The 144,179-nt window shown below is 38.9% G+C and overlaps 1 protein-coding gene and 1 long non-coding RNA gene across 2 annotated transcripts; one reads left to right on the forward strand and one right to left on the reverse strand.

Annotated features, from left to right (window-relative positions):
• The first annotated feature begins 266 nt into the window (after positions 1–266).
• Positions 267–93,696, forward strand: OTOG (otogelin). The gene is made up of 56 exons (XM_066187638.1): positions 267–318; positions 434–494; positions 592–646; positions 1,822–1,912; positions 9,175–9,267; positions 9,488–9,642; positions 10,044–10,162; positions 10,543–10,748; positions 12,343–12,473; positions 13,335–13,441; positions 14,350–14,459; positions 15,255–15,380; positions 17,318–17,426; positions 18,262–18,308; positions 18,857–19,002; positions 24,582–24,714; positions 25,682–25,859; positions 27,622–27,746; positions 28,665–28,877; positions 30,455–30,620; positions 31,129–31,203; positions 33,646–33,689; positions 34,144–34,297; positions 43,217–43,324; positions 47,470–47,608; positions 47,893–48,027; positions 49,093–49,239; positions 49,843–49,962; positions 50,809–50,925; positions 51,798–51,954; positions 52,949–52,975; positions 55,627–55,794; positions 57,966–58,244; positions 65,360–65,477; positions 66,135–66,214; positions 66,610–70,361; positions 71,015–71,183; positions 72,121–72,257; positions 73,448–73,537; positions 73,873–74,056; positions 76,647–76,867; positions 77,723–77,861; positions 78,737–78,931; positions 79,780–79,992; positions 80,725–80,829; positions 81,192–81,302; positions 81,603–81,704; positions 82,146–82,244; positions 82,605–82,645; positions 83,181–83,256; positions 83,756–83,934; positions 84,739–84,843; positions 85,274–85,393; positions 86,222–86,267; positions 90,873–90,952; positions 92,161–93,696. Exons 1-56 carry the CDS (start codon positions 267–269, stop codon positions 92,359–92,361), a joined length of 10,656 nt encoding a protein of 3,551 aa, XP_066043735.1. The 3' UTR covers positions 92,362–93,696.
• A 27,326-nt stretch (positions 93,697–121,022) lies between these two features.
• LOC136292220 (uncharacterized) lies at positions 121,023–134,024 on the reverse strand. Its single transcript, XR_010721859.1, has 3 exons — positions 133,864–134,024; positions 122,967–123,288; positions 121,023–121,082 (listed from the first exon to the last, which is right to left on the reverse strand). It is a non-coding gene; the product is annotated as an uncharacterized lncRNA (long non-coding RNA).
• Between the last annotated feature and the right edge of the window lie 10,155 nt (positions 134,025–144,179).

Consider the following 144,179-nt stretch of genomic DNA (forward strand, 5'->3'; position numbering starts at 1 on the left):
GCAGGGCGGAAAGGTGGAAGTGATCGTGGGCAGGCGGCGAGGCCAGCGCCCGGCACGGCCAGGGAGGGAGAGGCGATGGCAGGGAGCGGCCGGCCGGGGCCGGACCCCGCCGTGGGGCGAGGGGCGGTGTCCGGTGGGCACCGGGGCAGGGCCGGGGGCGGGGGGCGGGTGGCGGATAAACCCCCCGGCCGCCCCGCCCGGGAGGGTGGGATGAGCTGTGGGCGTAGGTGGCGGCCGGAGCTCCGCGGGAAGCCGCTGACGTCCTCATGGAGACCCGGCTTCTCCTCGGGGCGCTGCTGTGCGCCTGGCTGCCCTCGGGTGAGTGTCCCGCCGGCCGGGGGATGGTACGGCATGGCATGGCATGGCACGGCATGGCATGGGGGGCGGGCAGGGCAGTCCTGGCCATCACTAACCTGCCCCTGTTGCCTTCCAGTCCTGTGTCCGTGGGGTGCCCGGGCGCAGCTCCCGGCCGACGGGGACCTGCCGCTCCCCAGGTAAGAGCCGGCCGGGGCACAGCGGGGATCTTCCTGGGCTGGCTGGGTGGGTGCGCTGCCCGGTCCGAGCCAACCCTGCTCTTTTCTCCCCCCGCAGCCGAGGCAGCACCGCGGGACCCCGGAGCAGGGGCGGACGGACCGCGGCGGGGCAGGTGAGGATGCGGGGCGGGCACCGCGGGGCCGGGCACCACGGCACCTCACTGGGGAGACCGAGGCACCGGGATGTACAGCTTCTCGCCGGGCAGACCCCGGGAAGAAAGTATCCAGGGCTCATGAGGCCTGATGAGTTCAGGTGGCGCCAGGTTTCCCAGCGCCGCTGCCTGGGGAGAGCCCTCTGAGGGGGGGCAGGCGTTGCGGGACAGGGAGATGGGTGTTCTGGTTGGCATCAGCATGATGCCATTCTCCTATCTTGCCAAAACAACGGATCTCGCTGCTGTAAATTGCTGTGATACCATCCGTATTTTGGGTTGCTGTTCTAACCTTGGTGATTCTTCAGGACTTGCCCTCGAGTGTGTTTTTTATCCAAGCCACGAGGACTGTCAATCCTGAACGAAAGTTTTGTGTTAAAGCAGCGAGAGAAGGTTGTGTGACTGTATCTAGGGCTTTAGCTTGTTCAAGAAGTTGTGTTGTACAAAGCATCCCTGCTTGAGAAAAACCTGAAGTCTGGTCTGGCTCATCAGCAACAATTGCTTTGTGGGAGCCTTTTTGCTTCTCGGTAGAGGTAAATGAACTGGCAGTGTTGGGTCTCTACAGCTCAGCACTCAGGTTTTTGGATGTGGTTTATCTTGGCAACTCGACTGTGTCACTCAGGGCACGCTGCTGAAATGTAATTAGGGTGCGTGGCTCTCACTCCCTTTTTCGAGGGTGGGAAAAGGAAGGATTGCTTTGTAGTCCTTGTTCGTGGCTCCTCAGAGGGAGTCACCTTTCTCCCTGCTTTCTCCCTGCTCTTTCTGGGAGAAGCTCAGCAAAGAAAAAATGTCACATATCTGCAAACCGGTAACCGAATCAACCACCAATAATAGTGAATTCTCCTGGATTTAGGTTCTCCCACCAAGAATTCAAGATATAGTAATAAATTTTTTTGTTTCTTTCTGGGCTAGACTACTGAGCAGAAATCGTCAGTAAGAAGTATGTTTAGGAGGAAGGAAGAAGATAAAATATTGGAGTCTTGAGAACACTTTTTACTTTACAATGGAGTTTTTTGAAAAGTTTATAGTAAGCCAATACAAAGCAATGATCTTTCTAAAAATGGTAGATTTACTGACAGACTGAAGAGACTTTTAGGTGTCTTGTTTATAGCTGCTGATTTCTTTGTTCTTTCTGAAAGGAGTCTGGAATGGCAGTTTATAACAGTTCACCTACAACACTGTCCTTGTCTCGGAACAGGAGAATTCACAGTATGAAATGTGGACCATCCAGTAAGTTATTTATGTTTCTACATAAAGTGACTTCTCTTGTCCCTGATTTTCTGCAGTGTTTAATCATTCTTGGGAAGAAAAAGAAAATCCTAAAATAGCTATTACAGGCCTTAATGATAATGAGGCTCTACCTTGTTTGGTCTCAAAGGTACCCAGGAGTATGGAAATTTGTCATGGAGTTTCACCTAGCTTTAAGTTTACACCTGGTTCTGGTTTGATAATTTGAAAGACTGTTCCTAACTGCAGGTTTTGTAATAGTTTTCAAAAAGGTAATCTTCTCTTATAGTGGTATACCTGAAAATGTGGATTGATGTTTAGATACCATTTAGTTGCAAGTCCTGTACCTTTTTTGTGCTTGGAGATTGTTTGTTTGTTTCTGCTGAGGTAACCTGCAGATGCTTTTTGTGTTTAAGATCTATGGGTTAGCAGGATAAGATCCTTTTCACCACCAGCTTGCAGTGGTGAGCATTTGCTTGAGGAATGTCCATCTTTGGTTTTTTGATTCATCTTATTTTTAGAAGTGAAGTGGACAGACTTAAAATGTCTTTGCTAGAGGGTAAAGATTTTCTGTGTTGACTCTGAGAAAGGTCTGTGTCATGCTTGCCTTGTACAAAGGAGAGGAATGAGGCAAAATAGTTCAGAGTAATTCTAGTTAGTGATGCAAACCCTCTAGTTTCTCCTCAGTATGCCTCATTGCATTGGATGTGGGACCTACCTTATAGTGAATAGTGTCAATTTGCATCCCAGAGCTTTATAGCCCAAAAGGCAAGGTGATGTTTGGAATGGACTCATAAATTGTAACTAGGGTTTTGTCAGTTCCAAAAGCTTTTACTGTCTTTGATACATACTGCTTTCAGAAGCTTTTGGGGAGTGTGTAGCTAAACATAGAGGAAAAATACAGGAGTTTAGAGAAGCGCAATATTGCTCAAATAAAAACTATTACTTATGAATCTCTCTCCAGTGTATGAAAAAAGATCATAGCTATATTGTGTATGATAAAATCGCTTTAGAAACCAAGCGCTCTATACTAATTAAAATTCCTTAGTTTTTGAGGATTGCACCATCTTATTGACCAAGAAGTTGTTATGCCTTTTTTTTTTTTTTTAATACTAAATAAAGCAACTTAAAAAGAGAAGATATGCAGATCATGCTGGGAAATTTGTTGTCGTAATAATTGTTTGTTTCCCTGGGTTTAGTCTTTGCCTAGTGAAAATTGCTTTAATTTGGTTTCATTTTTTGCTTCAGATCTGGAAAAAAGCTTCTAAGATGTGTTACTGCTCAAGTAACATAAAGCCACACACATAAACCCTTTGCAAGACTTCTATTAAAGAGCTTTTGTCAAGAGTTTATGTGCAAGTTTGTTTCTTAAACAGGCCTAATATTTAAGAAATGGGAGAACAAATGTGGAGCTAGGGAGAACAAAATATTTACAAACGTCTCATGCTAACTCATCACACTGCTAAGCTTCTAAAGGAGGATGTGGTTATGATGGCAAGAATTAGGTTTTATTGGTCTCTGCAGGTATAACAGTACTAAGTTTTTGTTTCCTTTCTAATTTGTATTTCTGTGAGGCAAAACTATTCCATATGGGTTTTCCATTTCTGATGTACTTGTTTTGGAAAGGTGATGTTGTTGAAGACACACCTTAAAAATCATCAATGATTGCCCATACTTGAAGGCAAATAAAATCAGCATTATTAAACTCTTTTAGGCAGTGGAATACATAGGCTTGGAAGTTTCCTTTTTAAATCACAGTAGAGTGTGTGGCAAATCGAATCCAGTGTTTTCTGTGTGTGAAAGACACATTAAAAAACAAAACAAAAAACTTGATCTGCTTTGTACAGTGCTCCTAATACTTAGAAAAATAGTTTTTCCAATTAATTGGTCTCTCCAATTTAATGAGAGATCCAGGCTGCTATAACTCTGCCCATAGAGTGGGATTTGCAAACATCAGGGGATTTATGAAATAATAAACCCTCTTTGTTTAAAAACCTGAACAAATGGAAACCCAAATCAATGACAAAAAAACCCAAACCAAAACAGCAAGGTAGACTGTTAGCTGCTTTCTCTACTTTAGCAATGTCTCTAAGAAAATGATTTTTTGAAATAATTCTAGAACTGTGATTATAATGAAATTATATGACAGTCAATTCTTCTTGCAATACCAGTTTTTCTTTCATTCTGTAACTCTATAAAGATAAACCAATATGTTGTGTGTGGAATGAGTGTATGACTTCTGCAAGAGATCTCTTTACCTTTTTGTTGTATTAGTCAGTTGAAGGCATTTCAGAAAGTGATGTCATGTCTTATCTGTCAATGGAACAAAAAATTTGCTGTAGCACAAGCAAATGCCAAGAGAAAAGTTCTGTGTTAGTTTCTTGTAGCCAGGGAGCAAAGGATTTGAAATGTGTATCAGAATAATTGAAGTTAATGTGTAGTAACTGTTAAACTTTTAACTTGCTTCCACACAAATCCTATTCATGCAAAATTAAAAACTAGCAAACAAATGTAAAAAACCCCCAAGCCTGAAACAGGGAACTCCTGAGCTAAAGCATATTAAGAACCTGGGACAGGCAAACCAGGTTATTTCTGGAAGTATTCAGGCTACTGCTGAGAATTTCTAACATTCTAAGCACTACAAATTTTCTTGTGTTGAAATGCCGTAGCAGGCAGGAGTCATAGAAGATACTTGTCCCTTACAATGTGTGCTTGAGAACTGATTTCAGGAGACGTACCAGAGCAGAAAATATGCAGCTAACTGGAAGGCTCTTGGAATTGAAGGGTTAAAATTGCATCCACCTCATTTGCCTCAGAATCCCAGAGAGGAGAATTTTACATCCTAGAGCTAGGAGGAACTTGGCCCTGGGCTGTATTGCATCCTGCCGAAGCCTGTATGCCAGGGAAAATCTGTGCCACTGCAGGCAGGTGCTTTCAAAGACTGTGAAATTGAAGGGTAAAAAAGAATGCAGGAAATACTTGTATTAATTCTCCCATCGCTGAAGGAACACCTAAAAACTTGCACCTAGAGAAACGTGCAGAAATTAGAAATTATGCAGAGTTACAAAAGAAAGAATTTCATGGATGTTGACTGAAAAAATTTAAATATTATATTTTAAGCATGTATTCTACTCTTTTATGTGTGATCTAGATCTGATTTAGGTTTCTTACAAATTCTTATCCTGATCTGCTTTGCTTTTTCATCTTTCCATTCAAAAATAAAATTTGTTGATTTTTAAAGAATTGGTAATTTTTGTACTGTGATTACTTTCAGACTCTTCAACTGAAGTACTCTTCAACTCTTGCATAGCTCCTTCAAAAATGTGTAATTTTTAAAGAATTCTGAAATTTATAATTCCTGTCTATTTCTGTAAATGACTCCAAATTTCTAAAACTGTTTGGGTCAAAGTTGATATCTAGGCAGAATAATAAGAATTGAAAGCATGGGCTGGATCTTGTATCTATCTTGCTTAAGGAAAACTTTATTGCTTCAGATCTCTAAATTAATCTTTCATACTTAAACTTTTCTGTCCAAGTGAATCTAGTAATGAATACCCTGAAAGGAAACCTGTGTCTACTATTTTGCATTAAGCATTTTTTTTTCGTGCTGTATCTTAAATTGTAGAAAAAGCAGTAGCAGCAGGAAGTACTTAACGTTTTACAGAAAAGTACTTATAGGATGGTACACATCAGATACAAATCTTCAGGAATTCATAGTGTACTGGTGATAATGGTGTATTACTGTGAGGCCCAACCTGAGCTCATTTGTCTTCATGTGATAATTAAAGCAAAAATCAAGTATTTCCAAATGGAAGTTTTCTTGAATGAAAGTGAAAAAGCTTTAATTTAGATGTCTCTTTGATTTAGTATCTTGTCTTTTGTGTGGAATACATAGAGAGGATTTCTTTCCTTGTGATCCAAGAGCATTTCTTTAGTGACTCTATGTCACTTCATGATGAAGGGCTCCACACTATATAAATTATTTATTTTATTCCCAATGAGTGTGTTGGATCAGAAGACCAAATCATGGATGAGCAAGTCAGGACATAGAGTTCAAATGGAACTGAAATAAATTCAAGATATTTTATGTATTCATTGGAGAAGAAATAATAGAAGAAAGCAGATAAAGCTAAGTGTGCACCATATCAGAGATGCAAAGCCACAAAATATATTGCATCAGTAATAATATTTCAAAATAAACGTGTATTTTGATGAAGATGCAAGATGCCTTTGAACATCTATCATGATGCTGCTAAGGAATGTCTCTGTGTGAAACTTGGACACTGCTCTGCAGAACCCCTGCAGTGATGTGGACTGGATTACAGTCACACTTTGTCAAAGGCTGTGATAAATAATGGGCTCAAGGTTCTGCTACTGCTCATAGAAGAATTTATCAGGGGGATGAACTGAAAAGGAGATCCATGTACTCAAGGGACTAAAATAACCCTACCCATGGGGCTGCAGCCTAGTCAGTAATTACGAGGGGTTAGAGTATTTAAGCTGAGAACAACAGAGAAGAATTCACACCTGTGTTACAGGCTGATCCCAAGTCTTCACCTTATTTGATAAAGAAGGAATTTGAAGCTGGTTGCTTCATCACAGCAATGGTGGTATTATCAGGGTGATCTGCAGGTTCTAGTGGGAGCACTAGTTAGAAATGCCATTATTACTTGTGTGAGTCAAATCGTGCTACTTAGGCCTACTATTTTCTGCTAGGAAAGTCTCACCAGTTTTCAGTTTCAGATTCCAGCCCAGTGCACTCAACTGGCATAATGTCAAAGGGAAAAGAGGAGCTGAGGAGTTTTTAATAGGTGTTGCTTTCAGGTTAATGGAGGACAAAATATTCTTCTGTAAGTTTTCCTAATTTTAACTTTCAGTTAGTCTTGATGGCTTTTCCCTTTCTGCAAGTATAAAAATGTTTCTCACATTTCTGTAGGAGAGATAAACTTTTGATATGATCATATGGGTTAGCCTATTTGGACAGCTCATATTCCTTTAATGACAAAGATTAGAATGAACCCCTTGTTACAGGATATTTATTCTGTATACTTTAGGAAGTATTTCTGTGTTAATGGAGCAGAATGTGATGATTAAAGGAGGCCACATTTACAGTAGAAGGAGCACTAAATGTGATCTGAAACAATGCTGCTTTCCTCTTTACCTGCTTAAGGATAACTAATGTTTGCACACACAGCTGTTCTATGCAGTGTAAGGAAAAACACTTAACAGTCATGTTAAAAGGGATATAAACAAACACAACAGCTAAGATGATCGTATTTTTTCAGAATCACACACACAGAAAGAAGAGATCTTCATAAAGAGGAAAATGCTTGTTATGGAGTAATTTGACTTTTTTTGATTCAGGTTTGACTAACACCCTTTCTGTCTAAAAGAGAGCCAAGGGAGGTCCTTCACAGTGCAGCAAGGGTCCCCAGGTCAGCTGACTGTTTACACAATCTGAACAAACACGGCTTGGAGCAGGTTACCTGAGCCATGCTTAGAGTGGAATCATTCAACTTGAAACATCAAAAGGGGGCTAGCTTCCTCTACAGCTCAGAGGAACATGACTTGCAGCCTAATTGCACATTATTGTGACTGGACAGGCAGCAGCGCATAATCTGAGAGAAGCAAAGAACAGAGACCAGAGCTCTGGTTACACAGGTCTCACAACACTCAAGATGAAAGAGATCAATGTCTGCCTGTCTTGACAAGAGGAACAGGCTTTTGCATTATTGACAAGATTGGTCACTGTGAGCATGTAAATGAGATGGCTCAGTCAGTGTAGCTAGGGACCTTTCTGCATGGTGCTTGCATTATTTTTTATTGACCTGACACTGGCCAGGCAGGGAAAGGAGCAGGATAGTTTGGCTAGCAGGCAAAGAAGCATTGCCTTTTACTTTTGCCTTTTTACCTGATTTGTTCTTTTAAACATGGCTTTTTTTTGTTTGTTTGTTTTTGGTGGGTTTGTTTTTTATTTTTTTTTATTTTTTTTTGGAAGGTGGGAGACTGCTTGTTGAAACCAAGGGGATCAAAATTAATTTTTTGGATATTTTGAAAATGTTTGAATAATTACTTACTATTTATAATGTGATTGCAAATGGAAATGATAATGGCTTGATGTTGAAAGGGAGTAAGTTTAGATGGTGAATAATAAGAAATTATTTACTATATGGGTGATGAGACATTCAAATAGGTTGTTCAGAGAAGTGTGGATGCCCCATCCTTGTAAGTGTTCAAGGCCAGATGGGATGCCGCTTTGAGAGACTTGGTCCAGTGGGGTTGGAGTGAGGTGATCTTTAAGGTCTCTTCCAACCCAAACCATTCTAGGGTTATTTTTCAAGAATGATGTATTTTTAAAGATGCCTTCAGTTTGTATCTTCCTGAAACAGTTTCTTCTGAGTAACTTGTCTGCTTTCTGCAACAAAATAATCAGTTTGTATTCTAAAGTTAAAAAAAAAAAAAACCTACTATGATTGCATAATAATAAATTATTAAAATTAAAATCCTTTCCTAAAAAAAGTCATAGGAGCAAATACTAGAAAAATAAGTAAATGGATCACAATTTTTAAAAGAAGATGTAATCACAAAGTTTAAATTTAGTAACAGGAAACTTTGTTTCTGCCTGTGCGCATTTTTCTTTAGACTGTGAAAACTTTTGTCATATTTTGATAGGGATCTTCAGAGGGAAAATAGAAATTAAAGGACACCCAAAGAACAACACCTCCCTCCCCCAAGCCCAGACACAAACCTGTCATTGCAAGTCAGGGATCTGTGTCTTTATGGAAAATGCTTGTGGTTGGTGTAGTTAGAAGCCGTGAGATGGGAGGAGGGCAGGCAGGTAAAGATACACAGCTGGGATCAGAATATATGTATTTCTAAGTTAGCCTGCTCTCATCCTGGCAGAGCTTACCCACAGGGTGCTACTTGTGTGTGGATGTAGACACTGGGCTTCCTTGTGGTACAGTAGTTGTTCACTTCCTCTGTTCATTGCTTTGGGGACTAAAAACACGTCAGACTAACAGATGTCACAGACATTTTGATTTGGCTTCTCTAAAGGTGCAAAAGATTTCTTAAGCTGGCTGTGTAACTCGAAGCTTTCACACTATGTTTCATTTTTGTGGGGCTGGTTAGATTCTCCCAGATGCTTTAATGCTAGGTTAGCAGCTCCTGTCGTTCTCAGAGTTACATTCAGTGAAAGAACTGGGTCTTCAGAAAGAAAACGATCAGAATTTTTTTTTTACATGCCTTGTTTTTTTCCCACTCAGATTCACTTACATGTTTTAATGGAGGTGAGTGTGTCTACAGAGAGCTGTGCAACTGCAGCCGATTTAATGCGACAGGACCGAGATGCCAGACAGGTGTGTAAAGAGAGAAATCTGACTGGGTTTCTGGGACTGCACTTGTGTTCCCACAGCTACAATGACTGCTCTCTGCCTTAAGGTTCCCTTCATGCTGTAGCACCTTCTCCTTCCTCTCTTTCATGTCATTATATTTCACAGCATGTTGCATGCACTGCCCCATCTCAACTCCTGTATCAAAAAACTAGGGCTGTGTCTCAAGTGACTCTCCTTTTGTTAGTGTATAACACAGGTGCTGAAAGAGATCATATATGCAGGACATGGGGCCAATATAATTTTGAAACTTTTGATGGACTCTATTATTACTTTTCTGGGAAATCCACATATGCCCTTGTGAGACACACTGAATTAGATGAACAGAGCTTTTCCATACAGGTAGGGAATGGTACTTCTACATTCTTTTGAACTGTTGTTGTGCATATTTATGATGTATTAATTTAAAGAGATTAAAAATAACTTGAGATGATAATAGGGGGTTGTAAAATTGAACCTAGATGTGATTTTAACATGATGTGGGTTACCAGGGACCATAGCATAGAATGTAAATGGCTGGAATAAGACTGATGTGTGTCTTTCCAAGGCCTGCTTTGTTCACTCAAGGCTGTGAAAAGACCACTCCGTGACCATGTCTATGGAAACACTGCTCAGTTTTTTCCACAAGAGGGGACCAAACTTCTTGTTCCCATGCTGAGTGCAGATTTGGGGGTTATAGTTCTGTTATGTGTTTATTACAAAGAATTTGATTAAAACATTGACTTTGTGATTTTATTTGGCAGGTGAATAATGATCCTGAATGTCATTCTTCTCCTTATTCCTGCAAAAGGTCCATTAGTTTATTCTTTTCTGGAGATGAACAGATAAAGATGAGCAGCGAAGTCACGTACAAAGGATTTGGGTAATTGCAGTCATGTTTCTAATGAAGCTGTGGTTACACTGGAATTAATATCATGGTACCATTTTGATAACAGAGTTGTAAACTTATTCCTTGATAGGCTGAGAAAACATCCAGACTGCTGGTGCAATAATTAATTTCCATTTACAGAGTAGTGTCTGAGAAAGGTGATACTTAAATAAATGGTACATAGAATTAAGTATAATCATTGGCATTCATGATTTTCGCTATTTGTTATTTGCAAATTCATCTGGTTTTGTGGAGTTATTCAATATTTACATCAGGGATTTTCAGTTGTATGAGGAAAGCATCAGCAAGTAATTTGTTTTTAATGGTTACATTTAATAATGTGATATTATTTTTGCTTCTGTGTGTTGTGCCAGAGTACAATTACCTTATGTTATTGGAAACTTACACATCCAGAAACTAGCTGGATACTTCCTGGTCAGGCACCAGTATGCCTTTACCCTGGCTTGGGATGGTACATCTGCAGTGTACATCAAAATGGCACCAGAGTACCTGGGCAAAACCCACGGACTGTGTGGAAACAATAATGCTATTCTGCAGGATGATCTGGAGACTAGTTATGGTGAGTATTTAAGATACTAGCTGTTGTGAAATGTGGTGGGTTTTGGTTTTGGTTTTTTGTTTTGGTTGGTTGGTGGGCTTTGTTTGTTTGTTTATTTGTTTTTTGGTGACATAGATTACTTTGCTTAGTTTCTGTTGTAATGCTGATTGAATCTAAGATGGGTGACTTTTGAAAAGGAAAATATGATATGGAAATACTTCTGCTGAATGATATTTAGTGAAAAGGACCAATTTCAATATAGGTGGGGCTCTAGGGAAGAAGATCTCAAAGCTGTCTTACTCAATTACCTACAATGGTATTTGTATTTCATTTTCCTGGGACCTGAAAGGTTAAATCTGTTTTTAAATATTCACTGCCCTTCTAGAAATTTTGCGGCCTGTTGAAGCCCGAGGTACTGCTTTTGGAAATAAATCAATAATTAGTAAATAAAATTAATAAAAACTGTCAAATCCTGTTTGATCTGGCCTTTCATATGTGCTAACACTTTCAGAAATCATCAGTGATCTTTCAATGTCAGCTTTAGACACTTCCAAAAGGCTTGGATTTCAGTAAATAGTGAGTGAAGAGATCTATAAAATGAGTAAGAAAAAAGCAGGAGGAAAAATCAGGTCCCTTGAAAAGTATCTCAAGTGAGGCCATAAAAACTGTGGGAAATCATTGCTTTGGGCTGTTTAACTGTTGGCTCCTCCTCTTTAACTTGAGGATATTTCTGTGGAGCACCACTTCAAAGCTCAGAGTGGATGTGGCTTCCTCTGTTGTTCATGCATTCCACTCAGTTTCAGAAAGCACCAGCCCTGCACTGTTAACAGTCATTACCCCCACTGGTACTTTGCTCACTAAATCGAGTTGTTTATACTAAGATCAAGGGGTCATTTCCCCAGAGACTTTTCCCTCTCCTCTCACCTTCCTCAGCGTCTCCATCCCTTAAAGCTGCATTTGTAGCACAAGTGGATTCACTATGCATGAGCACCCACTTGGCTTGGGGAGCAGTAGTAGTAAAGATGTGGCAAGATATGTATTTGTGGGTAATCCAAGCAGTGATCAGTATCACATGTCCCAGGTGGATAATAATAATGATGGATTTGTTGGTTTAACCCTAGTATGGACATTTCTACTTAAATAAGGGTCACACCTGTGTGTGGCTACTTCAGACAACCATTTTGCACCATTGCAGTGACCTAGGAATGCCCCGTCTTTCTTGGGTTTTAGAATGAATCCCTGTTGGGAACTTTTTACAAAGTAGCAGCATAGACCTATGTATTATTATTTTTATTCAAGCTTTTCTTTCCTTTATTCCATTGATGGACTAAGGCAGGCACGGTCCTTCTCCCTTAAATCCATTCCTTGCCAAATTGCTTGAGTAAGCCGCTTTCTGCTATCTGAGAGCCCCCTTCTGTAGTTCCTTTTAAAAGTATTTTTGCCTTCTTGAAAGGACCAGATTGATTTCAGCTGATTCACTTAGTAGTAGGAAGGGTTAGATGTTCTCTTCTTGATGTGCTTTGGTTTTTGAAATGTTTTCCTGGGAAATCCTATAGAAACATGGTTGTTCTTTTAAGTCACTGTGTGACTCTGTGTATGTGTGTGTCTTGTCTAGGAAAACTGACAGATGATGTAACAGAATTTGTAGAGAGCTGGCAGGAAAATCCTCCACAAGGAACACACAACTGGGATAAATCTCTTCTCAATGAGCCACCGTGCCTGACACAAAGCCGTGAATCTCTGCAGGTTTGGATCAACACAAAAGGGTTATTGCCATAGCTGGTGATTCTAACTGGAGCAAGAATTTGACTTAATTTTAATTTTCAGTGAATAACTTGAAAACTTTTAATGCTTTGAAGGAGACTGGAAATAGTCCCATCTTTTATTGGGAGACATTAATTAAAACGCTTGCTGCAGCAAGTCTTCCCTTGTCCTCTCATCACCCCACTGCCCCCTGCCCCCCTTTTATTCTGTATTTAATTCCTTATCTTTTCAAATATACTGTCTGCATAGCAGCCAATAGAAGTGTTTGACTATGACGTTCAATGAGTGACAAGTTGTAAAATATGGGATTATTCTAGAACTTATCCATAGGAAGGATAGAAAGAATCAGGGAGGCAAAATCAGAGTCAGAGCACAGTTCATTTGCCAATGTTTAAAAAGAGAATTATTGTTGCCTTTTTCCAATACTTTGAAGTAATTTTGCCTTTTAATTAGTATTTTCAGGATATAACCCTTAAATTAAAGTGCTTTGAAACTAAAGCAGATGCCGGCTATGGTTTATTTCTGTTGCTTTTTACTGTGTAATTCAATTAAAATGAAGGCTTTTTTCAGGTCATCTTGGCTTAGTTGCAGAATTATCTGTGCCCTTTTTGGGGAAGGGATATGTTTTACTACCACGGGTATGACCTTGGATAAAAGATTCAATGTTATGGAAACTCTGATATGAAACATAATGTGTTGCTAAAGACTGCTTCTATTTGGTGAGAGAAAAGTGATTCCTAGACACAGACAGATGTCTATTCTGATTTTCCACAGCATTCTATTTTATTCTGCTTATGTTTATTATTGAAAACCTCATTACAATAGCTGTCTCTTTCATTTCAGAGGGCATATGCTCTGTGTAATATCCTGTTACATCCCCCATTTAAACAATGTCATGAGTATGTGAGTCCTCTTTCTTTTATGGCAAGCTGCACAAACGATCTCTGCATGTAAGTGAATTTTTTTTGTTGATTCCAAAGCTGTTATAAAAAAACCATCGCCCTGCTATCATAAGAATGAATTATAAATGTTAAATTAACTGTTCCGTGACTTTCTCTGCATGCACGTTTTTATCTGACATTGTTTTGTTATCTTGCTTTTCTCACTTGTTCTAGTTTTACTGCTGTGGAATGCGGTGGGGTTGTTCCTGATTTCTTTGGTATAAGAATGACCAAAGTCAGGCCCAGATATTTTCCAGTTGTGTTAGTCTATCCCTTGAATATTTCATCTGTTTTGATTCTGAGTATGCAACATCTTTAAGTGCTTTCTGCCATATTGAAGCCTTCTTGCTATAATGAAAGTCATAGTGGATGGGTCAGTTTGGCTTCTGCAAGCTGTATGGTACCATTGAAAAGAGGAATTTGATAGGCATTTGAATTTATGTTAACATTTCATAACTTGCTGTACTCCTGGTCTGAGCAGTTTTGACTAGTCAAATTAAAAAAAATAAGACAGCTCAGGAGATAATTTCCATTTCTTGTACCCTGGTGGCTCACTGGTAGAAATTTTACACTTGAAAGTTTTCTGCAGGATCTTACTCCTTCTGTAAAAATCAAGACCTTTATTGAAGGCTCCTTATACTGCTGTACAAGGATTTATTCAGTCTTTTGGGGATTTATTCAGAAAAATAATGTCAGGTCTCAAATGTATCGACACTTATATTGATGAGCTCTCTTCAAGGGTGGCAGAAAGTTTTTATCCTTTTAAGACTTTTAACCTAGTCCAACAGCACAGTACTTAGAACATTATGAAAGTAGGTTCAACCAGCATGGATGAATGCAACACAGGAGCATTCATGAGGTTGAGTGTGTGTTTGAATGGAGGTACAAAATAATATGTCACTTTTTATTTGTGTAAGGTCAGCAGCTGATGACGCAACTTGGTGTCGAGCACTCACTGAGTATGCCAGAGCGTGTGCCCAGGCAGGAAAGCCACTCCATGGATGGCGTGTGCACTTCCAGCAGTGTGGTAATGCCTTTGCTGTTGCACTTGGAAATGCTGCTTGGTCCATGTATTTTGAAAAGGGTGCCTTTCATAGTTTTACTACTTCCCCTTTCTCAATTTTGGTCTCATATAACTCTTGATGAAGCTATTAAGTGAGTCAGACTCACTTCAAGGCTACAAAAATGCAATGGGTTTTCTCTTTGATATGTGCAGTTTATACTGAATTTTTTTAAGGAGTAAGCTTATTACAATGTGATTCTTTAAGCTTATTAACCACTTTTATTTTCACAGAGCTACTCTTTCAAATATTGCCAAAGTCTTTATGGCTTTGTGATATATAAAATGTGTGTCACTAGTTTTAAGAATAAATTTAAATTGCACTTGCATAAGACTTTATCTTACAAGTCAGATAATGTAAGTTTGAAAAAAATTGTCTAATTTGTTCACCTGCCTAGAACACAGGACCAAAACTGTTCTGTCATCCATGACAGCAGATTTCCACTGTGGTTCCAGAAATCTCTGTTAATGGGTGTCCTGACTGTTTCTGATAATGGTCTGAGAATCTAAATAGCTCTACTGTGCGAAAGTGTAATTTAAGATTATTCCTTCTTAATGCACCTTTAATGGAGAGAACGTGAATATGTAAATATGTATGAATCCTCTGTGTGTTAGGAAAGCCATTGTTTTACAAAATGTTTATCTAGAGACCAGCTACTCAACTGACGAGATACATAACTGAAAGAAACACACACAATCCATTTAAGCCCTGCGACAGGAGCTCTACACATTTTCATTTCTCTGCCTGTTCCTATATTTCAGTCATTACCTGTGCTGAACCCTTGACCTACAGTGAATGCATCAACTGCTGCCCTGTTTCATGTCACCAACAATCCCAGTGCATTGGCAGTGAGCTTCACTGCATTGATGGCTGCTACTGCCCCGATGGTGAGTTTGGCGTCTCAGGTACACACCTGATTCCATGCAGCATCCACACAGTTCCTCCCCAAGTTTACTTCTCTCTTGGTTTGGAAAGACAGGTATCTGCCAGGGAAAGCTGGAGCTCCACTTGATATGGAGAATGTAAACCGCTTCCCTCCAAATTATTTTAATTTTGTGATTGGGGTCTTTCAGGCAAAGATTTTGGAAAAGTAATAATAGCTCTTTACTAGGAGTATTAAAAAAAAAATACAAATGTAGTAGTAGAAAAAAAACAAGAAAACAAACAAATGAACTAAAATCCTAGAAACCCTAGAAGTATGACCTGATACCCTGTTGGACAGCGTGCTGGAAGCAGACCAAATAAATCCTCCTGGAGTAACAGGTGTGGTTCTGTTGGAGTAGAGATGATCTTCTAGAAGGGTCCAGTGGTAGTGAGATGGGTTGTGTCTTCCTCTGGAATCCAGTGGAAAACAGGCTGCCTTGCTGTTTCCGACTCCCAGTTTTTATCTAGGTAGGAATGCTTGGCTCTTCCCACTGGGTGGAGCATCTCACAATGGAATGATGTAATTTTATCTGTTCTGTGATGAGCATTAATGGCCCATTAACAGCAGATATATCTCCCGCAGGGAGGATGGGTCATGGAAGAGATAAGGAACATTGCTCCGCCTGGTTTTAACAGCTGGGCCATAAACAGAAGGCACCTGTCCCCTCCCCCCTGGAGTTATGAGGAATGGGTTATACAAGAGAGAAAGAAAACACCTCCCCGGCCGGTTTCAACAGATGGAAAATAGAACACACATTTTTGGTTATATATTGCAACCCAAGATAACATCCTTCTATGACCTGATAAGGTTAAAAGGAGGTTCTCTTTATAAACTGAGTGGGTAGCTGACCTTGTTTTCCTTACTGACAACAGCCTTTTCCTCCCTATAAAAAGTAGGGATAGGTTTCAGCTAAGATCCATGTTCTGGCTGTAGAGCTACGCAATTTCAGTGAAAAAGAGGGTTTGCTCTGTTGTTACAGGGCAGGCATCCTCCTCATTGTGGTGGTTGCTGATTGATTTTTGTTGGTTTGGGGAAGATTATTTTGGTGGCTTGGGTTTTTTTTATTGTATTTTTTTCCTGGTTAGGGTGCTTAGAAAAGCTCAAAACCATGAATTAAAATTCATTCCTGTGGCCAAAACCAGGTTTTGATTCTGAGGTTTGTAGATTGTCATATGATTCTGGCAAGTGAGGTATTTAGCAGTGTGGTCTGCAGCAAAACTTTGACCTCATCACCAAAACAGATATAGATATCTATCTATTGATATGAGTTTTCTCCTAGTTATTGGCTTCTGTTGACTACAGAATTCTATCTAAAAGAGGACAAAGAAAGTCATGCCATGGATTTTCCAGTCCTTCCTCTTAAATGTACCCTGATTATTTATAAGTTTAATCATATTTGTCATAAATTATGCCTTTGATGGTTTGGTTAAGCATTTTTTTTTTCTTCTGGTCCCCTGGTCAGAAAAGAATAATAACAATTATAGTAATAATGAGAAAAAAGGCAAAGAAAAAGAATCAGTAAAATGAGGAGCATAGAGGAAAAGATTTGTAAATGTGTTAAAAAAATAAGTCAAAGGGACTCAAAGCAGAATGGGACTCTATGTTTGGGTTTGTGATTTTCTGTGTATGTGGTTTCCACTCCCTCCCACCCAGGAACTGAATATTTGTTATTTGCACTATGTTTATTGTATCTCAAGAAATTTCGTGACTTGATCCCTGAAATAAAATTTTTAAATATAATTCAAATGCACTTCTTTTGGTGAAAATGACTAATGAATATTCTAGAGATTTATTATACATGAATAAGAATTGGTGGTGTTTTTGAATCTGATTGTTAGTACTCTGTCAGCCATTGTCATGGATATTTCACTTTTTTCTTGTTATTTTTGTTTCTTCCAGGCTTAATTTATGAAAATGAATTGTGTGTTAAGCCTATGGACTGTCCTTGTGACTACCATGGAAGTTTCTTTGAAATGGGTTCAGTGGTTTATGAAGAATGCAATAACTGGTAATTTTTCTTGTTACATTGTGAACCAGATCCTTTAATGATCATAAGAAACAGCTTCTTCAAGGCCTATTTCAGTTAGAAATTGGATAAACTTGATAAATGCTCACTGTTTCTACATAAAAAATGGTTGTTCTCTGTATGTTTTGCGATTACGGAAAAGATAAACTATTAAGCTATCAATGTAGAAGAAGAGAAAACTACAAATATTGCAGAGAATACTGTAATATTTAGTGCTTTTTTCACTTTGAACTCCCTTAAAAAGGAAAAGAATCTAGAATTCAAAATCTTAACAGGAGAACTACGCTGACTTTGCCTCCTGTTTGTGTTGTCTCACTTGGACATAAAGATCCTAATGTAATTGTGATATTAAGCTGCTGTTTCGGACTTTCTAAGTTAATTTTCTGAAGTGGAAAGAAAAATTTGTAGAAAGAGAAAGTGCTTTTTATTTGGATCACCTTAACTTAAGAAAATGGATGTGCTTGCAGATGTGCAGCTTTTTCTTCTCCCCAGCAATTCTTATCTTTAAAAGTCATAAGATTCATATTGCTTGTGTTTATTCTTTTTATTGTTACTAGTCCTTAATTTTTCTAATGGTTATTAAGGAGCTAAAAAGAAATGATAGGGATACTGGATGCATGGATGAAATTTCACGTGATCATGTCCTTATGATAAGCTTCCAGTCACTCAAAAGACAGTGATAACTCTGTTGTAACCTTTTGTAAGACTCAAGACACTTGGTGCTCATCCCATACAGAAGGAATCCAGGAAGAACCACTGAGGGACAGCTGTGTATAATTCACAGAATAAAAGTTTGAAAACTTTGTTTTGATTTCAGCACCTGCATTGGAGGAAAGTGGATCTGTACAAATTTTACATGTCCAGGTATGTCTTGAATACTTAACAAACTTACTTAACAACTTAACAAAATCTTTAATTCCTAACTGTTTGATAGCTCAATTCTTACTTCAGTGAATATTACTTTTAGATTTTAATATGACATTTCATTATGTAATTTGCATTTTTATTTCAATCTACACACTCAGTAGATTACATATTAAAAGTAGATTACATATTAAAAGTAGATTACATATTAAAATTTATCTTATCAGTTAAATGTGTTAATGTTTCTGAAAATCAGTTTTAAGAGCCACAAATCAAATGCCCTTACTATAAGGATGACAGATATTATTGCCTCCTTCTAGGGGAGGAGCTGTTCAGGTATCCTGGCCTGGCATCAGATAGGAACTCCATAACAAAAGCAAGGAAAAGTTCGAGTTCCTAAATGTGTTCCTAATAACTGGTTGTAATAAAAATACGGTTTTATGAATTATAGAATGTAACAGAGTGTATGAATGCTACAGCAGTAATAATTGCAGAGGGTATGCTGTCTTTGCTACGTATTGAGGTGTATTATTTATTATGTTTTCCAGCTGACTGCTCAGTTTCAGGAGACACTCACTTCATGACCTTTGATGGGCGCAGATACACTTTCCAAGCCACCTGCCAATATATCCTGGCAAAGAGCCGCACATCTGGAATGTTCACTATATCCCTGCAAAATGCTCCTTGTGGACAGGTGGGACTTGCAGCCTTCTTGTAGCATTTATATCCTGAAAGGTCTATTAATTGAGGGGAAAAAAAGCATTTAAGAAGAAAAGCAAGCTACAAGCGTGGGCATGTGTATAGCTGATACTAAGGGTGCTATGAAAGGCTATTCTAAGGATGGTCCTATTTTATATTTGAAAGTTTCTGATGCTGTCCACAGGCATCATCAAATATTTTGTCTGCCTTATGTCCAAGACGCATTCTTTCCTTTATTTTTTTATGTGCATTTCTGAGCATGTATTTAAAAAACTATGTGTGAGGTATGGAACACTGGTAAGGTTTTTGACTACAGAATTTCATTTTTTTCACAGTCTTGATAGGGCTTATATTTTTCAGGAAGTTATGTCAAGATAAAACAGATCTCAAAAATACATACATGGTATGGGAAGTGCAGGTGACTGAGCTTAGCTGTTTTCTGGAATCAGGCTTTTCTCACTGAGTTCTACATGTGCATGTAAGGGCAGGATTTGGCCCACATTGATATTAAAGTCATGATTACCAAGCTGCTGGACTCCCAGTTGGAGAAGGAGTTTGTATCTTGGCCAGATTTATGTTCTGTCTCCAATGGTCTACTGTAATAATTCTTATTTAGAAGCAACTGTAAAGACATTTGAAGTGTGTATCACCTTAAATATGACTTTGCTTTAATTCTAGACCATCTATATATGTTAGGCCCACGTTATTATATAATATCACATAACATCAGATTTAGCGCCATTGCTTTGTACTTCTGTGGAGGTAACTACATTAGGTTTCTTTTGTGTTCTAAGTAAATGTATGATTCTATAAGTCCTTTTATATTAATGATTGCAGTCACTCTTCTCTGCAGTTTCTATTGTTCATGCACTTGAGATTTCCTTGGGGAAATGAAATGGTTATATAAGTTGTGATGCACTTTCTAAAGGCATATTTCAGTAGTCATTTTCTATTTCTGTATTTTAACCTACTTCTCTGGATGACAGAAAAGACTTCAGTAGAAAGTTAGGATAAAGTTGCAGTGACAAGTTTATTATAATAGTAATTATTTATTTGCAGTCCAGGTAAGAGATAGGAGACTTGAGTGCAGGGAGTTTCCTCATCTCAGTGATAGAATTTGGGTGGTAAAAAAAATAGCTTAACCGGATAGAGACCAAATACATTTTGAAGTTTGATGATTCACAAATAAATGTGTCTCCTATGATTCCTAGGAGAAGCATATCAGGATTACAGGTGAGATACGTGACAGGGCCTAGAAGCTGCCGCTATTGAAAAAGTGGATTCCTGGGTAGCAAGTAAAATTGCTGTATAACACTCTAACAGTCTTTAGCTCTTTGACATAGAAGTGTTACAATGAGGGCTGTGGGAAGAACATGCACATTTAAAAAACTTGTAGGCTTTAACTTCTGTGTGCATTATGCTTGTGATCCTGCTAGTATTTGTAGTTTATCGGAAGATTGAGGCTATTTCAAGATGTGTTTGGTTGTTGTTACAATTCCCCACTTCAAGTGCATATTTTAGTTAGCTTGGTTTTATTTTAGCAAGTTGGGTTGGCTTCATTCTGTGCTAACCCTGGAATCCTGAAGAGCTGATTAAGTTAGTACCATCCCAATGAAAAAAGAAAAAGGAGTAGCTGTGAAACAAAACATAAGCATGGGCATGCATCTGTTCAGTCACTGTCATGGTTTTAGAATTTTGCAGAGTCCAAGATGCTTGAGAAAGGTGGTTGTGCATAGTATTGCTGTATTATATTGTGGAAGCAAAGCAAAGGACATCCCCAGAGAAACTGTCCAGGCAACTTTTTATCAAAGGGGAGTTGAGGCCAAAGTGACTTCTTGCAGCAGCTCACAGCAAGGTATCTTGCAGCCTGACCTGTTGAAAAGCCCATCAACAGAGCAAATATCTGTTATGGTAATGGGCAGAGTATGCATGTGTGTCTCATTCCCTTGTGTTAGGAACACTTCTCTCTGTGTAAAAAAACAGACAGAATTGTGCTTTTTGGTTATTGTGGGTAATTTTTGTTGGGGAAAGTGATAACCAAACTAGTTGGCTTTCTGCCACCCTGGTGAGACTGCAGAGTGCCTTGCAGTAACTCTTGCATTCTTCTTCAGCCTGACTTAGTAACTTTGCCTAATCTGTCTCTGTGTCCAGGTGGTTTGTAGGTGAAAAAAGATTCTCTTGACTTTTACTGTATGTTGGGCTTCATACTTCACCTAGCCTTTAACAAAGGTAACCTGATCAGTCCCTAATAAGTATAGATTTTCCAGAGGTCTGAGTAAAGCATTCTGGATGTTAACAATCAGGCGGGTAATCAGAGGATTATGGGATATGTCCCAGGGCTACGTGCTGCTAGTTTAATTATCAGTGTACAGGTGGTAAGAGAGTAGTGAGAATGTTTTTTGTAGTATAATGCAAGAATGTGGGGCTTCAGTGCAGCTATTCAAGTGTCTAATTATCAACCAGCTGGTACAACTTGGCAGAAGAGCTGCTTTTCAGTTCCCCAGGCACCCTCCATTTTCTTTTTTTTCCCATTTATTAAAATTAATGAATTGAAATGGGAAGCTAAAAGATTGGTAATGTGGAATCTCATATTTCTTGATGGTTTGAGATTTTACATGCTTCTTTAAAAAAGCCTTATCACTCCCATCTCATTCAAGCAGACTAGAAAATGTGGAAAGAAAATACTTGGGGAGATTTTAGCTTTCTGAATCACAAAGAATCCAGTCATCCTGAGCCTTAGAGTTGGTGACATAAACAGTCATCAGGCAACAAGTTATTTCAAAACGATGTGAAATTTTGTTTAAGCACTTTCTGGAAGGAGAATCAGTCAAGTGATCAGCACAGCTTAACCTTATCTGAGTTTCAGGTGACAGCCTCACTGGCTTTGTAGTTTGTATGATGAGAAGGTCTTCTGAACATAGAATTTTTTTTTCTAAGTGCCTAGTGAGAGAAATGGCCGTCCCTGTGAAAACACCTGCCAAAAGCTGGCAGGGGCAGTGCTGTGAAAGAAACAGTCTATTGGAACAGAGGACAATTGTCAGGCAGAATTTCTCCTTCAGTTTAAGCCTGAAGGAATAATAAAGCTTTGTGGCTACTGTGGAGTAATGTATATACTATGGAGGGTTGTATTCTTGGTTCACCTCTGCTCTTCATGCCACCCACCTGCCATTCTTTTATTTTCAGCTTTTTAAAAGACCAACAATATTGTCAATTTGTAGCCATTGTTACTGAATCAAATGCACAGAAACCTAATTTCTTAATAAAGAGGCAAGACAGCATGATAAGCTACAAGTGCATGGGTTCACAAGGCACATATGTGTCTTCACTGTCACTCCAGGAGAGCTGGTTGAGCTCATGAAATATCTCCAGTTAATTTTATAATTTCTTATTTTTGAGTTTTCTCATTTTACCTGCTAGTGAAAGATCACTGTTACATTATTATCTAGAGAGAGGGAAATTCTGCATGTAGTTCTTAATCTTTACACACCACTATGTGTACTTGTGTCCATGCTATTTGAAGAGCTGAGAGATGATCTGCTCTGCTTCTAGTCCAGCATCTGGAAGAGCCACAAGGTACTTACTGTCCAGAGACCCTTGCAGCTCCAGGAATGGTTTTCAACAAGCAGGGCAACACTTGCCCAGTATTAGACAAGTCCCAGTGAAAGTCAGAGAGTTGAATAAAAGTGTAAATCTTTTGAGCTGAACATTCCGATCTCTACACCGTGAATGGTGCTATTCACCGTATAATTTTGATCTTCATGCAACTATCCAAAAGTTACCTTGACTATATGTTTTTCAGTGCCTCTTTCAGCACTGAAGATGCTTAAAACTATACTGTTTCATAGTTAGTCATGCCCTCATTGGAGGCAGTGGGACTAAACAACGCAGCCTTCTACACCTCTGGTGGTTATTGCTTGGCTGCAGCACAGTTCCCGATCCAATCAATGTCGAATTTTCCTAGCAGACCTAGACTGCTCTTTGACCAAGTGAATTCAGACATGTCTGTGTAAGTTTTGGCATCTAAGACTGTTTTGAATTTGTGCTCAAAATGGTGTTGATGAGAGAGATGTTTTTGTTGTGACATTCAGACATCAAAGACACGTAACTGAGGTGAGAGTAAAATGTACAAATAGCATGACAAGAGTGGACGCAATTTTTGTCATTGTTCTGGAATAGCTTTTAAATAGTTACAAGGTCTTGCAGTGAAGGAGGCTGAACAGAAGAAACTGGTGTTGGGTGCTTCCCTCTTTCATCTGTAGATGGCAGGGAATGAACAGTCTCTTAGCTTTATCCAGCCACACTAAGCCAGTGTCTCAAGCCGTAATAAAGAGATTTGAGTGTAGTAGGAACATCAGAAACCTAATTTCCTTTTAGATCAATGAGAGAGTAAAATGTAGACTGGGATTCTTATGTCTTTTAGCATGTAGCAAGGTCAATGCTGACATGGGGAAGTTCAAGTCATCTCCATCCACCTCTGTGCCTGATTCTCTTTCGTAGAACATTTCTGTTTTTAAAAAATTAAATAGTGATCAAATTCATCCTGTTAAGAAAAATCTGTCAATCTACTGTAATTAATATAATGCTTTACCAGGCATTCTTTCCGTATTGACACTGGAATCCAAAGTACCTGTAGTTACTCTGGAAAGTGGAAGTCCTGTCCTGAAAGTTTTTACTGTCACTCACTTCTGCTAATCACCTCTTTGACTTATTTCCGTGTTACTTAATAGAGGTGTATTTGTTGTAGATTTCAGTTAATTAGCTGCTTCTGATACTGTTGACAATTAAGTTTCAGTGAAGAGTGTGGGTGTAAAAAAAGTAAATAGGTTTGGTCTAGGATTTTTTTTTTTTTTAGGAATGTTTCATCCAGACTGCAATGCAGTATTCCTACTCATGTGTTTTTCCATGTGACATTTTGACTTGGAGAAGTGAAATGCAAATAAGAATAAGCAATAGTAGCAGCAATAAGCCAGCTGGGTCAGTTGGGTGTTGTGATGTTATATGCTGGCATGATGCTGCTTTTCTTACACCAATACTCATCCACAGAGCTTATGAACATGCTCTACTCTACAGCTCCCATCAGAAAGAATGAACTTTAGTGCTGTTTTAAATAATTATTCACAAGATGTTTCTGTCTTTCATTAATGTTTGCCTTTAAAAGAATTTTATGTCTTAAAATATGCTTTAAAAGAACCTGGTATATCAGAACACATTAAAATACAAATCTGGAGTTTGATGCACTGCTCTGCAGATAATGCAACATTGTTAGTGAGCATCAACTGAGCCTCAGTGGGTCTTTAATCAGTATCTCTCATGGATTGTGTGTGTCTTGGTACTAAGCTGTGTGTGAGTTGTTCAAATTTCTCTTTCCAACTCCCACTTCTGCGCTGTGTTTGCATTGCAAGTTAGTGTTAATATTACACACGTATGGGAAGTAATTCAAAATACTGTTTTTTCTTACTTAGCTGTAAAGGTGCATGTTTTGTAAGTGCACTCTGCTAAGAAGCAGTGTATATCTTACAATTTTCAGTCGCCGCTAAGTATAACTTTTCTTGTTTGCTTTGCTCTCACTTGCAGAACCAGGATGGATCATGTATCCAATCTGTCAGCCTTATTCTTAAGCAGGACCCCAAGAGGCAAGTGACCCTGACTCATTCAGGAGATGTTTTGATCTATGACCAGTACAAAATTAACCTGCCTTATGCAGATGGTAAGGAGCGATACATAAGCATATAACTCTTGTCGAACACTCGGGCGATATTTCAATGACATTTGTGCCTGTTGTGATACTGTCAATATTGCTAACATACTGAAGTTAAAAGGCATATTTTAGTGTCAATATTGTTATTTCTTATTAAATGCTTTACAAATTAATTTTGATGTACTTTTTATGCTAATGGTTGGAGTTGTGCAGTAGCTGCTTTAGCCAGTTGTCTCTTACATTAAGATTTTGTTTATTTTAACAAGTCCAAATGCCATCCCTCACATTTGCAAGGTTTTTTAGTTCTTGCCTGAGGGGAATTTCTTCCCTCTGATTCTTGAATTGAATCATTTCTTCTCCCATTTTTGTAAGCAACTCACATAAATTTAAGCAGAAAGAACCCTACTGCCCCTTAGAGATGAGCTACAGATTTTCAGACAAAAAACCCACTTTATTTCTTTTTGCTCTGAGTTTTTAAATCAATCTGCCCTGAAGGTGTCTGGAATTCTGCATAGGAGTATATGACTGAGATTTAGTGTTATCTTTAATGAGAGCTTTATGTGCAAATCATTAATACACTTGATGTCTGCAAGGCCTTGGCTCTTCGGGAGTTTCACAGAGGGTTTTGATATAGGAATCATGTTCATGGTTTTAGGATTAGTTTGTCTACAAAAAATGTTCTGCAATGTTTTTATCTTTATGTTGGTTTGATTTAGTTTACCCTTGTGGATATTTCAGTGAACTCTCAAAGCATTTTAAAAAAGTGTGGTAAGTCTCACAAGTTTCTTGTTTTGTTCTTTAAGTTTGAATCAGTATAACCTTTAATGAGAAATGTTTAGAGGAAAATAGGGCCTTAGTAGGGAAAAAAACTTACATAAAAGTGATATAAACCAACACCACAAAATGACACGAAACAAAATGTAAATTTCAAGCTGGTTTCCTTTGCCTTTCAACAATCTCTGTTTTTACTCTGCAGAGTTATTTGAAATAAGGAAACTCTCCTCTGTATTTCTGCAAGTAAAGACACAGATTGGATTGCAGATCCTCTATGACAGAGAAGGGCTGAGGCTTTACCTTCAAGTGGATGAACGGTGGAAGGACGACACTGTGGGCCTTTGTGGAACCTTCAATGGAAACACAGAGGATGATTTTTTGTATGCAGAGCTGCAAGATTTCTGTCTGCCAGTATATGAATATCTGTATTTAGAGTGGTAGATTGAGTGTGTACTGAAGCTGAAAGGATAGAGAGATACCAAGAAAATTTATTTTGAAGTTTTTCATTAGTGAGATAGATAGTAGGGTTCAGTTTGCTAACAGAAAATCTGTAGCTTTAAGTACAGGATATCAAGCTAGGTTTTGCTCAAAATGTTTTAATATAAAGTTCTGGTGGAATACATATGATACACAAGGGCTTTTTTTCCAGAAAAATGTTGTCCAAAATACAGAGTGGCCTATATAAGGAACTTTCTGCCTCTCTGCAAGACTCTTGTCTCTTTCCAGCTCCTATTTTCTCCTGTGAGCCCTAATCTACTGTCTCTAACAGAGCCTTCATTGTTCAGTGCCTGCAGACCAGCAACAGGAGCAGGCTGCTGCCTGAGCTTCCCTTCATTGTGGTGCAGGGAGAGGTGGCCAGAGCTGCCCAAGCACCATAGTCAAAGCTGCTGTTTGCCCAGTTTCTTTGCCACATTTTTCACAGACACTAAAGAACAAATTGCCTTCCAGTGGATTAGAGTTACCTAATGGAGCTGGGAGAAGAACACAATTTAGGACATGACAGGATAAAAAAAGGAAATAATAGAAGAAATTTATGCTCTCAGAACAGCTGGAATTTTTCTAAATCAAAACTAATTGAAAAATGGAAAAGCTTTCCATTATAGATCCCATTTAAAAAGACAGATACACAAACATACCAATGGAATTTTGAACAGTTTCTGTATTACAGATTAAAAGGTATCATCAGACTATTATTTATAATGAGACTAGGAAATACATAGACAGCATTTCAAAGAGGAGATATTATTTATGTAAAACTACTTAAGATATTTCTTTGTTTGACGGGTAGTTTTGCAGCGTATTGTTGACTACAGTCTTTGGATTACTCTCATGCAAATGAGGAGCTCTACAATAGTTGATATTTGTAAAAAAACCCCTTAAACCTGGGGTCTTAAAAATTGTGCTGAGACATGACACAGACTATGGTATCAAGGCATCAACAACCTGATCCGCAGCAGATTTGGGAGGCTTGCCATAGGCAGTGGTGTCTTTTGCAACACCGTCACTCCCAGCTGCTTTACCAGTGGCAATACTCCTGACAGCGTGCCTAATGCAATCCATTCCCTCAAGTATGACACTCCATATTTAAATGCACAGTTTTGATCATTCTCTTTGTACAACATTACTGTGCCTTGGTTATGTTGATCAAAGTCTTTATTGTTCAGCTTCTATTACCTAAGCCTCAAAGGTATCTCTTCAATTGCTTTTGCAGTTATATTTCTGGAGGCTTGAGTTTCTTTTCTCTTTCCTGCAAGGAATAAAGAGCCTGGGAAATCAGCAACAGACAGGAAAGTATAGGCAGAAGAGAGATTAAAAATGGATTTGCTATCACTAAGGAACCAAAAGGATAAATAAGGGAATTTAAACTGTCAGGACAGTGATGTTCCCTGCTCTCTTATAGAAATGGAATTTTGTCTATTTTGGTCTTTTCTTCCTTAAAAAGGCTCTAGGGAACATCTTCTTTTTTTCTGGGCCTCTACCTGCCAAAAAAAGAGAAGTCCTGAAACTTATGATAACAGTTTTATGGGCGAGTGAATGAGAACATGGAATAGTGAAAGAGGAGCTTGAATCAGAGGGTGTAAGAACTGAGACCGTTCTGCAAATTCACTATACCTTTTCTGACTGACTTCTGTTTTGTAAAAGATCTCCAGTTGGAGTAACAGAAAGCACTCCGGAGCTGTTCGGAAACACATGGAAAACTTCATCGGCGTGTGTTCTTGTGCATGATAATTCACAGGTGGATCCATGTGATGTTCATCTGCAGGCAGGTGGGCAGTGAGGGCAAATTCTTATTGACAAATTCATTTCTACTTAGTACATCTGTTCCTGTTTTCCTAGCTGGATCAGGTACAGTAATAACAAGTCTTACCCATTAAAGAAATTAGTACTTAGGGGGCGGCAGCCGAGTTCAATCCCTTAGAAAAAAATCACATTGTGGATTGTCTGAGGATTTTGTAATACTTGCAGAGGTGTTTGAAATATGTAATTTTTATTTCTTGTTTGCAATTTCACTGTGTGAAGTTAGACGCTCATTAAAGTTTGGTAGAATGTCTTGTATTGGTGATGCTGCTAGTTAAGATGGAGACTCAAAACTATTGCAGTATTTATTTCTGAGAATGCTGAAAAAACCCTAAATGCTTGATTTATTTGTCTACTATGGAAGAGAATGATAGAGAAAGTAGAAAGATGCTTACACACTGCCAGCCTATAGATTTAGCTGAAAGGGCCCACTTGGGATTGTATGCAGGTGGTTGATGCCATGAGGATCACAGATGGTCACTAAGTCATCCTTTAATAATGATGAATTTTGTAGATCATCAGTTATATCTATTTCACAATTCCTACCACTTTTTGTATTGGACACTAAACACTTGTAAAGACATAGAGGTTTAAGACATGCTAAGGTTTTCCCTGTAATTTCGGCTAGGGAATTGTCATGTCTTCTGCTACATCACCTGTCTTTTGAGTATTTACACAATGTGCAGTGCTAAAAAGCTGCCTTCTTGGTAACAGATTGGGACATGAATGGTAGTCCTTCTGCACAGCTGTATAGATATCAAAGATAAAAAGATTTATGTGCCAATAGTATGTAACCATGATTGGTTGCATTGTATAGAAGACACTTTTTGTTCCAAGTCTCTTTGAACTCCCTCACTGAAACAGTTTTTAATCTGTTTTTTGTGTAGCCTCTTATGCAGCGGAAGCTTGTAGCATCCTTACGAAAGATCTTTTTGCTCCATGCTACCCCTATTTGAGTCCTGTTCCCTATTTTGAGCAGTGCAGAAGAGACACTTGCAAATGTGGACAGACTTGTTTTTGCTCTGCTCTGGCCCATTATGCCCATCATTGCCGAAGGTTTGGAGTTGTAATAGATTTCAGAGGAGTTGTTCCAGACTGTGGTGAGTTTCCTTTCACTTCTAGACTTAAATAATTACTGCCTGAGGACTTTAGAGACAATCAGAAAACAAAATTAAATCAATATGATCTTTTAAATGAGAAAAGGATTAAGTCTAGCATGACCTTTTGCATACAGGACAAGGTTAATTTTTAAAGAAATTTCTGTCAAGGCAGAATTTGTCCCAGTGTTGTTAGAGGATTTTTTCCTTTGTAGTTTACTTTCTGTAGTTCTTTGACTTATGAAACATTACAAATATTTTTAAGTATTTGGAGGGCTTCAAATGTATGCAGAATTCAAAATATGTCTGTCCTTATTATATGGCATTGCATATCTCATACCATATAGGTATTATTCATGAACTGCATAAATAGATTTCTTTTCCTTGTAGATGCTAGATTTATCAGATTCTTTAAATGAGCAGGATGAAGAATGATGGCATTTAGCAGTTTTAGTTGGATTACTGTCGACTTCTGCTGTCTGACAATCTCTTGGTTTATTCTCTTACTGTCAGTGACCCCGAAATACGCAAAGTGCTGAAGCAAGTGTTGAAACTTGGTATTGCTGTTTAGTTTAAAATGAATAGAAGAATATAGAATATATGTATCTTTATAGATAAAGGTAACATCTGTTATCTACTCTATAAAACCTCACAAGCAAAGGATAATATTAAATTCTTTAGTTTATGTTAATTTTTAGAGATGTGAAAGATATTGGCAGGGCATGTTGGGCCCTCACATACATTTTAAAAAAGTAGAGAATTGGAAATCCTGTCAAACAACCTAAAACTGACACCCTTGATGTGGGTCTGACTCTATTAATGAGTCTGAGAATCTTTTCTAAGGAGCGTTCAAGAACTTAACATTTAGCAGTTGTCATCACATCATGAATTATCCATGTTGTACTGCATGATAAAGAGGATTAAGTTGGTTCAGCTTAAGCATCTCAAGCTGGAGTATTTGTCTGTATATCTGACAAGACTGCCTTGTTTGCATTTATTATGGTATGAATGGCTGTGTCCACTTATGATTGAATGAGTCATTCAAGCCATTTGATTTTATTTTACTTTTCTGCAAACAAGTATAGTTTTGTTATTGTATGTTTAAAAAGTCGTGCTTGTGGCATTTAAAATATGTGAATCTGTTAGTATTTCAAGAACTTCAGTCTTTTTTAGTTGAGCTTTATAAGAGACAGAAATATATATATAAATGAAAATTTAATATGATATGGTATCTATGAAGTACATGTGTTTTATTTAAAGTTTTGAAGTTTTTTTTTTAAGGTGTTGTGCATTTCCAAAAGCCCATGCATGAGTGCCAAGTATTTTCAGAGTTAGAAGCAAAGAGGCTTCAGCTGTTCAGTTTCCACCGTGTAAATCTGGATTAACTGCCCAGACTCATTGCACTTGTTATTACTGTGGATTTACATCTGTGTAGTTTACACAGCATAATGCCAAGATAGCAATTTTAGTGGAATTTAGTGTGATTGGGAACGAAAGAATGGAGATGTTTATCAGAAAACTGTTGGGAGGTACTTGAGTCTCTTGCAGCGTAATTTGAGAGATTTGTTTCGTTTGGACAGCTCTTTCATGTGAAGACACAAAGGAGTACAGTACTTGTGTATCTACCTGTGGCAGAACCTGCCAAGCCCTGTCTGTGCCAGAGACATGCAGCAGTGATTGTGTTGAAGGCTGTGCTTGTCCCCCTGGAATGTATTTGGATACCAAGACTGAGCGATGCCTACAGAGGTGGGTAAAGTTGCAGTTCTGATAGTCAGTGTTTCAGACCACCACATTTGCAAGTCTGAGTGGAAAGCTAATTAACTTGTACCCTTGTAGATGATACGCGTCTGTTAACTTGACAAGGTCTCTTACAATTATACAGGACTGATGTCTGTGTTGATCAAAAACAGCTTTTCTATAACATGGACGCTCATCTGACGTCATCAGCGCTAGTTGTTACATCCTCTCTGGTTTTTGGCATGTAAAGATACAAAACATAAGCTTCCATTTTCCTACTGAATTGGTTTGAAATGTGTTTGAGTTATATGGCAGTATTGAGATCAATTTCCTGCATTAAAAAAAAAACCAAACAACCCTGAACGACAAAACCACTGGCTAACCAAAAAAACCTCACTAAAACCAACACAGCAACTGAAATTTGAACAGCAGTTAAGTCAGTGGGAACGCTGTCCTTTTTTTTTTTTTTTTTCTTCCGGTTTGGATTACTCAGTTACATGTTTTTCCTCTATTGCAGAAATGAATGCCCATGTTATTTTCAAGGAATTGACTATCCCCCTGGCAAAAATGTCATGACATCTTTAGGCAAATGGTAAGATACAAAATTGTGCTTTCACATAAATTGTGTCACTTTAGGAGCTCTATGAAATCATTTTGGCTAGTTTGTTGGGTTTTCTTTTTTGTTGTTTTAGTTACTTCTTAATGAAACCTACCAAGTAAACCTGCATCAGTTTTCTGTGTTTGACAAAGGTCCTTTAGAACTTAGGCTTTTCAGGCTGCTGTTCTTTGTAACGCAATATATTGAAGTGCAGCACAGAAAGAAAAGTCACAATAATTTATTATGTCCATGCTAATGTGGAGAGCTCCAGAAAAGTTCAGACATTTCCTGACTGTCCATAGATCTTCATTGCTATTCTCCTCCTTCCCTTTACCAGATTCTAATCCATTTATGAAGAATTATTAAGAATCCCTCTTCCACTAGTATAGAATCATTGTAAAACAGCAATGTGGCTTTTATCAACTAAGAAACAACACAAAAAACTCTCAGCTGCAGCCAATGGTAAATAAGCATCTCTGTTATTGCTCCTTACATTTGGCATTTGTTCTTGTCCTCTTGCTCTTCCATTTGCATCATTGCAGTCATGACATTAAAGAAGAAAGCTTGTTAGATGATCCTGGCTCCTGCCAGATGCATCCTTTTCAACAGTTACTTCTGTCTGGAGGTTGGGTAATGTGGATGACAAGTTCTGTAAATAACAAGCTTTCAGAAATAATATCTGAGCTTTCACTGCCTGTATCAGTTGTTACAGCACTTAATTAAAAGCAGAGCAGACCAAATCATGTCTGTGATAGATCAGTGCAGCACTTTGTTAACAAAGGCCATATTAGAGATTGGTGTTGTCAGACTCCTATTGCAGTGGGGGCACTTAGTAAGCACACACAAACCCCTTCTCGCTCTTGTCAGCAGTCCATAAATAGTGATTATTATAAATTGATACCTTACTCATCAAGTTAGCTTATATTTTTACCTTAGGGCAGGTTCCCTGGAGTGTGCCCGTTGTGCATATGGGGCCCTGCAAAGGCTGGGTGCGCTGTCGCCTGCCCCCGCCAAGGTGTTTTTGTTTACAAAACGTGACAAACAGCCCTGGCAGTCAAGAGAAGGGGCTTATCCTGGTAAATCTTTAATCCTCCTTAAAGGTCTAGTTCAGGTAATTTTTCTGACCCATGTGATGGACGTGTGTATCATGTGATGGTCCACAAATGTAGTTTCTTTGAAATTGCTGCAGGTAAAAATCTGCTTTGTTGATTTCAGTGGAATTGTTTGGCATCTGGCAGCTTATGTTTGCTAATAGAATTAAAATCTACTGGTTTATAACTACTAGAACTTAGCTAGAATTAGAGATCCGTGTCTCCCATTTAGTCATGATTTTTACTTGAGGTGTTTTCTTAATAAGGCTATATATAGATCAGTGGAGAGGAAAGGCTTTCAAATGTAGAGGTACAGACTGTCAGCTCCTGTGAATTGCCTTGTGCTAAGTAATACATTAGGAATCATGTAGGAATACGTGTGGATGAACTGGAAAAAAATACTATGAGGGAGCCTTTATCTGTCACTTACTATTAGAAAAAAATATGATCTTTATTATATCCTCCCCATCCTTTATTGCTCTCAATTCGGAGCTTTCCACTTTCAAACTGGAATTTCTTGTCTATGGAATAGCTTTTCTGCTCTGTTGCTTTCAACAAGTTCTTTAAAGTATTTTCATTGGTGTTGTATCAGCCTTTGAGTTGCCTCCCTCTCAGTTCCCTTTGGCACTCTTTTTCCTCTTGCCTGCATGGTACTGTTCAGCCCTTGAGCACTTTTCCTGCAGGGCTTTGAGGTCCATACACAACTCCAAATGTGTCCACAGGGAGGCTGTAGCACATACACTATTTGATTTTGAATCTGCTGACCAACAGAAGGAGTCCTGAGGATGCTTTAGCCATGGCAAAAGAATGGGAGAACAGTGCTGGATTTCATGGCCTCAGGTTCTCTAGTGAAGACCAGGACCTGTATCTCAGCCAGCGCTGCTACAGTTTTCCCCTGACAATGAGTTGCAATAGGAGCTGCTGCCATTTCAGAGAAGTACCAGACTATTTTGGCTCAAATTAGAAAGGAGAAGACAGTGTTAGGTTTCTCAGTGCTTCCCTGCATACAGGATCCTGTTAGGTTGAGTTTTATGCAGTTTTGAATTGTTTCATGGAGGGGAAATGTGTTTTGGGGAGCAGTATGGGGGCATATTCCTGCATATATTTTTTTTTTGTCAGCCCATGCATCTTAACTCGTAATAACATTATGCATAAAGCAGAAGTTTGAAGTTTAACTAATGTTCTTCATGTGTTAAGGCAATTTACACTTTATCCGCAGTTATTATGTTCAGTGTAAACATTTATAAATTATTTTCTATTGACTTATTCTGCATTACTAAATAGAATATATTAATATTTTAGATCTTCCTGACTCTCAGTACATCTTTGTGTATTTCTATTGCAGCCATTGCAGGGATGGTGTGATGAACTGTGACAACAACATAATGGGTGAGTGAAGAGAGAGGGAAAAGATATTTCAGGTTCAGTGAATACATTTCCTCCAGTCTCTGTGGAACCCTTTGTCTGAACTAGAAGATAGTGCAATGTGTACAAATGAACTTCTGGGAGGGAATCCATAATTATATATTTGTGTGTTTGAAAGTAATGCTCCTGCTTTGTACCAGCCTAACTGTTCAAAATACTGTTTAATCTGAACAACTTTTTTCCCCCCGTACTTTAAAATACTAATTTTTGATTGCTAATGCAGATAAGCTTAGCTGCATGATAAACAGTAGACCTTCAATAAGGCAAACAAAGGTTAGCTTTGCCCCAAATAATGAGGAAAGGCAACTGAATGTTACTACTGTTGCTGGATGTTATAATTTGTGTTACAAATCCTTATTTGCAGAATACAACATTTCAGGTATGAAGACTAAAGCATTTGTCATTTTTTTTCCCCCAGCCCACAGCTGCCCAGTTGGACAGATTTATATTAACTGCAGTAATCCACAAGTGAATCCTGAGCTCAGCAGAGAGAGGACTTGTGAGAATCAGCTGCTAAACCTCACTTTCTCAGCACACCTTCCTTGTGTGTCAGGTTGTGTTTGCCCACCAGGGTGAGTACAGACAGGTTTGCATATTTTGGTGCACAAACATGATTGAGTAACTAATTCCTCTTGGACAGTTTGAGATATCAAAGGCTGAGCATTGAACTTGTGAAGGCTGTTACTGGCTGTTGAAGTCATAATAAATGCTAAACCAAGAGACAAGTGGAGTTAAATACTTCATAATAATATGATCAAAACCCCAAGAATATAGAGATGGCATTGAAATAAAATTATTCAGTCTGTGTGTTACAGCAGAACCATGTTTAACTAGATTTTTTAAAATATCTAACCTCTTATTTGAATATTTGGCTGAGAGACACAAGTTTATTTATTCATCGGCATAATTTTCAGTGCTTTTTCCCGCAAAAGGATCTCTTAAATCTTGGGGATTTATGCTGATAGTGTACAGATGAGCTGCTGTGGAATCAAGCACTGTATTGTTGAGAGAATTTTGATTATAAAAATAACAATAATGTTTTTAAGTTATGCTTTTCTTGATGAAATTTAGTTTCTTAAGCACATAGCCTGAAGCTTTTTAGTGTTATAACTCTGAAATCATTTGAACTGTTGAAATAGCTCAGTTGAAGTTTGTGCATTTGTACTGACTGAAGTGTAGATGTTTCTCTCTCATGATAAAATATTGCTACTCAGGATTTTGGGATTTTACTTTAATACTCAGAAACATGAAATGGTTAATATGAAATGGAACCTGTAATTGGTGGAACTCACAGTATGGTACCATGTTGAAAAATGCAGTGCTAAGGTAGACTTTGAAATTAACTGGAGGCTGATATTTTCAGAATTGCAAAAATTCACCCTCTTGGACTGGGTTGACATACTTCAAAACTGCCTTCAGCAGCACTATATGGGCGGCAACTCAGATCATACCAACTTTTTATTCTCTGCTGTTTTGCTGTGCATAACCTCTGAATTTGTGTTCTCTACTGCTTCCTGGTGTAATTTAAGTCTAGAGTGTAAGCAATTACATTTATTTTTTAGCATTGGGAGAGTCAGTGTCAAGTGTTGGTGATCCCAAAGCTCTGATAATAAGGTTTTATGGTTGTAAGAAGCCAAGTGTTATGATTTCTTTGAGATAAAAATACAAAATTAAGATGATTTGTCTTTATTGTAACTTTGTCAAACTGAATAATTTTCTGCATTACATTGCCTGTAGAGGTACTAGCAAAAAATTATTTGGTTTTGTTTTGTTGGTTTTTGGGGGGTTGTTTGTTTGTTTAGGTTTGATTGGGGTGGGTTTTTTGTTTGGGGGTTTTTTGGGGTTTTTGTTTGTTTGGGGGTTTTTTGTTTGATTTTTTTGTTTGTTTTGGTTTTGTTGTTGTTTTTTTTTTTTTTTTTTCTTGAGGTCATGAAAAGGGAGAGTCTTTTATGTGTTTCAGGATTTCACCCTCAGTGCTACTTAAAGCAGAACTAGGGAGCAGTGTTACAAGCCTAGGGTTTGAGTTCGGAATATCAGTCTGTACTGATGAAGTAGAAATTAAAGTTACTTACAAACTTGTCAAAGCTGGTATCTTTTAAATATTCAGCTCTAGTGATCCTATATTGCTTATATATTTGTTATTATTTGAGGTTGCTTTAGGAAAAACTAAGATGATCCTAAAGGTGTGTGGTTTTTAGTGTGCTTTTGGAAAAGTGAGAGACTTATGCTATGGATTAGCTATGCAGGTTTTTTCTTTAGATAATGAATTATAATTGTTTAGCAATTTTAAGAGATTTTTAGCAATTTTAAATGTTTAGCAATTTTAAGAGATGCTTTTGATGGAAGTTGGGTATGAAGAGCCCTAACGTTTTAAGCCACTCACTGAATTCACACTACAGTGATTCATGCTGCAGATTGAACAACTTAGAGTCAAAGCCAGCAATGACAAAAATTTAATTAAATTTTTGGAAGAGAAAAATGGGTAAAATACCATCACCTTTATAAAGTACCTCATCCTGTATTCATGTCATTTCAAGCAGTGCAGGATTCAATGCACTGTGAATTTATGCAACTTTGAAATCCCTTTTCTAGGCTATCAGTTCTTACTGGTGAAAGAAAACTCAGGTGACATTGTCCACTTTTGAAAGGGTAAAACAGCCATGGAAGTTCTTTGATCTTAACATTAGTCCTTTACCTGAAATAATAAGTTTCATTGCTGTATTCATGTTTCCTGTTTGAGATCTTGCATCAGTTCATCTTGATTCATTACATGTAAACTAAGCTAATTTAAGTAGCAATGAAATCAGTTTAATGTGTTTGATTTGTTGATTTAGGTAAAATAGTTTTAAAAGTGAGTGAAGTGAAGTGAATATGTCACACCTAAGAAACCTGTTTAGGAAGCTACATTTTTTTTCAGCAGGAAGGACCTTTCTGATCTATTTAGTGGGGTGATTATTCCTCAGTGATACCCTGAAAAGTACTTAACAAAAAGAACCTCTTTTCACAGAAGTGGTCTTAAGATTTCAAGGGAGCAGTATTTTTGTTTTGCAGTCTGTTTTTCTGGTGTCTGGAGTCTGAAATACTCTTTCAAATACTTCAGTACTACTTTTTTTTTGTGCTTACAGTGCAGCTGTAAGCTGCAGTGAGTAAATCAGATGCAAGTAACCATGCTTAAGTGAATACCTAAATTTGCAGGAGGTCATTCTAAGGGTTACAGTTTTTAAGGTACAAAAATTGATGATCCACTTTCCATCCATTTTAGAAGCCGTTAAAATCAAACATTAATTCTCCTGGAAATCACTTTCTAATGTTGATTCACCCTACTTTGCCTGACATATTAATTAATTTTTAAGACTTTATTTATATTTTTTCTGACTGGTTTTCATCTGTCACCATTTAAAGGGAAATATTTCATGTTGCATTTCAAAAAAAGAAATACTCAGTGCATATTTTTTCAAGTACAATATTTGAACTTCATTTTCTGCTTCTGGGTTTCTATGAATCAAATTATTATTTTTCCTCCTTAACTATACCAAATGTGCATGATTTGACATGGAGACGGAATCTTTAATCAGGCTGTGGAAGAAGCAAGGAGAAAAGACAAAGTAAAGGAAAAGGAGGGGAATAAAGGAGGGGGAAAATGTCATGTTTTCCTACATTTCTGGATGCTGTGTGACATGTTTGCTCCAGATGGACATATGCTGGTTTGTGCCTGTCCTATTCCATTGATTTTTCCATGGTCTCCAGTCAGACCAGTAATGATCTCCAAAACAGCTTCTGTTCATTGTTGCTTACAGCCTGCTGTTAGTCTTGCTGTCAAGAAAAGCAGTCCCTTTCCTGAAGGAATTAACTGTGTTTTCTCCCTTCCCCCATTGACAGGATTTAACTTTTTGACTGCAGCATGAGTTGGATTTAACTGATCTATGCTTTATAGTGTACAGCATAACATTTGTGCTGTATTTGCAATATATATAGTTTTGTAGGGGTATTATAATGGTTGGAGTTAATTAGCTTAGAGGTATTTTCCACCCTAAATGGTTCTATGATTCTGTCAAGAGCCCTGTCATATTTTTGAAGACAGGTGCTTTCATTTGGACTGACTCAGTCAGATTGTTTAATAACATACATCAATATTTATTTTAGATCATGTTATCCATTTGTATTTCCATTAGCTGAAATATTTACCAATTTCCATTTCTATTTCATAATAATTCCATCTTGATGGGAAAACCAAGGCCCACCAGCCTCTAAATATGAATAATAAATAGAAATTCTGAGAGTTATGTCAATAGCTTGAAATACATATTGTCCCAAATGCAAAAAGTAATGTTTTTAATTGCAACTGTGACATCCACCTATTAGATCTTCATAACTTTTTCCCTCTTATGTTTTTGTTCTCTCTATAAAGCTATGTTCAACCAACCACTATACAATTAACCTAGATCAAGCAGTCTGTGCTAACTTTGCAGTATTTTGAAATTTCAGCTTCAAAGTTTTCATGATTAACTTTTTTTTCTGAGTTTTAAATCATAGCCAAAATTCTCTTCCTACTCATGCCTATAAAACTGGCTGTAATTTTCACCTTGTTTCAGTGACTTTATTTCCCTCTCAATGTTAGTACTGCAAGGGAGTAAAAAGTTAATTCTCAGCTGGCTGCTACCTGTGGTTATCTGTACATTCAGGTTACTTCTCACTGTTCAGCAACATTCAGTATCCAACTTGATATTTTATTGAGTGTCAACAGACTGATCTTAAAAAGAAAGCAACACCATTCTAGAATAACTCAGAACATAATGTGCTCCATAATTCCAGGTATGTGTATTTATTTTTGTGGCCTGTGAGTCTGTTTGAACCTCAAGAACTCAAGGCAAATGTATTGCAGTTTTCTTTTTTCCTTGCGCTATATGTTTAATTGTTTGCAACTATGGGGGCAACCTTTTTAAGCAAAATGTCTGACAAATTCTTTTCATATGTACATTTAGGAAAAACAAAATCAATCCTTGTTTCTCCCACCCTGACACCCTGGAGACAACTTATTATTTATGACACAAGAATATCTTTTGTGCTAAAACTTGACTCTACTAAATTTGAGGAAATTTAACATAATTAGAATTCTTTTGGTTTTTTTATCACTTATTGCTCTCATAAAATAGATGAATGAAGAGTTAGTAAATTCAAAGCTGTACTATACTATAATCGTAATGAAGTTTTGTAACTAAGGAATATCATGCCAGATTTTCCTTCTAAAAATTTCTAAATTATCACTGTATTTCTGTGCTATGTATCAAGTCACACATAACAAGCTTGAACACATTCTTGGAAGGTTTTATTAAAAAAACCAAAACTCATCACTTTCTAATTTTCACAAAGAAAACAATGAATGTTTTCATCTTATAAATGTGCCTATGGACTAACAACTCTATTAATGAAGAATTAAGATGGGAAGAATACAGATGAGTTTCAAATACTTTTAGAAAACTAATCTTTATTAATGTAATTACACCGACCATGTTATGTTCTTAAAATAAGTCTCCTTCGATTAAATCAAAGTCTTGTGCTTTTGGTGTGTGTTTAGTATCATTTTTCACAAGACCTACTGCTCCTCAGTTTAAATTCAAAATTTACTGTTATTATTAGCATGAAAATAAAAACTGTGTTCTGTCCAAACCTCACTCTTCTGGATGGCCCTGCTGCTGCTATCAGGCTAAGTGTTTTTAATAAACCTAAACTCCTGGTTTAGGCAGAGCTTTGGAAAGGTCTGTTGAGGTTTGATGTTTTCCAGGCAAAGGATAAACTCCCATGGGGATACATCCAATCATGGCTATATGCTTTACTATTTCCTCAGGAAAATACAATTCCCTCACAAAGACTGCTTAATGTTCCTATATTTGGGTGTTTCAGGAACCAATATTTATCCACACTGGATTTTATGCTTGTTGCTATTTCTGATGGCAATAGACACAGCATGCTAAAGGTGCAGGAGCTAATTTCCAAAGAAAGCATCTATTGCAGTGCCCTTGCAAGACAATCCAGTTCTCTTCCATCCTCTTCTGCTTTGCAGACTTGCAGCTTTCCTTGATATGTTTTGGAGTTCCTTATTTCCTCTTGCCATACTTACAAACCCTCTTGGTCTCCTACTTTCTAGTTTACACCAGCTGCAAATAAACCTATTTTTTTTCCTGTACTTGTATTAATTGACAGTAAAATTTCACCAGTATCATTCAAGTTCTTGAGCACCTTTCCATATGACCTTCTGCTTTCTGACTAATTGTTAAAAGAAATAGTAAACTCAGTCACTTAGTTCAAAGGAAGACTTCCATTATGTTCAGAGTTACTTTCTGAAATTCTGGCGCTGGAGCTGATTGCAGGAAGGTTTCCAATCCAAGGTGAAGCTGCAAAAGAAACTCAATCTCTTCATTAAAGCACCAAAATCATTTGTTAACACAGAAAGATGGAAGGGTATAGTGAGAATAACAAAAACTTTCCAAGCATTCCTCAAAATTACCTAATATTTTGGTATAATAAAGCAGGGGAAAGAGGAAGAAGAGATTTTAAAAGCTCCCCAAACAAAAAAGAAAAGTCAGCCAGAATATATTAATTCTCCCTGTCTAGGCAGTGAGTGAACTGTAATGAAGGCATTCGGTGCAATAGCAATGTTACTAATGTTGGATTTTTCTCTCAAAATTTCTTGTTTTCTGGTTAGACAAGTCAAATGCTCCCTGATGCTTATTTTGTTCATTTTTTGCTTCCCTTATATTCTACTACAGACCTTTGTAGGATGATCTGTGAAACCTTCAGAGAGCAAATTTAATGTTGTGGCAAAAGAACCTGCGGCTGCATAAATCACTTGATAGTAGGCTGTTGCAGGAGAGAGAAGAAGGAGCTTGTGCAAGACAGACTTTTGAAAACTGCTCTGCTGGAAGCTGGGAGAGCAATTTTTTATTGTTTTGGTCCAATTTGTGATCTTTGCAGAACCGAAGGACTGTTTGATGAGTCACAGGTGACATAACTTCTAATGGTGCCTTTACCAAGACTATTCACATATTTCTGCGTGAATGCAGAAAGGTATAGATAATCATGAGATAATAATGAAAGTGAATGTTCAGCGGGGTGAAGTGGGATAGTTGTCCTTGTGTCTTTGCAGTTCATTGTAGGCTGGACAGTTAAGTACAAGCATCAAGAAAAAATGTTTGATACTTCAAAGAGGAGCTGTGCAGGGCCTCTCTGTAGGGATTTGTGGTGAATTCTTAGATCATTGAAATCTATCCATTTGCTTGGCTTTACAAGAGAGAAAGCTGTTATCACCTTTTTTTTTTTAATCCAGTGTAATAACATTAGGGAAAAACTGCATTTAGTGTTACCTTGTCAGTGTGATCTCTTTGTGTCTGAATGTGCCCTGTTCAGTTCTGAGCAGCTTTAAACCAGTGGGAATTTCAGTCTCACAGTTGATTGTCTCCAAGTGACACAGTGCTTGAAATAAGTATGGATTACAAAGAACACCTCACCTACCCTGGAGGAAAATGACAGGTTTTCAGTTTGATGGGGGAGGAGGGTTTATGGTGTTCTGCATGTTCCCATTCATAAGCCTTACAGAACTGTAAATTTGTCTGATACACAGCACACTGAAGAAGAGTCAAATACAGATTACAAATTTGTACAATGTACTTTGTCAAATACAAATTTCAAGCTAATTAATATGAGCAAATAAAATGCCCCATGATAAATTCAATGATGAAATGCTTCCTTTTGGATGGCACGGAAACAAAACATTACTGTTACCCTGTTTGTCAAGGATGTCTCACACCTATCACATCTTGTCCATGGTGCCTTATCTTGCCCAAATGTCAGTGCTAAATATCAGGAACAATGAATCTGTTAGGAACACGGGAAAACCTGTACAGAAGGTACAGGTTTAACTACAAGTTTCTTTGTATTTTTGTAATTTTATTTTGTGTTGCTACAGAGAGGTACTGAGATTCCAAACAAAGTTGAACAGGAAAAAAAATATTTTCTGCCCAAAAGTACCATTTGAAGACACTGTTTATTTCTCAATACAAATAGGTTTCAAATATTAGAAACAAGGATTATCCTAGACTGCATGATGCCTATAAGTAATATGTGCTCCTTTTACTATGGAGCTGGCATGTTAGCTGCTCTAGATTCTCGTGTTGTATGGAATGGGGCAGGATCAAAACAACTTGGAGCTGCAGCAGTTGGAGTGAAAGACACTGCTGCACTTGTCAAGAGTTCAAGTTTCACAGCTTTCATTTGAGAGATGGATTTGTCATCACAGCTGTTCTATCTGTTATTGGACCCTCAGGCCCCATATTGGTATAGATTTGCTTATCCAACAGCATTACAATGTTTGTAAAAAAGTGAATTGGTTTTTGGAAGAAATGCAATTTTCCTGGGCTCAGTGAAATGATAGCTTATTTAATAAAATAACTCAATGCTTCTGGTGTATTTTGTGACATTTAGGTGTAGAATCTGTTCGAGATCTCTCTCTCTCTCTTTATCTAATTTCAGATTTTCTGAATATTATCAAAAAGCCACAAACCTTTAACTTTAAAATTAGGACTATTTACTCTGTTTAGTCCTGCTGGGCAAGAATTCCTCTGTTCTTTCTCTATGAAAGTAATCTTTTTCACTTTCCTTTTTGTAGTTTCCTATTTTTATCTGATTGTATAGGAGTTGTGTGTAAACACAGATTCATAGCATTAGTCTTGAACTGTAGATAGCTATGCATATGGCTATCTGTTATAATGAAAATCTCCTTTGAAGACTGTGAGGGCACTTCTGCCACTGAAATTGAGTGTATTTGTAATTGCTTGCATGAAGGTGCCTGTCATGCGGAAATAAATATTAATTAAAACAATAATTTCATGCAGCCAGGATAGCTCTTTTGGTCTTGGTGAAACTATTCATGGAGCAAGAGGTGTAACTATGGCTATAGAATAACTGCAGCAAAATATAACTCTTTAAATTAGGAAAGAAAAGAAGGGAATAAGAAGAAATCCTTATTTGAAAATCCTTAGACTAAATATACCACTAATTTTGGATACTAAGAGTACATACCACTGGAAAAAAGGGCTGTGATGGCTCCCACATCTCATGGATTATGTTTGGCTTCAGTTAAATGCAATTTAATTGGCTGAGTTACAAGAAATTCAATGAAATTTAGAGGATTTCTGGAAATTCTGAGTTCCCCTGACCTTAAAATTTGCATATTAGCAAGTCGATCTTCAGAGGGTTAGTGCCCAAAGTGCACTTAGTAAAGATAAAATATTCAGGTACCTGTGAAAGGAAGATACCAAATTTCTCATGCACAATTATTAATAAAATTGTGCCTTTTCAGTTTCAGAAGACTTTAAATATTATTTGGGTCTCAATAACAAAACTGGTAGTAACTTTAAAGTCCAGGACAATATTTTTGTAACTGGATACCAGCTATACTGCTGCTGAATGTGTACTTTTTGTGGGTTTTTTGACAGTCTTGTGAAACATGGAGACATGTGCTTGGATGCAGATGAATGTCCGTGCTCATGGAAAGGAAAGGAATATTTTCCAGGCGACAAAGTAATTTCTTCCTGTCATACATGGTAAGTGGAGATCTATTTAAGTGACGAGTTCACTTTAGTTGTGCATTTGTAGGTTGTTTATTTTTTCTTCATGTGTTTTAATCGTAAATTTCACAGCAGATCATCTAAATCATCTACTTTGACTTCGTATTTACATTTCTTCAAAGAGCTATTAAAACTGGTTCAGGTTTTGTTGTTCCAAAGTGCTTTACATGACAAAATAATAGCGATTTAGGATTTTTTAGTTTTTAAAAATCTTGATTTAGAAAATGAATTTTTTTTTTTTATTTTCAAGGTCATGGCTGGTATTCCTAAAGTACAGGAAAAATCCCTTAAATATTACACCTGAGTGACTTTTTTCAAAAGCTTTCTACTTAGTCATTTTCACATTTGGCACTAAATATGAGCAGTCTAGAGAACAGAACGTAACCCTGTGTCCTTAAATGTGCATCCACTACTATGCTGAATTAGGGAAGTACTGAGCAACATCATGTACCAAGCAAAGAAACTGACAAACTGATCACTGATTTTGTGTATGTGGGTAACTGATGAATCAATCAGCGTTCAGAGGGAGAATTCCAATAGGCAAGGCTTGATAGGATCATTTAAACACACTCAGACACCTGCTCCTGTTACTATCCAGTGCTGTAAAGCAGCACATACCCTGCCAGGTTTCCTTGAGCACTCTCAGTAGGATGTGTTTTTACTGCCATTTGAATAAGCTTCACAGGAATGTGGAATTACACCCCACCTACCTGATCCTACCTGAAACAAGCTCGTTTCTTGACAATCCCTGCCTGTTTTCCTCTCTGACCATGGCTGAATGTTGCAGGCTGACACTAGGCAGTGCTATTCGTCTTGCCAAAGCCTCAGAAAAATCAGCTGTACTGCCAAGCACCATGATGCTGTGGTAAAGGCTGTGTAGCCTCCAGATTCCCAGCAGAGCAGTTCCCTCTTTTTGTGCCCTCCTTGCAGCTTACCAGGAGCATTTAACTGGTGTCCCCTGGTAAGCAGCTGCTCCTGGCCTGCCCAGCCCAGGGAAGGCTTGTCCTGTCAGCACCAGGCTCTGCCTGGTCTGGATGTGGTGCCCCCTGCAGCCTTGTGCTGACTGCCTTCCTCTGCCTCTCGTCAGGTCCTCAGTAGCTGCTCTAGAAGAGATTTGTAGCCCTTTGGTCGACTGGGGAAGCGACTTAGAAGCCATCTCCACTGGGCAGGCAGGTAAAGCGACCCGGATTATTCACCCCCTTGTCTCCAAAGGCCTCTCCATTTGGACCTTGTGTGGGATTGCTTGCATCAGGGAGAATTCATTTATCCCATCTAATCTGTAGGAGATTTCACCACTGGCAGCAGCAGTGCAGGCAGAAAGACAGTGGATATTTAGCCTTCTCTCTCTCTCTCTCTTTTTTTTTTTTTTTTTCTTTTTTTTTTTTTTCCCCCTGAGGCCAGGCTCAGTAATTCATGCACAAATCCTTAATCTTGTCATGGCTTTTGTAGTCTTCCATGTCCAGAAGCAAAGACAGTGTAAGTGATGATGGCTATTTGGCAATCAGTTGCTCTCCAATAGAAGGGAGTCTGCAACAAGCTCTGCTTGATATGAAGCATATAAAATCTCTGAGTCTGCTGAGTGTGTATGCAGGGGTGTATCTGATATGTTAAGGGAGAGGTGCAAAGCATGGGAGTGCTTCTGTGCAAACAAACACGCTTAGAAACTCCTAGAAATCATCACATAGTGAGGTTGGTGCACTGAATTAGTGGGTGTTGATACTAAACGTTATCTTACTCATATTTGATGTAGTGTCAGCAACATAAGTATTGATTTATCTATTGAACAGTAACATGATAAACGAAATAATTTCATAAGTTGGCAAAACTACCTGTGAGCTGACAGGAACTTTCAACCCGATATATAGGGTCTGACTGACCTATGGTTCTAGGTTTCCCAGGTTTTCAGTGCAAGTAGTGAAATATTTAGCATGTAGTGGCAATATTAAACATAAAGTGTTCTAATGCTGAGGCTATCAGAGCAATATTTTGATAGGGTGCTGTGCCAGGTAAGATGGGTTTGTGCAAGTAGATGTGCTGGTCTGCTGTCCTCATGCTGAGACCATTGAGCAACTCCTGGTCACTCTCTGTAGACTGCTGAATTGGGCCTCTTGTATTCTTAAGTGCTTCTTGGAAATATGCTTCATAAAAAGCTGTTTGAAGTTTAGAAGGTTCTGGTAGCTCAGCTTTTCCAACTAGGGCTCTCTAGATTCTGATAACTAAATGTTAGTTCACTTAGTATGAAACAAGCCCGGTGTAGAGGACTTTAAAGACATTGTGTACCACTTAATCCCTTCCTTCTGACTACGGATGTGTTCCTGAAAAAAAAAAAAAGGATCTCCCTAGGCTTTACATGTTAAGAAATGTTTCTGCACAGGCCCTGAAGAGGTCAGCATACAGAGAAGAATTTGAATAGTCCAAGAGCAAAACTAAAACCTAGTGTCTCAAGAGAACATGAGAAGCAGTACTCAGTCTTCCAGTTCAAACCTAATTTCTTCTGTTTCCCTCTCTCTCCATCAGCCTGATGAAGTTCCTTCCTCTGGTAATGTTCTGAGGTGACTGCAGTTAGCAAGTCCTACTGCTGTTTCCTTGTGCTTTGGTACAGCAAACACCTCTCACATGTTTTATTTTTAACTTATTTTAGCCATATGCTTCGTGTGTTGACACATGAAGTGATGCAAAACACAAGCAGTGAACCAAATCAGTGATGGGACAAGCAGAGTTTTGGAAAATCTGGACAGTGGCTCCATGTGGGTACAAGTTAATTACTAAGTGAACTGGAGGAAACCTGATGCTAGCAGCAGCTGGAGCTGCCTAAATTTTCTAGATATTTGCTGCCCTTTTGGAAAGAGTAGTGTACTGGCACTGTGATAGAAATATGAAGGACGAGTTCACTGACAAAAACTTATACTGAGAAAAAACTTCATACTGCCTGCTGCTTCAGTATATGAGATATCAAATGTTAGAGATCTATCCAATATTTCTGTGAGTCAGATAAAGACTTTAATTGTAAAATATTCGACATTCATTTAATGAGGAAATTAAAAATATCTTTTTTTAAAAAATGAACTTTGACATGTACCAAAAATATATCACATGCTGTATTTAGTTTAACCTACATTTATAAAGATTCCTATACTAAAGCTATGCCAGGGCAACAACTTTGCGGTTTTATCAAGGACAGTTTCAGTGTCTGGGTCACTTGGGAATGTAAAAATGATATTTTAATGATTACTTGTGGATGCAGGAAATGAAATGTATCCATTATTTATAAAAATTACGTCATTTCTGAAAATATTATTTAGATTGCAAGACGTTGATTCAGAAAGAGGGATTTTATCCAATGCTGGAAAGCCTCTTATAATGCAAAGCGAATCCATTTATTCTCTTATGCTGCAAAAGGAATTCAGCAAGGTCTGAACATTCACTAGATGTGCGGTGAAGACCCTTTGATGCTTAAGGTGGTGGCCACAGACATAACTTGAACTGTTCTGGAAGCACCTAAATTGTTAGGCTGGGGATTGGGGGTGATGACATGTAGACATCTGCAAAAAGAGTAAGACCAACAACATGGTTCTTTTAAGGAACCCGAGCACCAGAATAAAGCTACTGAAATGTTTCCTTGCTAATTCTGTGAAATTCTCATTCAAGCAGTGAATTCATGAGGACTAGTAACAGGACATACTACTTTTTGACTCTTAAGACTCAGCTTGTACAGAAAACAATGTTTGGTGAAAAGCTGAAAAAGAAGGCTTTCACCTTGTGGCATGTTATTGGTGTGCACTAGAGAATAAATTGCATTACGTTGCACTGGATGTTTTGTATTGTTGGTTTTCTTGGTTATATTTTTGGGGTTTTTGGGACTTTTTGTGCTGTCTGTATATTCTGGACCCTCTAAATTCTCCTACAAGAAGAAACTTAGATGGTTTGAGTTCAATATGTACATTTTTTTTCCCCCAGAGAATTAATTGATGTGTCCTGCTTCTAGCCAACATTTCAGAATGCTTCTGTTCCCACTTCTCACACTTGCACAGCTTCTGTTTCTTTGCTTCTCAGTGCAATAGCTGTGATCATTTTCCTGGGCTTGCAGCTGATATTCCTATTATTGGTGGTGCATTTTTCAGCATTTGCCAGCATGGATCATTCCAGTGCACCTTCCAGCCTTGTCCATCGATGTGCACGGCGTATGGGGATCGGCACTACAGGACCTTTGATGGACTCACCTTTGACTTTGTTGGAACTTGCAAGGTTTACCTGGTTAAGGTGAGGTTTTTGTTTTGTAAAACCTCTCTAAAAGTGGATTTAAAACTTTAAAACTGGATTTAAACCTGTTAAAATCTACTGTTGTACTTACTTTCTGTCTGTGTGTTTTATTGAGTCCTACATCCTGTTTTTTCATCGTTGGTTTTTGATATTGTTTAGGCTTTGAATCATACATAACATAAACATACACTGAGGTTTCATCTAATTGAACTGTGTAACAATATGCATATTTATATTAGTATATTTAAAAATGGACGTTTGTTTGTTTGTTTGTTTTCCTTCAGGGTACTTCTTCAACCACTCTTTCTGTCATTATTGAGAATATTGACTGCTTTAGTACTGGAATCATTTGCAGAAAAAACGTGTTCATTAATGTTGGAAAATCTTTTTTAGTATTTGATGATGAAACTGGGAATCCAGTAAGTTTCAGTTCTTGCTGCTGATTAAAAAGCAGCATGTGTACTTCTCTGGGTGTTTCTTCCTTTTATAACCAAAAAGTTATTGTGTTTACACCTCAGTAGCAGACGTGTAAATATCTTTACAGTGGATGCTGATCACATCTGGATTGTTCAATGGAAACCTTAAACAAAATCTTGCCTATATTTGACAAAAATGTTAGAGGATATAATTGTAGCTCTTTTGTTTAGACTTAGTTCTAGTGGAATTAATAGCAAAACTCCCAGTGCTTCAAAACACCTGTATTTCTCCTAAGCTATTAAACAGGAATTAAGAACTTAGTCAGGTCTGGAATGTATAGGAGGAATATTTCTATACAGTTAAAAAAATCCCGACAAATTAAAGCCCCTGGTATATCCTCCACAGCCTGAATTTCATTTTTGTTTTGGCCAAACTGCAAACTCTATTCTGTAAATGTTTAGTATATTAGTAACTATAGTATAAATAGTACTATTTACAGGTTATAGACTGACTGTAGAAAGGAAGTTTGATATTGAGTAGTCCATCTTAGTCCCTGCTACAAATAAGTTGCAGTCTGACTGTTTGTGGATCGAGAGACAAATGCTTCATGTAAATAAGATTATAATCTAGGGACATATTTGGATAATTCCTTATTTCCAGAGGCTGATTCATTAATCTTTTTTACCTATCCATATTAAAAAAAAAAAATGTGACTGAGACAGAATTATTTATAACTAAGTGAAAATCATAATCAGGAGCCTTAAGACTATTCATTTACCTCCCAGATGAATCATTCACATTCTGACCTTCAGTCCATTACCCGTCCTGTAAATCTGATATAAAAATTAACTTTTAGCATTGGAAAATCAGAAAAATATAATACACTTCATGTTCAAAATCCAGGCCCCTTTTGCTTAAGCATTTCTCCCTCTGAGGCCTTCTGTCTGTTTTTGGATACGTCTGGAAGTCATGTTGTTAATTTTATTTAGGTGTTTCATTTCCTGTCAAATGAACATTTTATGAAGATATTGTTTCCATTATAAGCTCCCTTGTTTTATTCTGAACAGAGCTTATCTAGTCACATAGATGGCCTACAAAAAATGCAGTTATGGAAAGCTGGATTCTTCACTGTTGTTCATTTTCCTGATGAACATATCACCATTCTTTGGGATCAGAGAACAACAGTTCATGTGCAGATGGGTCATCAGTGGCAGGTAGGTGGAAGTCAACACTCTTATTGCCATTTCTTTGAGGTATTTATGAAAATCTTGCTAAATAAAGAATAATTATTCAGAGACCAGACTGTCAGAAATAAATTAAAGCAGCATTCAGCTACCTTGTCAATGAAAATATTCATTCTCATTTTATCTTTTTTTTTTTTAGTTACTCTTTTCTGTATAACTTCCGTAACAACAGAAACAAATATCTTTGGGGCAAAGTTCTCCCTCAGTCCTCATTCCTTACATGACTGAAGCAGATGTTATTTTGCTGAGGCTTAAAAAACACATAAGTGGCTAACAGCTCCCTTCTCTGAAGAAAAAGATCATCTCCATTTTTAAAGGCTTGGGGATACATAACTGAAAGGGCGTAATAGTGACATTGCCAAAATAAAAATCCTCCATAGCTTTGTTACTGAATTCTTTTGACTGAAAAGCTGAATTCTTTTGACTGAAATGTAGCTGAAAAAGGATCAAAATGTGACAAATATATAATTAAACAGCTGAAGATGCAAATTTTGAGAATGGTTATGACTGATAGTGCTTCATCTTGTGAAAATACAATTTTATATATGTGTGTGTATATAATTTTTTTCTCAGGGAGAATTGACTGGATTATGCGGAAATTTTGATTTGAAGACAGTAAATGAACTGAGGACTCCAGATAATTTTGAATTAACAAACTCACAAGAGTTTGGAAACAGTTGGACAGCTGTGGAGGTACATGGCAAAAAGAGAATGTGCCTGCTAGTGTATTTTGCTAATAGATTTTTTCCTGTTATACCATAAAATTAATCTCAAATGAGATCAGAAGTTCATTCCTGGAAGAACCAGACAGGTAGCAATACTAATGACAGTATCAGCAGTTCTTAAAGATGTCATAATCTGTTAAAGAAAAGAAAATAATCACCTTTTTTTGCTGGAGTGTTATAGAGTAAAGAAAAATGCTGTAACCATATCTTGAATGTTTTTGATGACATTTGAGCAGTAAAGTAGTGCTTTTTTTTTTTAATGGAAGAATTTTGAGTTCATTTTAGAGTGTGTTGATAGTTTAACTGATTTTTTCATAGCTATAACATTTAACTGAGCAACCATAGCAATGGAAAGAAAAAATTCCACGTGCTGTAAAGTTAGAAATGTAACTTTTTCTAAGGTAATGTTTCTAGTGGTGTTTATAGAAATGTACCTTCCTAGTAGTTAGGGTAAAAAGATCTGATTTCTGATGCTCCTAATGCACATTGAGTGATTTTTGTTATTTATGCAAGGGAGATTGTTCAGGTGTAAGTACTGCAGGTTGGGCCTCTCTGGCACCTCTGCTTAGACGTATGTGTGTGTTTTTCTGCTGCTTTCAGACCAGTGAAACGTTTCTTCAAATTGTGTTTCTTTTTCAATACCTTTAGCTTTTAATCCTATATCGTAGTCCTGATTTAGTTTCATAAATGATGCATTCGCTTCACTTTAGCAACTCCCTAAAAAAATTAAAAGCGCAAAAATATGCTTTGCAATTTCAAAACACGAAGTAGTTACGAAAAAGATTTCTCACCTTCATTTTGCTTCCCGGTTTAGTGTGTTGACAGCTCCGACATTCGAAATCCATGCAGTTTGAACCCCCTTAGAGAGCCATTTGCCAAGAAGGAATGTGGGATACTGCTAAGTGAAGCATTTGAAGCTTGCCACCCAGTGGTGAGTTGTAGTCCTGTATATAATCAAGGGAAAGTGAACATAGCACCAGAGGGAAATGTTACTCTTCAACATGAAGCACTTTGTAATTAACGAAGACAAAAATACACCCAATTTTGGATATTTGCTTTTTAATCACAAGCATTATTTGTGTAAGCATAACCACTTGCTTGCTTTTCATGAAATGTGTTACATGGCACGCACATTCTTCACACATATATAAAGAAATTTATTAAATAGGCAATGTCAGGTGGGAAGAACTCATTCCTAGAAAACTTATTCAAATGTAAATCAATTTGAGTAAATTACGTAAATATGTAACATTTCCATAAGCAAATTAGCATTGATGGTTTTCTTTGAAATTTTGTCACTTAAGACTTGAAGATACTGTAAGGAAAAATGACAAATTCTTATGTGAGATTGCCTGATAATATGAAGAGAAAATGAACTACTCACATGTAAAGAACTTTCCATCTACTTTGATTTCTTACATTTTATGTGTATCTGACTTCTTTAAAATTTCTGAGTTGTACTGATTTGTGGTCAGTTTAGCCTTTTATTTCATAAGGTTTCTCACAGTTTATTAGGGCTTAAATATTCCAGAACCATAAAAACACAAGCCCACATCAATATCTTAACGTGCCAGTTCCTAATGGGTCATGGGTTTAATTGTGTTGCTAAGTGCTGGACAGGATTTTATGGTTCATTCCAATGAACATTTTTTTTCTCATGTTTCAGGAAGCATTGAGAATGAAATCTCCAATACTTCCAAGTTTGATGTGTTGCCTTTTGAAAGAGCCATAGTTTTGTGTCGAGGTGTTGGTTGGCAGTTTCTACAGGAGTGTATTTTGATAAGCGGTAATTTTCATTTCCAGATTGACGTCACCTGGTTTTACTCCAACTGCTTGACAGACACTTGTGGTTGTAACCAAGGAGGTGACTGTGAGTGTTTCTGCACCAGTGTCTCAGCATATGCCCACCAGTGCTGCCAGCACGGAGTTGCTGTAGACTGGAGGTCTCCCAGAGTGTGCCGTAAGTTTGTTCCACCACTTTTGCCAAGGGCTGCCACTGCCCTGTATTCATGGGAGCAAGACCTGAAAAATCAGTCACACCAGGTTACCTGGGGCCAGGAATTGAACCTAATCCACTGGTAGGAAGATGAGTTGCTGGTTCTCACTCCAATTTCTTTCTGGTCTAGCTGGGTTATGTGCTTTTTCTGTGTTTGTGATTGATATTTTTCTACTTTTAATCCCTTGTCCTATGATGTGAAAGGAGAAGTCCTGGGAAGTCTGTATTAGGGTACAAAGTGCATCTCTCAAACCAAAGATGCAAAGTTAACAGCGAAAGTGATTTCCATCTTCAGCAGAACTTTACTTCTTAATAAGGTCTAGTAAACATACATGCCTTATTAGAACCCCCTGAGCAAGTGTGAAATGTATTTCTTGCCTTCTGAAGAAATACAAGTACGTTTTTAAGCAGGGAATAGTCATTACCTTAGTATTCCTCTCCAACAATTCTTAGAACTTACAAAAAATATCTGCGGCCTTTTTTCTCTAACACCTGGTGGAAATGCCTAACAGGAGGCTGTCATTTCCCCAAAGATGTGATAAATGAAGGGGGGATGCAAAGAACGGAAGGAAACAAGCATTTTTCTAACTTTAAAGTTGTTCAGAGAGAGTATGCATCTTGCTCAGGGTGACACAGTAAACTGGCCACAGAGTGAGGGGGTTACTCAACTTTTGATGGAAAAGATGAGTTTTAATGTGAAGCTCAATCACAGCCACTAGAGGTCAGAAAAAGACAGCTGTAGGTATGTAAGGTTAGTATTTCCTGCTGGGAGGCCATGCTTTCTTTACATCTGTGTAGTTTAAATTAGTATTTTATCTGAAGTACAGCAAATATTTTGCAATATCTTTTGAATAAATGTTTGTGTATTATCTAATTGGGCCAATTTATCTTAATTGTAAAGGGGAGTAGAAAACCTGTTTGTCTATAGAGTGACTAACTTTTTTTTTTCTTTTTCTAGCTTATGATTGTGAATATTTCAACAAAGGTAAGTTCTAAAGGAAGTGACAATATCAATAGAATCTGGGGTTTTTTATATTTAAGTCTTAGACTCTTTGTATAAAAACAATTGTGTTAATGAAAACATCTGTGAATGTTAAGTTGTTTAACTAGCCAAGATTCTGTTTTGCTGCTTTATTTTGCTTTTTCAAAGGCTTTTAATTTCATGATACTTTTTATCCTTGGACCTCTCCCAAGAACATGTGTCTAACTAATTTTCTTTGCAGAGATGGATGATGGTTAAACAATTAAATCATTAACAGCATATCAACTGAAAAGTGCTAGTAGCACTACTTGCTTGAGGCACAGTCCAGTTCAAAGCTGAACAGACCCCAGTGGGTGGTTAAATCACTCACAGGCTCCTGTGCAGCCTTCAGAGGGAGGTAGATGTTAACCTATGACAACTTCTTGTCCCCAGATGAGGAATAACACTCCTTTTAGGTCTGTCTGACCTAGCTTCACACTCCTGAGCAGCCAACAGTGGCTGCCAGTGAGGCATACAAACCTTGGAGAAGGTGCTAGACCATACCTTGAACCTGCACTGGGTGCTGTAGTGCTGTGTTAGCCCTGGAATCTATATCCTGACTATTTCCAAATTATCCTGCCTGTGTCTGCACAGTCAAATGTGGCACACAGACCAGCCTAGAGTGAGGAAGGGTCAGGGCTCCTGCTATTAATGCTATAACTTTTTATCAAGCTCATGTCTATCCACATGACATGAAGTATTTTGGTCGTCTGATCAATATTGCAAAAACTCACTCCTGGAAAGGTCTCAGAAAGGGACTAAGTTTAAATTAGGACAGGCTCATGCACTGTGCCAGGCCCAAAAAATATAGGCAGGAAATTTGTCTTTTCTCACACACTGACTCCTGAGAAGATTTTGAGTGGGGCCGGGGAATTTTATCTAAATCACCATTTAAGATTTTAAATGAATTCAAATAAAGGATAGTTGAATATAGGAGGTGATTGAAGGTTTTAAGTTTTCTTTATGGTTTGTTTGTTTGTTTCATAAAAGAGACACAGCCTGATAATAGACAGTCAGTGCAGGTAGACTGAAAGTGCAGTGCCTCTAACATCTGTGGTGGTAGTGAAGCTGGATGGTGTAACACAAACTTTTAAGGGGCGTTATTACCTTTATTTGTTGCTGAATTCTCACTGGCAGAAATTAGTGGAAATATTGGGGATTTGTGCATGTGACTAGCCTTGCAATAAGCATGGTTATTGTATACTTCTTACTTTGCATTTTTATACTCTTTGCTAATTCAGCTCATCAGTATTCAACACAGGATGTTTCAGAGCTGTCAGTGGGCAAAATTAATTATGCTGAGTAATTTCTTGCCTACATAACTTATAGTAAGATGACCCAGAATTACTTCGTTTTGGAGATAGGAAGGTTAAGAAATTGTCTTATACCAGACAGAAGTTTTCTCTGTGTAACTTTGTGATGAATCCAGAGTGAAATAGTTCCAGTCCTACTAGAAGCAGAAGCCCTTTGTTCAAGGGAAATCCTCAGCTGGTGGCTGTGGTGTCTCAACTTTTGGATGGGCCTGAGATGGGATACTTAAACATATAAGGATATTTGCAGAGTACTGGATGTTTTAAGTATTAATTTAAAACATGTTTTTCCAACCCCTGCCCTGAAGATTAAGAGGTATCTTTGTACATGTTTAGGTGGGCATGGACTTGTGTCCTAACTGGCTACCTTTTCATTCCATTAGAATCTAAAGCTCTACTTGTAATGCAGCATCCTTAGGATTTCAAAACTCTTAATAAATTTTAAGGTTTTGGAGAACCAGAGTATGAAGACAGGCTGAAAATTGCAGTCCAAACTTTTAACCTGTTGAAACAGATTTTAGGAGTCCATTTTATTGACTTCCCAGCTGATAGCTGCAGTTATCTCGGATGTATGCTTGCCATGTCTGGTAATGAGGTGAACAGCTCAGGTGAGGCGTGAAATGCTTTATTTTAACAGAGAACTTAACAAAAATACTTTCAAACATCTAAAAATAAATTCTAAACTATTTTTCTGCAGTAAAGTTTGATCTAAATAAGAAGGTGTGGCATTTTAAGGTTTGTAAAATAACTTTGCATGGTTTTGGGTTTTTTTGCTTATAGACAAAAATATGACCATTCTTTGCTTATGATGCTGATTTCTTCCTGTCTTACTTCACAGTGGTTATGTTTGTATCTTCACTGTTCAAGGAGCTTTTTGATGCTTGTTGACAACGAACTTTTATTCTCTGCAATATGCCTCATGCTTTGGACATTAATAAAATAGGTTTTAAAGAGTACTAAGAAGTGTATAATCAGTCTGACCATCCAAATAAATAGTTTAGAAGGGTCCTAAATCAAATAACCAAGGGGTCAGCTGATTTCAATAAACTGATTATGAAACCAAAGCACATGAAAGGGACAGAAATGAGAATGAATCTTGAAAATTGAGAGTAGGTATTCTTGATCATTTTCGGAACATCTATTTTGTAAAAAAGGTTTGTTTTTGTTTTCATTCAAGTTTAGTGCATGGCACCTAGATCTATTTTCAGAGTGGTGAGATGTGGTTTTCTTCACATGCCCTAATGTTTAGGGCTCAAGCATTTGTGACACTTGACATGAAAAAAAAAATTGTTTTTTTCTCCACAGCTCTGGGAAAAGGCCCATACAAACTGGTCAGCTATTTGGATGGAAAAACTGTGATAGCAGCAAAATTGGTGGACGGTGTTGTTTTCCCTGTGAAAGAAGATGATATTGTTCCTGGGCATGTAGTGAGCTTTATGCTGACTTCAGGACTTTATAAACCCAGAGCACATGGTAAAATCATAGTAACCTAGCATCTTACACGAGATAGAACAAATTCTGCCCTTGTCTTTAAGAACAGATCTGGGTCAAGAAAAAAATCCAAAACAAAACAAAAACCCAAACAAACAACAAAAAAACAAACAAACAACAACAACAAAAAACAACCCAAAAAACCCACAACCCAAAAAAACCAAACCAACCAAACAAAAAACCTGCTTTGGTTTATCTGTCAGTTGAACATGCACTTTAATGTCTGCCAAAATTTTCTTTAGTGGGTTTTGGCTTGTAGCTTTGTAAACAGTTGAAAAGCAACTGCCTCCCCACACCCCAGCCTTCAGAAGCACCAAACTAGTATTGCAGCCCTGTACTCCATGTAGGTTGCTCCCTTTACCTCTCTTCTGGTGGAAGTGGGAAAGAATGGAAGAGAAATGCTGCAAGAAAAGTCCTCCCCACTTTCCTTGCTGTGCCACTGTCACTCGTTGTCTGCCCACACACAGAGATGCCTTTTGGCACTAACTGGGCTCTGTAAGGGTCAGTGCTGCAAATCTGTCTCCTTTAGGTCCCAATGTAAGTTTCCCCTGAAGAAAACTTCTTCATCAGATGCAAGATGTGTTGCACACCTTCAGACAAGTGCAGAAAGCCTACAAGAGTATATCCAGCATTTGTGGCATTAATTAAATGCTGAAGTTGTCTGCATACACAACTTCAATGTCCACAGAGCACTTGGGTAGCAATGGTTTTACTGACCAGAGTTCCCTGATGAGCTCTTTGGACAGCCTGAGGGTGGCTGTTTTGTGAAATCAAAGGAGGGATGTGTGTCACTTAAAAGAATGAGAAGCACTTTATTACTAATACTGCTGTCTGTAGAACTGACACAAGAGCTCAAGTAACAGAATAGCTGGGGACAGATATCTTTTATTAGTAATAGTTTTGAGGCACTTGTACATTGCGTTCAATTTATGTTTGGAAAGGAAAGGTCAGTCCTACTGTTCTATTCCCCTATAAAAAACTCTCACTCAGAATTTAACCTGGCAAACAGATTTTGTGCCTTATGGTCCAGTTTGAGCAAATGGCATTTCATCATTTGGTCATGAGGAATATGTACAATCAGTATGATGTATCATTATAGGACATTCTTGACTCTTTGGTACCTCAGCCAAATCCATGTCTTACCAGTTTCAGGCAATTCCTGGATAATGGAGAGTTTGGGGCATTAATGCACTGATTGGCTATACAGCAGGTGTTAAAAATCATACTAACTGTGCTTTGTTACTTATCAAAGAGCTACTTGCTACAATTCATAAAAAGGCATTCATGAGTACTGGTAGGTTTTTCAGAATATCTGAAGCTTTTATGCTCAGAAAACAAGGTGGTCTTCCAGAAGTGTTATACCAGAATGTGATAATATATCCTTTTAATAGAGATCATTTGTTTTCTGAGCTTTATTTTTTTTTTTTTTAAGAAATGCTACCCGGTCCTGGAGGGTTAGTTGATTTTACAGTAGATTAATGGCTGTTTTCAAGAGACTAGCAGAGTTTACAGCAAAATAGAATGAAGTAATTCTGTGAGCAACAGATGCCTGTAACAGGCTCAAGATCTGATGCCCTGCAATTGACTGTACAGAGGCTGCTTGAAATCAGAAGTACTGCAGGGTAAGGTATCATGAGGGAACATTTGCCAGAAAAAAGACTTTGCTGTAACGTTCTTAGAGGGAGAGCTAGAGAGCTGAATGAAAAATACAGTTTTTTAATTTATTTTTAATGAAAGGCTGAGCTTTTAAGCTATCAATTCCTGATGGCAAATGTTACTTTTAAAGCTAGTTTAATGGAGTTAAAGTTTTTATTAAATAAATAGCTTAGCAAAGACTGTTAATTAAGTTCTGCTTGACTGCAGGGCTATATTCCTTTATCCTGGTGCGGGCAAATATCTCAATCTCTTTGTATTTCTGTTGGAATCTGTAGAGTATTTAGAAAACTAAATAAGCATCACAATCTAGCACTCTGCAATCCATACATAGTGTATATTCTTACAAGATTGTCTGTTTTCACTGGTAAGGCCAAAGTCAATTTTCATTCCTCATGCTACTAGTACTAGTAGTGGTACATCAGAATGAACTTGGTTTATTATGCCCATATCAGCAAATAAATAAGTTCAGTGTGCTCTTTTCTGTTTTGTTTTTTCAGATTCCAGCTTGATTTCATTTGAAACAGCTGAGAGACCAAATTATTTTCTTCAGCTGGCCTCCAATAATACTCTTGCTGTTTCTAAATATCAAAAATTGGAAGATTTTCACAACAGATCTACATTTGTCATTCACAAGAATACGTGGCTTTCGGGATACAGTTCCTTTGAGTCATTTGCAAAACCAGGGCACTTCATCCACATTTCAGCCTCTTCAGTTGAACTTTTGAAGTACCATCATTCAGAGGAGTTCAGACTGTCAACCCTTTTTAAACTTGTAGGTAGGTAATTGTACTTGAATGTTATGAGCAGCAGTTTTCTCCCTGCACAAATCCAGGCTAAATGGTGTTATTTTCAGAGGTGATGAGATTGCTTACATCTCCCCTACATTACTGGGAGGTGTGGGGACTCCGGGACATCTGGGCTCAAAATACTTTTCCCTGAGCATTGTAGCAAAGATGAGATTCTGTTTTCTTGTGCAAAGCCATTAAATAGCTTAACACACAATTTTGTTTTATTTGCCGAATGGGTTTGGAAATACATATCCTGATGTATAGTTTCTGGGCAATACTTGCTGTGGAAGTGGTAAGAAAGTTCTTTAGGAGCAGAACGTTCGTACTCATAAATAATGGATTCACAAATGGAATAGAAAAGAACAGATCTCTGTGTGGACAACATTTTCTCTCCTTTGCCTGCTGCCAAGAAAGAGATTTCTGTACAGTGAATTCTCATTGGTAACCTTCTGGCCTCCTCAGGAATAATGCCATCCAGTGCTAAGGACATAGCCTGTAGGTTACACCTTTCAAACTTCATTTTCACCTGAAAAACACCTTGACTTTTATCCACTGCCCATTCAGAGATGCTTTGTCTGTTGGGATGTTAATCACTAGTGTTTCACTCATCAACTAGTTGTAAGTATTCACCCCTTCCTGGAGAGCCAGATGTTCAGTTTGCTAACATTTCTTGAACAGATACAGCTTTTGAGTACAAAACAGACTGCTGTGAGGGTGTTTCTACCTACCTGTGAGATTCCCATTCCCATAATAGTCCAATTCCACTGAGACATCAGGATCAGAAATGGAGAAGATGTTCACTCTGAGGATCCCTTCGTAGGAGCTGGTTGCAGATGTTCTCTCCTACAAGAGCTGATGACAAAAACACACCAAAAAATCATGTCAGTCAAGCTATTTCTGGTTTTGGTTTGTTTGGGGTTTTTTGTTGTGTTTTTTTATGTGGGTTTTTTTGGTTTTGTTTTTTTTTTTTAGATTAGTAACAAAAAAAAAAATTAGAATTACAGGTTTTACATATTCCTAAACAGGTGGAGCCATGCACTGAATTGAAGATGGCCTTGGAGGTCAGGATAAAGATACAAGGAGTTATATTGGCATATAAAATAAAGCAAAGCGGATTATTTGTGTAACTACTCTTTACTTTAGCTTTTACTTGCCTTAACACATTAGATACATCAAACATATTCATTTATTAAATTCAGTGACAACAATTACTTGCTGAAACCAAGTATAGTATATATAATTCAAAAATCACTCCAAGTGATTATGGTCTAAAACTTTTTTATTGTACTGTAGTTTTAAATGCATTCATTATTTATATATTTATTCAGCAGAAGTATTTTAATAAGTGTTCCTGGCAATATCATGGTTTAAAACCAGTTGTTCATTCTCTGAAACTGAAATGTGTTTTACAAGCAAAGAAAGAAAAGAAAATATTGTATCAAATAAAGCATGGCCTACCCATGCTTTACAGTGACCATGCTGAATTGCGGCACTGAAGCAACCTCTGATTTCTGTGACAGAAGAGGCCAACTGTATGCCTCGTGGAGCTTCTTGTTATCAAAACACTGAATTAAAGTGTTAATGGTGTCATTGTGAATCTGCCGATGTTTTGCAGTACATTACACTGACAGCCCAATGCAGCTGTTGACTGGCACACTCCAACTTCAGAAAAATGACAGATTTTGTCATTGCCAAATGCCTGTTGCCTCTTGACAAATGCTTGTAATCACAGAGCTGTTGAGGTTTCTGAATGGCAGAATCAGAGGGCTAATGCTATTACCAGGATGTTCGTGCAGCATTTCAAGTAAGGAACTTTTTTGGGATGTAACAAAAATATCTCTTTAGTCTTTTATCTTTGAGGGAGGAATGAAGAAGGTTAAAGCATGTTCCAATTCTCAGTGGTCGTCCATTAACACTGAATGGTATGTCTTTTCAAGTGTGAAGTCTTTACCCTCCAGTCATTATACCAAAAAATCCTATTTATGCCAATGGAAAACTAAAACAATATACCTCAGCAAGTGGGATAAGATCAAATGATCAAGAGGTATTTCATTAATCACCACATCCGAGGGCTTGGGTTTCAGAGTTTTTTATAAGCAGAGGAGCATAGGGCTCCAATCTTTCTCCAGTGTACTTTCACAAGGGCCGGCCTGCTGATGTAGGGTAATTACATGGTCTAAAAATACAGCAGCATTTGTTTAAGTTAATGGAAAAGTTACACCAGCTCCAGAGTGCGCAGGCAAAAGCGTATTGGGTTTCCTGCTGACTATTGTAAATGCTTTGCATATTAGATCAGAAACCCTTGAACCGGGAACAGCTATTCCTGCGGAATCAGAGGATAAATATCAGGAGCAGAATAATAGGCCCAGTAAATCCCCTTGGCCAGAAAGTTCCTCATGAGACTTCTTCATGCCTTGTGACGCACATTCAAAAGGAAAAATTTTAAGTGACCTGATCACCACAGCAGTGGACACATATCTGTTTAAAGTCAGCTGACGAGTCACTTTTTCCAGTTTCATCACAAAAAAATATTGTCACATTGGGATACACCATGGTTGTGAAGTATTTGCCATGAGAAGTCACTTCAGCTTTAAAATTGGGTTATTTTTATTATACTTTGCTTTTTCTGCTGTCCTGTTCCCATTTGAGAAAATTGAGTAGAAAACTGAATTCTGATATGTAGTGTGTACTCATTTGCAAGAAAATACGTTTTTTGCATTCTATCCAGGATTTTTTTTTTACTGGCAAGTGGACTGGTATGCACTCAGTCAAAAGAAAGAATACTCTTGCTCTTACCAGATGGACAAGCCCAAAGGTGTCATGTAAGAGTGATCAATTCCCATTTAAGATTGCGGGAAAATCAGAGTATGTAGGAAAATGATGGCCTTTTTATGGCTATAGTTGCTGTTTTCTTACCCTTTGTAAAAATAATATGCTCAAACTAGTTACTTTTTATCATTCATATAATTGTCACCCATTTAGGATCAGTATGAGCTATTTTTTATGTATGTTATGAAAATGTGACTTGCCCCATATAAATTCTGCAACAAAGTATTTAATAATGCTAGTTATGTGCTGTTATTGCTAACTTGCTGTAAATATAAGGCCTGTTTTAGAGAGAATTTTCAGCTAAAATTAAAATATCAAGATGCACTAAGTATGGGCACACTGCACAGAGGCGTTTTTCAATGTTTAAGTTTGATACAGAGCACTTTCAGTTCCTTTTAATCTCGGTATTTTAATTAACTGAATCACATTCAGAAACATGGTGCAAAACTGAAAACTGAATTCATTTTAATGAAAAGGTTTTTACAAAAATTTTACAAAATACTAATGACTATTTTAACATCGATTTACTCTTATCCATTTCCATCAGTAGAATTAACTTTCTGGAGTGTCCTGATTCACTCATTATGAGTTGCTGTTGAGTTTAATTTGAGCTCATGTGCTTTGTTGGCCCAAAAGATCATGATGTGGGCCCTGGGGTTGGAAAATGCTGAGCAACTGCTGTTGTACCTGCAAATCCCACGTGTGCCACTGAATACATCTGCTTGGTAGCTCCTGCAGTCAGACTGAGGTTACTGTACAATAACATCTTTGCTTTTTTATACCACAAGCACAAACATTTGACCTACCATTTTTGGCTGAATAAATAGGAGGGGATTAAAGAGTTGCGTTAACATTGAAATAGTAAACTGAACCCATAAGTAGATGAGAGGTGGGTAATTACACTTTGCTTCCAGTGATGTTTTGGCTGGGCACAAAGTTTAATTTTTCCAGTGATATTTGCTTACATTTCTCATTGCAGGAACTTAGAAGTCATGAGCAGGGTTTGTTACTAGTTTGTGTGTGTTAAGTGGGTAGATAGGATTTCATGTTTCTAAACTTGTAACTGAGGAGACAGGCAAGCTAAGTTACCAAGCAGAGTTTTGCCTCCATTATAAATAGAACTAATTCTAAAGCATTTTGTATCTACTAGATTTTTTTTTTTTTTTACATTTTGCGTTGAAGTAGCAAAAAAGAAAAAAAAAGCATCAGGTAAGAATGAAAATCCAAGTACTTGATTCTTTAAATTATTTTTTAGACCTTTATTTTAAATACAACCTTTTATTAACACAGGAACATTTCAAATTTTAGGGTTTCTTTTTAAGTAAATAGCCATTTTTTAAGCATAACTTGAAATTATTAGTATTACAGAGATTCTGATAATGGCAAATATTGTCCCTGTGATGTAGAAGTCAGCATAGAAAATTAAGGTCAGGTGGACTTGTGAACAGTAGGAATTGTCAACTCACAAAAAGAAGTGGCCTAGTTACTAAGAATGGTGGTTGTGGCTCAGCAGAGCCTCATGGTCTGTCAGTGATAAAATAGTAAAAATCTTCATTAAATAGTAGCAACTACTGTTATTATCCCAGATTTATTTTTGAAAGCCATGAAGAATAAAATCAGGAATTACAGGGAAGAAAATGCTTCTCTGATGTTCAAGAAAGTGTGAAAGCAATGGAGTTGGGAAATATCTTTTAATATATTGTCTTTGGCAGTGTTCATGCCTGTACTCCTGCAGGGGGTTTCTGCTGTGCTGTAGCAGGTTGGTGTGCTCAGACCCTGTTGGGTGAGAGAGCTGTGGGCTCAGCTGGCACGTCAGCTGGAGCCACTGTCACCCAGGACACAAGTCACCATTTTGGAAAGGATTTGCTGTGTCACCGAACAGGAGACAAATGCTGGTAGACTTGACAAGGAGACACATGGTTATCTCCAGATGCCATGACGAATCCTTTTGAGGAACACGTGCCTGGTACGAGAAGCTTGATTCATTGTCTGTAAACTGTGTATCATTGTTTTGTGGTGAGGGAACTCTGCTGTTGCACAGGCTACAGCAAGCTCATGTTACTGGTTGCTGGAGGGGGAATTCAAGTATTAAAAAAATGGGAAGCATGTGGTGGAGGTGGCTGAACACACTAAGTGACCTCAGTCACTCCTCATGTGGCTTCCCCACAAGGCCCTTCACCATCTTCATTGCTCCTTTGGGCACACTCTAACAGCTGAATGTCCTTTTTTGTATTCTGGTGACCAAGACTGCGCACAGGTCTTGAGGTGAGGCTGCAGTGCAGAGCAGGTGTTTTCGTGATGTTTTTTGTTTTGCTTTGTTTTACAGTGGCTTGATCCTTGAGATGCTCAGGGATTCCAGAAGTCAGGTTGACAGTAGTGAAAACTTTAACTGTGATGAATTACTGAACTGATGTTTTCATAATCCTCTAAAGAGTATTCCCACAATTCATAACAAGAACAAACCTTATGAGTTCACAGAGACATCCAGAAAACTTTCTGGAAAAAGGAAATCAAGTCATACAAATACTCAACTCTTACTGTGGTGATTTGGTGTGTTCTCTAGTGTAGTTTGCACACTAAAAACAGTGGTACAGCTTGGTCTGGCATACTCAATTCTCTAAAATCCCTTGACTGGAAAATTTAATGTCCATTGGTCCTACAGCTCTTTGAAAGCAATTTTTCATGATCAGGTTCACCAATTCTTCTGTTGTCCATAGTTCTTTTTGTAGAAGTAGAGACAAAATTTGCGAACAAGCATGACTTCATTCTTGACTGAAAGGAGCATTTATGAAACGTTCAACAAATGCTATACATTTATGTGGAGATTCACCCTGAATCTTACCAAGGCATGCAACAGCACCAAACTCTGGGAGCTTAGTCTGTAGGAAAGCTTGGGGAAAATGTGGCTATCATTTCATAAAAGTCTAGGTTCATTTGGGGAATGGGAGATGGTATGTTAATCCCAGCACTTGGAAGTCTTAATTCACAGCCACCATTCTGCTAAATTGAGAAACTATCATTCTTCATCAGGTTACAGTCTGTCTTCTGCAAGCTTGTACTTTTATTGTGTTAGAAGCTTACTATGTGGTTAATTGCCAGAGTTTAAAGTTATGGATTTGTCTCCATACTTAATCTAGGGTAGACTAATGAATGAGATTTCCTAGATTTGACTTGAATTTATTTACTGTTATCTCTGTTTTTGGTGATTGCCCATACCAACTGGTCCCTGATATGTTTTGTCTTTCTGCCATATACCTTCTTTTTCTCCTGAAACCTTGTATTTCTGCTATGTATTTTCGTTTGTCTTTAAACTTTACTAGTCAACCAATCCATGCATACAAAACCTCATACGTAAGTCACCAAAATGTATGGAAAAAATTCCCTTCCTCCATTACATTTATGTAACTTATACTGGTGTCACTAGAAGGGGTCACAGAAAAATTCAGTCACATGTACTTCTTATGAGAACATAATAAATGCATATTTTACTGTCATAATAACTGAGTATTTAAAAGCAGTGGTAAATTACATTCCTGGATAAAATGAGATGTAAAAGGGGTAACACTAGATGGCAACATACACACCCTTTTGTCTAAGTTTGATTTTTATTTTTAAGAGAATTATTTGTATTTTAAGAGAAGACATTAATGGTTAATAACGACAGAGAGATAATTACTTGTAAGTGCAGATTCCCTAAATTGCAGAAAAAAAAAATATCTCAGTATCCTCATGGAAAATTTGACTGTCTTCAAGAAGATGTAAAAGACTTCAGTCCAAGAACAGGAACACTTAGAAAAGACTTCAAAATAACAAAAATGGAAATTCTTTCTAAGCATTTTCTTTCTGGTGTTTAATGTGAACATTTAGGAGCAGTTACTCTTTGTAGGCTCTAAACAACATTGCTCTGAGCTGAGGTTTACCAGCTTAGAGGGAATTCATATATGACAATGATTGTGTTCTGCCAGCATAATTGTACAGGAAATGTCACTGCCCTGCCCTGACTGCTGCTGAAATCCAGATATATGATGTAAATCTTGTAGGTGTTGAAAGAGCCACTGGGCTAATCCAATATTGTGCAGGAAACCCTTCTGCGTGGAGATGGAGAAGGGCTGAAGTGCATGTGAATTTGTGTTTTTATTAGGTGACTTGAAAGTCTTTCCATAAACACTGTGTGTGTGTAGATACTACAGTGAATGTAAGGCATGTCTGTTAGTGATATTTATCTGTGTGTGTTTCAAGAAATATAAGAATAACAGATCTTTGTTGTTTTTCAGATGTCAAATTTAAGCTTCTGTCCCGTTCTACGTGTGAATGGCGTTATGATGCCTGCACAAGCCCTTGTTTCAAGACATGCAGGGATCCTTTGGGAAAAAACTGTCAGACAGTACCAAAGTAAGTGTCTGTATTTTTATGGAGAAGTGTGTAACTTAGGCAAGACACTTAAGCAGGAGAATAGGAATACGAGGGCCCAAATGTGCACATATCAGGATTGTGGTTTTGGGTAAGGGGGTAAGTGAAAGAGAAAAGAAATGGAATAAAACCTGCTGCTGCAGCCACAGAAACCTGACATTTAAGCCTTTAGTGTAGTGTCAGGTTCTGGAATGACTGCTATATTTGTAACTTTCATTTCGAGAGTATTAATAAGAGAGGTTATCACAACTTTGTTTCAAACCGTTGTGCCCGTGCTTTTCCATTATGTCATTGCAACAGCTAAATCTGGCCTTGCTTTTTCCTGCAAATGAAATTTGTGCTAAATCTGGTAAAACTGCTGCCCGGATTTTGACATGTAAAAAAATTGGGTATTTCTTATAGCAATAGTATTCACTCTTGAACCTGTGACTGTTCCTTTCAAAAGCTGATGTCACAGGGTTCATGCTTTCCCTTAGATCTGAGTGGGAATAGAAGCCATGGCAATGACATTTTGAAGGAGTACACTGAGGTGAACCAGACTGTCTGCTTAAAGTTTATCTATAGATTCTTTTCCTGAAATTAAATGCTTGATCCAGAAGACATTATTCAACTAGTTAATATTAATTGTTTTTCTTTTAGAGTGGAAGGATGCATCCCTGCCTGCCCTCTCAACATGTTGCTGGATGAAATCACTCAAAGATGCGTGTATTTTGAAGACTGTATGTCTGAAAACTTATATATATCATATATTATACTTAGCTTAATAATTAATTAGTTCTCTGGTCATGATTTCAAATATCAGTGCCTACATTTGTGTAACTGTGACCTTAGTTATGTGAACCTTGAGCTCACTAAACATACATACTAGTTAAAACAATTTAATTCCTCAAAAATGAGACAAATTTTAAACTAAGAAAGCTGCTCTTTCTTCATAAAACATTTCAGTAACATTAGATGTCAAGCAAATGATTTAATGAATTTATTTTTTAATTTGCCTATGAGTTTTAGATGTTTAAAGGCAATTGAAAAGATCAGTTATACGAGTTAACCTAGAACTCTGTTGGGTCCATCACTGTAATTGGATTTCAGGCTGTTTTCTTGTGTCTCATTTCAGGCATTGAACCTGCAGATGACAGCCCACCTTTGCTTCCCAGCATTCAAACCTCAACAGTTCCACATTCAACAGCAAGCATTAGTTTGGCAGGGATCAGGGAAGAGGTAATTTCATTTCCTGTACCTGAAGCAAAGGACATGGAAACAACACTTGCTACAAAATTGCAACTCACTGCAACGACAGGGAAAACAGATTTTTCAGCTATTACATCTAATAAAACACTTCCAGCTGTAACTTTATCGCCAAATATTTCTTCACAGTCAACAGAAATTACAGCTGGGAGAAGCACCACAGCAATGACTGGGACAACAAAATCTAATGTAAGCTTGTCTGCTTCTGTTGACATTTCTCCTTTGTTTCCATCTACTGTCAGTTCAGAAGCTTCCACAACGATACAGCTGATCAGCAGTAGCTCCACTAAACTGCTGAGGGCTACAGAACCTCAGACAGCAACTGCGACATATGCAGTGACCACAGGAACAGAACCAGAGAGCAAACCGATTGCTACTTCTGCTTTTACTGGAACACCACTTATACTTAGAACAACAGAAATGCCAGTCAAAACTAAAATAATGGAAGTATCAGAAATGGCCACAAGAATGCTTCCCACAAAAGAAGCACAAGTAAAACCAGAAGGACTTACAACATTTACACCCAGTTCATTTGAATCAATAACAGAAAAAACTACTGCATATGCGCCACAGTTTTCTATCTCACCTCTGGATGTGCCTTCCTATACACCACCAGTAAACTTAACAGGAACTTCAGAAGGGACAAAAACAAGTGTAGAACAGTCTTTTACCACAGTAGATAATGTCACAGGGACATCATTTTCTCCTATACTCACTACTTCATCTTTGTTAAAGCCAATGTCTTCAGCAACAACAGAAGCAGCAGCTGTTTTAACCAAACAGAGTGTGAAGACTACATTTTCAGCAACATCCACGCCACCTATTTCATTAGGAAGGACAACGACAGAACCTCCTCTTGGAATGGTTCAACACCTAACTGGTACTCCAGAGGTTCTTTTCACTACAACTCAAGGTCCAAAGATGACAACTCTACAAGCCCAAGAGAGATCATCAGAAAAAACTTTGTTACCATTTACAACTCATAAAAAGGAAATCCCAAAGATAACATCTCATGTAGAGCATACATCAAGTTCCCATTTCCCTCCCTACTCACCACATCCTGGTTCTAGTACTGAAAAATCCTTCATTCTTTCTACAGAGAGACCTGCGGTGTCTTCTCCTACTCCTGCTTCTCCAGCTTCAGGTGAATTTAAAAAAACATTTAAAACTGTTTCAACTACAGGATATCCCTTACCCATGGTTCTAAACACAACTGAGTTCCTGACTACATTATACACTAAATATCCTGTTATGGCTGAGACTATCAGTGTGACACCTTTGTCTGTTAAGGTAACATCCAGAATAACATCCCCTCTTGAATTAGCAACAAAGTCAACTTTGTTTTCTGGGAAAATAACTACTGAATACAAGTCAGCTCTGGTTTCAAGTACAGTGAAGACAAGTACTCCAGCAGATTCAGGTAGTGTTACGACATCAACAATGATAACCAAAGAAACCACCACAGCTCCTTTTGTAGCTACAGAAAGAGAATCACCTCAAAGAACATCCATCCCTGGACCTCCACTTGCTCTCCTGAGTGGGACTGAAACCACACTGCTGACAACACAGCCTGAGAAATCACAAGTAGAAAGCATTACTACCATCTCTACTGGAAAGTCGTCTGCTTTGTCCTTTTCACCATCAGGTTCTCTAATCTCTTTAAACATTTCTCTTCCTTCACTACCCTCAGATGGAAAAGAAGCATTGCTGACAACTCTCAGTCCCATGACTACATCCCATGAAATAACCTCTTTATATCCTAGGACAACTATACAAAAATCTATGTTAGCAACAGAAAAGACCTCTCCAGTCCCAACTTTCTCTGTTTTATCTTCTATATTAGAACAATCAAGTCAAATAACAACAGCACCAGATGAAAAATCACTAGTGAATGTCACTGATGCCACCTTCTCCCCAACCTCTGAATTCAGCAGTCAGATCATTGCAACTGAAAAAATAATGACAGGCAAAGAAAAATCCTCTCTGTCTTCTGTTGCACTTCCAGTAACAAAATCTCCTTACACTTTCTCCACCTCTCAGTATCTAGGAGATAAATTAGTTTCTTCACCTTCTTTAACACAACTGCAACCACAAGTAACAACCGCACCAAAATATTCGGTAGAAACTGAAATGGTTTCTAGAGCATTAAAACCTACAGTCCAAAATATAACAGAAGCAGTGAAACTTCCAGCAGCAGCTGCAGCTCATCCATCCCTGCCTCCATCTTCAGCAGGACCCTTCTCCTTGCAGACATCTTCAGGAGCTAAAATTTCAGTACAGACCACCAGGACCACCATTATACCGCCTCCTTCTACTCAGAAGACTACAGAACTTGGTCTTCTGACCTCTGAACCTTCATTGACAAGCCAAGTTCAGCAGTATCCTGCAGAATCTCTAACAAAATCCCCTGGTCAGCCACAACCTGTCTTTAGCACAACTGAAGCTACAGTAGAACTGACTTCCCTATACCCTTTAAAGACCTCACTACCTGAAGGTACCCATTCAAGTACATTACCTACCTCAGTAGGTCCTACAAAGGTTATTTTACCAACTCAAAAATATTTGCATTTAACTGATTCAGTCACACATCCACTTGTATTAAGAACTTCTGTTTTGCAGCCTACAGTCCCAGCTACAACAGCAGCTGACTTGATTTTTGGCACCAAACTTCCCCCTTTCTCACCAGAAGTACTTGCCACTTCCTCTTCTTTAACAGCAATTAAAAAAGAACCATTTCCTTCATTTTCCACACAAAAGGCAGCTACAGATCTAAAATTCACACATCAGGTCTCGTTCACTAAATCTCTTCATTCAAGACAAACACTTGAAGCGTCACCTTCACCAGATTCTGAGTCAACCTCTTCAATGGTTTTATTACCGGAAACAACAGAAATCGCTATTGCCCTGGGATCCACATCCGGGAAAAGTGGTACAGAGGAAACTGTGGTGCTGCCTAAGCAGGTCACGCCTTCAGCCACCCCCTACAGTTCCATGATCCCACCAAGGACAGCCCTGTTGACTGAGGCCCATTCATCAGTTGCAGCTTCAGCCTCTCCAACAATAAGTAGTGCTGGGCAAAACCTCAGTACTGCATCAGCAGCTTCAGACAAAGGAGCAGCAGCCACAGAGCCCATCTCCAGCCCTCTTTCTGTTACTCCAGAAGCAGAAGGAGCTGTGCCCCTGGACACAGCAAAGTCTGAAGAGTCAGAATTAACAACAGGATCCCCGTCTGTCCTTACTCACGGTGTTACTGTTACACCTCAGACATTTTATCCTCCCTATTTCACAAACACAGCTTCAGTTCCGTCCACTTTGCATTCACCTGCTGAATCAAAACTGATTTCTTCTATGGCTCCATCATCAGTCAGTACTGCGCAAACTTCAGAATTTGAAATAACATCTGAGATGCAAACACCTTCTGTGAGTTCACTGCTGATGATATCTGATCATCCAAATGACACAGCAGCTCCATCAGTTTCCTCATTTCCTTCTTTATCCACCAAACCACTTCATGGCTTGACTACATTTTCTGATGGACTGGCAGTAACTGAAGCCATGGCAGGAGCTGCAGCATCACCTTTTATGTTGCCTCAAGAAACAGCAACTCTTCAAACCTGTACAGTGAGTAGATATAAATAATTAAGTGCCTGCTTTGGAATATGCCTTAGTTACTTTTACACACTGATTAAAAAATAAAATTCTGAGTCATGCCTTGATCTTTAGGATTTAAAGTATCTGTATCAAACAAGGGAGCCTGTTTGTGCTATCCATTGCATCTGAAACCTTGGATAACTTCATTATGCATAACATTTTTTTCTAAATGTTATACTATACTGGGTTTCAGGCCTCAGTTTTCTGAATGTGACTGTTACAAGAATGGTTGTTTTGACAAAATACAGTGTTTCATACTGTCCAGTGTCAGTGTTTTCTCACTGACAGAATTGCTCTCCTTAAAGCACAACTTTTCAAACACCCCTGTTATGATTCCTGCTTGTTTCCTTCCATATTTTCCCTTCTCAACTTTTTTTGTTGTGAAGTTAAAAATTTAGTAGTGCAGTTCTCATCTCTACTATAGGACAACAGTGTTAATCTGTCCTCAGAATGGTCAGGTTTTCAAAGCTGCTCTTCACTTGTAGCTTCCATCAGCATCATGGGGATCAATAAGTATTCTGTGCCTGAAGAATGTGAACCCCTTTTTCAACAAAAAACATACAATTTTGTGATACCGACTTGGTATGAGTGGTAACCTCTTTCTTTTATTGAATCTGCCTCAGCCAATCACAGAGAGTGAGTGCATAAAACACATTTGTTTGGATGGACAACTGATCCAGGTTAACAAGTCAGAGAACTGCCCATACAATGCTACTCAGCCCAGCTGTGGAGTTTTAGGATTTGCAACCCAAACAAATGGTGACAAATGCTGCCCAAAGTGGGAATGTGCATGTAAGTTTTAATTCTGCAGTACTTTTGAAGGTAATAATTTAATGTATGTGTAAGAAGGGTAAGAACTGACACTTCTATACCATAGCATAGAAGTACAAGATGGACATTTTTGGGCTCTAAGGAAATTTATTGTCTAAGGAAATTTATAATTGTAGTTTTACCTCCAGGGAAATAAAATAAAAATGACCCTTTATCGTACTCAGCATTAGGTATCTGCAGTGGATATGTTCAGCTCTGACTTAGACACATCTTGTTAGCTCTCTAATCAGGGGACACCTAATCAATAGATATTTTTTGGTTAATTTTTTAACTACTTCAGGATGAAAAGTTTCACTGTTAACTCCTTCTGTTAGCAGTCTGGGGACTCTGTACTGTAGTCACTCCCATCAATTACCCAGAATTGGGCAGAAAGAACCCAGACCTTAAAGAAAATTCAATTTCATCATACCAAATAAAGTATGCAGAGATAAGAAATTGGAACTTCTGCTTAGGCTTTAGAGTTCAAAATAACTTGGAGTAGAACTCTGAGCCCACTGAAACACAAAAGCTTTAACAATGAGACTGAGGAAAAATGAAATCTTTCACCTTAGGAATAAGACTACAGGGGAACTGTGGATCTGGTATGATCTTCTGTCACTCTGGATTTTCCTTAGTTTGGGGTTCCTAAAAATTGCACATCTTTGTTGGCAAGAACTGTAAGGAAACAGCTGATTGCAGAAGTCTGCAGGTTGTCCCTCTGAAAATATGCAGAACTGGATTCTGCTGTCCATTTAGAAAGATGCTCCAGTACCAAATATGTGAAAATATGTGCTGCATTTATGAACCTGTTAGTAAGCTACTTCATCTCATAAAATTTATTGGTTTATCTTCATATTTTGTAAGATTTACCGGAATTCTAAAGTAAGTTAAAAAATACATTTACTTTTCTTTTCCTTAGGTCGTTGCACCATTTTCTCTGATCTGAGCATTGTAACCTATGATGGAAATCATTTGGCTTTATTCAAAGAAGCATCCTACATTGTTAGTCAAACTCCAGATGAAACTATAACCATCCATGTCCTTGACTGTAGAATGGTAACTAACATTTATCAGCTAAAAAGAGGTGTTTGGTACTGCTAATAAGGTGTATATGAAAGGCAAGAGCATAACAATACTTTATATTGTGGCTATAAGTTACTTCTGTGCAATATCTATGAATTGTGCTTGAATTTCACAATACTTAGGAATTGTATAACACTCTAACACCTGACCCTATATACATAGTTCCATGTGAAGCAGGTGGAAGATGAGAGGTAGGTCCATGTCATCCTGTGGTATGTGTAATATGGACAAAGTGGTGAGAGATTAAGTGGATTTACAGCATTAGTCACTTCTGTGAGTGCTGTCTTACTACAAATACCACCGCAGTTGTACCAGTATACCACCAGTGTCTTCCAATGCAGGATTTTTATCTATGTTCATATGGAGAAACTTGGACTGGAAACATCCATCTTCAGAGCCATAAAAGACTGTAGGAATGACAGACTGAATGGGACCACCCTGTGCATTCCAAGTTTCTGGCACAGGAGTAAGAGAGAAAGCCTAATGGGGATCCTGTCTGATGGGTAGTGTGGGTTGGCTTTTGTCATGAAAAGTTTATTTCTTGTGAGCCTTTTCAAAACTCCTCTTCACTCTGTCCTGTGAAAGCTAGGTAATTTGATGTCTAAATAAATGTCCATTGCAAAGTTTGGTCCCAAGTTTCACCTTACAGAAGTTAATTTCAGAAGCTCAGTATGATTGATATGATGTGTTTGTGACTTTGAGATTTGTTTTCCTCTCGCATTCAATATTTTCTGCTGTATTCACCCTTATGTAGCTCAGGAAGTACACATTTATTCCTGATCCATTACTTCTGTGCTGTACATATCATTCATCATTCTCAGTCTAATTCTTGTTGACTTTTGGATATGCAGTTTGTAATTTTTTTTTCCCAAACAGGTAGTCCACCATATTTTTTCCCTGAACACCTGTATTTCTGTTTTAATTCCAAGATTGTATTATATAGCGCAGTTGCTGAAAACAGTGATGTCATAGTATTTTGATTGTTTATCCAGATAAACTCTGTAGTCTTGACTTGAAACTGCAATCAACAATAGGTTTTCCTCTCTTAGTAGTATAATCCCCAAAAATCCTTAATGTCCCAGTACCTAAAACCAGTAAGCAAGCAATGTATTCAGATTTTGCACATCATGGCTATGAGTAACGTATTTTTGCTTTCTCTACAGAGTAACTCAAATTCAACTTCTTTGTGCGTGGCAATGTTGAACCTAACTTATGCATCAAATCAAATTATTATCAATCGTTTAAGCAGAAAAGTGAGTATTTTGAGGGGTGTTATTTTCCTTTAGGTAACCTTATTTCTGCAGTCAGAGGAATAGAGTAGAACACCATAGGTTATTTGATTCATTGTTCCAATTTTGTAATTAAGTAAATTTCTCCTGGTAAATTCAAAGAGCTGTGATCCAAGGGCAGTTAACGAGGTAAGTCTCAGAGCAAGGCACATAAATTGTTAGTACCTTTGGTACCCGTATTATCTTTATGGAGGAAAGCCTGACTGCTTCTGAAATTACTTACGACTTAGATTCCTAAGCTGTTAAAAATCTGGCTTTAGTTCTTCTACCTGACAACCTCTCTTCTGTGTGTCTTTTAGATAACAGTAAATTCAAGATCTGCTTGGCCTACTGTTAGAAAATACGGATACAAAGTTGAAGATTCAGGTTTCAAGTATGCAGTTGAGACCCCAACGAAAATCAGAATTCAGTGGTTTCACAACACAGGTGTGATGATTATTGAGTTGAATAGTACCAGAGAGCCAGGAGCTTTGGGATTATGTGGTAAGTATAGAGTAATGCAAGAAATAAAGGCTTTCAGATGCTTTTCTAGGGAAGACACATTTTCCTAATTATACAACCTCTTTATTGCAGGCTCTGTCCCAAAAATTTATTACAGATCACTGCAAATTTTTAAGACACTATTAAAATTAATCTATTACTAATTTTGTTTATTGTTGAAATTATATTTGGTATTTATTCCTCTCATCACTCTTTTCCCACAGTGTTGCTTCACTCTGTAATCTGCTTGAACCACAGGCATGATTGCAGTTACCAAACCCAAATAAGAAGACAGGTCTAAGTCCATAATTTCAAATACAATCACTTACAAATTTAGTGTTTCATATCTGTCTGATAGGAAGTGGTGTGTGCCATTTTCAGTTTCTAAAGGTCGGAATTCCCAGGAAATGTAAACTTTGCACAACTAATCTTAGTTTAACTACTGGAGAAAATACTTTAGGGGGAATTTCTCAATAATGTTGCACCCTGTTAGGTCTGTTCAGTAGTTTCCCCTGCTTTCATTTTTCTAAAAAGGACAGCCTTGAATAAGGTGGTGGTGTGACAGCTTTAGCAAGCATGTATTTGCTGATGTAAATTCCCTCTGTGGTAGCTGCATCTGTAAATTTATGCTGTAAATTGGAGCTGGAAATCAGGATTAAGGAGATCATATAATTACAGTGGATGTCTTTCCAGTTTCAGAAAGGGCAAATGCCTGTAGCTCAGTATCAAATACCAGGAATAGCTTAGGCCAGTTTCCAGTCCTGCTGACAGAAATGTGCTTCTCACAAAGAGTTTGAATTTATGCCATTTTGAAATTTGGTTATCTTTTATTTACCCTAACTTCTGTTTTCAGTATTGTTCTCACTCTGTCTGGCTAATTGTTACTGTAAGTAGAGCAACCAGAAACAAGACTATAAAGACAGTGGATGGTTTTAAAAAGCCTGATTCAAGTTATCCAGAAAATTTCTTTTGCCTTTACCTGTTTGGTTGCTGTGGTAGGGAGGATTGGGAACATTACATTCCTGGTTTACAAGGCATTTTGACTAGATGACAACACACTTGTGTGGATGGTGTTGCAAGTACAACTTCAGGGAATGTGCTGTGTGTTTCTGGCGTTCAGCTCTGGCTGGGAGGTTCTCTGCATAAGTCTGCACTGCACAGTGCTGCCTGGTGCCACTTACAGAGCCTGCCCCAAATGAGCTCGTTGTACTGCATCTTTTCAGGGTGAATTAGTCCAGCCTAAACTCCTTTCTGTGCTTTCTGTGTAAGTGCAAACAAAAGCAGCATACTTTCTCAGCTATCTTTTAGCTGAACTGCAGCATTGGTAGGTCTTGATTTGTCAGCTTCATGGAAACTAAACAGACCATTACAGATTTGTAGCATGAGCATCCTTTGGAAGGATTCAGAAACATCAGTGTCTTTGTCAGTGCAAGGATTGGGCAAATGTGGCAGCTGGTGAAGAGCTGGGATAGAAGATGAGGGATGTGGGAGGGGAACATGGACATCTCTATAGCAAAACTGGTGAAAAAGATTAAAAACATGTCAGTTCTGGTTGCAACTGGATCCTGCCAGGAAAAATATGAAGCTTTAGTTTTGCTGTTTTAAATCTCCTTGTCAATGTGTAAGAGAAGTGAGAAAAGATGTCCCTGACATGACAGCAATCCTTTGAAGTCTTTTAGAACAATCACGTACTTCCTACCTGTGATGCAAATACAGACTCAAAAGGTTCAGTCAGAAACAATTTGGAAAGCTGTTTTACTCTCTGAATACCTGTTGCTGTCAGCCACTGATTGTCATCAGGAATTGCTAAAACTGGTAAAATAGATCATTTCTTTAGAAAAGTGGTGGAATCCACAAATACTTCTTCAAACAGATAAAGAATTAGGATTGTGCTTGTGCAGACAACAGAAGAAAACATTCTAGAAGCCTGATACAAAAGTCTCAGAAACTGATTAGGAAGAAAGAATGGGGGACTGATTCATCATTCTGGCTTTTTTCTACCTGCTGGTTTTTAAAGGATATTCTGAGGAGACTAATACAATACTTGAATGTTCTTTGCTGACCACGGTCACCATCCATGTTATCTTGCTCCTTTTGCTCCAAAGTGTTTCAAAATTGCTGACTATCTTAAAACAGAAATAAAAATGTGATGCTGCCTTCTGGTAACAGATAAGCATCCTGGCCTTTTATGGTTGTTCCCTTTTCTGATAACATTGACAGTTTTCATTGTTTCTATACATGGAGGTGCTTTGCAACCTTTTCTAAAATGAATTTTTGTTTAGTGTTTGTGCAGCTGAAGAGCAAACTTCCAGTTTAATATCTGGGCTCTCTGAGCAGCTCTTGGATGTGCAGTAGATTTCCAGTCAGAGATGCATCTTTACTTTTCCTTTCCTTAAGTTTTCTGAATTTTGTGTATTTTGATCCCAACAAAGATTTTTTGCATCTGTTGTAGGTTGTGATACTGTCATGTTGTATAAGATTTTGAAAAGGGGCTTACTTTCTTGAATATGCCACTTCAAACATATTTCACATGTGTTAACCTGCTGCCTTTTTTTTTTCCTTTTTTTTTTTTCCATTTTCTGCTAATTAACAGGATTTTGTGATAGAAGCTTGGAAAATGACTTTATGCTACCCAACAGGACAGTTTTAAGCCAAAGCAGTTCACCCTCGACTTTTACAGACAGCTGGCAAGTGCCAGACACGTTAAAGTATGTCGGAGAAGACAGGCATCAGGAAACTAATTGCTCAGTCATGGACTGCTCAGAGTGCTTAAGAATGGTGTTGAACCAGACCTTCAGCAGCTGTCACCCTTATGTATGTTAACTATTTCAAAGCTTACATTTTGAGAGAGCTGCAGTTCAGATATAGTGTTGCATACTTGGTAGTTTCACTGATGTGAGGCTACATGTAACCATATCTGTTGAATGAGATGTATATTTTTGTGTGTGCTTGCAGTTGCAAGGTAAAAGTAATTGAAGAGTATGGCAGCTTGGTAGGAGAGTTGCAATAAGCAACTTTCAGAATTTCACCTCTTAGTTTTGAAATACCACATAATTCATAAACCAGACACAGATAATTCAACTGTATCAATAAGATATAGAAAAAACATAAAATCATTTCAGGATTTAATTAATCCTTAAGCCTTCAGTAATTTAACAAGTCCCAAATTGCAGTAGGTAATCTGAGAACCTGCATTCTCAAAGGCTCTAGAGACAGAGTTCTAGCTTGGAGATGTGAGACTGCAAAATAGACCCTTGAAAGCAAGCCTAGAGCAAATAAAAAACTTCTGGTGTGCAAATAAATTATTTGTGGTCATATGAGTACATTTACCATTTGACCTTTTGTATATAGCAGATTTTGATGAAGAGGAGGCCACAAATAGGTTAAAAATGTAGAAGTAAGAAGGAACAAACTAATTGTGCCTTCTACTAGAAAAACTGTATTACCTCTTACCTTAGCACTTACAAAAGATGAAATTAAGGGGTATAATCATGTCAATGTTCAGGAAGTCTTACTTTTAAATACTAGTAGATTATCTTTCTGCACTAATGAAGGCTTATCATGAACCAAGAACTCTTGGCTTCTTTGCAGTGGATATTTTTAAAGGTCAGTCTTTCCTACTTAGCATAGCCTCCATGAAGATGCCATGCCTTTTTTTATCTTTGTTAGATTCCACCTGAACAATTCTGTGATATATGGGCTCAAGACACTGAGTACATTCAAAATCCATGCATTTCACTGGCTGCCTATGTGGCAATGTGCAACAAATTCAATATTTGCATCGAGTGGAGGAGCTCTGATTACTGCCGTAAGTATTCTGCACGTATGCCCACCTCTAGTGCTCACAGAGACAAAATTTGCCTGATTTAAAAGTTATTATAAGTTGAAAATACCAATGCTTCTTGAGTCTTCATGTACTTTGGTGCTGCTGCAGAAAGCTGTGCCTTTGGAGAAGGGATTAGAGAGATGAAACACCTTTGAGATTAGATGGAGTGTAAGGGGTAAAACCAGAGATCTTAGTGCATCCTGAATTTTCCCACAGCGACACCAAAGTGTAAGGCCAAATGGGATCTGTAGCTGGATCACAGCATCTCCTTATGCTGTCCATGATCACCTAGGAAAAGCCCCCTTCAGTGATAACTTAAGAAGGTCTGTGGTTTTGAGCCAGTTTTTTTTTTTTAAATTCTTCAGTCTGTATGGATTTTATTAGCAAGTAACTGTTAAACGGAGCTCTTCTAAAATACAGCTGTGAATATGTATTCTATCCATCATGAAAGGACACATCACACTTATTTTTATACCACAGTGATGCATTTTCTTTGGCCACTGCAAGTTATTCAGAAAGCTCTAAGATTGATCTGTGTAGTATTTGAAAATGTTTTTTGAAGTTTGAATTGTTTTGTGTCAACACTGTTGCATGGTTTGATATCTCTGCTGCCAAAATGCAAACTGAAGCTTGATGAAAATGTTATTACAAGAGGAGTAGTAGTAGAAGTGCTTGCAGATTCCTTATGTTTGAGTTTGTTATGTAGGGAACTGGTCTGTGTTGGTGTTTCAGGCTGGTAGATCCAGCTCAATTGGTGAGCAGAGGAAGTTGACAAGAAGAAAATCATGTGTTCTCTCAGGTGTTGCCTCATGGGATTAAAACTTTAACAACATCTGATCGATTTATTTCCTTCCTAGCCTTCCCCTGCTCTGAAAACTTCTCCTACCAGCCTTGCATAGCTGCTTGTGAGGTTCCAGAGAGCTGTCAGAACGACGAGGTTGCTCCTCTGGACTCAGACTCCTGCTCAGTGCTGACAGAAGGCTGCGTCTGTGATGCAGGGACCATCCTTCACCGGACTCATACTGCTGTCTGTATTCCTGAAGAAAAATGTGGTATATTTGGATGTGATTTTTCTTCTTTATTCTCTGCAAGTTGGTGGTCAGATACTTCAGTATTCATAAGTTGAGTTCTGGTATGGTGTTGTGTGAGTTCTGAACATGTCATTCATTTGAGGATTCTAGATATTCAGTAAACATTAATTGTGCAGGTGAGCAAGCAGGGGATGTCCGTGTGACACACAGTTTTGCTCACTTTCACTCAGCTGGCTCTTCAGAGACTTTGCTTAATTTTATGGATTTAGTTATTTTAAGTGTGTTAGTCTTGGCTTCCTTTTCACTCAAGCCTTTTGCCAAGGGTCCAACCTTTTGATACCAGTGGCATTCAAATGATATGCAGCAGCAGTTAATTACACATTTTGGATTATACATGTGTGTGTCCTGCCAGCATTCCTGTTTATTTTCGTTGCAATTCTGCCTCACCACATCAAATAATGGACCAATTCTTCTCCCTAACAACATGAGCCTTAGAGATTCAGTTTATAATAAATTGGACTACTAAAGCATTGTAAATTAATAATAGTTTTGACATTTGTGAAATGCAAAATAACTTCTTTTCAGATCATTGCTTTAAAAACAAAGGACTGGACTGTGATTTTAAGTGACTGGCCTTGCAGTGGAGACATGAAGCAAGTTGGGGGTCTGGATCTTCTGGAAGGTGTTGAGTGTCTTGCTTTCCTATACAAACTCAGTCACAGAACTGTCTCCTCATTCACCTCTTTTGTGGGGTGACGGACACAATCAAGCCTTTAAAACTCTGGGATTTTTATGCTTCATAGATCCACAACCACTATGGAAAAAATGGTGATCAAAATTGATCATTGTTTTCTGTTGTCCTGATCTAGCTTGTACAGACAGCTCAGGAGCTCCTCATGCCGTGGGTGAGATCTGGAGAACTTCTTTGAGTGGATGCTGTATGCAAAAGTGTGTTGACAGTGAGACCATTATTCCAGTGGAGTACAACTGTTCAGAGATCCACAATTTGGAGTGCCAGCGATTTGCAGAAGTGGCCTTGCTTGTTCCTGATGATCAGACATGCTGTCCTCAGAAGATCTGTAGTAAGTATTCCTTCATGGTTGTGAATACTGCCCACTGGAACATGCAGATGTCCCTTCTCTGAGATTTGCTTTCCTGTTACACATGCTACTTTTGAAGAAAATGAAAATTACTTTGGTATGAATTTACAGATTATGTAGAAAGCTCTTTGGCTCAATATCCAATAAGTTTTGAGATAGAGGATAGGAGGAGGACTGAAATAGAGCTGTGTTTATTTGAATATGAATTGCGTTTCCCTCAAGTTTAGAGATTACTGTTTTATTTTTAATATCCAAATATGAACAAATGATCTGGATAATTCTGAGGAAAAAGAAACCAGATGACTGTTTATTTAATATATAAAGCCAGCAGTAAAAAATTATAGAAAAGCAGGTTTTTTTCACTTAATTCTTGCTCAGCTTAGAAAGTTTCAAAAAGAAACAGCAAAGAGTTTTCAGGTTTTGACCACCCGGTATGGTGTTTCAGTGAGTTTTCCAGAAGAGGTTTGGTTTTTTTAATTCTCACAAGGACTCAGCTCTAGTTCAATGTTTCCTCCATGGAGTGTTGTCAATGATGAGCACTTCTGAATCCTGCCTCATGAGAGTTTTTGCTGCTCCACTGTGTTTTTCATATGCCTTTAATTTGGAGTTTTGGGGTACCTGACTGCAAATACTGCTTGCCACTGCTCTACTCAACTTCTAAATGCATAGTTTAAAAGGTGCTTGTTCTCTTTTTTTTTTCCCTTTATGCGACAGTTTGTAATCATAGTCTCTGTGAGCTCCTGACCCCTGAGTGTAGCAGCTTGGAAAAGTTGGTCACCTACTACAGTGAAGAATCCTGTTGTCCCAGCTACGTTTGTGGTAGGTTTCTTCTGAAAGGTAAAAAAGTGCACTCTGTAAAAAATAAAAGGTAAAAAAGACATTCACTAAACTAAATAGATAACTCAGAAGGATAAGGGTAGTGTAGATACCATTGTTAGTATGGCCATTTACAAAATTCACTTTTGTCTATAGCTCAGGGTTGGTCTGTGCCTCAGTTTGAGCAGATGTGATGCAATCTTATATTAAGTACTCAGGCCAGATCTTGGGATACAAGGTAAAAGTTTTTCCAAGGCAGCTCATGGTACCTCTCTCCTCTGCACTGCCTTTCCTTGGGATGTAGCATAACAAAGGAGGAATGCTGAGCTTCATCTAAAGGAATATATCTGTTGCCCTTTTTTCAGAATGTGATCCAGAAAAATGTGAATCGTTGGAGCAGATGCCAAGCTGTCAAGATGATCAAACACTAATTGCTGCTCGGGTGGAGAATACCTGCTGCATTTCCTATATATGTGGTACAGTAGCCTGACTGGTTGAGATTGGCTGTGGTTTTAGTAGGAGAGAAGACCTAGCAAAATTTTTCGTAACAGGAGAAGGAGGGCACGTTTGTTCACAAAAATGTATTAATTCTTTGTGGCAGGGAACAAAGGAAAAAGGGGCAAGCTGCACTGAAAATTCGTGTTTTGTCTATAAGCAGTGAATGCAGAGTACCTCTGCTCTCTTTTATATGAATCTGGAACAAACTTACAGCAAATTTTCTAGGCAGTAGTAAAATTTCTTCCAGTGTTTTAGATTTAAATAATTGTTTTCTCCAGCGTGCGGGGCTTGCTCGGATCAAATTCCCAAATGTCAAGAAGGAGAAGTTCTCATTGTGGATGGCAACACTACTGACAGGTGTTGCCCTACATACCAGTGCAGTAAGTTTGACTTCATTTTAATATCTTAAATAACAGAGAACACGGGAAATTTTGTGGTGTGGATGTTCAGTGTCAGAGTGGTGGATTAGAGATACAGCTCCACTTGCTACATAAGTGAGCTACGTTGAACAAATAAACTTTACTTTTAAAACTTCACGTGCGTAAAGCATTTTCTGGTATCTCTATCATGGAGACAAGTGAGTAGTTTCAGACCTCAAATTCTGGATATTAAAAATTTAAATACTTACCTAGAGTATTTTGTATTCCATACTGTTACTACCTGATAGCTACCAGTCAAATTTTTACTGTTAGTCTTGTAAACTAAGCTGTTACCTAAATGTACTTATTGTAATTAATTTACTTTATCTTGATTAAATATTTCCACTCATCCAAAAAATGACAAACATTGCGTTCATGATACTTTCTTTCCCTTAATTTTAGTCTGTGAAATACATCGCTGTCCTGAGTTCAGATGCATGCTCGGCATGTCTCTGGTGGAGGTGTGGAGCCCGGAGAAGTGCTGCCCCTTCCGGACATGTGGTAAAATCACTGATTTTCGCTACAGCTGCCTTTGACAACGAGACATGACAACAGCTTTGGCTCCTTGTTTTTAAGCCTAGTTTCAGCCAGCTACACCATTGTGACCTGCTTATGAGCAAATGATACAGAAAAGTCCTTTCACGCTACACAACTTCCCAATCTGCCTGTTTTGCTTTTCTTGCATCCTGTAGAATTTGTCTGTCCAAGCTGGGTTATTTACCACTTTAAAGTGTTGTAAGAGTTACTGTGCTGTGTTGCTGACTTCTAGAGCTGGGATTTTTATTCTCCCTGTTGCTCCGCTGTAAGCAAATGGCATATAAATTGTTAAGCTGCTGTTTCTGGTGTTGTATTTTGTTTCAGAATGTGCGTGTGAAACAATTCCCAAACCTCAGTGCGAACTGGTATGAAATTTATCTTGTCACCGTCCCTTTATTATTGTCTTAATGAATCTGTTTATCAATATCTGAACAACAGTTCTATCAGTGAAATATGAAATGGCATATCATCACCTCTTTTTAAAAAACTTACTTTAGAGTAAGATATACACAGTTTTAAGAAGCCACCTAAGTCTAAATACCTTGCAGAATAAAATTACTCTGCAGCCCTGATACTTCCAGAGCTTTTTTTATTGCCATATTCTGCCCCAATGTATTGGTAGAGTAGGACTGCTTTCATGCACAGAGGATAAGTCAGGATAAAATTTTGGGTTTAAAGTGTTGAACTAAATGCTTTCAAGCATCACTGTTAATATTATTTGTTATGGTGAATATGTTAATGTACATCATGCACTCAGGCTGCTGACTAAGCAGAACCTCCAAGAGATACTGCTACCCAAATTCTGAAGGAAAGTTTTTTAAAAGAAAAAGATCATATAAATAAGAAAACCCACTGTTGCTTCATGTATAATTTTTTGGTTTTTTATTTTTATACCCGTAGGGACAGAAACTTCAGATAGATGAGCTGTTTCAGAACAGTACAGAAAATGTCTGTAACTGTGTGAAGTATAAATGTGGTAAGTCAGAAAATAATTTAATTTAAAGAAATAGTCTTTCAAGGGCTAAGGGAAATTAGGAATTAAAAATCAAGCATTCACTTGGAACACAGCACTGAAGAGGACAGGATTAATTTACTTAATTCACAAATAGTGCTAATTCTCCTCTGTGTCCTCTGTAGTTAGTGGGGAGAAATGGACATTCCCCAGGTACTTTTCTTATCCTGAAGTAGTCTTCCAAAATAAAGTAGTTGAAGAAGCCTGCACTGTCACTTGGGTGCAGCTAATAGAATATTATCTATTTATTTAGATTTCATGCACAGCTATGACAAAGATGAAAGCTTTGGTGACTGCAGTGAAACATTATATTGTTATTACTGATTTGTTTGAAAATGTGGCTCATAATCCTAAAACAGGTGGAGTAGCTTCTTCCATTTCCATTTCACTGTTTGAAACGTTTGTCGTGGAGTTTTGATGCCAATCTGGTTGTCCTGAGAATGCTATCTGTGTTTTCTTTCAGTGAGAGACAAAGTTTGCCTGAGTAATGAGAGAGGTGTGCTGCTTCCTGGGCAGAGAATTGCAGAACACAGTGCAGATGGCATTTGCCATATTTCCTATTGCACAAATGTGATTGATCCCTCCACTAAATATTACAAAATAAACACCTCTTCGATAGACTGCGCCATCAAGTGCAAAGCTGTAAGAAATTCAGAAATTTAGACCTGTGTGTTGTGTCTGGTGGCCTGAATTACTTTGTGATGGGTTTTGTTGAGCAGATGACAGTCATAGAGCAAGTTGAAAGAGTAATTAGGATATCTCCCTCTAATGATGTGCTTCCACAATTCTGATGGAAGTTTATAAAAGTCTCCATCCCCTCCACTATTTTCTCTGCTGAACAAATCTTACACGAACTAAAGTATACAGTGAATACCTCCTTGGATTAATGGCATGCTGCCTCCTTGCATCCCTGCAGAACTTCAGCTGCATTATGTGCAAATTGGTACAAATTCCTGGCAGACATTAGCTCAGTAAGAATCAGAAAGAGAATAATTATAAGTAGAAGAAGAATTCCGAATGTGGTGAAAACAGCTTTATAAAATAAGCAAATGTTACATGGTCTTTTTACGAGATATGAGGCATTGCCATGGGAATAATATACAAGGTTTTTTTTCCTAATTTTATAACTAATTGCTGTCTAATGTATAAAAAGTTAGAAATTCAGTGGTTCTTGAAGTAAGCTGTCACATTTGAAAATAGTAGAAAGACCAGTTAATTCTCTCAGATTTGGAACTCCTTCCCTTTTATTTCAGTTATGATTAAAGGTATTTTATAAAAGCCTCATGAATGTGCAGTGTGTGCAAATGTAAGCTATGTGGTTTTGAAAGTTATTTTAGAAATATCCCTAAAATGAGATACCTGAAAAAAAATCTGCCTGCTACAGTAGTAAAACACTGAACTGCAAGATGGTCTCACAGAAGGAATAATCTGTTTGATTTTTGGCAGAACCAAGTCTATCAGCCTCCAAAAGATTTAACAACTTGCTGCGGTAGCTGCAAGAACTTGTCTTGTCTCCACACTTTCAGCAATGGCACAGTTACCAGCTTTAAGGTGAGTTTGCATATTTTATTCCCTCAAAGTATTTAGAAGTAAACAAAAAAATTACAAAATACTGAACATATCTGGCTGTGTAAAATGTGCAGAAAAAAGCTTTATTTGGCCAAATACTAGGAATAGTTTTGCATGTACACAACATTCATTTCTTGGAAAGTCAACCATATGACTGTCAACAAAATTTAAACAGTTCTGATATATATGAGAGAATTACCATCAACTCAACTATTTTAGAACCTGCTTAACATTATGTAATTTTTATTGGGCTTTCAAATGGAATACTTAAACAGAACTTGAATATGTATCTAAATTATATTTTGCTGTATTACTCTTGATTCAAGTGAGATGTCATTCAATGAAATAGTTTAATTAATACATGACGTATTGTTTCCACTGAGTAAAGTTTCTGGTTTAAAATTTTTGACAGCCTGGTGCTGTTTGGATTTCAAACTGCATCAGATATGAATGCACCAACACAGCAATAGGACCAGTTTTGGTTTCTTCTGCAGTTGGATGTCCACCCTTCAATGAAACTGAATGTGTGAAGGTCAGTGTGCAAGACACCGTTTGCATTCCAGCTGTGATTTATGTTTGCATGAAAAGAGGCAGCTCTGACAAAAGATGCTTTTATGTCAAGAAGGAAGAAATTATTATTTTTTGTAGTGTCTGTATTTTTTCCCAGACATTTAAAGGTAAAAGGTATAACCACACATGAGACTCCTCTGCCCCCAGGCTGCTGAGTCACACAGCTGGACACACGTCTTCTGATTCTTAGAATTTTTATTTTTTTTTAATTGGGGTTTGTCATATAAATTAGTCTTTGTACAACTGTCTGAACTTGGATGCTTTTCTGGGCTGGACCTCCCCTTTCTAACATTTTCTGTGTATAGCAGTGTTATTCAGCACAATGATCAAAAACATTGAAAAAAGGCAAGATTTTCTGAAAATCAAGAGCATCTTTTCTTCAGTGACACATGAAGTTTTATGAACTAGTTCTGGAGCAAGAACAAAAAAGTTCTACTTGATTTTGCAAAATGAGGTTATACTAAGTGCCAGGAAATGGAGGCAAACAGAATTCTCTTACTGCTCTCTGCAATTCTACATTTACATGTGGATAGCAAGATAATTTCCTTGGTGGATGATGTTACACAAGAAGGGAACAGTCCTGAAAGAACTGAGTGGCTGTAGTTCTTCCTCACAAATAGCAGTGGCCTGCTTCTTCAGAACTGTCTCAGTTTCGTAGCCAAACCTTCATCCATTCACCAGAATGTTGCTGCAGAGCTTTATCTGAAAGATACTTCTAATAGTGCAGATACATGGGAATGAATGCTTGAAAAAAATCAAATATTTCCTCTTTATTTTATCTCTTGGTCAGGTTGGAGGCTATGTTGTGCCATTCCTAGAAGGATGCTGCAAAACATGTAAGTGATTATTGACAATTCCTCTGACAAGTCTCTCTTATCTGTTACCTATGTATAAAGTGGATTATTTGCCATATGAAAGCTTGATTCACATCTCAAAGGCTGTGCTTTTGTAGTTTTACTCATGTAAATAACACTGAAAATAGTGGAGTTAAATCAAAAGAAAACACTTTAACATGGAAACATTTACTCCACTGATAGTGATTGTAGCTGGTCAGGTCACTGAAATTTCTACCTCAAGTATTTTGTAATTCATGTGTAAAAGTCATTAAAATTTAAGTTACTGCATTTAGTAAAATAAAAGGTACTGTATTTTAGAAGGTACCTTAAAACAATGCTTTATCTACATTAATATCTTCCTATTTTGTAAAAATGAAGATTGATTTATGTGGTTTGTAAGCTAATTTTGTAAATAATGAATATAGTAATTAATAATTAAGAAACCTTCAGGCAGTATCTTTTAAAAGATTTTACAATTTAAAAAATCCCCCTTTCTTGATTATCTGTGAGAGCTAATAAAGATTCTCTGGGGGGGGAAAAAAAACCAGATTAAAAATTCTCTACCGAACAAGTTTGAAAGATATTATGTCTTAATAGAAATCAAGAAAATAGAAATAATTTTTTTCCTTAACACATTGGTACATAGGTGAAACATTTTGGTTGATTTCATGAAGGCCTTAGGCTGAAGTTGATACTATTAGAAGCAACTGAAAAGGAGATTTTTGTACTAGGCAGTATAATAATATTTAAGAATGCAAAAATCTGACTTAATTTGCGTAAGTGGCTGAAACAGTGACCTGAAAGTGTGGGAGAGAGCTGGAGAAAAGCAGCCTGCTGGGTGGGATGGAGCTTGCACAGCTGTGACTACCTGACATGGTGCCATGCGCAGTTTACTGCAGTGGGTTGTGTGCTGCCAGCTGGGAGGTACCTTTTGACTTGTGTTAAATTTTGTAGTAAAAAGTTTATGGAAACTGTGCAAGATTTATTGGGTTTTGTTTGTTTTTTTTTCTCTGCTCCCACTGCAAAGGAATGATAACATCCCTTCTGATGGACCTGTGTTTCAAGCACTTGTCCTACCTAGTTCGGTGGAAAATTTTCCATAGGCACTCTGAGATCAGTTTTCGATTACCAGACATTGCCCTTCAATGCCCTAGCAGCCAAATAAACCAGCTTCTGAACAAATTAGTAAGACAGTTAAGTGTGCATTAAGCTACTTTTCAACAGGGCAGAAGGTCTTGCTGCTATGCTTAGAGAAAGATTATATCCACACTTCTTAATTGTTAAACACAAAAGTAAATTAACCTGGGGCATGCCTCGCAAAGTAAAATTAAACCCTTGAAGAACTCAGTGACTTCTGAGATGCATTTATAAGTACATTCCTAGAGTTTTGATTTCACACCTGTTTGAGCACAACACAGAACCTCTGTGAATCATTTTGATTCCAAGCAAACCTGCCATGAGAGCTGTCAGTCAGCTGTAATTGTGGGAGATGTTTTATGAGAAGGATTTTCAGTGTTTTGTTTTCTTTTGAAGTGCTTTGCCATTAGAAACAACTGTGATTTTTATTTTCAGTTTTAATTGGAAAATTAATCTTGAAAATTAAGAGCCAGGAGCTCCATCAAAACCTAGAGAGGAAATTACACTATCTGTTGTAGCCCTAAAGGACATACTGAACTCAGGATACCAGATTGGCTTGGTTATACTCATGTTCCTGGTTCGCACATGAGGTTTAGCAATGTAAGTAATCCCTGGACATGGTACTCAGCTGCTGGAACCATGAACCCCTGCATGAGCAGGGAAGCAGGACCAGATGACCTCCAGATGTCTCTTCCAGCCTCAGCCATTCTGTGATCCTGTAATATGCAGACATTTAAAAGCTGAATTCTATTTTCCAAAATCTAGCAACTCCCAAATGTTTTCATACTACCAGAAATCCTCTGTAACACGTGCTCTGTTCAATGTGTAATATTCTTACCAGGTTCTTCAGTGTCAGTGCTCCTCCCATTCCTTGTTAGCCCAGTCACTCCTACAGCCTATGCTGGCTGTCACACAGGTACCTTTTCCTGAAATAAGTAGGACCAACCCAAACAGCATCATTGTTGATTTCCAACAATGTACTCCCTGATAGGAGCGCCAGACCTCTCATTACCCAATTATTGCCAAAGCTGCAGTGTAGCACAACTGCTCCTGGCTGTTCAGAGTGGCTCCCAGTTTGGTTTGCTTTTCACTTTGCACTGTGTGGGCGGTGCATTGTTGTCAGCCAACAATGTACTGTTGGTAGTAAGCACTTGCATAGTCTTTAGCTTGCTGCATGTGTAAAATTGCTGTGTTTTAAAGGGTAAACTAATTCCATCATGTTTACAGTGCACTAGAACATAGAGACTAATTGCTTTGCTTGTTAAAATTTGTTATGTCAGCCACATTTTTGCAGATGATGTGTCATACAGTTTTGCTTCCAGTGCCATGTACAGTAGAAGCAAGTAATTGTTTTCCCAACCATCGTAAGGACACTATACTGAAAACAGCCTGTGTTTGGTCCATGAAAATTGGAGATTATCTTTGTTCTTTTTCATAAAGCATGTTAACACTTTGAATTGTAACACACTTGTTTTAGCATTTATTTAGTGAAAACAACTCTCCAAATTTCTGTAAGAGAAATTATGTTGACTGTTATTTTGTAAGCCACTGAGTGATACATTCTACATTAAACTACACTTACGAGTCCAGGACTACTAAATCAAAATCTGTATTTCTCTTTCATATTGCTGTCACTTTAACTGACCACAGTGCTATGAATCAACCAAGAAACCAAGAAAGGATTTTCAACCATACAGATGGTGCCAAAGCATCTTCTTGTATTATGGCACATATAAAATGCTCCCATGTTTTGTAAGGTTCTTCATGTAAACGTATATTTGTTGTAAAGCTCATTCAAAAAGCACTGGATGTTAAAACACATGCATGGAAATACATTATATATTTATTTTGTATGAGATACGATGTACTTTCACCATAGCCTGGATGAAGTCATAGTCACAGCTGCACTGAATTCTCCACCCTACACACCATGTATAATGTAAAAGAAGAAAGAACCATGAAAAGAACTGTGAAAACAAGAAATAATGGTAAGTTGGGGTTTTTTAAAAACAGTTTATTTTTTTCCTCATTTCTCAATTTATTTTTTCCCTAAGCAAATACAATTCAGTGACAGTCAAGCAGTAGCCAGACATTTCTGTCTATAGGTTTTTGTTTACAAGAAGATTTGTTGCTATCCTTTCTGGCATGTTGTAGAAAACTCTGCTATGTCTAAAAAGTGTACCAGGCTAATATATATATATATATATTTTAAAGAAAAAAAAGGCAAGAAAACCCCCAAACAACAAAAAAATGTAAATAAAAACTCACAAACCAACGACTTTTGAAAACTGTTTCTCTAAGAAGCAGTATTACTAGTTCGACAGTGATTAGAGCAGGGAACTGGACACTGTGCATCAAGATGTAATTAAATTGTGTCACAGTTCAATATTGGGTATTATTCAAACCAACGAATCCTTTACTGCCCTTGTTTTTGTGGAGTTAAGAGTATTCCCCTTTTGTCAACGTCTTTGGATTTCTTGGCTCAAAGAAAATGGAACTCTGTAGGGGGAGAGTCATTGGGGGCTGCATCATGGCATGTAAAATCTGGTGTGAAACAGTGGAAACTCTTCTAATGTTCATTCTCTTACAGATCTGCAGTGTGATGTGGTTTATCAGCACAGAGAGAATCATCCTCAGAAGATACTGTTCTTCCTGTTCTCTTAGAACTGAGCTTTACACTGAACATCTTTGTTTTTATTCCAATGTTTGGCCTTCCCTTGTTAAATTAAATTTAACTCCTCATTTAATTTCCTGATTTCTTGTGATCTCTTATTTGACCCATGTGCCTTGTACATACTTCTATGAGAAAAATTGTGGAAGTAATGTAAATGAAAATAAAAAGTTTCATTTCTTCACTGGTGTTCTTTGATTTAATAAAAACATACAGAAATGTAATAAAGCCCCCTGAAGCTCTGTTCTTCATCAGGTTCTGTTATGTGTTCTGTTACGTATTTATTTTAAATTTTGTTATACCACTGGAAAACAAGTGCCGCTATTAAAGTTCACTGTATTTATTTCATGGAAAATGCATTTAGTTTATTAACAAATTTACCTTTTGATAATGATACCATTTGATTTAATTAATTAATTAATTAATTAAAATTTCAGTTGAATTAAGTTAATTAGTTAAAGTTAAATTAATTAACAAGTCTACTCACAGGAGAGTTTGATCAATTTTACAAAAGTTTTTGGAAACAGTGGGCATACTCATAAAAGGCTTTGAGTGAAGAATAAGCCTTTTATAGTTGTTATTAAAGATAAAAAGACAGATACTTTAACAAATTAAATAACTTTAAAAGTGATTCAATATGCAGCTAATGTCATTTCACCAAAGTTTTGTATGTGCAGTGGTGTACTGGGTGTTTTCTTCTTTGTGTCTTTTGAACCCATTAAATGGTCGGCAGTGTTCTTGTCTCTGAAACGTTAGAAATTTGAGCTGATATTTTTAAATCTATGCCCATTTTGCAGGTAAGGAAGATGGTAAATTCTGTAAGAAGGTGACTGTTAGGATGACTATCCGCAAGAACGACTGCAGGAGTAACACACCAGTAAGTAGATAGCCATTGCAATTTCCTTCAACAGAAGAGAAGAAATATGAGATGTTAAAAAGAAAAAGAAAGGGGACTTAGATTCCCTGTTTTAATGCTTCCCTATATTCTCAGCAGTCGTTTTCTCAATAATAAAAAAAGAAGTTGTTCTGTTTGTGTGCGTTTAGGTGCATGTCGATCTCATGTCATTTCACCCTATACTGCAATTATTCTATGCAAATTGACTATTATAACTGAACCTTACCCTGATATTCTACAGCTAAAAATGGCTGCAGATGTGTGTAATTTTTCATCTGCCCAGGGACAGTGTTTAAATGCCAACTTCATGAAGAAAGGAATCCTGGGTCCTGCAAAGCTTTTTTTAGGCAGCAGCGTGAGCACACTGTAAAATGTGAAGGAAGAATGAGGCCCTATCAGTGTGTCTATCCAAGGATTTAGTGTTGGAGGAGACCAACCATGTCCTGCTGAGCAGTGAGGCTGAGAGCAGCAGCAAGGGTGCAGACAGACGTCTCGTGTGAGATGTGCAAGAGTGCCTGGAAAAGCTGTAATAAAAGAGAGCAGGGAAACAGCTGTAGCCTCTAAAATGACTCCACAAGTACATTTAGTAAAGTAAGCTTAGTTGAGAAGCCGGGAAATTTATTCTCAGTGTTTCATTGAACATAAACACAAATCCTGACTATTAAATTTGAAAAAAAATTATCAGTTTCTTTAGCCTATTTGTCTTACAGTCTATCTTACATATTTGGTATTGTTAGTAGTAATTCCCCTCAGCTTTCCAAAGGTTCAGTTCGTTTATTCCTCCGTGCTGGTATCCAGTATAACAACACTGCATCAGTGTATCGCTGAAATGAATACTGTAGGGAGTTGTGGAAAGAACATTTGGTGCTGTGTTGAAGCCAAGGTTGTTATGAATACTTCAAAATTCAAAACTGAAATTGCTCCTTTGTATGTGTTAAAATAGCGTGAATCTCTTACTGAAATGGACAGAAAAGTCATCATTGACATTAAAATTGTGACCTGTGTGGGCGTGCACTTCAGGGGTTATTTCCTGATGTAGTGAGATTTCATAAAGGGGCAGAGGAAATACATCCCCATTTTTCACTGCTTTGCTATTGGATTTGGGTGCCTAATGTCTTCAGAATTCCTTGAGAGCTCCTGACTATCTCTCCCATTCCCATTTGTTAATTATTCCCTGTGTGTGTTGGCAGGTGAACATTGTTTCGTGTGATGGGAAGTGCCCCTCAGCCAGCATTTACAACTACAACATCAACACCTACGCCAGGTTCTGCAAGTGCTGCAGGGAGCTGGGGCTGCAGAGAAGGACTGTGCAGTTGTACTGCACCAGCAATTCAACCTGGGTCAGCTACTCCATACAAGAGCCCACAGATTGCTCTTGCCAGTGGTCTTAAAAAAAAAAAAAAAAATGAAAGGAAACAGCCAGCCCAGCTGTTCCCAGCATAATTTTACAATAGTTTATCTATTAAAAACATAATAGTCAATCCTCTGAATTTCACCAGTTTACTGCAAAAGACCACAAATACATTTGGACTGTCCTAAATTTCTGAGAAGTGGCTTTGCATCATTTGTATTGTGATTTGTCTTCGCTTCCATTCACAGGGATTGTTTTAAGCATTCTTGTGATACGTGCCAACATAAAAGGTGATTTACATTAGTGACATCCAAAGAGAAGGAACACCATCTATTTTGTTCTGAAAAGCTGATCCACTCTGTGTCAATACCCCATTCTAGTTCTACATCATTGCCCTCCTCACCTGGCAGCATGTCACTATTTTGAAAGCATTGCAATCGTTCAAGTATGTTTAGTGTCTACTAAGAAAAATTCTTTGGACAACATGAGGAGAATTTTCAGTTTAAATCATATTCTTGTTGCTAAGTAGAGCATGGATAAGAAATTCAATTTAGGATTTTTTGGGTTTTTTAGTCAGGGAAAGCTTATTCATACTGATAACTGTATGTAATATTCCCTGGGAATCATTTCAGTTTCTGTAGTGTATTTTATATTGTAGTGAAAAGCATTATGGCAAGCATGTGTTTATGGAACAGATCTGCTGTCTTTAGGCTATCTAGATTAGCTATTAGTCACTTTATCTTTCTGCTAAACAATATGACATAAACTGAAAATACACAGATTGAAAAAATGAAAACCATTTTATATTCCTTTATATAGATACAACTTAAATGAAAACTTTCATCTTATGAAATGAACCATACTTAAATTGTCTCTTTAGCAGAATGAACACTGTTTAACGCTAATTTTAAAGATGTGAAAGTTCATTAGGAAAAAGAAAATGAGGATTATATATCTGCCTCGAAAAACAAAATTGAAAATCTTTGTCACCTGTATAGTAGATGCAACTTCTTATGGTAAGTTCTTGAAATTCAAAATGTACAATTGTAAGGTTTGAAATTTCAAAAGCAATTTTTTTATGAACTTGAAAAATTAATATTTTTTTGGAATGAACTAATTTTTTTCTTCTCTAAGCTGATGTTGCTATTCTGTTCTTCTTTAACAAATGTCACCCAGATAAAGCAAAAAATTCAGTAGCTTTTATTTTGTAGATTAAAATCATAGATAGCATGCAGTGATAGACTTGAGATCTATAAAAGTAAATAGATCTCACAGAATGTGTATGTTGGAAGAGACCTTCAAGATCATCTCAGTATAGCCTCTTTGGAAGCTGCTTGCCTGCAGTAAATGCAAAGAAAAATGCATTGTTAAAATCAATCATATGAACATTTTTGATATTTTGTATACTGTACATTTCATTCTTACTATATCTAATAAACAACAGGAAGTCTTATTTTGTTACAATTAATTTTGCTATCATTGCTAGAGCAGCTTACTGCCATGTGATAAAACACATTATATTTACCGATATTTTTCTTCAGTGTTGCACATGGGTAATTTTAGGTTTTGCTGATAACACAAGTAGTACATCAAGGAGGAAGACTTGCTCATGGATTTTTTTAAAAACCTACATATTTTTCTGATTTCATCACAGTTCACTTTCAGCCTCAGAAATGCAAAATTCATCTATGTAATTTTATTCAAAACAAAAACTGGAAAATGCTTGTTCATCAAACTAACAACACAACTCTGACACTGTCAGACTGTTTGTCGTGGAAAAACAGGGGGAAAAGAAGGTGAATTTCTGCACATTCTCTGTCCATATATTTTCTAAATTAACCTTCAGTTTGACTGCAACACATAGACTTTGTTTTGAGTAATTGTTGTGTAGTGATGATCATCCTTAGGTACCGAGGGCCAAAAGTGTCTTTAAGCTCTACTTGTTGTTTGTGCAGTCCCTGCTCACTTTGCAGATCATGTTCCTTTTTCAAAGCTGTCTTCTAAGTAGCAAGAAGGGACAGAATTTGGGATAAGTCCATCCTTTGGAAATCCAGGGAAAAAAATGCTGTTTATAAGTCATTGAGCAGATTTAAATCCTTGATGCCACGTGCTTTAAATTCATGCTTTGGCATTTTCAAAGGAGAAGTGCAACCTTAGTTTACCAGCTGGCAGATGCTATCCTAGAGGGCTAGAATTAATAAGAAGAGAAGTTTTTTTTGCTCTCAACCAAGGTGATACTTGTTGTGAAGTGTCAAACACAACCATGAGGGACAGAACCAGAGCAGGAATTAGGCCAACCAACATAGTTCCCTCTGTTGCAGCATGGTCCCTCCTCTTGCCACTTGAGCAGAGCGCTCATTGTTTCTAGCAACTCAAGGGAGTAACTCTGAAAAGCACTTGAGATCCAAACTTTCCGCTTTTGGTTGAAGAGAAAAGTTAATGCAGGCAGTAAGAGTAGAAAGCTGACAGCAGTGTGTCTGGTAACCATAATCAAACGCTGCTGCTGCTACTTCAGCAGTAAAATAATAAACATTGTGGTAAGTCCCTACTTCTGCTCTTGCAAACATTAGGCTTATGCTGGGAGAAACAAGGAAAAAGATTCAAACTGCCTCTGATGTGGCAGGGGAAGCTACTTCAATCCTGCCTCTGTGTTAAATTCCTTCACACCGTCCTCAGCCTGTGTTTGTTCAAAGCCACCCAGGCCCTTACCATGTATTTACCTTACACTGCATTTGCACAAAGCAGCTCAGCTGGAAAAAGATGTGCCCTATTTGTACTTCCACATCTTTGGAAACCAAAGGGACCTCGATGTGGGTTTCATCTGGCCCTTCCATGCTGGAGGTACCTGGTAACAATGACTGAGTCCTAAAACAATTTTATTTTCTTTTTATTAAAATCCTTTGCTTGAAACTGACCTGCTTAAAACTGAGGCTTCTTAAAATTTCTTTGAAAGTCTCAGAATTTTATTCCACCCCAATAACGCCGTTCTCCTCACAGGTGTTCGCGTGCATGGAGTTTCTTCACAAAACTGATTCCTAGTGTTGGGAGGGAAACATCACAGGCTTGTATTTCATTAAATCTAAGAACTAGAATCTTTCTAATGCTAGGTGGTTTTCCATCTTTGAGTAAAATATATTTTGTATTTGAGTACAGAAACATTGGTTGGTTGTTAAACAGTGCTGATTGCCCATTTTCATTTAATTTAAAATACATTTACCTCCAGCATGCTTATCCAGCCTTGATTCACAGTAAAATAAGAGATATGGCAGCTGGACTCTTGAATATTATGGATATTGGCCCTTGAGAAAGGCCTTTGAGAAGAAATATAATGATACCAATTGTGTTTTCTAAATGCTCACTCTCTGGGGTTATTAGTACATGATCTGTACTCAGGATAATGGCCTCTTGAGTAATGCTTCCTCTAATTAGTGATACGGGTGCCTGGTGGTTTGGTAAATTAATCTGAGATATTGGCATCTACTGGGCTGCAGTTTAATGTGAACTATTAGTCACAAGTTAAATAACTTACACCCCCTCAGACAGCTCTCAAGTATGTAGCCCATGAAGTCAGACCAAAATCATTCAAAAAATTTTGCCCTCAGTCTTGTATCTGCCCACACCACCACTTCTCTCCCCCGTACAAGTGGCTAGCTATGAATAATTAAAAAGAGGTAACAGCTGCTCTGCAGATGGTGATTTTTTGGAAAAATCCCCTCTTAGTGTGATGAAGACATCTGACCTCTTTGGAAATAGTACCTGACAGACTGCCATCCTCTCAGATCTGCTTTCAGCATGGACTTCTGACCAAGACTTTGATTACGTCACTTCACATCAGCTGTTTATAACATAGATATCTGAATTAACTCAGGTGTCCAGGCTTCATCCATCACCAAAGAGCTGCATCCAGAGAGTGACTCAACCCATCCTAAAATAAGTGTCTGAGACTGATATGATGATTTATCCTCCAGATGTTCCATCTTTCCTTTTCACTATGGAGAGAACCTGGATGGTAAAATATGGTTGGATAATTCGCTTTTGGACTATTAAAATTAGTTAGAATTAAATTCACCTTTAATGGTTGAAGATAATTCAACAGGCTCAGAAGTCAACTATGCTGACAGTGATTATGGCAAATCTTAACTGACCTCCTCATGTGAGGTGATTAATGGTAATATGTTATTTGCAGAAAGCTGAGTTGCGTGTAATTTGTCTTGTTTGGTGTTTCCTGTATGTTTCCAAATATATTTACTTTGTATAACAGCTATAAAACTATCCCTGTATCTCTAGAGCTGAAGACAGACATTGTCGTCAGCCAAACCTTCAAGATGGAAAAGCACAGCTGAATTTGCAAAGATGTCATGTGTTTATTTCTATGACAATGTCTTCTGTTAGCCCAAAAAGATCTGTAAGTTGAGTGAATTTTAACATATTTCTGTTTTATAGACATTTCATTGTGTAGATGTTGGCTTGAGATCTGCAGATTTGTGATCTCGCTTTCTAAGCTTTTGGCTTCCAAGATATTTAAGGTAATGTGATTCTTCAGAAAACAGTGAAACCCTTCTAGGAAATATAAATAAATTGTTTGCTTATTGTATTTACCTGGGACAACTTTGAAAAAAAAACAACCCATGTTTGGTTAAAATCCCTAAAATCTTAAAAAGGGTTTTCTGGCAACTTCCTTATTTTCAAATATTTAGCTGAAATACCAATATCTTAGATCCGGACTCTCATCCTTTTCATTTCTGCTCTGGAAGAGGAGCAGAAAGAAGATGAGGAATCATGTTTTAATGAAAACATTTAGAAGTTTTTCTCTTCAGATTGGACTGGCAAGCCCAATTATCACGAAGATGTTACACAGAGGGAAGTGCGAGTCAGTACCTAAAGGAGCCTGTTGGGTTTTTCAGCATTAGAGGTGGGGAAAAAGTTCTTCCCATGATAATGAAGGAAAACTGATATGTTCTATGTTAGTTGCTGATGGCAATGGGCTTGAGTGCAGCCCTTGTGTAGGATTACTGAAGGTAATAGTTTCTCTCCTATCTTATTCATGTGTCATAAGGCTAAAGGAGGAGTGTGGGGCCTTCAGGTAGCTCTAATAATGAGAGTCTTGTAATTACCTAACATGAAATGAAAGAAAATATAACCTAGTGCCCTATAAATGCTGCATTTAAGCTGATCTCTGGAAGAAAATTTGCGCTTTTTTTTTTTTTTTTGTGTTGGCTACAAGACTGGAACACAGGGGGAAGAGAAGGTATCATTTTTGGGCTTTAGATTTGGCCATATTGTAGCACTTCCAAATCTTCTGTCAACACTGGCGTGATGTTGCATTCATTAAAAAATGCACGAGCTTTTAACATATCCATCTGTTATATAAATAAAAAATAATGTAGCCCTCTATTTTTAAGGTATGCTAATCCTGCATGGCCATGGTCTAATTATCAAATGATTTCATGCTACCCTGGTGGCAGGCAACATCCAGACCACCGAACACTTGCTGTGGATCTCTCATTAAATCCCTCTTGCACAGTTTCATTCATAAATTTACCATGGCTTTTAAAGCAAAATAGTTTGATGCTTATACAGCAATATCAAATAAGAGCAGTGTGTTTCCAGAATGCAGCGACATTTTTCAGATGCTCCACTTCAAGCATGACTGAGTAATGGGTGGCAAACTCCGTTACTGCTGCCTTTCACTCTGAGTGGAAGCCTTGCTGCTGGTGGGGAGAGCGTGGTGGTTGTGCCCAAAGATGAGATGCCTTAGGTGCCAACTTTGTGGAGCTTGGATATTCTGCTCTCTGCATCAAGCTTCATCTTGGTAATAGGTGCCCCAAGTTGGGTATCAACATTCCTGATCCACACCCTGCTCCTTTCTGGCTACGTTGGAGCTAGCACAGGGGTGCTGGGATGCTCGCGGTTCTTGCCTTCTCAGATGTTCCTCCAGCACTAACCTGTGCCTGCTCCCAAGTGAAATATAGTGCCTTAGAGCTTTGGAAACATTTCATGTTAAGCTTGGAGAGCCAAAACACAAAAAAAATTGTAGGTTTGTTGGTTACATTGCTAATTTAACTTTGGAAAGGCTTGGTACTTGGTGGAAGTAGGTCGTGGAAGTGTTTGCTTATTTCCATATGGCAATTCTTGACTTTTGAATTCAGTGCAAATGGCTTATTCCCAAGTGACCATACAATTAACTCCATTAACAGTGGAATTATTAGAAACAGAATTAAAGTCTTTGTGCAGATTTACCTTAGACTGCAATTTACCCTAAACGATTTCATGCCATCTGTGCCAACTTAGTGCCATCTGCTCTTTTACAAGACAAGTTTTCAGCTTAACAAGAAATCTTCCTTCTGTCTAGTTACTTGGAGTACTCTGGTAGTATCACTTTCCCTAGGCTTGCACCACCCCTCATTCTGTATTTTTTAAAGCAGTATGAATCCCATAGCTCTATTTCCCTTGATCTCTCTAAAGCACTGCTGGGCTGGAAATAGAAAATTGTTTCTACCTCTGTGTGAGGGCTGGTAGAGAGCCAGGTAGCTGGACACAAGTCATGGGGGTGACAAAGAAGAGCCTAGAGGATAGATCAAAGCACCCTCAGCAAATCTGCAGATGACATCAAGTTGAGTGGTGTAGATACACATGAAGGACAGGAAACCATCCAGAGGGACCTGGAAAAGCTCAAGAAGCTGGCCCACGGGAACTTCATGAGGTTTAACAAGACCAAGTGGGGGTGCTGCACTGGATCAAGGCAACCCCCAGTATCAGCACAGGCTGAATATGAACAGATCAGAGCAGCCCTGCCCAGAGGGACTTGGGGGTGCTGTGGGTGAAGCTGGACATGACCCAGCCATGGCACTCACAGCCCAGAGAGCCAAATGTGCCCTGGGCTGCATCCAGAGCCCTGTGGGCAGCAGGGCAGGGAGGAGATTCTGCCCCTCTGCCCTGCTCTGGTGAGACCCACCTGCTGCATCCAGCTCTGGGGTCACAGCACAGGAAGGACATGGAGTTGTTGGGATGGGTTCAGAGGAGGCCACCAAGATGATGAGGGGGATGGAGCACCTCTTCTACAAGGTAAGGCAGAGAGAATTTGGTTTGTTCAGCCTGGAAAAGAGACAGATCTGAGGTGACCTGATTGTGATCTTTCAGTACCTGAAGGGAGCCTACAAAACAGGTGGAGAGGGACATGAGAATGTAGGGACAGAACGAAGGGGAATGGCTTCAAACTGAAAGAGAGTAAGTTTAGATGAGATATTAGAGAGGAATTCCTTACTATGAAGGTGATGAGACACTGGCACAGGTTGCCCAGAGAAGTTGTGGATGCCCCATCCCTGGCAGTGTTCAAGGCCAGGTGGGATGGGGCTCTGAGCAGCCTGGTCTAGTGAAAGTCGTCCCACAGCACGGAGGTTGAAATGAGAGGATCCCTTCCAACCCAAACCATTCCGTGATTCTATGATTCACTGATGGTAGCAAACTGCACCAGTGCCCAGGTGGCTGGGGGCTGTCTGGGAAGGGGAGCATAGGGAGAGATGCCTAATGACTGTGAATTTGGATTAATTTCCTACCCTTGCTGCATGTTTTCCTCTTGCCTGATGAAAGCTTCACCACTTTGAGTACTTTCATATTCTAGTTCAAATCTCCTTGTATAGCTCAAAATATTTTATCAGCCTTTTATGTTTGCCCCAAACTGCTTCAAATAAGAATGAGAAAGTACCATAGGAGCAATTTGCATCAATGTGCTACCAGCATCCCTGTGTTCCTGCTAAAGCTTAACAAAATCTTTTTCCCCTTCTCTGGCACAGCTCTACTTGTAGTAAGTTGGAAATTTCAGTGAGTTGTGTGCTTACTCACCAAGTATGCGACTTGCTCAGTGCTTACAGATCTTGTTTTTCTTACCAGGTCATTTGAAGTTCAAAGCAGTTGAAGATCTTTACAGCAGTCTTTGAGATACTGCTGTTCTCTGTGCAAGAAAAACCTTAGCCAGAGCAACTGAGAAATGTTTTTTGAACATGAAATCTTCAGTAGCATACACTGCAAACTTAGGAAGGACAATGTCCACTATACAAAATTTCTTTCCAAATTATTTGCTTGTCTAAACTGTAAACTTTCAAAATAAGAATTTTTAAAAGGTAGGCTTCTGGGTAAATTATGTGAGGGGTGGGCTGCTGCCATCAGCTCTAACAAATAGTAATACATAGAGAGTTCATGGATGTGCAGCTGAAATTTGTGTTACTTGCTCTCCCATAAATTAAGCACCTACGGCTAAGTTAGCCTGGTACTTCCAATAAACAGGTAACTGAAAAGGCTCCTGAAAACAGGGAAACTGAAAAGCAAATTTCAATTTTGATATCCTGGTTGTACTTGAAATGTATCTAGACTGTGTCTATTCTGTGTGCAAATATATTACATACGTGCATCCAATGGTAAATGTGATACTGGTGACCAACAAACAGCACTCAGTGTTCACAAACATTTTCTCATTATACCTATTATACCTATATATATAATAGTCCACTTAAGCACCATTCATTTCATATGTGTACATTTGTGCAAGTAGGTAAAATCAGATATTGACATCTAATATGTGTAGTAATGGGTTATTTATTCAAAGCACTGGTTACTAATTGGATTTTCAGTTCACTGACCTTGTCACATCTCTGCTGAGTTCAAGATGTTAAGAATATTTTCCAAATGGCCGAATCTCATATTTAAAATTCTAATGTATTTTACATAACATAAGAAGTTTTTAGTACCAGAAAAATTCCATTTTCCTCAGTCCAGTTTCAGGTTCCTAACCTGATTTTCTGGGCTTAATCCTCTTCCTGTTGAAATCAATAAGTACATTGTAATATAATGATTCACGTTCAAGGTTCAACCATAGAAAATTAAGGCTACATGCTGATTTTACTGCCATTGTAGAAAGATGATATCTTAAAATGTGTAAAAGCACAATAAACTCTTTAACTCTTTCAGCCCTTTTTCTTTTTTCTCTTCAGAGTCTAAACACTTAAAAATGGATCTTTGTTTTAGACCTAGTGATGGCAAGGAGATAAAAGCTGAGAGATACTATTTTGATAGGAATTTCTTTTGTGGTTTCAGATGCTTCGTAGTGGGACAGTCCCTTCTTTCCTTAACTAATGCATGCTAAGCAAGATTAAAAGGAAGTAAAAACCAAGTGGAGCACATTTTGTTGTTTTAATGGACAACAATATAATTAACACTATGGAATTGTTGAGCTTTGATTTGTTTAACTCTAAGAGATGTGGAGAAGCAGCCCCAGTCAATCTGTCTTGCTGAATTGTACTGGACGTGCTGTGAAGGTTTGGATGCCCTGATGTCATTGCACAGCCCGGTGGCATCTCGTGTGCTCTGCACAGAGCTCCCCTGGTTAAGAGGATCCTGTCAGATGCTGGTGAATCCAAAGGTGAAGATGTCAAAATGGGCTCTGGGATGTGCTTCAGACTGTCCTCAAATGGCTCTTCCGGAAGTTGTAAGTGGCATCTTTTCTGCTTTGATGCATTATGTGCATGAGATAACCACAGGGAGATCAGAAAGGTGAATTCTGCCCTTGGCTTCCCCAGTTGGAGTGTCGGGGCCCTGCTTCCTGTGGATGTGCATGTGAGGAGCCTCTCCCACTGCTTTCCACCAGAGCTGTCTGTGAAGGTCATTAACATCCTGATGCCTCTTCCTGGGAATAAAATTCATTATACGTTCTATAGCTTCTGCTTCCTAAATATGAAACTGCCTGTTAATGGAACAAATGCACCTGAAGCATGAACTTCAGGCTCTTTGTCAGTTGTACAAATGTTTTCCTCTTAACTCCAAAGTCTCTATGAGAGGAAAGAAAATAAAAATTAATCTCCATCTCTTCCCTCTTCCTCACGCCAGAAGACTTTCTTAGGAAGTGGAACCCTTTCCATTAGGTTTCCAGTCTCCTTCAGGCATAGTGATTTCCCATCTGAAGTCTCATGTCCTTTCCTGCCTTGGGTGGAGGACATGGTATGTTCCTGAGTGAAATACAGCCTTTCCCCTTCCTGCAGGAGCTTGAGGACATTCTGTCCCTCTCCCTGCTTTTGGGACCTTGTATGGAAATACAGTATCTGGAAATGGGAGTCTGTGCCAGCTGTTTGGGGAGTCCTTTCTTGTACAGAGGGAAAGGGAAACTGAGATTGACAGAATGAGAACTGAAGATGCTTTTTATAGCACAGAAGCTTGTGGGAAACTGTGGACTGATCAATAAATATTTCCAGCACAAGTGGAAGTTTGTATTTTCACAAGTGCAGTATCCAGAAAAACTTAGTCTGAGAATATATGGTTACAGTACACGAAGATGGTACAAAGATTGATTCCAATTCAAATGTTTCCATTATACCATAAGATACTACTTCCTTTCTGAATCATCTGATCCACTATGAAGGGACTGCCAGATTGCAGATAGCTCTTCCTCATCCCCAGATGATGGTGATCCATGTATTGAATCAGTAAGAATAATTTTTTTTTTTTTTTTGGAAAAACACTTGCTGATTCCTGTTAGACCAGTGCAACATAACTGAGGAGAAAAAGGCTTGAAAAGGTAAAAGAATAGGTACAGCTTGGTCTCCTTGCAGATGTTCTGCTCTAGTGGTAGAAGAATGGAGCTGGCAAGGGTGGTGGGTACAGCTGCTCCACGTCATGAGATATTCCCTGTTCCATACTTCCCACTGAAAAGGAAACTGTTCCAAAGCAATGCTAACAGGGCTGGTGCCCCCCAGTGTCTTGGACTTCTTTAAATGCTGTAGTGGAAAACAGTGATGAGAAAAATTGAATCATTTTGTCTAGCTCATATGGTACAAAAGAATACTGGTACAAATGTGGTTTGTTTTGGTGTTGGTTGTTTTTTTGGGGGTCTGATTTGGTTTTTGTTTGGCTTGGGATTTTTTTAAGAGACTAAGAAATGGTCTGGTGTACTGGTTTCTAGATTGGTTTTTGTGACCTCTTGAGAGAGAACTTTGTATGTAGCCTACAGACACTACAGACAGCCTCAGGCACTGAGAGGCAGGACTCTGCGGTGACATAAAAACAGACTGAGACTCTAACATCAGAGGCACAACTGACATTTTATTTTCAAATATGCTTTCAAGTTCATGAGTTACTACTATACCAGAGACAAAGATCATGTGCTTTCTTCTTTGGCAGATTCCAGCTTGTTTGGTATCATGGAAGGAAGATTGTTTCAAAGAGCTGGTGTTGGTACTTTGCTTTCTGGACCAAAGCAAATTGACTTATTTTTAGACTGGTTTTGACGTGGCTGTGGGTTGCCAGTACACTTCAGGAATTTGTGTTGCATACTTTTCCCAGCAATATCTAACCCTTGACTCCTAGGAGTGTAATACAATATAAGTCCTAGATAAAAACATCACAGTGATAATGCAACTTGGAATCAGAGTGAAAGTTATGGAACAAATGGAAACACTTCCTAGAAAGATGCTACAGCTTGTACTTGCAAAAGCTTTGATGAATTAATGTGTAGTGATATTCTTACTTTTATTAGGTAAGATCTTGAAACAATGAGATGTATGCAAATAGCTCAAAGTTATGGCTAATGAGTATTATGAATGGAAGAGTGGCTAAAAATTAAATACAGTATTATCTGTGTGTAGGAAGTGTTTGGCTCCACACAGGACAGTCAATGTGTTGCCAGATCACATTGTGGCACTGAACATGGAGGGTCACAAGTACTTCTATCAGGGCAGCTCATGATTAAAAATGTTGAAAACCACTTTAGATGGCTTTTTCCATTGGTAGAAGCTGAGTAGGATTGTTTTGGGGTTTGTTTCATAGTTTGGTTTTTTGTCTTTTTGCTTATTTGTTTGTTTTTTTTTTTTTTTAAAGAAGCTGTCATTAATTTTTGTCTTGACAGTTGGAATCTAATTTCTAACTTTGAGGAGCATATTGCTAGTGAACTTTCTGCATTTAAAAAACGTCTTCCTAAATCTGTCCTAAGTCTGGCTGTCTGTTGGTATCCACAGATGAAATTTTAGCCGTCTTTAAAAAAATTGTGAGACTGATTAATAGGCACACCAAGAGGGATGCCTACGAAGAGAGATGAATGTATATTCAATTTAGTGTATATATATTTTTTTATTTGCATGGTTCAGGTTTTCAATTGACACGTGTTTCCAGACCTTTTCATTGGCATCCAGTTACAAATGAAGAGCTGGAGAATGCATGAAATTTTCCTTCAAGTCCTATTTGAAGTTAGACTGAAGATACATATTTTAATTGCACAAATGGATTGTTGATGTTAAAAGAGGCAACTCTCTGTGGTGGGGACCCATTAAGGTCCCTTTCAATTATTTTAATTCTTAGTTTAGCTTTATTACTTGTAGATTCATGTTTTGTATAACAAGCGTGTTTGTGCCTTAGAGTTAGATATGTCAACTTCTCATTTATTGTGATGCCTTAAACAGGGAGGAGAAGAACTTAGAGGGGAGTGAGCCAGGACTTCTGCTCTTGAAAATGGATAGGGCTGTTTGTAGTAGCAGAGGATTTGCTGCCGTGTCAAAGTGCAGGAACTGGCTTTAGAGCAGGAGTGAAAAGGTACTGGATCAATCTCAGAGGCTGCCAAGACAGTTTTGCATGAGGTACATGTAAAAAGTCTCTTTACATCAAAAATGGCTGCATTAAAGGAAAATATAAAAGGAGGAAAACAGAAGACAAAAGGAATTGATCTCAAATAGCTGGAATGTAGGTCTTGAAGGTCCATAGAGCTACGACTTCATTATAACTTAGATTTGTGAAAGGTTGGCAATCTCACTGGACCTGTATCCACAGCTTTGTCTTTGCCTTTCCCTTGGCTGGTTCCCTCACCTGGTGCTGAACAGTCAGCAGTCAGCTGATGACAGTGCTTGCTGCCTGTCTTAGATTTATTTCTGTAGCTGCATTGTTGCTGGAGTCATGCTTACAAATTTAGAGGTGGAAATGTTTCTTTGGATTGTCTTTGGCTTTAATGATGCTCCTTCATCTCCTGTAAATGCCAAGATAATTATGCTGACAGCCAAGACATGCATGGTGTCATTACTGTAGAGTTAGCTCAATAAGGGTGCTGGAAGACTTCTGGGAGCTTACTGCAGCAGGATCCAAGAAGGGAAGAGGGCAAAGAGGGGCTGGAACCATCAGTCCTGCATGCAGTCATCCACACCAGGTTTTGTCCCCTAAGGACAGGTAGCTAGTGGCAGATGTAATTCATGGAAAAAAAGAAGTAGTCAAGAAAAACAGCCTGTGAGTGCATATGGATGGACCTTCCAAGAAATTATTACTAGGAAGAAGTCACTACTGATATCCAGACTGTCTCCATTAGTGAGTTTATAAACACTTTTGGTAAATAAGAGGTTAATAACTCTGTTTATAGTAAGAAAAGACCCCTACCCTAGGATACACACACTTCACTGTACCCAGATAATCCCTGGAGCAAGGAGGTTTAAGGTAATTTGTGGTGCAGCTGTCCTTTCCTGGAACATGAGCAAATTCTCCTGCACATGGTCAGCTGCAAGAACAAATGTCTATAGCAAATGAAAAAACAAGATGTTCAACCGCAACCTTCTGCACTTCCAAGAGGGGCACGTGAGCTGGGCTGTTCCTCCTGCCGGAATCAAACTCCACAGCACGAAAGGGTTTAGCATGCGGCTTATGGCCAAGTGGGAGCAACGTGTCAGTGGTAAGGGAGGCATGCTGGTGATGGAAACCCAACTGATTGACACACAGTGACCATAAAGTCATAGTAAATCTATTGTTTTGCCAGAAGGAAGCAGGATTAGAAAATGTATAATCATTACAATCCCTGCACTATAGAGCATCAAGTGACGGTTGCTCTCCTGTTGCTGGTGTGGCTCATACTTGGCTTAATCCCAATGAAGTCTGTACTTGGGTGAAATCTTCTTTTGCTCTATGTGGTTCTAGCCATAGTCATTCCTGTGCTTTAGCCAAGAAATGCCACTGTGGCACTGCAGAATTTAGCTCAGTATTTCCAAGGAGATGCTTTCTCTGTTGTGTTGCTGCAGACACCCTCAAAACTGCAAGTGGCAAGTTTAAAAATTACGATCTGGGAATTCATTCTCAATTGAACAGTTAATAAAAATCTAGCTAATCAAAAGAGGAATCCAGTTCTCTGGAAGAGTTGTCTTTTTCTACAAAGAAGTGAAAGTAAAAACAAATAAGAATGTCATTAATACATAGAGGCCAAACTTGCTTCTGATCAAACTGAGCTGTAAGAAAAAGTTGCATTTTTCAGAAGCTTGAGTGGCCTGAAGAAGGTTGAGGGATAAATGGTATATGCAGCCACACCTTCAATTCCTTACTAATTGACAGACAAAACAATGGAGATACCCAAGTCTGCTGCATTTTTTGACACCTCTTAAGAGATGCAAAACTTCTGGATTTGGATTATATGTTACCCTAAATATAAGGGTTTAGATTTCAGCAATTTAGATTGCTGGATGAACTGTGAGTCTGATTGACTCTCTTTGCATGGGGTGTGCACAGGATACAGAGCTCTACCCCAGCAAAAATCACATTTCTTCCCAAGCAGACACAACGGAGAGAAACCCTCAAAGAATTTCCTACTAAGTTTCCAAAATAGTTTCAGAGGAGTTTTTTAATGAGATGAATGAAAATTTTTGGTGAAATATTGGAGTAGATACATGATGGATGTAATAGAAGTTGATACTTCTCAGCGTAGTGTGCACTGTCTGTGTTGTCATACAGGGTTTGACCTGATAATGACTTCTTGCTGCTGCATTTACTGATGTTGTTTTGATGTCTTTATATTGTAACACAGTGTCTTTCGAAATTGAACTGTGGCCGGTTTTCTTTCTGAATGCTCATGATATTGAGAGGATAGAACAGGTCTCTACATATGCTACTGCTGGGATGGGAGAATCCTGATACCTGCCAGAGAACAGCAACGGAAGGTCCATACTGGCTGATGTCCGATGTCTGTGGTTTTGCCATTTTTGATGCTCAAGAACAAGTGTTCTTTGTTTGTAGGGAGATAAAGACTGCATGAGAGGACGTGAAGTAGTTTCTCTATTAGTGTCCATAATAGAGGGGAAAGGAAATTTCTAAATCCTTTCAAAGTTTCACACTTTGCTTAGAGCTGAAATACCTGTTGAAAAGGCATTTGCTACCTAAGGACTGCACCTACACTGGACTACTACCTGATATGGGATTGGGAATGTGCTACTGGAATACAGTTCAGAAACTGTCTGACAATGGTGATTCAATCTCTTTTTTTTTGCTATAAAAGGAGGAGGAGTTTGATAAACCACAGGCTTTAGACTAAAGTAGCGATATATTTTATATGCAGTGAAATTACTTCAGGTCTACTTCTTCCTTTTTTATGAAACAGGATTATTTTTAACTAGATTACCAACTCCGTAAGGCTGGTGTGTTTTTATGGCTACCCTGAGCTGTACATAGGAGGCATTTTTGTTGAATGTGGCCAGTACTTGCCTTTCACATAGGCAAGCTAGGGCTGTCACAGATCTTGTGAAGCATGAAAATTTGGGGTTTTGCATAGGATTTTAAGAATTTGGAAAGTCACTCTTTCAGTTTAGAGTGGAAAAAAATTAATCAAGCTTTCTGTTGCAGAAAACTTTGAGTAAGTTATTAAACCATTTTGTTCTTGGAAAAAAACTTCAAAGTGTTTATCCTTGAGTTTCCCTTTTTCTATTCATACCTTCTGGATCAGCAACACTAAAAGTTCCAATATGATTTCAAATTAAAATTAGGTATTCCTCCTTCTTAGGAAGCTAAAACAAGATATTTTGATGTGAATTATGTTTCAGCATCTTAAGCCAAATCTGTGTTGTCAGACTTAGTTTCTTCCTAAAAGCCTTGACTTTAAAATACCCCTGAGTTCAAATGGGAGATAGACAAGATGAACTTTTTTTGAATAAATTTTAGCAAGAGTTGATTTTTTTTTCCTCCAGTGAGAAGCTGCCAACATGAGCAGTGCATGACAAGTAGCTCATAGAGTGACGAATGTGTTGTTTTGGGTTTTATGGTGTGAGAATACAAGTCTTGGAGATAAACCTGCAATATCTCAGTCATTTGATTTAGGATAGAACTTGCTTTTGCATTAATTGGTTGTGCTTCATGTATCTTACTTTTGAAGTTTGGTGGGGGTTTTTGGGTGGTTTTGGGTTTTTGTTAGTTTGGGTTTTTGTTTGTTTTTGCTGTTAGTTTGTTTGTTTGTTTATGTGTGTGTGTGTGTTTCCCCCCCGATTTGGCCCTTACAGCTTGGAATAAGAAATTTCTCTTAATATTTACTTCGAAGGCTGAATTCGATTGAAACAGAGCAATTCCTTTGTTCAAACTGGGTTGTGCTGGATGAATACCAGCATAAATCTGGACCTGAGCTTTTGCAGAAGTCGCTCAACTTTTCTCCTCTTCTTTGACCTCTCATTAAAGTGGAGCCAGGGTACTGCTCCGCTAAGAAATTCCATCACCACAGTGGCTATTGAAATCCTTGACTAGAAGGTGGAAGGTTAGAATCAGGATTCAAATTAATTATTCTGAAAGGCACGAAAGCAAAAGAAGCACAGAGAAGGGGACCTGGAAAGAGCCACAATGCAACCCGGGGTTTATGCAAGCAGCTCCCGCCGCCGAGGCGATGCCGGGAAGGGTTAACTCGGCAGCAGCTGGCCACCAGCGCTTGGTCCTTATCTCACTCTTATCCTCTGCTATGAACTGGCCACAATTACAGACCGTATCGGTTACTGCCATCTGTTTTTTCATGAGGCGCTGGTGGGCCCGCAGCCAGCGCGGGGGATTAGGGGCGGCAAGGCGGGGATGACAGAAGGCCTCGGCGGCGCTGCCGAGGGCTCGGCGTGCGGCTGCGGCCGCCAGCGGCCCCGACAGCTGCGCACAGTTAAGCGGAAAGATAAACTGTGAAGGCGCTTTCAAAGCTGCTGCGGGGGAAGGAAGCGCATTTCTGCCCGCAGTTGTAACGCGGGGGTTGTGCGGAGAGAACCGAGGCGGGAAGCGAAGGTGGGCAGCGGTGGGGTGTGTTTCGGGCGGCCTTTAGCTTCCCCTGTGCCCTGTTAGTGGGGCGGTCAGAGTCCCGCAGCCACGAGCAAACAGCAACAAAAACGTGGAGATCGGGCGTCAGGGGGAGGATCCGCTTGAGGCTGCCGGCTGGAATACCCCTTCGGCGCTTACTTTTGCAGTAGAAATCACATCTGCGCTCACGTTGAAACCAGGGGCTGCTTCGCTCACCTCGGCATGTCACCACGGGAGGCAGCACGTTCCAGTCCTGATTATCAATACTTTTAGAAGAAATAGGACTTTTGGCAAATATTAATTGACTGCAAAGCTATCTTTCTAACCTTCCCAAATGTTAGGCCGTCCTGCAGTAATGCGAGAAAGGGAACGTTTTCAGCGTGATACCAGGGATTCAGGAATCATTACAGCTCAACAGCTGTACTTTGATTCCAAATTTTACTAACACCAGATTAATTAAATTATTCCAAAGTACAATAGACTGCCAAAATAAGGCTCTCTGGTGTTTATTATTCTAGGTAAATTAAATTAAGGCGAATACAGAATTTAATGTTGAAAAATTAATACTTAACTAATATTTAATATGCTTTCTAAATTTTTAATTAATACACGGGAGTCAATATTATAAAGATTAACATCAATAGAGAAGCAAATCTAAGTATTTATAGCACACAAGTTAGAGAGATAGCTAGAGGTACTCTGTATTTGGAAAGCTACTCTTTCTCTTTTTCTGTTCCTGATGAACTTGAGTAACAAACGGTGGATGGGGAAAATCACATTGTGATGCCTTTTTACTTTTTCATTATTTCAGGTCAGTTGGTGCTTTTTGCTTGATGCAGCACTGATGCCCTTAACGTGATCTGTGCTCTAGGTTTGGAGGTAGGAGGGAGTAAATCTTGGTTGTGGGGTCTGTAAATGCCTACAGTTTCACGTAGTATTGATAATGAGATGTACATTAGAAGCAAATTTAAGTTGATGTTGCAAGTCAGTAGTATTAATTTGACATGTAACTATCTTCTTGTTCTGTATTTAGTAATGATAGATTATTATTGCAATACTGAGTATTGGCAAATATTCAGACTTACCTGCCTACAATGTTTTAAACTGAAGGATGTAATAGGTTCCTAGGCCTTCACATCAGCTTCCTTTCTTGCTTCTATCCTAGTCCAGGTAATTGTTGAAATATGTTTATTTTTATGCTATAGAATTACATTATTATGAATATTATTCCTATGCCCAAATAGAATGTAAAGTAGCTCAACATTTATATGGAAATGTTCAGGTAGGTTGAGAGTAATCTTTTACACCTTTGTGCACGAATGAAAGCTGATGTTAAACTCTCAGGTCCCTTGAGACTCAAGGTTAATCTGCCAAGAGAAGTCATAATGTAATGGTAATATTTTCCACCTGTTGAAATCAGTTTATTAATTTTAAAACTTTGTACCTTCTTTCCTTGACTATTTATGTAGAAATACTAGTGTGCCCTTCACTTAGTAAAAAGCACACAGAAGAATATTGGCATTATATCCCTTTAGCTCCTTTAATGTGCCTCTGTCAGAATTTCTTCCAGCATGATTAAAGGATGTGAAGCGTTGAGCACAGAAAGTTATGTTATCTACACAAGGGCATGTCTCAGGCTCCTATTGTACCCAAGGCTGAAATTTAAACCCTTCAAACATTTTTTCATATTCACCTATTTAATCATTGCTCTCTTTTTGTGCCTCCAGCTGCATTCCAGAGCTTTGTTGTACAGTGGAAACACCAAACTCATGAATGCAAGAAAGAATGTGACTATGTGATGGTGCATGGTCTGCCTGATAGTAATAAAATTAGAAGCTGTCCCCTCCTTCAGTGTTTTACTGGAACTTTCACTTGAAAGAGGCAGAATTTTTTAAAAACTAGTCTATGGAAAGAGCCTTTACTTAGTTGACAGTGCCGATGGGCAAAGCAGCTGGAGGTCCCAGTCCAGGGGGCCAGACTGAGCTGTTGGTGCTCTCTGGGTATGGGGAGAGCTAATTAATGCCTGCACTGCCAAAACTAATTAACACCCACACTGCTTTCAGGGTGGCAGCATCTCACAGCCTGGGGCTTGTGGTAGCGTGGAGGAATGACAATGATTTGTGAGCGACTGGAGAGTTCACGGGTGGAAATGATTTGTGAGTGACTGTAGATTTCAGGGGTGGAAATGATTTGTGAGTGTCTGGAGAATTCAGGGGTGGAAATGATTTGTGAGTGACTGTAGAGTTCCCAGTTCTCAGCACTCTCCTTCACGAGATGTAACGTGGGGTTGTGTAAACGGGGCTGCGGCTTCTGCAGTGACTTTGCCCAGAGTGAGTGAAGGCAGCATCCAGGGGAAATCAACAGCAGCTTCACGTGGTCTCATTCTTTTATTATTTATCTGTTCTCTTCAATCTCCCTGGTCCCGTAGCAAGAGAGGAGTAAGTTTTCTTGCAGTGAAATCAAACCATGGAAGGTGCTGTGGTTCTGAGCGCAGTCTGTACTGCCATAGCTCACATGAGTGGTGACGGAGGTGTGTTTGGAGGGGGGAAAAAGGAGAGCTGAAATAATGTTCTTGAATTGCTTTTCCTGGGAAGGTGCATAGGGCAGCACTGGTTGCAGGGAAAACTTTGGTCCTGCCCCCACCTGCACATCAGCCTTGTGAGGGAGCTGCAGCCTTGGAGCAGACGTCGAGGTGGGCACTTGCTGCAGGTCCACTCACGTGGGGCAGGGAGAAGACATCCATGTTGAACAAGACATTCAACATTGGCCAGCCTCCTTCAGCTGTAAGGCAAGACCAGCACTTCCACAAGCCATGGACCACAAAACATGATCTCTCCTTGCCCTAGTGAAGGTGTCCGGTTACTTTTCCAGAGGATGACAAGGACTGATGTTGTACTTTGCTAGATAGATGGGGTTGAGCTGACACCCCCTCACCCCTGCAAATGCTTAATGCCCATTGACTAAGGGAAGTCGCTTCTAAACTGCAGAAGATGTATGGCTGTGGGCTGAAACCAATGGATTTATTTTCAATTTATCCTGTGGGCATGGAGGCACTCCAGATTGTGTTTTCTGGTAGCAGGCAAAAGACACCTCATTTATTTTCTCATTCTATTTTTCAAAACACTTTTGCATGATCCTTTAGATATTTAAAGCAACCTTTGAGTTAAAAAAATATGTTGAATTTCTTTATAAATATTACTACATTGTTAAGGACGTCAGAGAGCAACAGGCCTAAAATCTCAGTAGTGGAAAAATTAATGTACACTTGTGAAAATTAATGGTAATAATATGTTGTAATGGGATAACTTCACATTACATTTGTCTTTTAAAGGGCTTCTCAAATTTTCATAAATTATGCTTAAACAACAGACACAGCAGTTTGAATTCAATATGAAAACTGAAACTGGATTTCAAACTGAATCTCACTCAGATTTCTTTTAAATCTTTAACTGACTTTCCACATGAGGAAGAAAGTGAATGTTTCTTTCTCTGTTTTCATTTGGTTTGGTTTGGTTTTTTTAAATACTAATACTAAAATCATGAACCTATAAAACTGATCTCAACTTAAGACCTGGAAATTACGAGGCTTTGAGTAAATCACTGCTAGGTTTAGGTCACTTTTTTGATTAGTTTGTTCCTCTGTGTTTTGTGGTGTGTTTTGGTTTGGAGTTGGTTTTTGCCATCATAGTGATCAAAGGTTGAGGTGAAATGTTAATTATATTGGATTACAAGGCAGTTCCTTCAGCAAGGAGTTCTGAGCCAAAGGCAGGGACTGTAGAGGGGGAATAATTGGAGGCAGTGTGGAGTCTGCTCTGGATGCCCTGTTTACATGAGTCTGGTGGAGTAGGTGAGTGTAAGGATGGAGCTGATGCAAGTGTCATTCAAGCATGTTATTCGTCCCATTTTATAGCTTTTTAGATAGTTAAGTTGCTATATTAGAAAGAAAAGTAAATCCTTACTGACATAAAAATAACTCTTAACAGTGAAGCCTGAAAAAGAAACTGTTATCCTTTATTGAATGAGTGTTGACAACTTCAGGACTTTGAAATGCAAGTTCATCCTCTCCCACAGCAGAGAGGAGAGTATAAATTAAACTAATCAAACCTGTTGCCCCTTGTTCTGTTGAAAAATGAGCAATTGAAGGCTTTTAATTCAAAAGGGTTTAGGTAAAATCAAAGCTTAACTCAAAATAAATAAATATTTATGTAAAATAAAAAGGCTGTTAGAACCATTGCCTTTCAATGGGGCAAAAGACTTCACTTGTATATTCCTAGTAAATATTCCTAATCAAATGCAAGTTGGCTATGGCTTCTCTTCTAATCCCAGCATGACCTTTCATTATTTTTTTGGTAGGAATACATGACATTTGGTGACTTCTCCCATTTTCTCACACTTATATTCTGCCTTGTGCCATACGGCTGCAGCATGAGCAGCCTGTGATTTTCTATAACACTGACTATCCTGATTATGCAGACTGTGTTCTGCACTGCTTGTGAAGACTACCTGCCTTTAATAATACTGGAATTTCTATGTGGCTTATGGGAAACGATAGTATTTGTTGCCATGGTGGTGTTTTTTGCATGAACTGACACTTTGCATGCTCTTGGCTTGATGTGCTGGGCTGAAGTGACAAAGTTAAGGTGAAGGACAAGGAGTAATGATTTTAAACTGAAATGGAGTAGGCTCAGATGGATATAAGGAAGACTTTTTTTTATGGTGATGAAACACTGGAACAGATTTCCCAGAGAGGTGATAGATGCCTCATCCCTTGAAACATTCAAGGTCAAATTGGATGGGGCTCTGAGCAACCTGATCTAATTGAAAATGTCCCTGCTTATTACAGCAGGATTGGGCTAGATGAGCTTTAATAGTCCCTTCCACCCAGAATGACTCGATGAGATAGCAGGTCCAGCACATGGACGAGGAGAATTCCCTTCACATGCTTCATCATATCTTCAAACACTTCTATTTCTAGGTGTTAATGAGAGAACAAACACTGGTATGAACCCAGAAACAGTTCCTTGCAGCTGCCATATTTGTTAGATCCTTGAAAATCCCCTCAGTACTTGGATATTACATGCTCCATGCAGTGCTGTAGGCCAAAGCATTTCTGAGCAAAAAAAGAAACCAGGCAGTGCTGCTGGATGAGGAGCTGATGACTGAGAGGGTGAAGTCTTTGCACTGGAGCAAGGCTTCAAACTGAATTCTGATGTGTAAGAATGGGGCTGGAAACAATTCATGGCAACCTTCACCCCATGAAGGAAAGATGTGAAACAAGAATGAGAAGTTGCTGTTTTTTTCTTTAATTAAAACTTCAAGGGGTAAAACTCTGTTACATTAGCTCTTCTGAACAGATCTCAGACAAAGATCATTGTGCCAGATTAAGATAGCCAAGCAGCAGTTAACAGACAACATGGTGAAAATGTTTGTTTGCATTTCTGTTTTCTTAAGGCTTTTAACTAAAATGACGTCATATAGCTTCTTGGCATGGAGGCAGGGGAGATAAAATACAGACTCAAAAATCATCAAAGGTCCTGGTTTTACTGGGCCTGTACTCCATGTGCAGTTAGAAAAAAACCCTTGCAGGACCAGAGGAGGAAGTCCGTAAAACACATCTGGCTGTAGGGTGCTCTTTTGGCCCACGACAATCCAGCTTCACCCAAGGAGTGATGCGGAGTGCCACTAAAGTGGGTTTTATGCAACTGCATGTGCTATGCTTCCAAGGGCTCCATAGTTTCTGGAGGTATTCTGTGCTTCAGAGCAGTACAGCAGTGCCCTGAGGGCCAAAAAGCCCTCACTGAACATATCTTCCCAGATGGAGAGAAGGATCTGGCTGCGTCAAGTAAACATTGAAAATCATTAAAATGTTATCAATTTCAATTTAGGTAATTTCTCAGTTAAACATGCCGCCAAGTTAAATATAGGCTATGCAGGGTACTTTTAAAACCTTGATCTTCTTCCCACTGCCAAAGAACTGGGAAGGAACAGTTTCTAAAGTGGGGTTTTCAACGTTTCCTGGGTTTGTAGATCTTGAACTGGTTGTGCTTATAGTGACAAGCCCCTAGAGGCTTTCTTATTATGGAGTTGGCATTGTAAATTATTTCTACATGTATTAATTATTTCTACCTATGATCCAGTTACAAGGATATTATGAAAGAAAACACAAGTAGAAAGCCAGGGTGTAGCCTGCAGGAAATAGTTAAGGAAACCCTAACTCTAAAAGGAGATTGTGCGTCCCTAGGCATTCTTGAAAAGCAGAAACTGTCATAAATATGAAAAATAAATTAATAAAAATCCCCAGACAAAGCACAATCTAAAAGTATGACTGTGAGATTTAGTGGCCAACAGTTGCTCTTTTAAGAGATGTGTGGAGTTGAAGCAGTTGCTTGCTCAGACAAGTAGAGTGCTGGGGATCTGCTTGTATTAGATGGTTGGACTCCCTGCCACTAATACCATTATTTATAGTGTGGCACAAGCACAGTAACTTATTCCAAAAGGCACCAAATAGGTGGGTGATATTTTTACACTCTGATGTTTCAGTGGCAAGTAACCAAAGAGGACTCGCATTAGTCATGGTCATTTAAAAAAAATAAAATAATGATCCTTCAACTCTTTCCTCTGTTTCATCACTTAAATAAGCAACACATTTTTGTGATTAGAGCTATAGTTTTTTCCCTTCTAAAGATGTCACATAACTTTCAAAGACCCCAGTGTTCAGCTGAACAGCTGCTCTTGCTTTTTTAAACCAGGGCTTCTTCATTCATAAGTAATGTAAAGGGAGTATGTGTGTGTGTGTGTGTGTAGCATCTGACAAGGTATTCCCCTGACCTCTTACTGGATAGGTAGGTGCCACCAGTACTTAGATACACTTTGCTTTATCCTTTTTGAAGAACAGTTTTATATTGTTCCTCCATGAATCATTGGACATTTGAAAGTCCCAAAAATACCAGACACAGAACATGGACAGCAGAATGATAGGTTCCTGTTGTGAAAAACATTTATCCTTGGAGCTGTGCATTCTGCTTTTCTGCTGGCAGCATTTGTGCATTTGCCTTTGACACCTGGATGTGGTGAGGAGGGTAAATGCTGGGCATTAGAGGAATGAGCTGCTTGCCAGGTTCAGGCTTTGAACACTTACAAGAGAGAAATGGGAGGAAATGGCAAACAAGACAAAAAGGTTTTTAAAACACAGCGTGGTATGTCACTGCCTTAACCTGGCTTTAATTTATGCCTCAGTTATAGTCCGTAGTGTTGCTATTTTCATAAGTGGAATAACAAGAAACCTCAACTCAGGACCGTAATATCCAGAAAAAAATCCTTTCTCATTGGTAATTGCTTGCATTTTTGCCTTTCTGAATCATGTCCAAGAGGAATACAAGTTTTAAACTAAGATATTTTGTATTTGAGCAGGACAAGCAGTGTTACATGTGTGTGACAACTTTTTTCACATCTTTGTTTTAGTATGCAAGTGTTCTAGCAACCTGGAGTTAAAAAAAATGCTTTTGTCCTCTGCTACTGCCTTTGCAAACATGTCTCCTGATGTTAGACATCATTTAAGCTTCTCAGAGGAAGGATAAGCACACAGGAAGTGATATTCCTCACTTCTGAAGTGGCTGTGTAATTTTCAGGCCTGTTCTTTCACTAGTTCACAACTCAGGTTCTAAATGGGAGTAAAAGTCTGTCCTGAGAGATGGGACTAGCTTTCCCTCTTACTCTGAATTGTGCCTGAACATATTTGCCAAATATCTGCTGAGCCATGGCAATTCACTGCTTCTCAACAATGTACCAAAATTTGCCTAGTCCACTTGTGTTTGTTTTTTTGTGGGATGGGGTTTTCATTTGTTTAGGTTTTTTTGTGGAGTTTTTTGTGTTACGATTTTTAAGATGGGGAATGTCATCATACAAATATAAAGATAAAATCCAGCAAAATGACTTCTGCATCTTACGGCTGCAGCCGTATCTAAAGAAAAATGCTCAGCTGGTGTCTTGCTGCAGTTTTTCATTTTCCAGTGGATTTCTGACAACTTACCCCAGTGAAGGGCCTGCCCTTTCCTCCACAACTATCGAGTTACATTGACCAAGCATTCTGCATGCAACAGAAAGGTGCAGCAAATTATGATTAGTAACATCAGCTGAATACCACCTCTGGAAAAAGGGCTTCAATTATATTTTTATGACTTATTTACAGTGAAAAAAAAATGCAGTTAATCAGGTGTTTTAGTACACCCATTAAGAAAATTAGTTGGCTGGTGTAAAGACTGCTTATGCTGTTATGCAAGGGTTGAGTGTGCTAATAACTCATGACACAGAGTGCTAAAATTTTGTATTAAATCAGGAGAAATGATCCAAGAATCTGGAGAAAAGGACTAAAAACCCCCCCAAACAAACAAACCCCAAAATCAACCAATCAAAACCCAACAGACACACCCAATCTGATTTTGTGCCTGCCTTGGCCTTGAGATGGTCTCTTCCTAAAGCTTATGACATAAGCAAAGTGCAGAGGAGCTTAGGGAAGAGGTGCCTCTCTGGCTTTGCACCAGGGAAAAGGAATCCTTTGGGGTGTCAGGGCCATGGTCACCTCCTTTATGGCTGTCTGTCGCTGCCTTCAGGCAGGCAGGAGGCATCCCGCTCTCCAGGCACTGTGGAAATGCTGTTGATGAGGGGGTTCAAAGGCTGTTGTTGTGGATCACTTGAGTGGGGGTTTGTCACCACTGAGCAAATCACTTTTTCCTTCTTGGTCCTGGTGTGCCTAACCCGGGCTTCCCTTGATTGCATTGTCTGTGGCTTTCTTGGGGAAATGAAAATTGTTTGTGGGGAAGTCAGCAGACAAAAGCTTTAAGCATTCCACAGTACAGGGTTTTTTCACTGTTTATGTGGGGTGATGAATGTAACATGAAGAGCAATTGCAGAACTTATTCTTCCACTCTCCGTGTTTTTAGTTGTGTTTAACTTCTCCAGATGGAATCCCTTATGTTTCAGCATTAGACTAAAGCCAAATCAGCGAGATTCCTTGGCCCTAGTTTTTGTCTTGGAAGGGCTGTATGTTTACAGGTGTGTGTGACAGTGCATTTTCTCCTCAGTGTCTTCTCTGCTGTGTATAAACCCTCTGGCTACTGATTGCATGTTGTTGTTGAGTGGGCTGCTTTTTTGTGCACAACAATGGGTCTGAGAATGCAGGCCTGAAAATTCATCTCTGCAACTCATCTCTACAACTCTTCAAACAACAGATAAAATTCTGTGTGACTGTAGCAGTGGGTAGATGTATTTTGTTTCATTTTTGTGTTAGCACATTGTGAGATACACAATTTTTACTGGTTTACAACTTGAGACTGACTTCCAGAGTTCAGTCTGTAAGCCCCTGGGAGGGTTTTGCAATAGCTTTTTTCTTTAAAGGGGGGGGGTTTAGGCATTTCAGCTATGATAGGACTGAATTTCATGCTTCTCTGGTATCAGACATTACTACCTAAAATAGTTCCACCCCACTGTGGGCCGAGCCAGTTTCCCTTATGCCACAGTGGACAGCAGCTTACTGGGAGTAGGGCAGTGCAGGGGCACACCCGAGCTGCTCAGCAAAAATCCACTCACACAGCCAGCTGCAGATGAAAGTTAGGGATTGCAGATGAAATTTAGGGATTACTCACCTGAAAGATCAGTTGGTAACATTTAATAGCACCTCTGGTAGGGTTTGTGACAGAGAAAGCCCCGTGCTTTGGGCTAACCTTTCCTGATGAGGTATTTCTAGCCAAAGCAGTCTCTGATAAGATTATAGGTTTTCCTTTCAGGTTTTTTCTTAAATACTTCACAGTCATCACGGAATGGCTTGTGTTGGAAAGGACTTTAAAGGTCATCATGTTCCATTCACCTTTCACCAGGACAGGTTGCTTAGTGCCCCATCCAACCTGGCCTTGAACACTGCCAGTGTTTTGTCACATGAGAGCTGCTTCACCCCTCTGATGACTTTAGTGGCCTCCACCAGACACGCTTCAGGAGGAGTTGGTTTTACTCATCTTAAAGGGAACTAAAATATCTTGAGTATTTTCATGCAGATCTAAAAAAAAAAAAAGCAAAAAGCTGAGACTGTGGAACTGCCACAAAATGGACTCCTTAACCCACTGATAATGGCACAGCATTTCCAGTATATTTTGTGGAAGTTGGATAAAGGTAGAGTTTTTGAACCTGGTGAAAATTATCCAAGCTCAGAGCAGTGTGTGGTAAGCAGTTAAAGAGGATCCATTTGCTTCTACTGATTTCAGGATGACCAGTAGCCCAGTCTTGCACATGAAGCATCATCCCTCTCTGGGCAGATAGATCCTCCTCTTCAGTGGGTATTTTTCCTCTACAACAGACCCAGCCACAGCTTATTGTCAGATGAAGACTAGAGAGGATGGTGAGTGCTGCCCTAAAGCTGATGCATCCCAGCTTTATTTCAGGAGTACAAGCTGGGGCTGGGATAGCCAGGAGTGTGCAGGGAGTTCCTGGCAGTGGCAGCCAGTGCTGGGGAGCACCCAGTGATCCCAGAGGTACTCAAGGAGTCCACATGGAAAGATAAGACCATTAAAAGAAAAAGGTAGTTATGAACCTATACTGTGAAGAAATTATTGTAGCAAGATTGTATCTGATTTAATTATATATACTTGGATGAAAATGTATTAAAAAAATTGTAAATCTCAATAGTTGAGAGTCAAACTGCAAATAAGAATGAATATCCTCATTACTGTAGACAGCTACATCTAATAAACTAAAGTTCCAGGTATGAATTTACTACAGATCTTTGCTGTACAAATGCATAAAAGGGATTCATTTGTTCTTATATGGCACTTACCTAGCTTTCAATCTAATAGATTTGAATTTTGCTTCTCTAGTCTCTATCAAAGATCATGGCACCATTTCTGTACGTGCTGGAGGTTGCCAAGGAGAGGCCATTGTTGCAGAGGTTCTACAGTGCCAGGGCGATGGTTGCAAATGAAAGACAACTCATTCTTTCCTCTCCCCCATCAAAACCCCAGCCAAGACAATGTTCTCTGGATAGGTAACTTACGAGGCATAAACAAATTGCCTGTGCCAGTGCTGATGCCTTAGCTGCTGTGAAATGGAGGGGAAGAATAACTTATTTAAATCCAAATATGCCTTTGGAGTTGGCTTCAAGTCCCTGCTTGCATGGTGGAGTATCAGGGGTTTCACACTGACTTCCCATATCACACTGTCTGTATTGTGGTCTCCTGCTTTTGTTAAATGAACCTGCCTCTTGCCTTTGGGAGTCTTGCATGAGTTTTTAGTTTAGCACAAGGGCTGTGAATGGGTCTTGAAGGAGTTGGGTTTGGAGTATTTAGCTAAACTCAAGTAGAATTGAAATAAGGATTCCAGTGACAGAGTTAGTCTCTGAAACACAGTGTGCCTGGCGCTGAGAACACCAGCAGTGACACTGCTTCTAATTCTTCACACTGCCCTTTTGACATATAACTTTCTGTGTATCAGTCTTTGAGGATGGAAAAACAAAGCCTTGTCGTGAAGGTGACTGCACAACCACAGAGACCAGGGGTTTCAGCATGCTCCTGGCTGGCTCAGCGAAGGGAGAAAACCTTCAAGTAATGTTTGCTGCTGTGGTTGGTGACATTATCAAATTTCCCAGTGCAAATACCTTTGAGAGGAGCAAGCCTTCAGTTTTTCTTCTTAGGATCATTTAATGAGTCATTATTTACTTTTGTCACATAGCAATACAGGACTTGATTTCTGGGAAAAAAAAAAAAACCTGTAACTGCCAAGGTTGCTGCTGAACAGAAGCAGCATATTGACCATAACAAAGTTTAAGCTCCTCACATGGGAAGTTTCCAGATATAACTTTCATTGTGGCTTCATATTTTCCACTACGTTCCTGAGGGACAGCAGCTCCTTTCAGATAAGGTCTTGCTCAGTAATGAGCTTGAAAGCTGTTTCTACTTGGAAAGGAGAAATCCACTAACAACACAGGAAAAGTACCACAAAAAGTCAGGTTGTGAAGCTGGGAGCGCTTCAGTTTGGGTTATGACCACAGGAATTTTAGGATGTAGAGTGTGAGGGGAGCCTGTGCGTTGGTGCCCTCCTGCCCCAGGCTGGGACAGGGTGTACTCCCCGAGTGTGGCCTTGGGCTTTAGTTTCACTACAACCCTTTAAGCCAAGTAGTTTCAAAGGTCTGTGTTGCTGTTGTCCTGATGAGGTTTGGAGAGCCTTGGGGAAAGAGACTCACTTTTCTTGCATTAAACTTCACTGATCTGTTTCCCCCACAAGGTGGGGTTTGTTTGGGGTTTTTTTAATTCTTTTATTTTAATGCTAATTGACAAAGCACATGGGCTAAGCAAGATTGTAGGGTGTTTTCCACCTTAACAGGAGTAGGGTTGATCACATTATGCCCAGTCAAGCCCTGGAGTGATGGGGATCAAATGTTCCTGTAGTCTTGATCACACCATGAAGAAGAAACCCTTTAATCCTCCTGAGCAGGAGTGATTTGTAATGTTCAGAAGGTGTCCTTGCAAGCCTGCAGTGCCAGAGCTGTAGGAGAAATAGGCAGGGGAAGAAGTGATATGTTTTCTCCAGGTTAGCCTGGCCTCTTGACTACAGTGGTTTAGGAAGAAGTAGGGAGCAATTTTTGCCACTGGGATAGTACGTGAGGTTTGCTGCTGTACCCTGCTGGGCCATGCGCTCGTTAGGAACTGCACATGCACAGACCTGCGGTTCTGCACGGCTGCAGTGCCAGGTCCCATCTGCTATAAATACAGCAAAAGCTGCTGTGATTTATGCCAGTCAGGGACTTGGTCCAGGGGCCAGGCTAAAACACTGATACAAGGAAGGCTCTCTGACTTTTATTTCCAAATACTCTAATTTCAGCAGCTCTGCATTCATGTTAGGGTTGCCTTTTTATCTTCCCCCCCTCCTTCCTCTCCTGCTCGTCTTGTGCATTCTTGTTTGACCTTTACAATTGTATCAAATGGGATCAAAGCAGAGGTTTTTAGGGTTTGGTTTGGTGGGTTTTCTTGATATTTGTTTGGTCAGGATTTGTTGTTGTTGTTGTTTTTTTGTCCCTGACTTTTTTTTACCTTTTGAGTGTCCACGCCAGTGGAAATATAAGAAGTTTTGACTTGACCACTGAGGTGTGAACTGACAGTAGTCTGTTCTTAGGATGTCTTTCTCTTAATCAAAATAGTAATCAATACCTTGCAGCACAAGTCTATGAGACACTTGCAGCAGCTTTCTTTAAAACAGATCTCACTGAGCAGTCTGCAATCTCCTATGTGTGCCCCCCCAGTTCCTGGACTGCTTGGTTGGAAGCTGGAGGTCACCCATGGCATCAGCTCTGTCACCTTTTACCATTAGGGCTGTGCGAAATCTTACATTAAAAATACAGAGTAAGAATCACTTTTCACAAAGGGACAGTGCTGAAATTCGCAAACAGAAAAGGGAAGAAGCAACTTTGACTCATGTTATGCTTAAAAGGATGCTTCTCAGCCAAAGACTACGGTTCCCAAGTGTGCTCATGAAATCTTGACAATTTGCCCAAACCCCATTTTCAGAGGAAGTTTGTGATTGATAGAATTAAGCTCTAATCATGCAAACCATAGGAAAGTATGTGAGAATACCCACCTTTTATGGCATGGCATTTGTTGGCACTCTCAGCTTGGTTGTAGCAGACAAGATTAAAAGATTAGTAAGTAAGCCAGATACTGAACTGCTGCTGCTGAAGTTGTATTTTGCCAGTATATTGATTACAGAGGATTTTTAAAGCCTTCAGAACAATGTCCTGTATCTTTATTTCTGTGGTAGCTTGTAACTGTATATCTTTAATGAAGTGGAGAGCTTATTTCATGAGGTAGGTGTGAAGCGTGCTTTTTGCCAAATCAGATTGGTCCATTCCTTTGGCTGTGTAGTTTTGGGGGTTTTTTTCTTTATTTTCCTCCGAAGTTTTCTGTGAAAGAGAAACAGATTTTTGACAATGTTGACACAAGCAGGGAAACCCATGCTGAGGTCTGGTCTTATACTGAGACAAGAGCAAATTTCAGTCTCCTTTGGAGAATGCTGGCCATACCTGATACTGTCTGCCAGCCAGCCAATTTCTTTTCTGGAAGACGTTCCAGAACAAAGCCCTAAGGCCTGTTCTCCAAATCCCTGCTTAATCACAGAATAGGCTGAGTTGGAAGGGACCCATCAGGATTGAGGCCAACCCCTGGCCCTGCACAGGACACCCCAAGAATTGAAGCATGTGCCTGAGGGAATCGTATTATTTATTCTCCTTGTGTCAGAGTAGATTGTAATGGCTTCACTTAACAGAAAATTGCAGCATTTTTTAAAAAATTAGCAATATGAATGTAAGGAATTGAATGTTAAGCTCCTGACTTTCTTTTTTTGTGTAAGGTGACACTTGGTAGGATGCTTTTCTACAAGTCTCTCAGTTTGGGCTAGGTTTTTTTCACAGCATCAAGCTGGTAGGAAATGCTGGTGATGGATTGAGGTAGCAGGAAGGTTGGGAGCAGGACCCAAGCAAAACGGAAATCCAGGGAAACTGCTCCATCAAGTGTTGAAAGGTAAAACTGGCACTGCAGAACACTAAAAATACAGGTCTGCCTTGGGCCAGAAGCAAGGTGACCTGCTCGTGTCCAGTACAGATGAAACTTGCAAAAGCCCCACTGATCTTCACAGGGCCAGATTCCACTCTGAGCTGAACAACATATTATGGGATGGCCTTCATTTTAATTTGATATTTACTCCCTTAGAAATATCTGCTGCAGTGGCCAGTTAAAGGCTCATCTTTTTTTTTTCTTCCCCAACAGTTCAAATAAAAGCAAATGTTTTGCATATATGCACATAAAATGCATGCTTCAAAAGTAAAGCTTTACTTGTTTTCCTTTGAAATAGAACAGTAATTGTTGAAAGATTTGTAGGGAGGGAAAACGAAGCATTTGTTTTGTCTTAAATTTTAAGAGTGTAGTTAATTTTTCTGTTAAATGTTGACAGATATAATGGCTGGTCTACATGTACAAATGTCACTGAAATAATTTTTAGACTTAGATATTCAGGTTTTCTTGCTTTCACAGTGGAAATTTGAACCCTTCTGACCTGAACCTGTATTTTACTTATTCATTCAGGATATCTGCACTGCACACTGCTTAGAGAAAGTTTACCATCTACATGGTAAGTTTACCATCTACAAGTAGACCTTGATTTTTATGCTATTTTTTTTCCCAAAATGAGTTTGCTCTTACACAGCCATTTGAATCAAGTGAGGTAAATTTTACTTTAAGTTTTTGATTTCCCAGGCTTTCTATGGAGAAACTACACTGAAGTTTTATGGAAACTTCATAAGAGAATAAAAAAATTATTAAAATCTTAGTTATAAAATCCAACTAGGAAATGAATGGGATTAATGTAATTTTCAAGCAAATACAGTGCTATGAAGAATTGAATTTTTTGTAAAAAGAGGTAAGAGCTTTCAAATGTCAGTTTTTCAAAATGTCATTGCTGTTTAGATTTAAAAGCTTTCTTATAGAGTTGTTTTTTGTTTGGGCTTGGTTTTTTGTTGGTTTTTTTGGGGTGGTGGGGTTTTTTGGTGGGTTTTTTTTTTTGTTTGGTTTAGGTTTTTTTGAGTGACAGAAAATTCTTTCTTCGACTGTTTTTGCTTAAAGCCATTGACGTTTCACCTATTTCTGCCTCTTCCCCAGGGGCTGTCCCAGGATTTGTTTTATCTCATCCTGACTAGTACCTTCAGGAACCCCAAAACTTTGTAGAGACATGGAGCCATGTAGATTGGAAAAGCCCTTAAAGATCATAGAATCCAATCATAATTGTTCTGATGTATTGCCTCCATCCCCAAATACTGAATGAGGCTGGGGGACTGTACAAAAGCTAAAAATTTCCTTGAAAACCTCAGAAACAGGTGCCTAATATTCACAAGCAGGTACAACTCAGGATGTGCTCCCTCCTCACTCCTGAACCCTTTTAGCAAATAACTATCAATAATATAGTCCATAAATAATAGAATTTTTATTCAAATATCGTCAAATCCCACCTTTTTTGTAAATGCGATTTAAACCACGGTGTAAGAGCAACCCAAGATGAGCAGCACTGTGAGTTTCTGTACCTGTTTAAAAAAATGTACGTGTTTACCAGCACCTAAAGGCTTCCCTGAATTTTGAGTTGGTGAGAGAATGATTAGTTTATAGAGAAATAAATAACGACCAGCCCTAACTTGTTTCAGAAAAGGCATGGAGGGGGAGTTACCAGCTTAGTACCCATTGCCTTCAGTGGGGTGCAGAAAATGTACATTGAACGGCTTCAGGGGCCTCCCTGAATTGTTTGTGTTTGTCTTGAATTTGTCAGCATGGCTGAAAACCAGCCAGAAAGGGAGAGTGGTAACTGCTAGGGGACCTGTCAGCAGAGAGTAAAGAAAAGAATGGTGAGTCAGTGCAGAGTGATACTGTTTTTCATCTAAAATCCCAAAAACCCCCTCCACTAGTATGCAGAGTAACAGGTGTAACCACAAGCTTTCCTAGCTCCCTCCTCCAGCCCAAGCTAATTTAGGTTTCTAAGCCTAAGGAATGAGTACAACATGATGAAGCCAAAATTTATGAAAATATATCCATGTTAATATAGGCTGTAAAATAAATGCTAACAAAAGCTGAAGTAAAACAGCTTTTATTCACATGAAAAAATAAACCTGTTAGCTCTGATAATCAATTAAAATATTATAGAATCAAGCAATCACAGATGTAGAAGCTTATCCTCCTTAAAGTCATTATAAATCACATCCTTTCCTAAATCTCTCTATTCCCTTTTATTGCTTACATTATAATCCCTGTCCGGGTATCATTTTCATTGCTAAACACACTGTTTGCCAGTCAGTTTATTAAGGTTTGTCTTGATAGTGCCAAAACAAATGCTCCTTTTCAAAGATAAAAGGAAGGCTAATATTAAAACAATAATTTCACCTCTTTGCTGGCAGAGCCTACTTATTGAAGAAACTGGCAGATGAAATCTCTGAGGTGACAGGGAATTAGTGTGTCAATAGGAGCCTGCTTTGAAGTTGACCCACACTGTTCTTGGTGGTGTTGGGTATTCTCTGTCTCTTGCAATAGGATGTGGGGAAAGAGAACTTTTTGGGGTGGGAAGCAGCTAACAATGGAAGTGTTCTTCACTGGTTTTAATTGATTAAAAGCTTTAGTGAAAAAAAGGGGGCAACACGTAGGAGACACAAAAAAATAAAAACAGAAAAATTATAAACTTGAGCCTGTAAGTGACAGGACAAAGGGTAACAACTTCAATTGAAAGAGAGCAGGTTTAGATGAGATATTAGAAAGAAATTCCTTACTGTGAGACTGGTGAGGTAGAGGCTGCCCAGAGAAGCTGTGGGTGCTCCATCTCTGGAAGTGCTCAGGGTCAGGTTGGATGGGGTTCTGAGCAACCTGGTCTGGTGGAAGGTGTTTCTTCCCACAGCAGGGCTTTGAGGCTACATGATCTTTAAGGTCCTTTCCAAACCAGGCCATGACTGGCAAGAACAGCAAAGAGGCAGCAAAGAGGCATCAAAGGGCCTGGGGCATTTAAAGGAAATGTGTAACTCTTGGGTTTGTACAGGAGGGGATTGGTGACATCAGGCTTACAGCAGTGATGTCAGTAAAGTGCTCTGAGTAGTGAGAGGGCAGTAGGGCTGAAAAGCATTACTTGACATAATGAGGAGTGCTCTAAAATACTGCTGTGGAAGCAAACACTTGTATTACCCCCAAAGCTGCTATCAGTTCAATTGAAGCCTGGGGGAAGCACAAGCCTAACAGCTTAACAACCCTCCTGATTTGTATGCAAAAACTACTGTGAGCAAGAAGCAAAAAACCATAAAAACGTGACTTAAACCCAAGCCTGAGAACAGATGAGGTGTAAAGGAAATGCGTTCTGTTTTTCTGTGGTTTAGCTGGTGGCAGACAAACCCTGAGCCAAGGAAAGCTGACAAGCCACTCTAGGGCTCAGGGGTCTGAGCACTGGGAGACAGAAGCTGCTGGTAAGTGGGGAGGCTTTTAAACCCTGAGCACTCAATACCATTTCAACTTGAAATGCTCAAATTTCATGAGAGCTTGATGAAATTAACTAACTCACGATCCAAATATGTACTTTATGTATACAATATATGTATAGGAGGGAGCTTGAGGAAATGGCATGAAGTGGTCAGGGAATTTTCAGGGTGGATATCAGGAAAAGGTTCTTTACCCAGAGGGTGGCTGGGCACTGAAACATGCTGCCCAGGGCAGTGGTCACAGCACCAGCCTGACAGAGTTCAAGAAGCATTTGGAAAAGGTTCTGGGACACACAGGGGGAGTCTCAGGGTGTCCTGACCAGGGCCAAGAGTTGGACTCAATGCTTCCAGTGGGTCCCTTCCAACTCAGCAGATTCTATGTTTCTATAAATCTGATTGCAACAGGAACAAGACAAGCAATGTTCCCTGTTTGTATGGATAAGACTATTTAAAATAAGAAACAGACATGGCTCCATGGCAAACAGCTGATAGACCATTACGGCTGGACATGGATGGGCATCAGAAAGAGTGGCAGTCTCATCTCTAGTTGACAAACACATTAGGAATAACAGTGTTTGAGATAAAAAAAATAGGTCAAGATGAGGTAGCATGGGGAAAACATTTAAAGGAAAAGAAAAATACCTCTCAGATAAGAGCAGTCAAGTGTCTTCCTATGGAGTTGCATTTTGCTTCACATTAAATGGGAAACTATGTTCTTTGACGTTCCCAACTTCCTTTAAAGATGAAACCAGAGAAATGATTGATGGTTCAAGGGTTTGCCCCTGGAATTGTAAAGGTGGCCTCAGTGATGTTTTGTCAATAGATACAAACTGCTATTACATTTTCATTACAGGCTGGTAATCTGGACATGGAGAAATGGATCTCCATAGCTCCAAAGAGATTTACAGTAGATGACAGAAAGGAAAGTGTTACAAGTGGAGTGAAAAGGTTGGTCTTAGTGTTTGTATTAATGTAACTGTACTGATTTTGGTGTCATTCTTTCAAATTTTTCTCTTAAGTATAAGATGTCTGCTGGGGTTTATCGCTGGGGAGTTATCAACTTAGCTGAGAGGAGAAACATCTTTAATTTAGAAATATCTTTCTTTTTCTTGTGACAGAAAATGAAATGTAAGAGTTATCATCAGATTTGAAAACCTGGGTTTGCAGTATGGAACTTGGAGAAGAATGCATGATCCTGATAATCAGGAGAAATTTTTTCAGGAGTTGTCTGGCATTGGAATGGACTCTCCAGGTAGGTGGTGGAATTGCCATCCCTGGAGGTGTTCAGTGCCACTGGATGTGGCATTTAGTGCCAGGGTCTAGTTGACAAGGTGGTGATGAGTCAAAGGTTGGACTTGTTGATCTATGGGGTCTTTTCCAACCTAAATGGTTCTGTGATCCCTGGGACACTCATCCCAGTGTCCCTAGGCTTTCTTCTGCTTTGTAGAAGTCACACAGAAGTGATGGGACATTCTAAACTTAGTGTAGAGGTAGAGGGATGAAATTTCATGTCTTTCTGAGTCTTCATCACATTGGTTACATAAAAAATTCTATTTTTTAAAGAAATATGACTGGCTGAAAGAATGTTTTTCAGATTGCTCATCAGATAATTGGTGTGGAGTTATATTTTGTGACTGCTAATGATTAGTGAGGCAAGACCAGAGTTTCCCTGAGATACTGGATGAGTGTTTCTGGCAGTCCTCTTAATGAAACCCTGTTTTTATTAAATTCCTGGTCTCTGAATGTAACAAATTCCTATGTCAAAGTTGATGGGACTCCAACATCTAACTACAGCCCTGTCTCAAGATAGTAAGCAAGCTATAAATTCTCAGCTTCTTCAGGACTAGGATGAGTTGGCTGTGAAGTTTCATTTGAAAAGATATTTTAAGTTACTTCCTTTTTAGTCACAATTTTTCCTGCCTACATGAAGACTCAAGCATCTTGGTGTCCCATTCATTTGACAGAGCCATTGAGCAGTGATACTGAAAGCTGCTCCCAAGCTGCTTTAAGTGAGTAATTTCAAATTCACAATGCAATAAAATCTTTTCTGGAACATATATAGACCACTGTAAAGAGGTCAGTGAGCTACCAGTTCTTTTCTTGAAAATACTAACAATGAACTTATTTTCTTGAATTTCTGGAGAAAGTAGAAATTCAATTTTTAACATTCTCTTGACCTGAGAAATGTTACGTGTTCTGCTTTTAATTGCATCCCTCTGTAGAGGGAAGGATATCTTGAGTTGATAACTCAGTTTGAGATGTTCATGGCAGAGAAGACTTGGTCTAGTGACGAGCACCACGTGCTCAACACTGAAAATGCTGCTCTGACCTTTTCCTGGCATACATGCTCTGGACAGAAAGATATTTTGACATTTTTAATGTGATATGAAAGGATATGGATATCCTCTTGTGAAATATAATGAACTTATATGTTTTATGTCACTCTGCTTTGAGACAGCTGGAGCTGAAAATGGGCTGTAACTATAAACACCATTACTCCTTTTCTTTTTTCATCTGTGTGGAGCACAGCCACCCCTGATTCTGTGCTTTTAGACCCATAAGGATGACAATTTACCTGCCCCACTGCACTCTATAGGAGCATTGAAAGGTATGCTCAGGTAAACTGGGACACTGGTGGCTGGGCTTTTGTTGTGCTGATATTTTTTGGCTGTGCAAAGAAAATGAGTGTTAATTACTGATCATGCCCTAAGATTTTTATGAAAAGGTTATAAGAGATCCTTCAGGTTGTGGGAAGGATGATGAGCAGTGTGGTGAGGCATCCAAGGTGCACAGGTGCAGTGTGGTCGAGCAGTTTCCTGGGTTTCCACCACAACAGCAGTGAAGGCTGTTGCCTTAACCTGGCCACCATCTGCAAAGCCAGCACTGGGAAGCCCCAGCAGGTTTTTGAGAGCTGCTGGGAGAACCAGTGGCTGGTGGAGAGTGTTCAACACAAATGCACTGTATCCAGATGAACCCCCCAGCACAGCAGCTACTTAAAGCACTCCCCAAACTCCTCCAAAAGAAGGGGAGGGATCACCCAAAGGCAGCTTCTAAAAGCCTTTTGCAGTCATTAGTGCTGTCCCCTGTGCTGGAGGCTGCCTGCAGTGAGCATGTCCACATCTGCAATGTGCTCACATTTCAAAGGCGGTGCTCCTAACCAGCTGCATCTCAAGAAATCGAGCAATTTTTTAATTTTTTTGTTCTTTCTTTTCTTTTTTTTTTTTTTTTTTCTTTTTTTTTTTTTTTTGATGATACCATGCCAAGTCTTTTGAAATGAAAGCTGGGGCAGGCCTAGTGGAGATTAATGTAGGAAAAATGCTGCTGGCTTGATAAGCCACAGATGTCTGTGAGATTTGTGGACGTTGCTGACAGCTCGTGATGGTTTGCAGCTTGCGAGGTCCCCTGGCTCCAGGACCAATGTGCTGAATCCATGGCTGGAGGTGCAGGGCAGGGTTTGGCCCAGTGCTTGGGTGAAGGGTTTGAGAAGACCTGGAAGAAAAACTGGTCTAGATCCACTGTATCATTGCAGAGTTGTCTGAAGTGCTGCAGCTATCTGTGCAAAAGAATGGCCTTTCATCTTTTAATAATGTCAGTATTGGCCACTGTTTTTATAATACTGTAATGAGGAGACGTAAGTTGGTGAAACTCTGTGAAAGCATAATATGGTGATGGAAACTCAAGTTATTGCACCAACCTTGGAAAATTGAAAAGGTGACTTCTGTTGGTGGAATCATTCCTAGTGGGTGGACAGGAGCTGGGCTTCTGTTAACTCTGCAAACTTAATTAAAACTATGCAGCTTTTGTTAGGCAAGACTTTTGTTGTGTCCTGTTAGGTGGTACCAGTAACACCAAGGAATTGACAGAAAATTTTCTTGCTCTTTTTAAACTCAAGATTGTCCTGTCATCAAACACTGTCACAGAAGCAGTGCAGAATGTGACAGGTCCCTCTGTTAGGAAATGGGCTGGTCTGGGTGCTTTGTTTTAAGACAGTTACAGATGATTGCATATATAAAAATACAACAAATTTAATAATTTCTTGACATTGAGCACACATATAGACTGCATCATTTGTGAGATGCTGCCAGTTAGACTATTTGTGGATCACGCTCTGTTGTTTTCATGTTTCACCAAGGCCAAATATTTCACTGACTTGTGAGCACACATGAAGTTATCCCTCACATGCTGTCAGTGACTCCTCATGCAAAAATCCCCTGGGAGTCTCATCCTCTGCTCAGATTAAGGTTCTTCCAAAGCTGCATTCTTGCATGCCCTGATATTGTGTGCTTAAGTTTATTTTGGGCAGAAAATTAAATTAAATCAGTTGTTAGTTTTAATTTTGAAGTGATGCTTTTTCATCAGCTTGAAATACCTTTATGGGCCCTGATGTTTATATGTAACTTGTTGGTACCAATACTTTCCATGTCTGAATAAAATAAATTGGTACAATCTTCGTCCAAAAAGTTTTGAGAAAATGCAGAAAATTGCCTTGCCAGAATGTTAAAAAAAGATAATTAACAAAAGATAATTTGAACCAAAATAGCCTTTGGGGGTTTTTTGTGTGTGTGGTTTTTTGGTTTGGGGTTGGGGGTTTGAGGGGGGGGCAGGTGGGGGTGTTTTGCTTTTTCGTTTGGTTTTTTGTGAGGTTTTTTTTTGCTGTTGGTTGGTTGGTTTGATTTAGGGGGTTTTCTTCTCAGAACAAGAAGGTGGTTTTCTGTAAAGTTTTGATAAATGCTAGGCAAGGAAGTAAATCACTAAATAGTGATTTAAATGCAAATTTGTCTGTAATAGGAATCTCTGCATGTGCCTGTAAACAAATTAGCAAAGAACCAGGCCCCTCTTGTCATCTTTGTAATACTGCCTTTTTTTCCTACTGACAGCCTGTATTGCTCACCCAGGCTGGTACCTTTCGCCCTATGTCTGATCAACACCTCTGGGTAGAATTCAGAGACAGCTGGTATTTAGCATATATATTGTTACTGGAAAAACTTGTGCATTGGTAGCTCACATAAGATGATTGAGGCAGCTAAGAAATAATTTCCATAAATGATAGGAGAACTTTTATTCCATGCACCCTCAAAAGCAGCAATAGTTTTAGGGGAATTTGAGAGGAAAATCATAGAACCATTTGGGTTGGAAGGGACGTTAAAAATCATCTCATTCCAACCCCCTGGTCAGGAACACCTTCAACTAGGCCAGGCTGCTCAAAGCCCTGTCCAGGCTGGCCTTGAACACTTCCAGGGACGGAGCATCCACAGCTTCTCTGGGCAACATCTTCCAACCTCACCACCCTCACAGTAAAGAGCTTTTTCTTAAAATCTACCCTAAATCTGCCCTCTTTCAGTTCAAAACCATTCCCCCTTGTCTTGTCACTATTTCCTCATGTAAAAGCTGCTTTGCTTTCTTCCATAACCTCTCTTTTAGTACTGGAAGGCCACAATGAGGTCTCCCTGGAGCTGTCTCTTCTCCAGGCTGAAAACCTCTCAGCCCAGTTTCACATCAGCAGTGCTCCAATCCTCTGATCACCTTGGTGGCTCTGCTCTAGACCTATCTAACAGGCTCTTTCTCCAGGTGGGGTTGCATGAGGGCACAGTAGAGGGGCAGAATCCCTTCAGAGATTGGGAAGCCTGACTGCCAGTGAAGACTGAGGCAAAGGATTCATTGAGTACCTCAGCCTTCTCCATATCTGTTATCACCAGTTCTCTCTTCTCTTACCAATCCAATCCTGTACACCCTCCTTGGCCTTTCCTTTCTGACCTACGTACTTATAGAATCCCTTCTTGTTATTCTTCACATCCTTTGGCAAGTCCTATTCCATCTCTGCCTTAGCTTTTCTGATCTTGTACCTACACATCCAAACTATAGCTTCAGTTACCCAAAATATTTGAGTATTTGAGGAAGAAAATTCTTTCATTTCAGTTCCTCTATAAAATAGTTTCAAACTTTTTTTTTTGAGTAGGTGAACAGGACGGAGACTGGCTATGTTATATAGCATTTTATGTATAAAATGAGCTTGAGCCTCTAGATCTTTACAATATTCTGTGCTCACAGTTTGGGGTGGGATAGTAGAGGAAATAAAAAGTGCTATCATCATGCTCATCTGATATTTTTGCTTATGAACACAAAAAAGCCTGATATAGCAATAACAAATATCTGCTGTCACCTACTGCCACCATGATATTAACAAAGGGAACTCTGATATGTGCATTTGCAAAGGGTGAGCAGAGACAATGCTCAAGTGAGCCTCAGGGAATTATCTCTTGTCAGGTCTTCTGTTTGTAGCTTGTCAGTGCAAAGACATCTGCTCTTGTTCACTTTGTGGCACTTGTGGGGCTCTTGGTCAAGCTCACACACCAAGTTACCATTTAAACTCCTGTATCCTTGGGTGGCATTTAAAACAGCATTCAGAACGTTGTTTTTCTTTACCCAGGGATTAAATGATTGCTTTATCAGCTGGAGATTGCTGTGTGCCTCTGCAGGGAAACTCACCACCAAAATAATGTAAATTCAGCTCTAGGAATTCTGTGATGCACAGCAGGGTAAAAACGTCCCCCCATCTCCAGGCAAGGTTTCTTTTAGGTATCTCATCTGTTGTGCCAAGCCAGCCTGCAGTGCGGATGATTTCAGCATTGTTCAAGACTTTATTGTGTGAGTCTGTAGGAGAAAACATAGGCACACTTTAATGAGGATCTAAAAACCAAGATTTCCACAGACTGCTGTGCTGTAGCTGAACTATGACTTCTAAGTAGTTCTTAGTGCCTTGAATCTTATTTTCAAGCTCTTAATGGTTATGTTATTTAAATCCATTATATTTGGGGTGGAATGGGTCTATAAATCTGAAAATGTCTTAACACAGCAGCTATCTGAATAAAATTGCTTGTGAAAATTTCTTTGTGGGAATAAGAATTTGAAATTCACCATATAAAACCAGCAATGCTACACAAAAGCCCTGCGGGACTGGGTGGGGGGATGTGTACGCTTGGGGGTTGTTTTAGGTTTTTTTTAAGAATAAGGGGAAAGTATAATTTATTCCTGGATAATTAGTGGTGTTTTAGCACTGAAATGTACACCACTTGGAGGAATAGTCACTGGCGCCTTTCACACCTGCACAGGGTATGAAATTCCAAACAATTAAAACAATTAATATTTCCTCCTGAAAAAAGTCTATTGTGCTTTGGCAAAAAGCGTATTGTGGAACTTGTGAAAAATGTGATAAAACAGAATGTGTGATAAATGGAAAATGTGCTGTCAAAGACCTTGGGACATTTTTTCATTCCCAAAAGTAGATATGGATAACTTTGTAAACTAGTGTCACTTACCAAGATGAATTTATTGCAGTATTCCATGTGAAAGGCTTTTGCTTTTCATGCATTGCAACAGGGAGCTGTTTGGGGTTTTGTGTTCTGCTAGAATCAAAAGTGTGCTGCTATTTGGTCTTTTCGTCAAGAACTGAAAACAAGTAGTAGGGGTTAAAAGTCATCTTAAAAATGAATAACTTGTCTGTATTTCTACTTTTCTTCTATCTGAAAGGAACTCTAAAAGGGGGGATACCACACAAGTTTTTATTAATTTATTTTATGAAATATTAGTTCATTGTGTCCTGGCCTTGCTGTGTAGGTGTTGACTCTATTTTTTCAAAGGGCAGGAAGACTGCAGTATATCAATCACTTCATTTTTACACTTTGTGCATTCTATGAATGTCATCAGACTTTAAGTCATCACATGGCAGAAATTTTATATGTACCCTGAGAAAGCAAATACCTAAAAAGAAGACTCTTTTTAGCTGACAGCTCCTAAATGCCATCAAGGACGATTTGTGACAGTATATTAAAGTAATTTCTTTAGAAGAGAAATTTAACAGAAGTCGTTTAACAGAAAGGAGGGGAAATGCATTTGACTTCCATTAGTTAGTGTTTCATGGCCATCTTTATAGAGAAATGGTGAAAAAGCATTTAAGAAAATGAAAGCTGAAATCCTCTCAACCCTGGTGCAAAGCAGGAAAAGCCACCAGCACTCCATGGGCGCTTGTTGCCATCCCTCTCCCAGTTCCCTATTTTTGGAAGGCTCTGTAGAAGGTCAGTGGGAAACATAACTCCTGGCTCCTAAGGCAAAAGCAGCCTGGATTATCATCCATGTGAAACCAAAGACGGGGTGCTAGCACAGAGCAAATAGTTACTCCTGTTAGTATTTCCTAGATGAATGCAAGCAGCTTAAATTTCAGTTGTTCTAAATTAGCTGCTGAATTAAAAAAAAATATTTAGCTCTATTTTGTTTCCTCTTGGTTAATTGTTCATTATTTCCATCTAATGCTTGAAACCTAATCACCATTGCCGAGAAAATATTTCAGGAAACTATCTCGACAAAGCATTTCACTGTAAATATATATAGAGAAACATTTTGTCAATTTGACAAGAGTAAATCATATATCATACATTCATAATCATACACTTTGTTCACTTTGAATGTGCAATCGCTGCATTTTTATTAGGATGCCATGAACACTAATATTGATAATTTGTGTTTTATTAGAAATGGCAATTGAAGGAGGAAATTGTTGGAAGCTCCAGCTCTCCAACAAGCATGTTCTTATGAGCACAACAGCACCAGGGAAGGGTTTTGGTTGTCATGGCTGAAGCTGTGGTCGCCAGCACATCCCTCATTAGGAACTGTGCCTTTGTCCCTCTTGTGCCAACCAGTGGCTGCGACTTGCTTGAGGAAATCTCAGTACAAGCTTTCTCCAAGAAGAGCTAGGTTTGTCTTGTCTCTTAAAAAAAGCTTTTCCATAAAAGGTTTTTAAACTAAAATAATTAAATCATAAAGTATGTTTAGAAGCTGTATTTGAAATTGCAGTCCCTCAGAAGGGGAGAAGGCACCAATTTCACCATAGGCTGATTTATGGCTTCTTTTGACACTCGGTCATGTGGCAGAGGCAAAGGAGCAGCTGGTAATGGAACCAGTAAAAGTTAAGGAGGAGGAAATGCAATATTACAGAAGCAGAGGGATATTATTAGCTCCTGCACTCTGCTAGAGGTGATGTTAGGGAGGAGAGAAGCTCTTTAGGAGGCCAGACAAAATTCCCCGAGATTTTCAGAACTGGTGTTTCCCAGTGGGAACTGGTCTGGACCAGACTGTGCCACACAGAAATGAGGGGCCAAAGATGCAGAGAGGTGCTGGACAATCACATAACTGAGTCCAACACTAGCAGTGTATTCTTGCTAAGAGGGATTTCTTTACTGTAATTGAGTATGCTGGATAAGAGATTAAAAAAAAACATGAGCTGAAGCAGCTTGGGGAATTAAAATTTGAACTTTTTTTGAGTGTTGCATTATCAAATTGGGAAGGACCAAGGTGAGCCTTCACTTTGCAGATGGCAAAGGCCAGACACTGACAATAGCACCTGGATTGCCACATCAGTAACACACAGAAAATCATGGTTTCTGTCCTTTATAGCTCTCTGTATGGGAAATGTGGGCCACCCCCTCTCTTAATCTTACCAAGCTCATCCTTACAGCCTTGAGTCTTGCTCAGACATCTCTCCATGAGAAACTGTTCCAGACATTGATTGCTCTGTCAGTGCAACCTCCTTCTCCTATTTTGCCACCCATGTCCTAAGATAAGCCATCAACCCCCTGAGTGGGCTTGGAAAGTGTGAGATGCTATAGTGTGTATGAATTTAAGTGTTTATAAGGGGTGAAAAGGCAAGAAAAATTAACATTACTAATATTTAGCTTAAAAAAAAACAACCTCAAACCAAATGAAAACCCCACAACCTCCCATCCCAACCTTTTTAAAACAGAGAGAATCTCTTCACGTAGGAAACTACAGAAGGAGCATTAGAAGGGCAGAGAAGGAAGAAAGCTAACACTTAAAAACGTGCATGTGATAGCAAATGAGGCCAGTTCTGCATCAATATGGGGTTTTGTGACTCTTCCCTTCATATATTCCAGATGAAATTCCCCTTTCCTAAACACTGAGTTGAAGCATAGTGACTTAAGGATACTGTTAACACTGGTGTAGTGACTTTTTTATCAGCTAGAAGTATCTTTGAACTGGAAAGCTTATCATTAATCATTAATGTAACTTCTGCCTTTCATCTCTGAGTCTCCCAACCTGGATATATTAAATTTCTTGAGCTTTGCTTCCATCTTAGTTTTGATAATCTTTTATCCCTGTTGCCATTATTTATATTGCCTTGATCCATCTTGCAAAATGAGGCCAAATTCTCATTTAAAGCTGCATCTAGATCATCCTTGATCTATGTCCTATCTCTACCATACAACACTTTTTTTTTTGCTTCCTTGCTCTTTTCTTCTTATTTGTACACAACAGTCTTGTTGCTGTTTGTTCTGAATTACAATTCTTCTATTTGTAAAATAGTACTTGTTCAAGTTGTGTTTTAATTATATTCAAAACCAGAGGTTTTTTAGTAGACAGTGGGCTATTTTTCATGCACCCTAAACTCTCTTCTAAATCCATTCTGCACTTTTTAAAGTCAAGTGTGTATTTCTGTCATTTTAAAAAATGAGTCATGTTTTATTTATTTATTTTAAAAACCACAAACAAACAAACACCCCAAAATACCAACAACAAAAACAACTACAAAACAAACAAACAAACAAACAAACAAAAAACAAAGAGGAAAAGCAGCACCTTCCAAACTGCAGATTGAAAATTAGCTTGTCCTTAGCAAGTGAGATGGTTTTGGCAGCAATCACACTAAACAGGGATTTTCCAATCTTGGCTGCTAACGTGAGATTCCTTGTTCAGGATCACATTGCTTGTAGATTACAGAATTGGCCACAGAATAGACACACTACTCAAATGACAGATTTGTCCAACCTGTGCTGTGTTACAGGAAATGGGGCCATGTTTTGTAAACCAGAGCTAATATTTTCCGTCTGTAACCAAGTACAAGGCTGATGAAGGACATAAAGAATATTCTGAAATGGAGAGTGACTGGAAGAAGAAATATTGAGTGTTTTAAAAATTGCCTTTTTGTTTATTTCTTTTATGATTTTGCAGCCTGAAACTGCAACACCTGAATACCTATCCCAAGGGCAGGGCTCCAAGTTACAGACCAGGAGCTGAGCTGCAGGGAGGTGATTGGACCAGCTCATCAGTGCTCCCAGGCTTTGCCTCATGGGCCCCTAATGCCCGTGGTCCCTGTGTGATGTGTTGCAGTGTCCCGAAGTGGATTAGTGGCAGATGACCTTTTGTCTTTGGATAGATGCTGGTTTGTGGGCCATTTAGTGCCCCTTGTTCCTTTTGAATAAAAAGGTAATGGTGCCAATTTGAGATACTTTTATGATTTGTCCTTGATAGAGGACAGCTTTCTTGGCAGATGCTGTTGCAAATTCAAAACTGATTTAAAAAGAAGGGGAGGCTCTGTGTTGGGAACAGGGAGCTCTGTCAAGAGTTCTGCTGAACTCATCATGTGTGGACCAAGTGTTTGCGCACACGAATTCCCATTTTCGAGACAAATTTTAGAAGATGGGGCCAGAGGTGCCAGTGTGGAAGCTGTGTAAGATTGAAAGAAAAATATCCTGTAATGGCTCTCAATGGTTGATGATGGAGATGCTCACCAGGCTGGGACTTCCAGGATGCTGACGTGGTGTACCCAGCAAACTGGGTTTGTGCAGAACAGACAGCCACAAAAGCTTCATGGTTGTGGAAGAGGATTTCTGAAAGGGCAGAACTTGGCTCAAAGTGTTTCTCTGAGGTTGTGGTGCCTGCGGCAGTCATTGGGCTGTGTTTTAACCACAGGGTGAAAAATGCTGCCTGTGTAAAGCAAATACCCCTCTGGCCACTTGTATTCAACAGCAATGACTGCTCAAAGCCCGTGACTGGCTAATTCTGTGTGGGTTGGTTTGGGGTTTTTACAATAAAGACTGTCAGTCCTGTAAACCACACACACTTCCACCCTCTTTTCCATCGGCTCAGAGTAGCACACGGCTCATCTAGGACTGTGGTGGAAGTGGATAAATATTTTGAAGTACTGCTAGAAAGTAGGTTTTAGGCATAAAGAGTAGCAAATCACTGGTGGGAAACACAACTCAGTTATGTGTTTCAAAACAAATAAAGTGGCAGAGGTGACTGTTTTTTACCAGACAATGGACCTGGCTGTAATTTTTTTATAATTATGGTACATGGAAAGACAATTTAATTAACTTCTCAGTGTTTATAAAACACAAACATACTTTACTTGAAAATTTAGTATCAAATAGAATGGTTTTCTTCTACTGAGTAACAAGCATTTTTAGGAGAAAACAGATTGTAGTGATGTTACAGCCCCAACCTACAGTAGGTTATGTTAGAGAAATATTGGTATCCTCTCAAATGGAAACAGTATTTGGGTCTGTTACTCCAAAGACTCTCTTATTACACCTTCAGTAGTAAATGTTTATTAAAATAGTGATGAAAAACACTGGAGAGTGCAATTAGAAGGTAGTTCTTGAGGAGGGAATGGGTGCCCCCTTAAGATGACTGCTGTTCCAAAGTGCTGGTCTTACTGTAAATTAAGACTTTGAGCAATGCTCTGGGACATATTTTCATGTTTGTAACTATAATTTAAGTGTTGAAATACTAACAATTCAAATTAGCTTTAAAGAGAAATTTTGAGGTGTCTAGTTGTAAGCATGAACTGGTACTGTTTTAAAATAATACCTTCTTTTATGAAGAAATTATCATTGATGCTTGTTAATGCTTTTTTTAAGGTTAAGTCTATAGTTCAAGTTTTGCTTAAGTCTGATTTGATAAACAGAGAAGCCTCATTATTAACAGTTCGCATTAATTAGAGGTAGATGGGACAGCAGAGCTGAGCATCATTTCCCGTATCTTCAGCCAAGAGGAATTGAAAGAGCAGCACTTTGGTGGCTGCTGTGTGGGGATGATACTAAGTTTGGAATTGAAGCACTTGTTTCAGTTAGACAATAGACTTACAGTAAAACAAATCCTCCCAAAGCAAGAGCCAGTGTTGGAATTGCTGAATGCTGCCCTACTCTTTAAAAAAAGGTCATAGACAAATATCTCTGTTACTGGGTAAGGACCCAGAGTGGTGGTTTTTTTTCTGGCTGCTCCAGATGAAGGCTGGTTCCAAGTCTACCTTAGACCAGTCTTGGTCAGTCAGTTTCAGGGCAGACACTTGCTGTCCCATGCACAGGCTGCTCCCCTTGTATGCTGTTGATTTTAGGATTAGTGCCAAACCTGGGAAATAGGGGTGTTTCAGAAAAATAGAGCTAGCTGAGCCAGTGTAACTGGTGGACCTTTAAACATCTGCAGGTACAAGATAAAGACCAGCTTTACCAGACACATTTCTGCTCATCATTTGCCAGAAAGACCCATGCTGATTGTGACTAGGTTCTGCTGATTGTGGCTTTGTTTATGAGTGGAATTGGAACTAGCTTTAAGGCTGCCAACCAAAGGGTTCAAACATACATTTATTGTGGACACATACACCTGCATGTGTAGGATGAGAGCTGACACCTGCAGGAACCTGTTCCCCTTTGGAGCAGGGTTAAATTTCAGGTTTTTAAGCTGAACTAAACAGTTCTGTAAGGTTTAAAGCAGTGGTTAGTGCTGAGATGGAGGCTCCAGCTCAGGAAAGCTGAGGCTGCTGGTTTGGTTCTTGGGTGCTTGCACTTCAGAATAAGTTGGATGAGGAGAACGAGAATCCCATCCAGGGATAAAGCCATCTTGCTAAACAGAGGCAGCCTTGCAGCACCAACTACCAGGACCCCAGCTGGACCCTGTAACTGGTTGCTAGCTTTGATTCCAGAAGGAGTTACCAGTCTGGATCTAGTGACAGCTAAGGATGAAAGTTAGCCCTGGGACTGCAGATTTCCTTCTGCTCTTTGCTGAGATTGTGTTGCCTAGGGACTCATCCTGGGGCAGGGTCCCGCAGATGGAATTAATACCAGATTAAATAAAAGTACAGGATGGGACCGTAATGAATTAAATACCTTATTTGTTCAGTTCTTTACATTTTTGGTAAACTGACTTTTCTGCCCGTGTCCAACTCACTCAGAAGCTCCTTTTGTGGATGGTGAGTGAATCTCTGTGCATAGCTCTGACCCTTTAAATTTCTTTCCAATGGTAAATTGTTATTTATAGAAAGGCTGTGGAATTATTGGCTGTATGTTTTAAAAAGCAAGCCAGATGAGAAACAAAAATAATTTGGATTCAAATTCTTTTAAGTCCAAGCTGTGTATTAGCTCTGCTGCTGTTCATGAGATCCACTAACAATCTGCATTACGGCCTTTTGGGATTTGTTCAGTTCTTCTTTTATCTTGCAAAAATTTGGAACTTCAGCCTAATTAAACCCTGGGAAAATAAGAATTTGGTCCAGCTGAAAATTTGATAAGTAGACATGGAAGAAGCTGGTGCATCAACTGTTAACTATTGTCATGTGAGGATACAAACAGGAGGAATATCTGGAGCAAAGTGGGACAGTGGCGTTACTGTTTGGGGAAAGCTGTTGTTTTGCAAAATATTTCTCTGGATTAGGGAATAACCTGGGATGCCCTAGAGACATACCTGGGCACAAAATCAGAGCCATGCACAAACACATGGCAAAGGACTGACTTGCACTTGGCCCTGGCCATTTCCTTTTCCATTTGCACAGCAAATCAAGCTGGCCAACCACACAGGCAAAGCAAGACGCTGCCATCTCCCTGTGGCACAACAACGAGCTCCTGAGGCAAGGAAAGTCTTTGAGGGGGCAGTAAGAACAGCCAAAGCCACATGGGATTGCAAGCTGCTGGGAAAACATTAGGGAAGGATGGGGGAAAGCTGCACTATTTGTAAATATCTGCATTGAGTTCAACGTGCCTTGGTGTTGTGAAAAGCTTTGGCAGTGCTTTGCAGCGAATTACGAATTACGTCTGCAGTGAAATGTGAGCAGATGAAAACTGGAAGCAATCGTGCTAAACACTCCTGAGGCTTTACCCTTCCAAATGTTTATGTTTATGTGGCTCCTGTTTTGATCACCTGCTTGCAAGCTGAGTATTGTCCCTTTCCTCCTTGGATTTTAAGGGAGCAGCAGACTAATAAAGGGCAGGATTTCTCTTTGCCCTCTGTTCTCACACCCTGTTTGGAAGATGAGTGAAATGCCCTGGCAAGCAGATCTGAAGCAGGACCCTAAGGTTTTGGGAGACCTAATAAGGGTCTCTGTGTCATGTGTCCAGTACTCTCAGGGGACCTGTCAGACTAAAACAGGAGTTTTGGTGTTGTTAAAATGTGAGAAAAAAAAAAAAGTTTTTATTTCCTGTCTTCATAAACACCAAACTGGCTCAGCCCTGCAAGTTATGGTGGCCTATGCTCAGGTCTTTGGTGAGCCTGGGCTTTCCAAGTCCATCCCCGATCCTCCAGCACATTTTCTGTGCAGTTAAGACAGCCTGGAGCTCATGTGTTAAAACAGAAGGTGCTGGGGTGCCATTCCGCTCCCTGGTAGACATCATCCACACTTTCCCCACCACGGGGGACGCTCCTGGAGGCTGATATTTCATATCACCATGTTGCCATGCCCGTCTATGACAAGGAGAATATTTTACTTGCTCGCCTCATTGGGTAGCAAACCTTTATGAATACCGCAACTAATATCCCCGGTAAGTGCAAGATTAATTTCTATACCACCTGGCAGCAAGCTGTGGATTAGGCTGCTGTCCCTCGTGTGGGTTTAATGCTGGAGGAATGGGGCACTTGAGCACCCAGACAATCAGCCTCTTGTTTAAACAATGAGCTTCTCGGTCTTGTTAGCCAGCGCTCTTAAATTTTCATTTTATTCTGGTATGCAGGCTTGTGTGATGTGGAGAATTGCTTCAGCACAGAGAGACTGCAAACCTGTTCAATTAAAGGAAATGCTCAGATCCAGCTGTTGGAGTCCCATGAATGCCAGTATCCTCACAGAGTAAGTAAGACCAACACACTCTGCACTTGGAACAGATACGACGATTTGAGCCTTAATTCTCCTGAAAAAGGAGTCTTTGTTGGGAGAGGACGATTGGGGAAAGGAGGAGGAATGCAAAGCGTGGTGCAGAAATGCCCAGGGAGACCAAGTTTTCTGCAGATAACAGAGAGGCCTCTATAGCATGAGCATTCTAACGAGGCACCATCAGAAGCACGTACGGTACAAGCTCCTGTTACAGCTATAGAATTGTCTTGCAAGTTTTGTAAATGCTTTCCTCTCATGAGAAAACGTATGTTGTGGAGTAACTTACTCTATGCTTTCACTTCCAAGGAACAGGCCAACAAACAGCCCTGGTGTGTGACCATACACTGCACTATTTGTGCCTGGGCTTTCAATTGCCTTAGTTTTGGTGACAGGTTTCTGCACCCATTTGTAGGTGACAAAGGTGTTGGGGCACTGTCGAATGGTCACCTAGATATGCCAGATGTTTTTGTACAGGTCTTTTTGTAAAAGACCTTTTATATCTTTTATGTATATCTACACATATCAATAGACAGATTATTATTTATCTAAAAATATATATAAAACGCTGTAGCTGTTTCAGTAGGTGCTGCATACACTTCAGCTACAAAAGCACAGCAGCTGACCTAATGCTCGTGTCTTAACCAAGAGCTGAGTTCCTAAGACTGAGGCAGGGGAAGGAAGACATTGGAATGGGATAAACCACAGGAAGAAATGATGGGCTTCACCAGAGTGGCAGAAGCCATCTCCCCACGGCCACCTCACCCCTCAGCAGGGGCTGGTAACCTGTTGCCTGACTTCAGGAACCATCAGATCCCTGGAAATGCAGTTTTCCCCCTTCCTGCTGTTGCTTCCCCCCCCTCAATCTCACTTTGTTGAC

Source organism: Chamaea fasciata, unplaced genomic scaffold (assembly GCF_029207755.1).
Source record: "Chamaea fasciata isolate MVZ Bird 193981 ecotype frontalis unplaced genomic scaffold, bChaFas1.0.hap1 SCAF_7, whole genome shotgun sequence".
NCBI classification, from domain to species: domain Eukaryota; kingdom Metazoa; phylum Chordata; class Aves; order Passeriformes; family Sylviidae; genus Chamaea; species Chamaea fasciata.

Excerpts from the sequence above, each read along its gene's own strand:
- OTOG (XM_066187638.1), top strand. The coding sequence starts at position 267 with ATGGAGACCCGGCTTCTCCTCGGGGCGCTGCTGTGCGCCTGGCTGCCC. Across the intron at positions 82,646-83,180 it reads CCAAACCTCAGTGCGAACTG|GGACAGAAACTTCAGATAGA; the intron begins GTATGAAATTTA and ends TTATACCCGTAG. Across the intron at positions 83,257-83,755 it reads CTGTGTGAAGTATAAATGTG|TGAGAGACAAAGTTTGCCTG; the intron begins GTAAGTCAGAAA and ends GTTTTCTTTCAG.